Source organism: Oryza brachyantha, chromosome 3, assembly GCF_000231095.2.
Source record: "Oryza brachyantha chromosome 3, ObraRS2, whole genome shotgun sequence".
NCBI lineage: Eukaryota > Viridiplantae > Streptophyta > Magnoliopsida > Poales > Poaceae > Oryza > Oryza brachyantha.
The window spans coordinates 21,722,767-21,866,436 of NC_023165.2; the positions used below are offsets into that span (position 1 = coordinate 21,722,767).

Here is a 143,670-nt window from a genome sequence, read left to right on the forward strand (position 1 = left end):
GCGTGTTGCGCCGGGTGACACGACAAAGGGAGAAGGGAAAGATTACGAGTGGCCAGCGATCCTAATAGCATCTCCAATAATAGCAGGCTATAATCTAGCTATAAATATATTTTAAACAGAGAAGAGGGGAGAAAAAAAAAGGTGGGCTACTAATTTATAGCCAGCTGCATATGAGCTCTAAGACTAAATGTGTGTATGACATGTGGGACCATGTATTGATGTTTTATAGATAACTATTGTATGAATTGACTATTAGATTGACTATAGATGAATTGGAGCTATTAGCTGGCTATACTATTGAACTTGCTCTAAGAGCAGGTATAAAATGGTTGTAAACATATTTTAATAAAATAAGAGAAGAGACTAGAGATTTGTAGTTAGTTGCAGTACGGACTTCAAGACGCCCTGTGTGTATGACAGGTAAAACATAGTATATATTTTATAGATAACTATTATATAAATTGACTATTAAATTAATTATAGATAAATTAAAGCTAGTAGATGACTATGCTGCCGAACTTGCTCTAATCTTGTCTCCCTACACTAGCGACAGGGGAGATCCACATGCCATACTTGAAGCTCAACGCAGCCCTTTCTATGCCGCGGCCCTGCCGTTTCCAAGGAATCAACCCGGGTAAGAGCAAGTACAATAGTAGACTTCTGTAACGCTATAAATATATTTTAAAATTTTAAAGAGAAAAAGATAAGAGAGAGCAGTGGGGTACAAAACATAATTTATATAGCTAATCACAGCATAGGCTCCAAAACGCTTAATGTGTATGAGATGTGAGACCATGTATTAATGTTTTATAGGTAGCTATTGTATAAATTGATTATTAGATTAAATATAGATAAATTGAAGCTATTAGTGGCTATACTATTGAACTTGGTCTAAACGACTACTCCCTCCGTTCCAAAATAAACCAATTTTTCACTTTTTACTTATAATTTTTGACTCTTCGTCTTATTTAAATTTTTTTGATTAATATTTTTGTTTTTGTTAGATGATAAATCATGAATAATATTTTATGTGTGACTAATTTTTTTCTAATTTTCTGAAAAATTTTCAAATAAAACGGATGGTCAAACGTTGGACACGGAAACCGGAGAATTATTTTTTCGTGAGACAGAGTGAGTATACGTACGTACGTCTTCAGTGGGAGCGAGCATAGCAGTTTTGACCATTTGCGTCCAATTGTCCGGTGCTAATGTAGCGACGGTTATGTGAGCTCTACTCCTCCGCACCAAGACAAATTAACTTTATACAATGTTTAACTTTTTATCTTATTAAAAAAATTTTATGATTAATAATTTTATTTTTATTAGATAATAAAACATGAATAATAATTTATTATAACTAATTTCTTTAAACTTTCTTGAATTTTTTTTTAAAATAAGATGGATGGTTAAATGTCGATAAAAAACCGAAAAGTTGGTATTTTGTGGGACAGAGAGAGTATAACCATCAGGCTGATATGTGTTTATGTGCTTTTAATTTAGTACTGCCTCTATCCCGAAATAGGATTATTTTTCAGTTTTTGATATAATATTTTGACTCTTCATCTTATTTAAATTTTTTTGCGATTAATATTTTTATTCTTACTAGATGATAAAACATGAATAGTACTTTATGTGTGACTAATTTTTTTGTTTTTTATAAATTTTTCAAATAATATGAATGATCAAACGTTGGATACAGAAAAACAAAAAAAATTATTATGGAACGGAGGTAGTACTGGTATATGCTAGCCATCTAGTCTAACGTCCTTTTTGCTTAAAAACATCATATCAAATTTTTAGACACCTAAATAAAGCATTAAATATACATGAACATTAAAACTAAATACATAGTTATGGGAGAAATCGTAAGACGAATCTTTTAAGTCTAATTAGTACATGATTAGCCATAAGTACTACAGTAACCAACATATGCTAATAACGAATTAATTAGACTCAAAAAAGTCTCGCGATTTCTAGACAAAATCTAAAATTTATTTTGTAATTAGACTACGTTTAATACTTTCAGAACGTACACTAAACGCAACCTAAATATATACTGCTATCATTATATCATTAGGCCTTGGTTAGTTTGAATTTTTTAAAAAACATCACATCAAAACTTTAAACACATATTTGAAGTATTAGACATAGTTTAATTACAAAACAAATTTCAGATTTCGCATGTAAACCGCGAGACGAATCTTTTAAGTCTAATTAATCCATCATTAGCATATGGTTGTTATTGTAGCACTTATGGCTATTCACGTTCTAATTAGGCTCAAAAAATTCGTCTCACTTTTTTCCCTATAACTATGTAATTAGTTTTAATATTTATATATATTTAATGCTTTATTGATGTTCTTCGGAAAAGTTATTAGGAAGCCCTTGTATATCAAAACAGCTGCGTCGTGCTAGTCGCTGGAGAAGGAATCCTATGGATGGGATAACTGGGCTCTATCTACTAGCGGTAGCTACTGTATGCTGTAGTAGGAGTACGTTGCAAGGACAAGACACATTTCGTCCATTTGCGACAACGTCTAGTCAAACTCGACAACCCACGTAGTCCCGTAAATATTAGTGAAGTAGTCTAATTACTGGCTCCTTCCGTAATAATCTTATTTTTCGTTTTTCGTATTTATCGTTTGACCATTCGTCTTATTTAAATTATTTTTGTGATTAATATTTTTATTATGACTGGATAATAAAATATGAATAGTATTTTATACGTGACTAATTTTCTTAGGTTTTTATACAAAATTTTCAAATAAGACGAATGGTCAAACGTTGGAAAAAAAACAAAAAATAAGGTTATTATAGGACTGAGGTGTACATAATAAATTTCAGATTACAACTACAAACGTGAGACAAATCTTTTACTCCCTCTCTCCCATAAAAAACCAACTTGACCATCCATCTTATTTGAAAATTTTTTTAAGAAGTTTTAAAAAAATTACTCACACATAAATAATGTTCATGTTTTATCATCTAATAAAAATAAAATTATTAATCGTAAATTTTTTAATAAACGAATAGTCATGCATTATATCTAAAAACTGAAAAATTGATTTGTTTTATTAATCCGTCGTTAGTACCTGATACTGTAGCACCTATGTCTAATCATGCACTAATTTGACTCAAAAGATTCATCTCACGATTTCCCTCGTGATTGTGTAATTAGTTTTAATATCCATCTATATTTAATGCTCACGATTTCATGTGTTTTGAAAAAGTTTACTAAACAGGGCCTAATTTAAAACAGTCTGTTAATGCTCAACCAATTATCCTCTGCATCTTACGATCAAGCTACATCGCAGTTTTTTTTGGCAATAAAGTGTAAACTGAGTAAACAGGAAAAGAAAAGGTACTTTATCAACAAGCTAACTAGTGATTGTTACAAAAGGCCCGGAGAAATTAAAGGACAATTTGAAGCTAGCTTTGTCGCCCCCCATACAAAAAGGATATGATCAACAAATTGAAAGAAACAAATCAGCGGCAAGATGAACCCGATTGAAACGCCATCACCATGTACTATACTACTCCTATATCCACAAGATTGACCACAAGCTCCTCGAACTGTGGGGATCGATTAATTTTTCTTCATGGGTTCAAGATGAGCCCCCCACACTTGCACCTCCAGCTCAACGGCTTGTAGTTGGAGTGGTCATCGTAGGAATCAGGCGTGGCGCCCCTTCCACCACCGGCAGCAGCCGCAGCTCTGTCGCCATGGCCGGCGAGCTTCTTCTTCTTCCTCCTGGCATCGCCGCCTCTCTTCTTCTGCAGCTCCTGCGGGCTTATGGGCACCTGCACCGCCTCGCAGTGGCCGCACGACCTGCACCTCCCCTCGCAGCTCGGCGGCCTCGAGCCTATCACGCCCCTGATCCCGGCAACGCCCTTCTCCTGCAACCAAACAACAAGCAGCACCATTATCAGCAGCGAGCTCGACCAAACCAATCTTTTGCTAAGTGAAGCTCAGTACGTCTAACAGCCCATGGCGTCTACGTCTCACTCTGACAGTAGCGAGTGAGAGCGTATACTGACCTCGGTGAAGGCGGCAGCTCTGGCATGGACGACGGAGGAGGCGAGGAGGAGGAGGATGGCGAGCAGAAGCAGAGAGAGATGGCCCATTTCGACGACCAATAACCCAAGTTACGTTGAGCTCAGCCAAGCCGCCCGCCGTCTCGTCCGGTCCGTCCGTCCCAGTCGTCGGGATGATGGGCTTGACGACGACGACGAGGGCTGCGGCGGCGGCGGCAGAAAGAGAAAGAGAGAGAGCGAACGTGCGGGCGTTTTATGCGCGCGCTTGTGAGGTCGGCCTGGCGGATTCTCGCGGGAAGAAGACACCGGAGAGAGAGAGAGAGACTCTCCGCTGCTGCTGCTGCTGCTGCCGCCTGATGGAATGCTTTGCTTTGCTCTCCCTTTTGTCATGTCAGCTTGCTTTCGGTGTGCAGAGACGGTACAGCGTGTGTACGTATCTCTTCCCGTGTGTAACTGTGCACAAATGTACTCTGCTACTATTCCATAATAATTTTATTTTTATTTTTTCGTGTTCAACGTTTAACCATTCGCCTTATTTAAAAAATTTATAAAAAACTTAAAAAAATTAGTCACATATAAAATACTATTCATATTTTATTATCTAGTAATAATAAAAATATTAATCGTAAAAAAAAATTTCAAATAAAACGAATAGTCAAACGTTGAAAACGGAAAAAAAATAAGGTTATTATGGACAGAGATAATACATATTGGGCATAGTTTAGTTTGCAAAAATACTTTGCAAAAACATCACATGAAAACTTTAAACACACATTTGAAGTATTAAACATAGTCTAATTACAAAATAAATTTCAGATTCCGCTTGGAAATCACGAGACGAATCATTTGAGTCTAATTAATCTGGCATTAGCACATGTTGGTTACCGTAGCACCTATAACTAATCACGTCCTAATTAGACTCAAAAGATTCATCTCACTATTTCCTCCTTAACTGTGTAATTAGTTTTAATGTTTATATATATTTAATGCTTTATTTAGATGTCCAAAAATTCGATATGATGTTTTTAGAAAAAGTTTTTTTAACTAAACGGGGCCTAATTACTACATGTGCGCACAAATGTACTCTCCTTTTGTTTTTTAACTTCAGGCATCTTAAACAGTAATGTTGACAAGTTGTCACGCTCAGAAATTTACACCAAATTTCTGAACAATAGCATGTATTAAATCTCGGTCCAGGAATCAGCCCGAGTACACACTATGACAAATTAATACACAGTTCCACGACTTAAAAACAAATAAAAACAATTATCTATCGAAATGCAGCGGAAAGAGGAAAACAAGACTAGACCATCGAATCTTCAGCTTCAGCTGGTGAAGACGGCTCCACACCACAGGCATTCTCGGCGGCGGGCTGAACCTTACTTCAACCTTCGGAACAACCTTTTTCTGACACAGGCTCTGGCACTTGCTCTGGTGGGGAAAAATTAAGCAAGGCTGAGTAAAAACCACCGTACTCAACAAGTAACACCCAAGAGAGGGAGAATAATGAATGCAATAGGGTAACAAGGGATAGGCTAAGGTTAAATTGCACAAAAGCTGCAGTAATTTAGCAAAACAGTAAATAAAATAGACTGAAATAAAAGTAAAATAACATTTAAAATAATCATCCACTGTCCAACGTTACACCACGTTGCAACAAGCCCAAACCACTATCGAACGTTACACCACGTAGCGACAGGGTCAACCCTCTGTCCAACGTTAAACCACGTTGCGACAGACCCAAACAACTGCCAACGTTACACCACGTTCGCAGGGTCAACCCAGTTCCAAGATTAATAAAATTATAAAAGGGGTTGAACTAATCCCAGTGAGTCTGTCAGTTCGCCCAATAACCGCGGGCATGGCTATTCGAATAGTTTTACTCTGCAGAGGTGTACAACTTTACCCACAAGACATGGCTGCCAAGCATGTTACCATGCCCCAACGTATCACCACGATACCTCAGTACGGAAACCATGATAAGACCTTTCACCTAACCCTCCCTAGACAATCGCACCACACTTCAGGTTTCACCCCCTCCTTTACACCAAGTCGGGCAGTCCCCTCTTGTGCCTTGGTAGATCCGAAAGTAGCAGAGGCTTTCATTACACCACAATTGCCCGTCCATACTCCATCACGCCTACCCTTGCCTCGGTACGTCGAATAGGGACAAGCTAGATTACGAGTCTCACCGTTGCCCATTCTGGCTTGTGGTTAGTACGTGTAAGACCTTCAGGGTTTCCTGAGAACCGGTCCTTAATTGCCATGGGCACGACTCTCAAAACCATGCACCCACAGCCCACCATAAGCAATATTTTAGTTATATTAATCCACATCGGGAGATTAATAATGATTACAACCATTAAAGGTCTATCAAAGTGTAACAATAATTAAATAATAATTGGTGAGCTAGTTGAACTAAGTATGGCTAAGCATTGACTAACCCAAATTCTAGTCAAATTAACCTTGGATGACAATAATAATACATGGGAATCAACGGATATAAAGGTAAATGCCCAATAGATAAATACAATAAATAGATTTGCATAAAACAATGCATGTTTGAATATAAAGCGAGGAATTTTATAAACATAGGTTCAATATGATCAAAGAAGGGTGCCACTTGCCTTGCTTAGACCCACGAGGAACTTCGGCGATGACTTCGAGAACGAACGGCGCTTCAACGGGGTCAAAACCTACGACAAACAAGTCAAAACAAACAAAACAGGCTATAAAACTGCTGAAACAGAGAAAGAAACTATTTTTAATGGATTCTTGGCATTTTTCTGAATTTAATGAAACTTGAATGGACCTAAACGGAGACTAGATGAATTACTTATGAATTTTAGAAGTTTTCTGGGTTTTTAAACTAAACAAAAAAGTCCTAAATCAATTATTGCGCAATTAATGGGGCTGCTGACGTCAGCGAGGAGAGAGGAGGCGCTGACGGGTGGGGACCACCTGTCGGTGGGAGAGAGGGGAAGTGGGCGGCTGACACGTGGGCCCGACCGAGAGGGAGGGGCGGGCGGGTGGGACCCGCTGGCCAGTGAGAGGGAAACAGAGAGGGGGGAGGAGGGCGCGGCTGGCGGCGAGCGGCGCGACGGCGCGGCGGAGACGGCAAGGGCCGAGGAGACGGCGCAACCGGAGCAGGGGCGCACGGCGGCGACGGCGAACGGCACGGCAACGACGGCGTGACGGCGACGACGTCGGGCGGCGACAAGCGGGCGGCGCGGCGGATGGCGACCGGCACTTACCGATGGCACGGGGAGGTCGGCAGCGGCGGCGGAGAGGGAAGAAAGAGGGAGAGAGGAGTGGAGCGCTCACCAGCGGCGACGGAGACGGCGGCGCGTCGGCGAGGGCGAGGCGGAGGTGGGGACGCGGACGAGCGGCGACTTGCGACGTTCGGTGGCAAGGTCGGCCAACGGCGTCGAGACGACGGGGCACGGCGGCGGGAGGGACGAATGCCGGCGGGAGGTCAGCGAGGTAGAGGCGGTGGTGGTGACGCGGGTGGGCGGCGACGTCCGACGGCCGACGAGGAGATCGGCGGCTGACGGCGACGGAGGGAAGCTTCGGGCGGAGAGGGGGAAAGTGGCGGCGGGGCAGAGGCACGGGGATTTTATACGGTGGCGGCGCCGGCTAGGGCGGAGCGGCCGGTGGAGACCGAGTCGACGGCGCGGCGGTTGCGGCGAACTACGTATATTTTTATATACGTAGTTTAAGCGATCTAAAAGTTAAGACTGAAAAATAAACTTCGATGAAAAACTTTAAAATCAACTTTAAATTTAAGATTAAACATTTAAATTTGAGCATTTTTCCCATCATTTAGAAGGTATCATGAGGTACCACTGTTTTCTACCAAATTTTACATAAAAAACAGTGGTACCTGTAATACCTTCTCAATGATGATAAAATTGCTTTTTAAATTTTGGCTTATAAATATAAGTAAAACTAAAAATGATGGGGCGATTGACACCGACTAACGGCCAACCGCCCAAATCCAGGCCAGTTCATAGGGATGCGCTGCAACTTGATCAGCTCGATCCGCACATGCGAAAAACCGCACTGCCATGCCGTAATCTCCCCGCTCTTAATCCCCATTTGCTCGGACGCAATCTAACCCAAATCAAAGTGACAGAAGCGTTCCAGTTTCATGATCATTCGATGGCGAGGTCGGTCGGTCTTCGTCGGCCATGCCTTCACTCCAACGCCTGAATGCACTGCGTATCCACATCCCACAACTCTGTCCCGGCCTCTCCCTCAAGTCCTTGCAGCCGTATTTTGCAGTGCAAGGCTTTTGGTGTTCATGGTTGCGATGCATTATGGCTGGGTCAAATCCTAAGCTGAAGCAACCATCCGGCGCAAGGCATATCGTCGTCGATCCCTGCATGGATTAACCGGATCGGGATTGAGATCGATGGATCATGGATAAATGGGGTAGATCAAGTGATCGTTAAGGTGAAATTAAGACCGGATTTGATCTTGTGTGCGTAGCTTGCAATCCCAGGGAGATTTCTTGGGGTTTGGTTCGTTGGAGTCTCGCTTTCTTGGGGTTTTGAGGATTTGGGTTTGTGATTGGTATATATAGGTGACCAGTTCTTGGCAATGGCGATCAGCTCACAGTAATTGGTAATTAGCCGCCAGCTCGAGCGGTTGAATAGTGGAGTGATCAGTGACGAGTTAGTTGGTTGATCAGTTGCAAGTGCGATGGCGATCGGCGGCGACGCGGGGCGGGTGGTCGGCGACGGCGCCGGCGACGACAACATCATCCTGAACCCGGAGTTCGACGACGGGCTGGACGGCTGGGCCGGGAGCGGGTGCAAGATCGAGCTGCACGACTCGCTCGACGACGGCAAGGTGCTCCCCGCCAGCGGCAAGCACTTCGTGGCGGCGACGGGGAGGACGGACACGTGGAACGGCGTGCAGCAGGACGTGACGTCGCGGCTGCAGCGCAAGCTGCTGTACGAGGTCGCCGCCACGGTCCGGCTGGCCGGTGCCGGCGTGCCGCTGTCGCCGTGCGAGGTCCGGGCCACCGTCGCCGTGCAGAACTCCGACGGCCGGCAGCAGTACATCAGCGTCGCCAAGTAAGGGATCGATAGATCCTCGCTTCCTCTCGCCTCGCCGGAGTATGATCGATCGATCGATCGGCGGAGAGGTTTTCTGCTGGATTCTGAGACACGGCTTGGATTGCAGGTCGCAGGCGTCGGACAAGGAGTGGGTGCAGCTGCAGGGGAAGTTCCTGCTGAACAGCACGGTGGCCAAGGCGGCGATCTACATCGAGGGGCCACCGGCCGGCGTCGACCTGCTGCTCGACTGCCTGGTGGTCAAGCACGCCCAGAAGGCCACGCCGGCGCCGGTGCCGGACTTCGAGGTGACTCCTCTCCGCCGGAGCCGAACGACACGCTGTCTCACCAAGATACGTGATACAGAGAGCGCACGAATCTCAAAGCACCCGTCATCGTGTTTGTGTTTGTGTTTGTGTTGCGCGCGCAGAATCTGGAATATGGCGCGAACATCCTCCAGAACAGCGACCTCGACGACGGCCTAAACGGGTGGTTCGGGCTCGGGTCGTGCGCGCTCTCCGTGCACGACGGCGCGCCGCGCGTGCTGCCTCCGATGGCGCAGGAGTCGCTGGCGCTCGACGGCGAGCCGCTGAACGGGAAGCACATCCACGTCACGAGCCGGGCGCAGACGTGGATGGGCCCCGCGCAAATCATCACCGACAAGCTGACCCTGTACGCGACGTACCAGGTGTCCGGCTGGGTGCGCGTCGGCGGGCAGGCGGCCGGCGCGGCGCAGAACATCAACGTGGCCGTCGCCGTCGACAGCCAGTGGATCAACGGCGGGCAGGTCCTGGCGCGGGACGAGCGGTGGTACGAGATCGGCGGGTCGTTCCGCGTGGAGTCCAAGCCGGCGTCGCGGGTGATGCTCTACGTCCAGGGCCCCGACCCCGGCGTCGACCTCATGGTCGCCGGCCTGCAGGTGTTCCCTGTCGACCGGAGGGCCCGCGTGAAGCACCTCCGGAAGCTTACCGACAAGGTGCGGAAGCGCGACGTGGTGGTGAAGGTGACGGCGTCGGGCGGCGGCGGCGGCGGCGGCGTGAAGGCGGCGGCGGAGGGCGTGGAGGTGCGGGTGCGGCAGGTGTCGAACAGCTTCCCGCTGGGCGCGTGCATCATGCGCACCAACATGGACAACGAGGACTACGTGGAGTTCTTCACCAAGAACTTCAACTGGGCAGTGTTCGGGAACGAGCTGAAGTGGTACTGGACGGAGCCGCAGAAGGGGCAGCTGAACTACGCCGACGCCGACGACCTCCTCAAGCTCTGCTCCGACCACGGCATGTGCGTGCGCGGGCACTGCATCTTCTGGGAGGTGGACAACGCGGTGCAGCAGTGGGTGAAGACGCTGTCCACCGACGAGCTGTCCGCCGCCGTGAAGAGCCGCATCAATGGCTTGCTCACCCGGTACAAGGGCAAGTTCCGGCACTACGACGTCAACAACGAGATGCTGCACGGCTCCTTCTACCAGGACAAGCTCGGCAAGGACATCCGCGCCGCCATGTTCAGGACGGCGAGCGACCTCGACCCGGACGCGCTGCTGTTCGTCAACGACTACAACGTCGAGAGCATGTGCGACATCCGCGCCACGCCGGAGGCGTACATCCAGCAGATCGTCGGGCTGCAGGAGCAGGGCGCGCCGGTGGGCGGCGTCGGGCTGCAGGGCCACGTCAGCAACCCCGTCGGGCCCGTCGTCCGCGCGGTGCTCGACCGCCTCGCCGTGCTCGGCCTGCCGCTCTGGTTCACGGAGCTGGACGTGTCGTCGGCCAACGAGCACGTCCGCGCCGACGACCTGGAGGTCATGCTGCGGGAGGCGTACGCGCACCCGGCCGTCGACGGCGTCGTCCTCTGGGGCTTCTGGGAGCTCTTCATGAGCCGCGACGACGCCCACCTCGTCGACGCCGAGGGGGACGTCAACGAGGCCGGCCGCCGCCTGCTCCAGCTCAAGCGGGAGTGGCTCACCCGCGCGCACGGCCACGCCGACGACAACGGCGAGTTCAGGTTCCGAGGCCACCACGGCGCCTACCACGTCGACGTCGTCACGCCCACCGGCAAGATCTCCCAGGACTTCACCGTCGACAAGGATGACTCGCCGCTGGTGCTCAACATCACCGTGTGATAATTAAGAAGCACAGAATGATCAACTTCTAGCTAAGCTTAATTAATTGATGCCCAGAACGATCAACGACGATGTACTACGGGAAGAAGTGAAAGAACTAAATAAGGGGCTAGACAAATTCATTTTTATAATTAACCTTGATCATATGCATGCTAAATATTTTAAAATGATGAACTAATATACGTTGAAACATCATGGAAATGATATAGAGTATGATGATTTGGCTTTTTTAGCTTCAAAAAGAAATTATAGATGATATACCATGTTTGCATGAGATTTAAATATAAACCCCCCAATTTTTTTATTTAACACTGATGATTTTTTATCTACATTTGACTGTTTATCTTATTCAAAATATTTGTGTGAATATACAAAAAAATATATAAGATATTATTAAAGTTCCTTTAGAAATAAAGTAAATTATAACAACATAATTAATAATTATACAACTTTTTTGAATAAGATTATGATCAAACGTAAACCCAAAACTCGACGGCGTTAGATTAAAAAACGGGGTGAGTTTTTCAACTATAGTCAACCCTATATTTTTGTTTCTGCTTATACTTATAAGCTAAAATTTAAATTTTTAACCTTAAATTTGTAGTTGATTTTTAGGTTTTCTCATTATAGTTTATTTTCTATCCTTAGCTATAATGTTTGACTTTTTACTTTGTAAAAGCCAAACAATCACCCGTTGTATGTGTATTTACATGTTGGCTTTTATATATAGATATTGCAAATGTATAGAAGATATAGATAAGCTACAACTCTATATGGTCACTTGAGAGGGTTAGACTCATCTATTAACAGGAATTTAAATTTGTATAAAGAAAAACGGAGAATTTGAGCAAATGCTAGTAGGAAAGAATGAACAGGACACGCAGAGATCAAATCTACTGCCTGCATGACTCCGTCCAACGATATATAAGCATTTAAATTATTTAAATTTATTTCTAAGAATATAAAAATTCCTACACTCCCATATGGGGTCACTAGTTTAGCTTTCTATTGACGTGGCCTTAACATGTGTTTCTTTTATAGAAATAATTGCATCTAGTGGGTAGTAAGTATAGAAATAGAGGATTCAAAACTTTAATTCGTTCCGAAAAAATATCACGAATACAAATGTTGTTGTTGAAGCAAAGGATGAATGCGTACAAAAGTGGATTGGAAGTTTGAATTTATTTCTAAAATTTCCAGGCATGTCACAGCTTTTATATTCCAAGAAATGTTTTTGACTTTTCTAGCTATTTAAGAATATGCCATACGCTAAAACAAACACTTAAGGTAAAAATGACTCCATATATCAGCACACAGAACAAATTTAATTAGATTATGATATAACTAGTTTTGCTTAGACCATTTTTCCCTTGTAACATGCTCTCATCGTTATATATCATAAGATATTATAGTTTTGCACTTAGCTAGTCAAACTTTTCTAATTTGATCAAATTTATAGAAAAATAAACCAAAATTTAGAGCATCAAATTAGTGTCGTCAGAATCCACCCTAAAATATTTTTCATATGCCATGGTGCTGATGTGCTTGGATGCACTTTTTAAAAACTAGTAAATTTACTTCAAAAAACCTTTTAAAATTGTCACTTGCTCAACGGTGCTTCACAACTAGGGATGCCCATGAATTCACGAGTAAGTTAGGGTAAGATCTAGTTCAACTAAATAAGCTAACTTTTATTTTACGGTGAAGATCATTTTATTGAACTACAGTTAACCCTAAATTACCCATGGTCCGACGTGTATTTGCAGCCAACATAGATTCAATAAGCACCTTAATAAAACATAGCTTGCATCACAGATAATTTTACATTGCTACATTCCAATTTTTTTGGTTTAAAATACAATAATATTTTTTGAATTAATACAATTTAGGAATTAAAATGCAGTTTTAATATCTGGTTATATTTTCGAGCTAAAACTACCAAATGAGCTTAAAAATCTGATCAAATTATGGTTGCACGTGAGAGTACTTAAAACCTAAATGAATTTAGTCTGGAGAAAAATAAATTTTTTTCTTGTAAAATTATGCATTTTATTTCAGAAGTATTTTCTATAGTCAAACTATAATATAGTTTGCTAAACTTGAGAGAACGGGAGATGGTATATGATGGCTTTACGATAAATTATATGAAGTTATTTATTAATTTTGAAAATAAAAAAAATATTTGTAGACTTTTTCCCATCTCCATGCCATGTCACCTAACTAAAAGAAAGCCAACATTCATTCAAATCTTTAAAAATCAGTGGTTTTGACAGTTGGATGGAGATGAAGTGCCTACTTAGGGCGATTTCAATGGCGAAGTTGAGTTTTTTTTCTCCTGTAAATGGTATATTGAGGTACAAATTTAATTTTTCGAGTGGAGAATTTTGGTAATTCTAGATAACCAAAATTTTTATGCTAAAATTTTGTCACATCTAAGTACTTTCTCCAAGACCATAAAATAAATTATAAACGTCCACTCCCCACTGTAATATCTAGCTTTTGTTTTATATGTTTGAGCTAGGCCTAATGCAAAAATACACCATACATCTTACTCTATTTTATTTTCTAATTCCCTACCACATCATCTTAAAATCCTACGTGTGAAATGATCATTAATTGATTACCATGGGCACACCTATTGGGACTTGGTGTGCCTTTATATGAAGTTCGGGATGTTGATTTTCAAAGTTTCATGAAAGTGTTTTTGGGGTTTTAAAATAAGCTTTTCCCTTACATACTTTGTTGTATGCACTTAGTACATGCACCTTGAAAATATCTGAACAATCGGTTCTAACAATATCATTGGAGACAGTTTCACACAATCACAGATAAAGGCCAAACTTTTGGCAGTTGGCACCCACACTACAGCAGTGTTTCTCTGAAGGGCAGGCATGACCAATATTTTCAGATGCCCTACACACAAACAAAAACAGGTAAAACACCATCACACATATTACAGCTCTGAAACATGTACACAAAATTTCAAACACCATCATACACACTGCTCTGATACATCTCACACATATCAGTTAAAACCAATGCTAAGCATTAATTCATCATATAGCACATACACTGTTTGAAATTAGGCAGGAGTATATATCAATTACAACGGCACAAAATCTGTATCTGTAGACGCATATAGGTACCTTTACCATGCATATATACTATATAGAGAAAATTATATACTGAATCATATATGTGTGTGCGCGTTAGCTAGTGAAACATTCCATGTTACTACATTACACCCCTTTACAATTAACTAATTAAACTTGGCATTAATTAGCTAGATGCATGTATATATATGTATGTATATAACTATATATGTTGTGTATATATATGTAGCATATGTATGATGAGACCAAATCGTTATACTGTTAAGCACACCAGCAAACCCACACCATGCATGCATAAATGTACTGAACTGAGCATGCGGCCATGCATCTCGTCACGGGCCACCGCGCGGGTACGCGCTCCCTCCTCCGGTGAAGTGCTGGTGCTGCCCTTCCATGCCGCGGACGGCGGCGGAAGAGCTGCTCGTGGAAGCACCACCACCGGCGCCGCCGCCGTAGCTGGCGCCCGGCTGCAACGACGACCGGTACTCCATGGCCGCGGGCGGCGTCGGCTTCCAGTGCCGCTTCCGCTGGTTGATGAACCAGTTGTTGATCTGCTTCGCGTCCAGCCCCGTCGACTCCGCCAGCGCCGCCTTCTCCAGCTCCTGCAAGAACCGCGCACCAGCAGCTAGCTGCATCAATTAAACATGTTCCTAGTCTCATGCAAGATATAGAGATCGTCGTCGTCGTCGTCGTACCGATGGGTAGGGCCATCTGTAATGGAGCTGCCACCAGTGGAGGAGCTTCTGGCGAGCGTCCCTGGGCAGCTTGCCTTTCTTCTTCTTCTTGGAGAGCTCCCTCCATAGGCTGCTCAGGTAGCCGCTGTACTTGTTGAGGAGGTGGCTCTTCAGCTCCTTGTCCTCCGCGCAGGGACTGGTGATCTCCGGCAATCCGGCCATGTCGCCGGCGGCCTCCTGCTCGTCTTCCGAGGAATTGGCGCCTTCAGAGCCGTTGTCATCTGCACCTGCACGTAATAAATTAAATAGTATGTGGGTGGACAAATTATCATGGGCGCCATGTTTAAACAAAGAGATTAGTAGTATATAGGCACTTAGGCTGCATTCGGCCGCCCTTCTTTCCAATTTCCGCTCTCTTGTTTTTCACGTGTATATTTTCTAATCGTTGACCGATGGGTCTAAATTGTCTACGACAAAGTTGTTTTAATATTTACATTATTTTGTTTTCATGTTTTTATAGCTAAGACTTAATTAATTATGCTCTAATGATCGAGTCACCTGGTTTCTGTGTCACTAGGGGAGGGTTCCAAACCCTTCCTCCCGAACACAGCCTCAAACATCGCTTAGAGACTATCCTTCGTTTATCTTACCCCTTAAGGTAGTTTTGGACAATGGTGTTATGTATTTGGAAGCTTATAAAATTGTTTTGAAATAACTAATATAACATATTTACATATCATTAAATGGGAACGAGCAAGGTGATACAAAGAAGTAGTTAAGTTACTTGCTCGAAGATATAAGTCTAATGTGCATGTCACAATCAAATTCATCCAAGGTGTGTACAAATTAGATAAACACCACTTCGAAAAATCGTCACAGGGATCATATGAATTGTATTGTAAAGTTTGAGTGGTTAGATGGGCAACTTCAAAGTTTAGTTTGTTAGGGGGCGATTTTTTAGTTTTTTCAAGACAAAAACCCAAATGTCATATTTGCAAAAACAAAATAGTTTGTAAAAAAAACTTTTATTTACAAGTTCTTAACGATCTAAAAGTCAATGTTGAAAAATGAATTACGATGAAAAATCCTAAAATCAACTCCAAATTTAAGATTAAAAATTTAAATTTGGACTTAGCATAGGTAGAAGCGAAAAATAGTGTTGTTAGATGGACTTTCGGTAAAAGTTTAGGGCGGTGTGGGTATTTAAACTTCTACTTATTTGACCTGGAATCCTCTTACCGCAGTTGATGCAACAAATGTGTTGAATTAGTAAACAAAAAAATGCTTCTTATCATTTTTTCTTTCCCCTACCATCATGCAGCTGCAAAATTTCGTTTTATTTAACGCTACAAGTATACACTGTCAAGCTGAAGTAAATCGATGTCTCTCTTTTCTCGCTCTTCCACATCAACAAATTTGCCAACCTAGCAAGGCTATGAGCCCACTATATATACCCTTAGGAGCAACAAATCACGAGTTTTTTCTCCATTTAATTAACACACAAAATTTTCAGGTAAATCATAATGGATATGCATGTATATATGGTTTCCCTATATGTCTAACCATATAGCATGAGCATGAAATATATCGGCATGAAAGAAGGGCCTCGTCTTTTCGTTTTTACTTATAAGCCAAAATTTTAATTTTCAACCTTAAATTTGAAATTAATTTTAGGGTTTTTCGTCATAGTTTATTTTTTGGTCTTTGTTTTTAAGATCGCTAAGAACACATATATGAAAATTTTATTTTATAAATTATTTTTTGTTTTTAAATATGCCATCAAACGATCACGTACCCCAGAAGTCTTCAACAACTGCCCTAGCTTGGTTCTTAATTTAGCAGCTATCCTTTTCAAAAACTCAGAACTCAATGCAAATTCAATCTGTGTTTATGGAAACAATAAGGAAAATTTGCTAAAATAACATAAACTAAAAATATCATAAAAATGACAAGACACACACACAAACCAGAAATTATTTCTCTTGTAATTAAATCGTTTTAATTATAGACTTGAATTTTAAGTTAGTGTACGCCATAGGTTATGTACTCAATTTTACACATAAGCATGCCCCCCACAAGATAATAAGTCAGCAGATATAGTATAAATCTGAAAGTCGATCTGTAATATATATCACCTCACTGTGCTAGCTTCTACATTCATGTTTCTTTGTCCCATATATATACGCATTAATTGGACATTAACATTTGTTGAATTGCGATGAAGAGGTCCTCAGATTAATTTTCGATTTGCAACTGATTTATACCATATTGGTATCTAGAATAAAACGTATAGTATTTCTTTACTATAATCTTGTAGCAACATTTATTTTTTGCAAAACAAAAAAACTTGTAGCTGGAACGTGCACTAGTTTGGAGGTATTGTTGCCACGGTACTACTATATGCTATTCTTTTTGTCCAGAATGATCATCAGCTAGCTAGGGTGGCAATAGCTAATATTAATAGGAAAGCTAGAACAGTAACACAGTAAAACATACATCATATTTACAAACGAAAAAATATGACTAAATTTTTATATACGTATTCTTAGCGATCTAAAAGCAATAGTTAAAAAATAAAATATAATAAAAAACCCAAAATGAACTCCAAATTTAAGATTAAAAATTTAAATTTTGACTTATAAGCATAAATGGGACTGAAAAGACGAGGTGCTAATGTTGATTTTGAGAAGCCCTAGATCAATGGTTATTAGTAGGGCCATAGAGAGGTGTGTAAGATTAAATTTAGCTGTTCCTGAAGAATGCATGCATGATCACTGTATGATGATGATATTTTCCCTTTCTCATAACTAAGCAACCTGGCTTTGGGTTTCACCCATCTGGCTAGAGTTGTGTACATATTCCCTCTATTCCAAAATGCAAGCTTTTCTAGAACTCAAGTTTTGTGTCATAATATAAATATTTCTATGTGTGATTCCCATGATTTAAATTATTCTAATGTTTTCAGAGTCAATCAAGTGCCTACAAAGAAAATTTAATCAATTCAAAATTAATAAATTAACTACTAAGTGACTAAAAGAAAATCTTTCTACATCTTCTTAGTATATATCCTAAACAACCTAGAAATGCTTATATTTTAGAACAAATGTAATATATAACAACTTTCTATTCAAACAATTAATATATAAGACTAGCAATCTGATGGATTAGAGCAGGTACAATAGCAGGCTATAAGCCAGCTATAAATATATTTTAAAGAGATAAGAGAAGAGAGAAGAGAGGTGAGCTACTAATTTGTAGCCAGCTAGCACGGACTCGAAGACACAGTGCGTGTATGACAGGTGGGACATGGTAGTATATATTTTGTAGGTTACTATTGTATGAATTAGCTATTAGATTAACTATAGATGAATTGGAGCCAGTAGTTGACTATACTATTGAACTTGCTCTTAGATTTCAAAATACATAAGTAAATAAACAGAAGCTGCAAGTCAAAATCACCACCCAATTACTGAACAGATCTATAAAGACCCTGCTATCTAGCTATGTAATTAAGCTAGGCGATGCCACTCCCCCACCATCCTGCAGCGTCCATTCATCACCACGCATGCATGCAACACTTGTCGAATGCAATCAAACAATAATCACAGGCAAAGCTTAGCTAGCGCAGCTGCTGCTAATGACGAGACTAGCTGCAGTAGCACGGGCAGCCAACATTTGCATCAGGAGCTCACATGCCGGTGCAGGCACACATATATATCAAGCACGTACGCCCCCCCTGCAGAATTGCCGGCAATCAACGTACGTGTGCACAGTGCTAGCTCGTGCGTCGATCGATCGATCTCTCTCTGCAGATGTCTCACAGCTGCAATATGCTGCATATATGTCGCCGGCCAAAGCATGCATGCATATATATATGAGTCTCTCTCTCTCTCTCTCTATATATATATGCATCGATCCGTCCATGTATAAACGCATGCATGCACGAATTAACTTGGGGATTAATGGTGCATGCTTGACACATGAGTTCTGCAGATGACCATTCTTCAGAGCTCTAGCCAGTGAACTCGTGATCGATCGATAGGGATCCTTAATTAGTTGTTTGTTACTTTTTCTCTCGCTAGCTAGCTGCAGTGATGACTTGTTTTTATCTGATAGGGATCCCAAACCTGGCAAGCAGAAACAGTGGTGCAGGCCACTACTACAGGTACGCCATAGCTGCCGCTAATTCAGAAAGAAATAGCTGGAGTTGTGTCAGCTCTTGCAGAACTGTGTTATACTGCAGCATCGTTTGGCCCCATTTCCTGCGTACCATGTCCACATATATGCGTACCAACAAGCTAGTAGGCAGCAAGTAATTAAACTAATTAAAATAAAAGCGATCATTAAGTTCATTAAGTTAGTGTGCATTAGGCACTAACTTAATTAGCCTCCTTTTTTGGAGCAGCACATGCAGTTAACGAAAATTAATTATAAACGAATGTTAATTTGTCTCATTTGTCTTGGGAGATCTCTTGGCTTGCCAAAGGGGAATATATGCTAGCTCAACAACTTCATGCAGGTGATGGGATTATCTGATCATGCATGCACTAATTTGTCTCATTTTTCTATATTAGTTATAGAGGAATTATTGCTGCGATTCTCTAAACTCGCTGCATACCAACGCCCCAATTAAAATGCCCTAGTATATATAATTTTCTAAGCAGTTCCATGACAAAAACGAATTAGTGCATGCATACCATGTGTCTGGCCTGTATATATATGTCTTCACACAATTTTACATCACTCTGAATATATTCAGGGATAAGGTCGAAGTAAACATCATAAATGGAACAACTGTTCAGTACTTCTTTTATTTCATAGCCCATCTGATTAATTAATTGTTCAAATCATACGCATTATATTCCATTTCTTGCTTTGAAAATCACTTCAAATTATGTGCACAGATAAACACAGCTCACACTCACACGGCATGCTACATATGCAGCACTATAGCGTGTTCATTTTCAGAACTGACAAACAAAACATGTACTAGGATGCCTGCTCAGCAACAGGATGTGTATATATCCTTTTCAGAAAAACTGCACATCTGAAAAGAAAACAGAAAAGAGAAGCATAATCACCTAGCGTAAATGAGTCGATCTGCGCCTCCATGTTTCTGAAGAACTGGTCGGCCTCTTGGATTGGTCGCGTTAGCTCCTGCCTGTAGCTCACCAGCACATCAATGTAGGTTTCCTGCTCACGAATTTATACGCATCCAAATTTAACCCCTTTTTTTTGTAAGAAAAGGCGTTCTAAATTAAACAGTATAGTAAAGTTAAACTATATATATATATTCTTTTGGAGAATTCCATGACTGGCTTCCACACTATGGAGAGTTGCAGAACAGCAGAAATCATATTGTTAGATTACCATGAACTCGTTGAGCTCTGGGTCTGACGACGGCCCTTGGTGTCTGTCTTCTGAACGAGAGTCGAGCTCGCCGGCGAGGGCGGATAGCCGGCCGACGACCTCCGGCGGAGCTCCGACCTTAGGTGACACAGAATCAAGACCATTTCCACATGCATAAATTCAAACAATTGGAAGAGAAAAAGAATCGCACAAAAGGGTAGATCGAATTGCCATGAATCTATACATATTACATGCGTTTGGGGGATGCGAAGCTAGTAGTACGTACCTTCTGGCAATCTATGAAGGCTCTCAGGAGAGCCGGATAGAGCGGGTGAGACATGATCTTGGCTTTGATTGCATCCGTTTCCCTCTCATGGAAGGATTGTCTAGAAGGTTCCAAGGCCGCCGGGGATGCCGCCGGCGCCGGCGAGGCAGATGTGGAGGCTGGGTTGTCCAAGGTGAGGCACAAGGAGGACGTGGCGGCCTTAGAGTCAGGTGCAAGAAGAGGATCAAGCTGCTCCATGGGTGTACTTATCTTCAAGCTAATCCCTAATTATCTACTAGTGAGGGTGGATTAAAGAGCAGGAGAGGGGAAGAGGGGGCACTAATCCTCTATAGGATTGTCTTCCAATCCTGGATCGAAGTGAGAGAGAGGAGAGAGGAGAGAAAGAGAGAGAGAGAGAGGGGAGAGGTGTGGTTTGCACTTAAAATCTAGATACAGTGGCCGGCCAGTAATGCAGATGAGAAAAGGGGGCCAATAATGGAAGGGAACAATAGTTGTTGTGGAGTAGGGAATTGCTGTTCTTGAAGGAGAAAAAAAGTATTGCTCTGTCCCACAACAGAAATAAATCCAACCCCATATTAATATATATATTAAAACTTTTCATAGTAGTTTCTACTTGTAATGAATAATACTTAATGGGTCTCCAAAATAACTCCATCTTTCAAGCTTAAAAATTCATTGGACTAGAAAGAATAAAATTGTGTTGGGAGTTGGGACGTACAGATTAGATACAATCATCCATGTAATATTGCGGGGCCAGATTATTAACACCGAATTAGATTTGATATACAAATCTGGTTTTTGTTTATATATTACATTTGTGTATACTACTATTACATATGTTTCCAAATATACACTCCCATTGTCTACAAATATATGCACTCCGAGTTTGTCTACAAATACAAAGATTTCTATAGTATTATATTACTTGTGTAATCAACCATCTTTCGTTCAATTTCAATCCTATCTTACCCTTAACCATCTCCTATTTAATGAGGGGTGTCAAAATCGTTTTTCTCTTCATCCTAATATCTCTAAAAAAGTCTAGAGATGCTTATATTTGTGGACAGAGTAATCCCTCCATCCCAAAACAAATCAACTTTTCAGTTTTTAGACACAATATTTAACTCTTCGTCTTATTCAAAACAATTTATGATTAATAATTTTATTTTTATTAGATGATAAAACATGTACTCTATGTGTGACTAATTTTTTTAAAATTTTTTAAATAAGACGGATGATCAAATGCTCGACATAAAGACCAAAAAGTTGATTTTTTGTGGGACGGAGAGAGTAGTATTCAATATGTATTTTTGTAAACGAATATATCAAATAAATAATATTGTTTGCATAGAAATTTCTTATATCTTATAAATACATTTTTCTCATATATATATATATATATTTATGTTACTTATTCTCTGCCGTTATAACTTGAGCCTACCATGATCTAATCATCGATAAATTTTCCTCCAGTTAATATAATAATTCTAAGCCTCTAAAGAAAATTTGTTGACTCCTTCTCGACCTCTCTTAGTAATATAACTAGGGGATATCTCATAAAATTTTAGCACAAAGCTAGATAATATATTGAAATAGCATTAGATTGCATAAATTCCTAAATTTGATTTTTCGTAGATGTAATTATATTTTCTAAACAACAGATTGAGTAAGTAGAACTAGATTTTCATATGCAACTCTTATATTTTGTTTGTATATATACAAATATTTTTTGTATACACTATATCAATCAACCTATGTTGTTATCATCTAGACCCAGCAGATTTAATTATTCATTTTTTCTCTCCCTAATTAATGTGGGAATTCGTAGGCTTCAGAGTGTATTTGGTATATTCATCTACGAACCAATGTATATGTTATATGTCTAGATTAATTAGTATCCATATGAATCTATAGATAAACCGAAACATCTAATAATCTAAAACGGGTTTGTTGTACTGAGCATTATGTGTTATGAAAAAGAGGCATAAGCGAGACACACATTTAATGTGGAAAACCCTTATGGAAAAAACCATATGTGCCAACCGACAGAAACATTACGAGGAGATGAATACAACGCAGGGGAATAACAATGAGAACTTGCCTCTTCTTGTGCTTGGTATTCTTGAGGCACACAGCTTAGTTTGATCATATTTCAACCATGTGTGGACGTGTACGAACCATGTGTGTGCCTCTGTTGATCATGTGGTGACGCTAGTGTGGTGTGGGCGTGAGTTATGTGGGTCCAATTAATTAATCATAATGATTTTTCTTAAAAATACCGAAGCATGAAAAATCCTATTTATCATTTAACATATATTTCACGTGGATATGAATTTTCTCGATGTTCTTCTTTGTTTGCAATGTACCAATTAGACATATGTTCTGTACACTGAAAGCGGTACGTGCTGGTACGTACGGTGTCAATTTAATTCCGTTCCAATCATTATGAACATGTTTAAATCATATAAACAAGTGGATTGCACGACACAGTTTTGTGCAGAGCTAAATAATTTAAGTATAGTTTAATTTAATATAAATCTTAAGACTTTATCTACTACTATTACTAAAAATACCCTAGTCTGGTGGCAGTGAATCTGCCACCACCACTAATGATGTGCGAGCCCATTCTATCAGTGTCTAACCACTCATTCACCCTATTGTCAATGATGTGCGGTCCCGTTTGTTAGTGTGCAACAACTCTCCACCTGCAATTTTCTATACTCCTATAAGGCTATAACACCAACTCCCTCCTATTTTTTTGAAAGGAAAAATAACTAAGGCCTATATCAAACCCTTTTTATTAGCTCTACTTTAATAACAAGCTAATGATATTTTTTTAGTAAAATACTGTTGCAACACAAGGTAATATTCTACTACCTCTATTTCATAATGTAAGATGTTTGACTTTTTTGGTTGCAACTTTTAATCATTCGTCTTATTTAAAAATTTAGTACAAATATAAAAAATGACAAGTCATACTTAAAGTTCTTTTGATAATAAAGTAAGTCACAAGCAAAATAAATGATATTTCTATAATTTTTTTAATAAGACAAATGGTCAAACATTACAAGGAAAAAAGTCAAACATCTTACATTATGAAACGGAGGGAATAGTTTCTATATAAACATGTATACAATGTATACTTAGATTCATATATAATTCTTAGCTTCTATTTTTATTAGGTTTAGATTTCATATACAAATCTTGTGTATTCTATTTCTATATGTCTAGATTTGGTATGCAACTCTTTTATTCTATTTTTATGATACTATATTTTTATATATAACTATATCAATTAATCTAGACCACTAAAATTTGGACCCACTGCAATCGATTATTTTTATGATATATATCCAATGGTCAACATTTTTTTATTCGATCATTTTGAAAATTTAATTATAGTCTACGTGCATGAACATGCATTGTGCCTTCTTTAAAAATTATGTTACAATATAATAGAAATTACTAAGAAATTAGCACACATCGATCAGCTGAAAGTCATATATCACGTCAAAAAGAAAAGAAAGATAGTGGGCACGCAGAAGAGACAGGTTAATTAGTTCGCACGATCTGAAAGCTGCTGATATCCTTGTACCATCGAAGAAAGGACAGTGCATCTGAATATTTTTTTCGTTGGTGTTCATACTGATTAATTTATATATTCAGCCATAAATCTACTGTGTAAATTGCCATATATACACTACCAATGATATCTTCAGTGTTGGGCCAACACTCAGTTACTGCCTTTGTCCTGAAATAAGATCATTTTTCGTTTTTCCGTGTCTAAAGTTTGAACATTCGTCTTATTTGAAAAAAAATTACGATTAATATTTTTTTCTGGCTAGATAATAAAACATGAATAATACTTTGTGCGTGACTAATTTTTTTAAGTTTTTATACAAAATTTTTAGATAAGACGAATGGTCAAACGTTGGACATGGAAAAACAAAAAATGATCTTATTGCGGTTTAACAACGACCTAATTAATTAATTAATCGCAGTGCAGTATATTTATGTGCTAGTTTCGATCGATTAATTGAACGGTCGGGAAATTCCATCGATCTGACAGATCGCCAATCACACGATCTTGGATTTATTAAAGTTAGGACAGAACTGAAATATTTGGTCGATCAGATATGGCCACTGACGATCGATCATTTCCGTGCATCTTCCGGCCTTAATTATCTGGAGTTTCTGTCTACACGTCGGACTCAGTGTGCAGTGGTATGTCGTACTCTCTGCCGTAATGGAGGAACAAAGAAATTAAGAATTGTGTCGGTACAAGATATATTTTTTTCTCTCTATCTTTCAATCGTTTTCCTATACTGTTTTCAGCCGAGATGCTATCACCTTTTAGTACACTACAGACACAGATTTCTATGGGGGACTTGTCAATGTTTTGACAGTACCTAGAGATAATTAATTTAGAACCAACCTGTATTATTTACTCCCAGTAGAGATTTTCTTTAAGCCACAGAATCACTGGAAAGGAAGAGTGGACAGTCTGATTACATATGAATAGGAATCAATTACGTGAGGGTTCTGGTTTGATATGTAGTGGTCCTAAATCTCTTGAGCATGTGTGTTAAATTATAGGAGGCACACTTTTGAATCTCTGAATTTTGTGCACATGATGGCGCAGGGGCCGATTGCGTTTGAGCATGGAGCCCCCCTCTCTCCAATTGTCTCTGTGAAAATCCAACGGGTGTAGGGGCCACCCTGGCCTTTTATATATATATATATATATATATATATATGTCCATGTCTTTAGAACTAATAAAAACTTAGTACAGGGGTTTACTCTACATCCCTTCTGTTGTTTCTGTTCATAATCACAAGACGTATAATTTGAATATATTTGTTGAAACAAAACCCAGGTGCATGCACTCCAATGAGATAAATTAAAATTTCCTCATAGGATCGATCCTATTTGTTCTTCTAACCGTAATCTATCCATTACCATATTAATGGAATCCCTCGTATTTCTAAAATTTCGTATATATGGCGGTACTCGAGTCTTTTTTCCCTCTAATTAGCTCTCAATTTTGTTACCACATAAACTTGTTTGCAAACTAAGTCAAAATACACCCTATATCAATTGCCAAACCTTTTTCAACAATTTCATATTTTAGAAAAATATTAATTGACATAAATTAAAAAGAATATTACATATAAACGGCCTAAAATGTTTTAATTGTGAATGCATATATATATATAGAATGGCCAACGAGAAAAATATATAAAGGGCTTCTTACTTTGCAACGCGTGAATTGAAAAACGTGGACAGGGATAACCTTGGAATATGCAATTTTCTATAGGAATTGAAAACACAACAATCAGTCAACACATAATATTTGGATCCTCCACATGAAACTTGGAGGAAAAAAATATTACTCTCTCCATATTTTTTTTATATGATATTGTTGACTTTTAGGTTCACGTTGACTATTATCTTATTAAAAATATACAATTATTAATTATTTTGTTATAATATGATTTATAACTATAGGAATTTTAAGTATATCTTATAATTTTGCATATTTGGATATAAATTTTTAATCAGATTAATGATCAAATATAGAATCAAAAGTAAACGGTGTCATATAAAAATATATATAGAGGGAGTATTAGAATAGAGTTGAGAAACGAAGAGAGAAAGTAAGTAAGTGACTTGGACTAGCTTCTTAAAGTGAAGCAAGTGAGGATTTAATTAGCTCATGTTTGAAAATCCTCGAGAAAATAAAGAAAAAATGAATATTCCAAAGGAAATGATTTTAACTCAATCCTACAGTCCAAAGGATAGGGAAAGTTTCCTATGGATTTTTAAATCGTTTGAAAATTTGAGGAATAGCTTGATGTAGTGGTCAGATTTTTTTTATTTTTTCTGCTACACTACGAAAGCAGGAGAAACATGTGAAGCAGCGATAGTAATAACGTGCAAAAAGACAGAGGAGCCATGGTAGTAGTACTACCTCTGCCCCTAAATGTTACCTCTGTCCCTAAATGTTTGACGCTATTGATATTTTTATACACGTTTGATCATTCGTCCTATTCAATTTTTTTAAAAAATATGTAAAGTTATATATATGCATAAAAGTATATTTAACAATAAATATATGATATAAAATAATTAATAATTATGTTAATTTTTTAAATAAGACGAATGGTTAAACGTGTATAAAAAAAATCAACGGTGTCAAATATTTAGGGACGAAGGGAGTATATGATATACAGGTGAGGAGCAAATGTTGCGTGACAGTGTGAGCATATATATGTCTGCACGCAGGCTCAGAACACCGAGGCCCTACTAATCCATGCATCATCACTTTGGCTCCTGCATGCATGCTGAAGTAGAGATAGAGACGCTGCTTTCAGACAAGGTGATTTAATGCTTAACCATCTCTGCGACGACATAATCAATGGTATTATTATCATACTGCCAGACTAAGGGCCTAAGCTTAGCAGAACTGACGAGTAGTTAGTTAACGTATGTTTTGGTCGTTACTCCAATAAGCCGGCCCACGTGACCGATTTAATTAATTGCGTAGCTAGCTAGCCCGCCCTGCACCGCTCCCAACAAGAGGGAGCCAGTAGCTACTCTAGGAAGGAGGATGGTTGAAGCATCATGCATATCGATCGGTGTTGTGGAGGGAGGAGGAGGAAGAACAGGAGTAGGGTGGTGTCAATGTCGATCGGATGCATGGGTGGGTGCTGACGGCCGGCGCGCTGGAAGCAGGCTGGTTGGCCGCGTGAAATGTGGCGATCAGGAGATCGATCGATCGATAAGATTGGACCGAAAACGAGAGGAGTTTTTAGGCTGCGTTTAGATAGGAAAAAATATTTGGGAGAGGGGTCACATCAACACGTACTGAGTCTTATTAATCCATCATTAGCATATGTTGGTTACTGTAGCACTTATGGCTAATTATGTACTAATTAGGCTTAAAAGATTCATCTCGTGATTTCCTTCATAATTGCATAATTAGTTTTAATGTTTCATGTATATTTAATGTTTCATTTAGGTATCCAAAGATTCGATGTGATATTTGGGAAAAAGTTTTTAAGAACTAAATAGAGCCTTATTCACTGTATCCATCCGGAGATAACGCAGCGACGTGTATCGTCGATAGCTTGAATATATTTGCGTGTCGGCTGTCTTGGAGCAGGTACAATAGAGGTGCTAAGCTGACTTCAAAAAAAAATATTGCTGAGTTGGCAAAAATAAAGAAGGAGAGAGAAAATGGATGGATGCTTAATTTAGAGCCAGGCTGCACATACAGACCAAGAAAAAGTACTACTTACAAGATAAAGAAAGAGATGCGATAAGGTATATAAAAATATAATATTATTGTCATGATAGAATAAGCTGAAAATTAGAGTTTAGAGTCTTTATTATATGTGTTAGCTACAAAATTACTTAGGTATAACATGGAATGAAATTGGAGTAGATAACGGATGATCTTGCTCTTATAAGGAGCCAGCCAGTCGAAGAGGCGAGAGACTTCCACTTTTAAGTGAGCGAAAATCCTCTTAATTTGTAATGCGAGACTATTCTAATAGTGTGTACGCTTAAAAGTGGAAGACGAGCGCGCGATTCGCGGGAGATGTATCGATCCGCATCACATCCATCTCGACTCGGCCGGCATCCTTAATTTTCCCAACTCTCTCTCTCTCACTCTGCTGGTCACTTCGATGCATGATCAGCTTCCTTCCTCCTCCTGGGCCTGGGGCACACATGCATGCATGCATATCATCACTTCCGGCATGCATGCAGGGCTAGCTAGCTAGCAGGTACGTCGTCCGTCGGTTCTCGCTTGTCAGCCAGGGTATTAATTTGTTTATGGACTCGGAAAGAGTATGGCAGATATCATTAAAAACACAAAAATTTGTCAGAGGACACCAGTGTTATTATTTTATTATTTTTAGTTTAAATACAGGGACAAGCATGTAAAAAATGAGAATATTTCTAGGACCGCCAACGTGTAATTTGATTGGGTGTGTGGTTTGAACTAAACCCGCGACTTGTTATGCTACCTCCTAAATGGCTAAATCTCCCCAAAATCCCAGCACTAGTAAAGGATCCGATGGCATCTAATGCAATGGCATCAAGGGGCTTTTCCTAATAGCAAATTGGCAACAAGGGTCATTCTTATCGAAAGTGTTTGTCTCCTTGTTTAGTCCAGAAATAATAAACTTTAGATGTCCATGGCATCTACTGCAATGATGGTTGTGTGCTCCATTAGATTTTCAATAGTTTTTAGGATGTCCATGGGTTATTTCACGTTCTCGTAATTTCCACCAGTAAAGATCATAAACTTTAGATGTTCTATAAAACTTTTACCATCATTATTAGACATCGTTTCTAGCAACCTCACAAATATAATTGTTTCTAGTGTTTAAATTTTATTCCAAAATAAAATACTTCTCCACGTACTCTCTCTTACAATAATCAATCACAACCACATCTCATTTATTTCTCCATCTAACTACTTTCTCATATGACTTGATCGCAATTTACAACAACCCATAGTTTAGGGCCTGTTTGGATTTAGGGATTTTTAGTAGTCTCTAGACTTTTTTTAGTCCCTCCTGTCTGGGAAGAGGGACTAAAAGTTATTATAGGGTACAAGTACTATAGTACCCCTGAGAAAGAGTATGGAGAAGAGGGGAGAGAAGAGGGGTCGGGCCGGGGCGGCGCCATCTGGCGAGGGTAGGCGGGCGGGGACGCGCGTGTCGAGAGCTCGGGGGGTGGGGGGCATCGTTATAGGGAGAGAAGAGGGGGCGGGCGAGCGGGCGGGCAAGGCGGCGCCGGTGGTCGGTCGGGTGGGAGGCGCACGTCGGGAGCTCAGGTGGGCGTCGGAAGAGGGGGCGGGGGCGGCGCCGTCGGGCGGGCGGGACGGCGCGTGTTGGGAGCTCGGGTGGGCGTTGGCAGAGAAGAGAGAAGAGGGGCAACATGTGAAAATAGAGAGAAAATGTCCCTTCCAAGAGACTACTGATTTTTGAGGTACTACACAAAAAGTCCCTTCTGTTTGAAAGAAGAGAGACTTTTTTATAAAAATTCTAGGGACTTTTTTGGATCCAAACAAGGTCTTAGTTCTTTTGATCTCTGCAAAGAGGTTTCTAAATATTTATTTTTTAGGGTAGACAAATACAAATACATGGGTATGTGTCCAGTCAAAACACTCCATCAGATTTTTATTGACGCCATTGACATTTCGATTCAGCGTTGGCTCTTCGTCTTATTTATTTGTTACTCAAGTAATTTTAAATATAATTTATAATTTTATATATTTGAATAAAATTTTTAAATAAGATTAAGCATTAAACATAAATCTAAAAGTTAATTATATCAATTAAAAATCGAACAAAATATTTGGATATAAGCAGGTACCCTGGCCTGGTTGGTTTTAGTCGGGCCATCAACGTGACTCACCTTGCAGTTAACGTTTCCGCGTGTAAGTGGAAAAGGACTCAACGTGTACTCATGTACAACCCCGGGCCCACCCACATCAATGGGCTGGACAGTTACTGTAGAAGCATCACATGCATCCTGGGAGCGCGCGGGGCCTGCGACATTCCGCGGTTCGTTGGTCTCGTCAGTACCGCAAAAAAATTAAGTGTGGTTGGAGGCCTCCTGTCTTTTGCAGATTTATCACCAGCCTCAACTTTCAGATTTTTTTTCCTTCTTCTTTCCAATATCCTGTGTGTTGCTAAATAAACGGTTCCTTGTACTGCTTAAAATATTTAATAGCTTTTTAAATACTGTTTATATACAGTGCTGTTGAAGTTATAATATTACTGTCACTTTTCCCGTGAGCACACGGTGGCGTGCGTAACCACTAATATCACATCCGCGTCACCTGTACACCGGAGGGAGAAGTAGGGAGAAGTATGTTTTTATTCCTACCATCATAAATTTTCTTGCGATTAACAGAAAAAATTGATAACTTACTATAGATAATCAAACATGTATATAATTTTCAAAAATAGGTAGATTAGATCATTGTTTGAATATATCTTTGTTATTTAACTAATTAGAACCATGCCACCGTAATAATTATAAAATTGGATCCATATAACACTATACACCTCCAAGACATTACACCTCCATGACATTAGAATCGAGGCTACCATATTATATGAACCAAAATATCCATACTCTAAATTTATTAAAGAACCACATGTTTGTTCCAACATCTTCCTCCTTCACCCTTCTCTCTTTTCTTTCCTCAACATCTCTCACTACCTTTGCCTTCTCTCCAGGTCAGTGCCTAGCGTTGGACTACAAAGTAGTGCCCGACAATGGTGTATGAGGCAATAGATCTTGAGTGGGAAACCTAATCGACAAGAAAGGTGGAGGTTGGGGGGAAGTAATCCAAATAGGTTCGAGGCTGATGAGGGGTTTTCGGTGAATTCAACCAACATTAGGAGCTCTATTTAGAGAAGATCTAACAACGACTACCCATCAAAGAAGTGACCAAAGCATGGTTGACTATGGCATGTTGGATGCCGCCTCTACGAGGACGCCACCAGGGTTCTGGTACCAAAGTCACCATGGAGGTTGAAGAAGTTGTCGAGGGCGAAGTAGAGAGCATCTAGAGATCAAGAGTGGAGCTAGGATTTAACATCATTGGTGTCATCTCTATTATATCATTGAATTATTTTATAAATACACATTAGAAAATATCAATTTATAATAGAGATGACCAAAGATCATTGGTGTCATCATACACCATGAAATGGGGCTAGCTTCGTCCCTGCTAGAGATGGTGTCACTGCTATCCCAACATCAGTGGTGGTCGATGTCTTGAACTACAACATCACCAAGCGACCTAGAAGCCATTGCCACATCAAGGTCTACCTCCGCTGCACGTTAGCATGACAGAGAGTACGATGTTGGTCGTAGCTTCATCAGACATTGCTGTAACCGTCACCTCCACCTGCTACTCTAGTGAGCTAGCTTTGAGCTCGAGTTGCTTTGGACATCTTCGGTGTCAGTGTTACGACCATAGAGAAATATATGAGATAGATAGGGACTGAGGCACATGTATTTTGGTCTAATGAAAAGACGGTAGCCTGAAAATAATAATAATTGAAAATGTGTTTAAGGTGGTGTAGCATGAATCCAACTTTAGACTTACGTGGATATGATTACCAATAAGGGTCCATTTGGTAGGACTCTGAACTCTAGATCCTAACTCCAAACTCCAACTCTAATGAGAGTTGCTCCTGTGAGAGCTGGAGAACAGATCAAAACTGTTTGGCTAGCTTGGTTTACTCCAAAACTACTAAAAAAGAGGATACAGAGTATATTGACAATAATACACTTGCTGAATATGTGTAGTCATGATAAAGCCATAATTTAATAATGTTTTTTATGTGATTAAATACTGATTATTTTTCTTTTAAATTTAAACAACATAATTATATGGTTACAAAATACTATATATATGACAGTGAACACAACATAAACGTTTAATAATAATATATAGTAGCATTTGTCATAAACATAAATGAAATGAGCACAAGATAACATGCTATGAAGCTGTGGTATAAATCTATTATGCCACGAGCATTGCCGCCGAGTCCTACGCGCGTCATCGCCGCTACGACCTACGAACCGCTCTGCGCTTTACAATCGGAGGGAGACGGAGAGAGAATAATTAGGGTATATAAGTGGAAGATTCGAGTAATTACAGTAAAATAATAAAGGATAGTGGGTCTTTTAGCGTGGAGTGGAGCTGTGGAGAAGCAAAAACCTAGCTCCACCTTTGTAGTTTATTTTTTAGGAGCAGCTCTGCCAACTACGCTATAAAAAATTAGAATCTATATCGTTTGGCACCACATTGGCTCCAAATAAGTTGGAGTTGGTAGCTGGAGCTACGCCAAACAGGCCCTAAATAAATAGTAACGTTAGATTTCAAAACCACTAAAGTTACAGTGGCATCATTTACTTAATTAAGTAATTAACCCTTCCCAAAAAATGTACTATCTTTGTCCCTAAATATTTGATGCCGTTGACTTTTTATACACGTTTGACCATTCGTTTTATTCAAAAAATTTACATAATTATTAATTATTTTTATATCATTTTATTTATTGTTAAGTATACTTTTATGCATATATATATATATATAGCTTTACATATTTTTCTAAAAAATTGAATAGCGAATGGTGTATAAAAAAATCAAGTATATCTCAGCTAGTGTGGTCGAAATTAAGCCATCGTTGTCCTCCAAAAAGGAACCGAGGGACGATCAATCAGTCACAGCTCACAAGAACCATACAGCAACGCGCCGTGGAACGAAGGATGCGACCCCGGCTCCTCCCTCCCCCTCCTGTCTCCCCCACAGATGAGCAGCAAGCCAGCCCGCGACGCGCCACCCGCCGCCGGTACGGTCGCCGCGCCCGGGAGGGCCCCGGCCGGAACAAGAGTTTCGCGCGCGTCCCCAGCTGCATTATTCCACCCGCCGCTGGCCGGCCAGCTAGCGAGCGTACGTATCAGGCCCCGGCCGGGCGCCGGCCAGCCAGGCGACGATCTAGAAGTAGATAGCTTCGGCCAGCCGCTTCCGACCTTCTACTACTCTAGCTCCCTCCCTCCCTCCCTCCATTCCTTTCCTTCCAAATAACCATGGGGGCGGGCACTGTTTGCGTCTTGTTGCTCGCCGCTGGGGCCGAGAGGAGAGCGAGCGTACTCTGCTCCCGGTGAACAGTCCCTTTTGAAACACCGCGAATCTGACACTAGCTTAATTAGGCTGCTTAGCTAGGTTTAGGACTATACGTGGCAACACCAAAACTGGGTTTCGTAAGGATGCGAAAGTTTTCTTTTCTTTTTCATTAGGTCGAGATAAGGTTTGTTGTAACCCAGAGATCAATCATTTGTGAAACACGACCATACATATAGCAAAATTATGTTTCTTTAAAAAAAATTGATAATTGAAAATGTACCTACTACTGTTCTGGTTTTATGTTTGATCTAAGTCTGTTCGTTTGTCTTATTAAAAGAATACAGAATTATTATTTATTTTATTACGATTTCTTTTTTTATTAAATAAACTTTTTAGAGAGGGTCGTTATATTTGATATTTTTTATATATATTAGGCATATTGTTAGGGATTTTATGATTTTGGGGAATCAAAATCAAATGCCCCGAATATATAAACGGAATCAAATAATATCAAATACATATATGGAGTGAATACAAACTGGAACTAAAATGATAATGATTATTTATTGAAATATAAGAATCCCTTATACGGACTCATGAAATCAGAAAAAATAAAAGATATAAAATTCTTGTATATGAAAAGAATAGATAATTCATTATATTTTAGTAACCTTACATAATTTTTGTATAGATACATACAATCTAGGCCGCGTTCGGTAAAGAGGGGAGTAAGTTAACTTACCTGGCACGGAAAACACAATAATAGATTAGTACATGTTTAATTAATTATTAATTATTAAAAAATATAAAATAGATTAATACGATTTTTTAAAACAACTTGCCTATAGATTTTTTTTAAAAAAATACACTAGTTCAAGAAGCATACGTACGGAAAACATGAGAGTTAGGTTAAATTATTGGGGGTGGCGAACGCGGCCCTAAGAATATTACTTGGTTTCATATTGATCTTTATATATGTGGACTATCTAGCTATATACACTCTACTACTATTCAACTAGATATTACCAGCAGTAAATACACTAATAAGAAATACCGAGTCATTGTAAATTATTTTTGTATGATTTTAGATCATATTAGTATATCGTAATAAGATTTTGTATTAAAGTAAAACATATCACCATAAACAACAGGACTCTTTAGTCTTCAGTTTTTACTAGCATGGATTTCTGTATTTATTTCCAAAATTAACAATTTCATAATCACAAATAACAAATATGAAAGAGTATCCATCTTAAAGCCATAAATTAGTATTTAATAATTTAATGAAATGTGGAAAAATGCAATGTATTGTATCTAGTTTTATATAGTTGGCTACCATGTTTTTATAATACAAAATATCGACAAATGAGTTGGACCAGGGGTATTTGCCTAAAGTATAAGATATTGTATGGTGGGTCTTTTTTTGTCCATGAAACTACTCTCATACCTGTCCAGATAAATATCAGAATAATTTGTAACTAGTATGGTTTCCGCTAGATACTTGTCTTATTGTATTTTTTCTATTTTCCAGAAAAGTCAAATATTTTTATTTCTCAATGTACCCGTCCAACACTTTTCATTTTCCTAAAATCATCCAGATATATAGAAAACTATTCGAACTGATTTCATCCTAGCTATGGGTAGAATTTGGATTCTCTGACACACTATAAAGTCAAAGGTGTTGTAGAGATACCTTAATTTTAGGTCGTCTAAATATAGTCATTTGATTTAGAAGTACATGACATTGATTCTCACCCTAATATATACCTGGCCGCGTTCGTCCCCCTCCATAAGATAACTTATCTCCATCGTTTTCCATGCGCAGGCTTTCCGAACTGCTAAACAATGTTCTTTTTGAAAATTTTTCTATAGGAAAGTTGTTTTAAAAAATCATATTAATCTATTTTATATATTTTTAAAATTAATAATTAATTAATCATGTACTAATATATTACTATGTTTTCCGTGCCAGGCTGAGTTAACTTAGCCCCAACAGAAACGAACGCGGCCTATAACGTACTAAAACAGTGAATCAAGCTGTGGCAACTATGAATCATGGTAGCACTAAACTCATTTTGCAGTGACTTTTGCCTTCACGCCCTTCATGTCGGATAATCCAGTTCAGTGTTGACTTAATTATATAGGCACATGTTTTATGGCAAATGGAGTGACCGTTGGGGTTAATTAATTGACTTATATAGGCACATGTTTTTTTCTTTTTTTTTCTTTTTGGCTTGTGCGATTAAACGCCACCGGGTGTGGAGCCCAATGGGCTGGAGGTTGTGCACCCATCGGGCTGGCCCGCATGGCCCAGAAAACAAGCGACGGAGACAGGACAGGCCCGGCCCATGAGGCGTCGAGTTTTTGAAGAATCAATTCAATTGAATGCCGCACCCACGGCCGAACCGTCTGAAAGAGAAACATACCTTGAATGCGTGCGTCGTCAGCGATGAGTGGCGCCGCGGGATCCTCTGCGGGTTCGTCTCTGTATGTCGAGAACCGAAGGGCTCGTTGCTGCGTCTCGCCAGCTAGCCACACGGATGCCCTGGCCCAACAACGGATGCACTGGATCCGGGGTTCGCGCGTTCTTCTTCACGAGCAGCCAAAATAAACGAATTAATTAAAATAGGTTGTCAACTGCAGCAAGCGAATTTGGCAAAAAGAAAAAAAGAAAGATGAATGGCTGCGTGTGGCGTGTTCTATAAATAGCTCCCACAATGGCATCAACACCAGTTACACCACAAGAAACCGAAGAGAACCAATCGGAGAGGAGGATGTGCCGGCAGGTGAGGTGCGAGGCGTGCGGCAAGTCCACGTGGGCGGGGTGCGGCCGCCACGTGGCGTCGGTGCACAGCCAGATCGCCGCCGGCCAGCACTGCGCCTGCCGCGGCTGGCCGGGCGTCCCCGACGCCGCCGGAGGGAAGGACGGCCTCGCCGCAGCGGCGGCGGAGGAGACCGCCATCAAGGCTGCCGGCGCCGGCGCTGCCGCCGGGGACCGTTCGTCTTCCACGTGATCGACGTGTGAATCTGATGTGCCTTTCGATCATATCTATGGTTTGATTATGAACGAATAATTGACCAAATCTGCTTGCCCCGTTGGTTTGGTTTGTCCGTGTATTGTACTTCGATTTGATTAACCCTGTGACTATGTTGTACTATACTGATACGATTTTCAATCGATCGGTTGATTTATGTTTCGAAGATTGTTAATTTGTTCATCTGTTCGCCATTTTTGTGCCTCAATTCGCGCGTGCCAGACCGCAGACCGCGCACTGGCCGAGCTCGCAAACATGGGCTTTCTCACGGCTGCACACGCAGCCGCAGATGGGCCAGCACCACCACTAAAGGCCTTCTGGTCACTTGATGTGTTTGCTTGACCTATATAGGCCGCGTTCACTGCCCGGGGAGATATCTAAATCCCTTTGTTTTTCACGCGTACGTTTTCCATCGAGTTTTATCAGCATTTCTTTAACAGGCTCATCGTTTGCTTGTTTGTTTTTTTTCAAAAATCAAATGATATTTTATAAATAAAAAATAATTGTAAAAAAACTTTTATATACGTGTTCTTAACGTGCTAAAGCAAATGTTAAAAATAAACTATGATAGAAAACCCTAAATTTTAAATTTAAGGTTCAAAATTTAAATTTTGGCCTTATAAGCATAAACATAAGCACTTCTCACCAAAGGTGCAATTCCCCCACACACACATCCACTCCTGAGAGTAAAAATTGCTATTCTAACCTTCTCAAAAAGTGATTTCATTATAATACCACTTCTAGTTTTGGATTTGCTAAAATGTTATTCTCAAACTAGTGCAACACACTTAAATGCCATTTGCCTATTTCTTCTAAAAAATTCAATTTGACTCTGTTCTCTTAGGGTGAAATGCCATTTGCGCCCCTAGCCCACAGACTTAAAAAAACTTGATTCATCTTGCAAATTTAAATATGGAGGAAACCCTAATATAAACTTTATAATTGCAGGTGCTTTGTTGAAATGTTAATTGACTATATAAATATTATTGGAGCTCTTAGAATTTAATAACTACTTCAATATTACTAAAATGTTAATTGCGGGTGTATTGGTGCATATAATTTTATTTTATTTTATTTTCTATATGTATTTTAGCTTGTAATGGCTTAACTCACCACCTTATTTAATATTATATATGCTTCATTATTTTTTGTTTTAAAATATTTATCTAATTGCTCACACCATTTGATTTGTTGAACTATCTTATTACTTATACTCTTGGGGTAATTTGATAAACTTACCCGGGCATAAAAAGCAAACTCATTTTCTTTTGTATCAAATAAATGAAAATGGTATTTCAACATGTTACATTAGTTTTGACAATTTTATTGCAGCGAAGAAAAAACTAGGAGTGTTATTCTAGCAAAACCTTATTTTGACGATGGCAAGAAAAAAAACAATTTTCATTCCTTCATATGTCAACCTCGATCACCATGTTGGTAACCTTCGGTTCTTATGGCTAGCTAACCATCACTGTCAAGAACCCCAATTTCAACAAGTGAAAGGTCTGTGCTCCATGTATGGCAAGTTTTGCCTCATTGGCCACATCAACGCCCCTGCCCTCATTGTCCTTGACTTTGTGTGGCAACAAGCAGACTGCTACATACGGAGTTGGCTCTTTAGCTCTACAGCGGATGACGTTCTCAACTTTGCCATAGAGATGGAGCAGATTATGTGTGATCTGTGGATTGCCATCTACGCCTTGTTTCAAGTAAAAAAATAAGCCACATGATCTACCTCAGTCATGAATTATGATCCTTGTCTCGAGGTGGCCACTGCATCGTCAACTACTACTAGCACATGAAGACACCATGAATGCACTACTAGATATCAATCACCCTATCTACGAGTCGTGGGTGATTCTCAATATTTTTTGCGGCCCTAATCTACGCTTCTCCAGCACGACGGAAGCATTGCAAGTGCGTCAATCCTACTGTCCTTAGCCTTTGACCGCAACTCTCTCACAAATCAGATGCATCATCATCACACAAAGCATATATTGAGATAGATATTTACTTCATCCGCAAGAAGGTGTCATTGGGATAGTTCCATGACCTTCATGTTCCGTCATCACAACGGTTCACATACATCATGACCAAAGGCTTGCTTGTCTAGCTATTCAATGAGTCTAGGTCCAGTCTTTGTGTTTGTGCATCTCCCGTTGTAATTGTGATCGGGTAGTAGGATATATAGACTACGTAGTCATGCATAGGAATGCATCTTTGTATTCTTTGTATAGTCCTCTAATTAAGAATCCTTGTATCTACACTTGTCTATTAATGCATGATCAATCTCCCATCTTTGCATGATCCTTATTTGCCTCAGAGCTGTTGCCTCCCCTCTCCTCACCTCGTCCTTGTCCATGAGGACATCGGTTTTCAAATTTAGCGGCATGGGTAGGGGCGAGCCCTCAATAAATAGGGAACAGTAGCTAGAGGTGGTTATTTGATGGGGAGATAGATGAAGTGGGCAAGATGGTGGTCGTCATGCTAGTTTCTACCCCAGGTCATCGGTGGCTATCCCCCACGCCCACCCAAGTGTCGTACTCCAAAGTACACGATGGAGCAGGCCGAGGCGAGAGGACGATGGCATTACAAAATTGATCCTCGATAGGGGCCTACCTGCTAGGCATACAAAGGTGACAGAGAAGCCAACGATAATTGTGTGGATAGGTAAACTTAATGCTGGCAAGTTGTTATGGGCTGCCTTGATACCCTCCCTCTTGCTCTCTAAAGCACATCTAGCCTCCTCCCCCTGTGCACCACCACCTATTCTCTTCAGATATGGCCATCGCAAGGTCAAATCTAGTGACCTCAACCATCACTGTCCCCATCAATGTATCATCCCATGAGGGCTCATAATGTAGCGTGGTTAAATGGAAAAATCGGACAGGCTTGCGCCACCTCCTTTTTCTCACTAGGGGCTGAGTAGTTGGCCGTCATCTCCTTTGTGGGTGCCTAAGTGATTTCTAGAGAGGAGGGAGGGCGGTAGAGGGTCCTTCTCAAGTAGGGTTGGCAACGGGGTAGGGGATAACTAAAAATGTAGTTAATACTATCCTCAATCATCACATCATAATATACAAGAATACACTAAAATATAAGCGTAATTCTAAAATTATAATTGGAAGTGAATAATTATCAAATAAAAGGTTACTATCCCTGCGGGTTACCACAATAATTATCAATATACCCAAGATTTTATATTTATTCATAATTTCGCGTCCCTATGGGGATCCTCGTATGTGAAGTATCCACCCTAGACCCTTCCTAGAATAATCTGGGGCCCTGGTCACGAATCGCTACGAGGGTGATTTTGGCCCCGACGACGTGCCAGGCAGGAATTTTGGCAAGCCTAATTTCAAGATAGAGGAGAGTAAGGGGATAGGATGGAAATGCATCTCATTTATGATAGTTTCATAAGCATCTTAAGTGGATCATATTTATGAACTGCCATAGTTAAAAGGCATCATCTAGGACTGTTCATACCTCATATTGTGTCATGTTTCAGAGATACGAGGCTATCATTCTATGATATGTAGATAGAATATAGATGAAATATTTTAAGGTGCACCTAGATTATTTTGGACTGTCCATTGAGTGCAGATGAAATGGCTAATATTAGTCTTACCTCTCATGGGGGTAAGAGTCATTTATTACACTACTCAAAGTCAATTAATGCTATTTATTATATAATGAGGAATGCATTAGTGTTTCGTTATTTAAAAATACGAATATTTATTATTGTTAAAAATATGTACTTGTAATTTCAGACTTGCAATATTTAAAATTTAGAACAATATACATATTATTTTATCTAAAAAAAATCAAACATTTTCAATTTTGGTTAACCCATAGCAAATAGATGCTTCAAACATAATCATAGTTTTTCTCCAAATTTGAAAATATGGCTACTAAATTTCATGTTATTTTGAATATTTAGGAGATTCCATTATTTAGAATCTTTGAAAAATCAAATGTCATGCATGCACGCATGATTTGGAAGTATGCATACGTACATGCCGTGTGTGATTTGGTAAATGGTGTGCAGGTAAGCTAATTATTTGTTTTAATCGTTCACTTATTAGCAATGACATATTAAGAGAAAGAATTGAATAAAAGAAAACCCAATAATCAACTATTAAGATTACACGGAAGTGTCTTACCCGTCAAAAGGTAAGATGGAGCACTCTAAAACATCTCTAGATGGATAGATAAAACACTAAGAGTATCCCCAACAGCTCATCCATCCCATCCTTCATACTAGAAATAGAGGATGAAGAGTAAAAGTTGACCTCTAACAGAACATCTATCTCATCATCTATTTTTGGATGTCATCCATATTAGGAGAGAGAAACTCTATATTTAGAGTTCTCTCTCCAATCCTTTAAATAAATATAAAGGATGCCATATATAGATGATCTGATGAAATATAAAGGGATATGAACTATAAAAGTATTTTAGATGATCATCCAAATAAAGATATGCATGACCAAATTTAGATGAGCTGTTGGGGATGCTCTAATGCTACTCAAGCAAATTATTCAGAAAGACGTGTCCATCGATCCACGGCACGGCAGGCGCACCGCGATCGATCGCAACAATGCTTGAAACAAGGACGGCGCCGCCACGTGGATCATACCTGTCGATCGACGTACGTGTTCATCGTCTCACGGACCACCGCGCGGATACGCACATCCTCCGTCGAACTCGAAGCAGCGCTGCCAGCTACCGCCGCCGCCTTCCACCGGCCGGAGTGCGGCAGAAGAGCTGCTCGAAGCGCCGTACGGCGGGTGCAGAAACACGTCCATGGCCGCCGCCGCCGCCGGCGTCGGCTTCCAGTGCCGCTTCCGCTGGTTGATGAACCAGTTGGTGATCTGCTTCTTGTCGAGCCCCGTCGACTCCGCCAGCGCCGCCTTCTCCATCTCCTGCAACATGTGCACACACCATGAACGGGTATTAACGATAACCTCCCTGGCCTAGCTACACAGATGCCGCAAGCTTTTCGAGCTAGCTGCGGTCATGGCGTGCACACTCCCGTTGTATTGTACCGTACCGATGGGTAGGGCCATCTGTAGTGAAGGTGCCACCAATGGAGGAGCTTCTGGCGAGCTTTCCCGGGGAGATGCCCTGTGCTATTCTTCTTCTTCCTCGAGATCTCACTCAAGAGGCTGCTCATGTAGCCGCTGTACTTGTTCAGGAGGTGGCTCGTCGTCACCTCCGTATCTCCAAAAGCAGCGCCGCCGCCGCCGCCGCCATTCTCCGGCAAGGCGGCGTTCTCGTCTTCCGAAGAAGCATCTCCTTCACAGCTAACATCATCTGCACATGAGATGAGATAGGTATACACATTAAAACATTTTGCAGGTGCAATAAGTAACCTACGCAGACAGTAGTATCAATACTATCTCCATCCTATAATAATTTTATTTTTTTCATTTGTATCCAAAATTTGACCATTCGTCTTATTTAAAAAAAATCACAAAAATTTAAAAAAATTAGTCATGAATAAAGTACTATTCATATTTTATCATCTAGGAATAATAAAAATATTAATCGCAAAAAATTTTAAATAAGACAAAAAGTCAAGGTATTATATCTAAAAACTAAAAAATAATCTTATTTCGAAACGGAGGTAGTGGTACTTTGGTGTCTCTCCTCTTTCCTCTAGCTGCACCATAGTACTCCGATCTATATGTTACGAAGGATGACAGAGTAGATATTATATTATATAGTCGTACTAAAGATCTGTCGTATGGCTGGTACAATATTTCCAAGATTTATGTATGCAAAGGAGAGAAGAAAAAGAGGATATATATATATATATATATATATATATATATATATCCATTTCATCTTGATAAAGAAATTAAATGGCATGCCAAATTCCTCTTGCGAAAGAGAGAAACTTGTACATGCATGCAAAGACAGCCGGCCCCAAAACCATAGTACTCTATATGTTCCAAAATATAAATATTTAATTTATTTGATTTAAAATTTGTACCATATTAATCCATATAATTCTTGGACAGCGATTCCGATGTAGGAAAACCCATACATTTTTAGTCAACCAGTTGCTTGGGAAGACAATATAACCAAATCAAAAATTTAAGGAATTGATCAATGGGATAGCTAAAATAAAATATTTTGACTTAACCTTAGTATTTGCTGACCACATTAGTACCATCATCCAAATTAATTGCTGTTCCAAATGACTTTTTGCAAGTAGCGGCGCAAATTAAACTAGCTATAGCTAGCTAAATTTACGTTACAATTAGAGAATTTACAATACAGTGACTAAGATGGTGCTGGTAGAAATAAATAAGTTATCATATAGACCATGATAATGTGGCAAAATGAGTAAATGAAGAAAGATAAGGAAATCAAGGAGTGTTTGGCTTCATATTTGTAAAAAAGAATAATAATATATGAATAAAACTTTTATATATTTGTTCTTAGCGATCGAACGGTCAAGAACAAAAAATAAAATACGATGAAAAAATATAAAATCATTGCTAGTGCTTTTATATTAAAAGCACAAAACCTTTATATATTAGTAGCGTTTGTAATAAAACAGTAGCATCTTGTTTTGGACCCGGACGTGGATCAATGATATAGAAATCATTGGTAGTGCTTTGGATTAAAGACAATCCCGTACGTGCTGCCAGCTGCAAAAACTGTCGCATTAATTAATAGCCAGCCAGCTAAGGCAGCCTATATAGTTTCCAAATTTTTTTGGCAAAAACGTTTCACCGGATGTCGAAAAAGTTTTCGGACATGAATGTAAAAATAAATTTTAGATTCCGCCTGAAAACCACGAGACGAATTTTTTAAGTCTAATTAATGTGTCATTAGCACATATTGGTTACTGTAGCACTTATGGCTAATTATATCCTAATTAGGCTTAAAAGATTCGTCTCATGATTTCCCTATAACGGTGTAATTAGTTTCAATGTTCATGTATATTTAATGTTTTATTTAGGTGTCTAAAAATTTGATATGATATTTTTTGGAAAAAGTTTTTGGGAATAAACATGCATGGCCTAAACCAATCCAAACACGGAGAAATTAAACTTCTGCACCCCACGGTGGGATCCACATCATCTGAAGAGCTCATCCAATCACGCAACGCGTGTACGTACGTACGGATCGATCGACGATGCAGGCCGGCAGGAGTAATAATCATCATCGATTATCCAATCACGCGCGCATGCACGTACGGATCCAATCACACGCAGGCGTTTCACGTGCTAAATACGTACTAGTTAGTACGTGCAGATGCAGAAGACTTGATTGGGCTCGCTCTTGCTTGCATACAACAAGCACAGTGTTTCTGCTGCACAGATCGATCGATAGATAATAACGATCCACCACATGACTGGCTAGTGGACGACATGTGAATTTGCTTAGTTGGAGCACACGCCAGCATGCATATATAGTTGTGCAAAATCAAACTAATTTTAAGAACTCAAATATATATATAGAATGGCGACTGAAATTTTTTCACGGCGTAAGGATATATATATTAGCACGTAGTACTTTCACTTTTACAATAGTTGAACAAGTTATATCTCCTTGTGTGTATGTCATGAAAGAGTTGTTTTAAGTTATACCTCTATGGAGGTAAGAGCTTCAACAAATCTAGACCATTGATTATTAATAATATTTTTAATAAAAATATGCCTTAATTAATAATCAGGAAATACCAACACACATGGAATGCCCTTTCCAAAAATAATCTCTCGCATGGCTGAAATCAAGGGCAACTAGTTTAGCCATATTTAATCTATCATTAAGTTTTGCATGTCAATTTGAATTATCAAACTTGTAGCATGCAGTATTCGAATAGATATGATTTGAATATATGAGAGTTCTTCAACATTTCAAGTGTAGTTTTTAAATTAGAAAGCATTGGTTTTAGCATTTTATAACCTTTTTACACCAAATTTGAAATTTTATAAGATATATAAGATTTTTACGCTGGTTTTTAAATATGTTATGCCAGTATGTATATATGTTTTTGGAAAATGATATATAAGATTCTTTTTGCACAAATATGTTTATTGCATGTGAAAGTTTAAGTTATAAAACAGAGTATGTATATATCATGTTTCCATGCAAATTCAAAATGATGTTTTAATGGCATGCAAAATGTATTTGTATTTCCTTATAATGAGGTCTTACCTCTCATGAGGTAATATGTATATCAACCGTTAGATCCAGGCCAAACCAACGGTCCAAAGAAACTTAGAGTACACTAAAAAAATCCCGTCATGAAAACCTTGTAGCAAGATATCTCACTCATCCTTATTGAAAAAAGCGGGGCTACGTCTCTCCCATAAAACATGATGGTGTTAGTCCCATTAAAGAAAAATATATGATTGTTACTTTTTTTATGAATGAATAATTTATAGTTTTGAATATTTATATAAATTTAAAAATGCAAACGGTCGATTGAATATAGATTTAGAAGTTAAAGGCGTCAAATAAAAAACCGGAGGAAGTAATTAACAAATTGCGCAAATTTTTTTTTTTTGCAAGAGCAGCTAGTGGGAACCATGCTCGAAACCTAAAGGCAAAGGAGCTTTGGATGAATGAACACCTATTATCTGATTAGTAACATAACTTTGTTGACTTCGATAAGTATGTGGTTCCTCTATAATTAACCTCTCTAACTCTTCTTGATCTAGCTAGAGCCATATGCATGTGGGCCGGATTAGTTGTACTCAACTTATTAAATTATAGTTTTTGAGCTAGAAATGTTATACATTTGTTTCTAATGGTTCATGCGGTTACGTTATCAACCATAGAAGATTCTGTGCTAGTGTTGTTCTCTTGTTCTTTAATCGACAAATAGGCGTGTACCCTACCTACACAGCGAAAGCTGCTGGTACTGTTGCGACATTCAGATCTGAACAGGAAAAGGCCACGATTAACTGAAATGGTTTGACATAAATAAATACATAATGCGAGTGTTGTGTGCACCTAGTGCCAACGATTCGATCTGCGCCTCGATGCCTCTGAAGAACTCTTCGGCTTCTTGTATTGGCCTCCCTAGCTCCTGTCCGTACCTCGTCAGCATGTAACAGTAGGTTTCCTGTACACAAAAGATTCAAGGAAAAAAAACAAGCACTTTTTAATTTGATGTAAGTATGTACGTAACAGTATATGTTTCCTGTACACTGTAGTACTAAAATTGATGTGATTGTAACAGTAGGTACGTACTACTGTTACAGTATGTTTCCTGTACACAAAAGAAGAGAGAGATGCACTATAAGAACAACAAGAGAGTACTCTGATCAACAGGCATATATATATCCATCCATTACCATGAATTGGTCGAGCTCGTGGTCAGCTGCCGGCTGCAGTTCTGCAGGACGGCGCCAGTCGCCGGAATTCGACTGGAGGTCGTCGGTGAGAGAGGACAGCCGGCCAGCGACATCCAGTGGCGCTCCGACCTTACGTTAGTTAGTTAGTACACACAAACAAGAACGAACGAATGGATGAAGAATACCATATTTACTTTTGCATGGTAGATAATTAGAGCGCGACGTTATTAACGTGCGTATACCTTCCTGCAGTCTACGAATGCTCTCAGGAGAGACGGATACAGAGGGTGCGACATGATCTTCGCCTTGAGTATTGCTTCTGACGGTAGTGGTGATGATGATTGGCCGCCGCCGCCGCCGCCGCCATGGTTGGATTGCCGACCAGAGGCCGGCCGGAGCGCCGGCGGCGGCGAAGCAGCGTACGTGAAATCTCTAGCCGAGCAGAAGGGAGCTGTGCTGGTGTCCTTGGCGCCGCCATTGGCAAGGAGGAGATGGAGCTGCTCCATGTGACCGAGTCTGTGAATTATCTTCTCGGGTCCAAGCCAGCTAGCTACCTAGCTACCTGAGTGAGGGATTGAAGTATTTGTGGGGGGAAGCTGCCTCTAGGCAACTAGACATTATAATATATATCGTAAATGTAACATTAGGGCAAGGAGGTGCTTCTTATTTGGTGTCCATTTTCTTTTTGTACTGGATCGATCGACCGATCGGATTGAGACATCGAGTGATTGAGAGGGAGGGGTGGTTTGTGCTTACAAAATAAGGATAGCCATGGGAGGAAGAAGTTAAAACGGTTGATCCACATATACTCATAATTAATACTCCCTTCGATTTTTTTGTTTGACGTTGTTGACTTTTTTATCGTTTGATCATTTATCTTATTTTAAAAAATTATATAATTATTGACTATTTTATTATGATTTGGTTTATTACTAAAGTAACTTTAAGTATGATTTGTAATTTTATATATTTGAACAAAATTTTTAAATAAGACGTAGGATCAAACGTAAATCAAAAAGTCAACGGCGTCAAAAAAAAACAAGAGGGAGTACATACTAATATATTAGAGGGAGATTAACAATGGCTGTTGTTAAGGGTCTCTTTGCTCAATTATTATTGGCTTTTAATTCCTATGCAGCTAGCGAAGCTAGCTTCACTAGTTATAGGAAATGGGCAAATACGTACAACTATAAGCTAGCATCTGTAGCTAATATAATTGTGTCCCTTTTTTTCTTGAAATCTCAAGGCTTCTCATCATTTTGCCCTATAACACATCATATTGCACGGTCAACTTAGCTAGCTATAGCATATTAATTTTATCCCCTCAAACATGGAGGAATGCCACATTAATAATGTTATCCCTGCTACATTACCATTTTTTTTTGTAGAAATGCTTGTGTTTGGAAGTATAGTACAATTCCATGGGTATATTATTCACAATTTAGAGATTAAGTATCGAGTGTATTCTTCTAGAATATCGAAACACTTCGTTACAACCCTATTATCTTAGTATTTTTAGCATTTTAAAGTGATACCGAAGTACCGATAACGATATATGGAATTACATTGTTATCTCAACATCATCTGAAATCTTACTGCTAAATAGCATAACTCTAATTGATAGCTATGTATGACTGCATTTCTAAACAGTAGATATGTAAGGTCACTTCTAAAAATGCTTCGGAATATGATGACGTCAAGTATTTTAATAAAAACATAGATGTTTGCAATGACGTCAAATAGTTTGAAACATCATATGGGAGTATAAATTTGAGAGCAACTATTATACATAATACCGTTCCGTACGGGATGATACCAAGTAGTTACTAGATTTGATACCTTCCTAGCTAGCATGGTATCATGTACAACATATAAATATACTAGTCAAACATCTATTGTTGTTACTTAGCCCCTCTGTCTCCTGTGTAAAGCACATATATGACATGTACCTTGTGGACATGCTCCTCTAGATCTAGCCCTAGCCCTTCCATTGGGGGAATCAAGCATTGGGGGCATGGGTAACTAAACCTCATAGTGCTCAGTCTTCAACGCTGCTATCTTGTAAGGGGAGTAGTCCACCACTGAAGAAAGAGCATTTCCATCACCGACATGGTTCAACCTAATGGCACAAGATGCTCATGATATGGAGCATGGTGAGAACAAGGATGCATCAAACTAAGAGGGTTGCCTTCATCAGAGCTGATGGTGGTGGAGGTACTCAACGCAACGGTGGCAACGACTATGGAGCCACCTCCCTGTGAGCGAAAGGAAAAAGGTGAAAGAGTGGTTCTTTGTCGATGTACAGCGGGTGGTGGACCATAGTGGATAAGCAGGGAGAGCAACCATCAGATCAAGGAGATCGAGGGAGGATCTTGCCAAAGAAAGCTCAACGTAGGGTTGGAAGTAGATGGATCAGAGGGACATGGGAATAGGATAGGATGAGGTGGCCCCAACAGATGGGGAAGAAACCTCGATGGAGTAAACTGTTGGAGGATATCAGATGATGGACTAGGGATACAGCATTAGGCACCACACTCACCCATTTGATTAACGATGCTTGGGATATCGTCCCAATACGATAAATTTTAATATCCTACTTTAACACTTTGAAGATACCATAAATCAATAAAAAAAATATCATAGATTTCAAAGTACATCTTCAAAGAACCAAGAATCACTATCGAATACCCACAAAAACATGCGTAATTAATGTCCATTTGTTATAATGATGTTAACCTAACCAAGAACTCCATACGGTAAGTAGGAGCTAGTCTTCCTCCTAGACACATAAGACAAGGCATCTGACCTTGTATGCACCATGCATGAAGCTGAAGGAGATAGGCTACATTATATGTTATTATTGTTTCTTTTAACAAGAGGGTCCAGAGATATTATTACACAACAAATATGTCAGCTCAGCATGCACACATCATATATCACTAAATTAATCAGTCTCTTCCTGCTATCGCCTGAATTCGGTCGTCGCTGCACCGTTAACAAATATATAAATGTGCGTACTTTTGTTTTTTCATTGTTCTAATTTATTTCCTATGGAAAATGCACTAGTACGTCGTAAGTATTAAATTGCACGTGGCTGTAATGTGCTGGCTGCGATCTGAAAAATCAATTTTGAATCAGTACTGTTGTCAGTTGCTACAGTCAAATAATGATGTGTACTGTTTCCAATTGGCCTAGCTAATTTAATTTGGATCGGTGTTGCTAGTTGCTACAGGGGAAAAATGATGTGTACTGTTTCGAATTGTTATTTTTGCTATAAAGTAGATGCCTATTTATATGCAATAATATTTTGATCATATTAGTTGTCAGTTTGTATGGCACAAATCGCATGCATGCACACAAACCGGTAGTACAGTGGATTTTATTACAGTAAGCAACGAGCTTAATAATGTTCTTAGTCTGATGATCAATAACGAGCCACGTCACACAAACCGGTCGTATATATAACTAGTCAGCGCCCCGCGCTTTGCCACGGTACATCGAAAGAAAATGAAAAAGAAATATTTTTATGTATATTTGATATCAAATTACATAACTGAATATATGTGGTCGCCACTGCTTTTAGACATATACCAAAATAATCATAAGCCATATTGATGGAGACGGTAAGTTTGCAAAAACAGGTGTGTTCTTTGCTCTTTGCAGCTTCTTTCTCTGATACAGGTTGGTTGGCGCACACCTAAAGCTTTTCGTTGTATTGAGAAAACGGATACTAAAAAGAGATAATTAGATAATTATGGTTATTGAGTAGTAAAGACGCATCTAGCTGTACAGAATTACTCTCGATCAAAATATGAATATGAATAACATAAATTCCTGGAACATATAATGTCAACTCATAGTAACAAATTCCTTAGCATCCATATAACCAAAATGTAGGGTAAAGAGTAAATATTTTTGTGCTTGCAGTGGTGGAAATCTTTTCGTTCAAAGCCAAACTATGTATGCTCGGCAGCGCAGACGTCAACCGAGGAGAATGGAGAGGGCGTCGACAAATCGATGGCAGGGGGAGCAAGAAGCAAGCGTAGATGTGTGCGCGCAAAGGCAGCCGGCCAAGTGAGGAGGGGTGGATGGAGCAGAGAGGATGGGAGTAGCTGCCGGCGGCCGCGGAGGCGGAGAAGACGTGAGCGCCGATTTCCTATCTGCAGTGAACGCGTCAATGCGCTAGGACGCAAGGAAGCTGGTTGAAGGTTTTCTGCTGATCGAACGCTAGGCAGAGCAACGAACGAAAATCTAATGGTATTGGTGGGCTACTGTAGTTTCTACAGTAAATTGAGTCTTTAAACGAAGTACAGGTGTCATGGCAAGGCACAACAGAGGCCTTTCACCAGGAATCAATATTTTGTAAAGATGTTTTTATTACCACGCATGAATATTAACAAGGTTTTTTTTAAGGTATCAAGAGTTTTAGTACAAATTTTTGGTATCTTAAGTTATATAAATATCTTAAGATACTACACTTTTACACTAAAAAAATATGATATCTTGAGATATTTTTTAAGAATAGTAAAAAAGCTGCTGCAGAGAACAGTAAGCACCTGTCATTTTGGGAACATGGTCCCATTCGTGCGTTGTCTCTGTGCACCGATCGACCTGCAGCCGATTCAGTTGAACAGTGCTAACTTGACATCCGATTCAACGACATGAAACCATAAATGCACTTTATTCCATGACAACATCATAAAAGCACTGAGTCGGTGAAATGAAAATTTTTGCATATCACATAAGACTTTGACCGGATGTCGGAAGGGGTTTTCGGACACGAATGAAAAAACGAATTTCACGGCCGGCGTGGAAACCGCGAGACGAATCTTTTGAGCCTAATTAGTTCTTTATTAGCTTAGGTGGATTACTGTAGCACTTATGGCTAATCACGTACTAATTAGGCTCAAAAGATTCGTCTCATGATTTCTTACATAACTGTGCAATTAGTTTTTCATTTTATCTATGTTTAATACTCTATTTAATTGTCCAAAGTTTCGATATGATGTTTTTGGGCGAAAATTTTTGGAACTAAACAGCCCCTGAGTAAGTAGTGTCCGTAGGGAGCTTCAATTCAAGGAGAATACAAAGAAAGGGCTCATTTAATCCATGGTATAAATGACTAGAATAATATCGATCTAGCTAGCTTCTTATATATTTCTTATTATAATAATGAAAATTTATAATTATCCCATTATGATTTTATAAAGTTAAAGATATGTCATTGGTATCTAACTAATATGTAGAACATACATGAGTCTAAACCATAAGAATGAAAATTTTACCTGATTTAAAGTAAAAATATAAGTTTAAGGGTGGACAAATTTGAAACATGGATAATAATAATAGGTGAAGCAAAGTGCAATTAATGCACTCAAAATAATTTTAGGTACTGTTTTAATTTGTCTTATCTCATGAAAAGAGAGTCATATAACGGTAGTAATTAACAAAAAAGAACCCGTAAAATTAATCTTAAGCCCAGTTCTAAAATTAATTACTTTCCAATTTCTTATTAGCTAACCGAAAGAAGACATTAATTCATCCGCTAGTGCATCTTAATTTAGCAAAAATTGATCAAAGCATCTTGCAGTAGTTCAACCAAAAATATGCATCCAATATTGCATGGACCTGTGGAGTGTCTGAATCATGCAAGGTGCAACCGAGGCAGGTCAAGAATGAATCAATAGTGCTTAATCAATTAATTAATTGGTGTTGTCATAATTCGATCATCCAATGCTTGCGTGCACTGCAAAATATAATTCGATCATGCTCCTGGGTCACATGTATAGGGTGGTCCAGTACATCATTCTCTCTCTCGATCTTTCATTTCAGTGTCATTAGCAGGGCGATTCAACTTTCTAAATCGATCAAATTGAAAGCGGTACGGTGAACTAACTCAATAATTAATGTCCCAATCGCTCTGAATAGTCTCTCGTTTCAGATTTAAGCCAAGGTCGGTCGGCTAGCTGCAGCCTTTGACCCTCTCAACACCTCGATCGATCGATTGATTGATCGCTAGCATTGCAATTTATTAAGCATGAATGCATGATCGAAGCCTTTTGCACTTTGGCAGTGATATCCGGTGCTCGCTCTGTCTAAAAATATAGCTACTTGTAGCCGTTAAAATTTGTTACAAAATATAGCAAAGTCTCCTTTTACTATTCTATCTCAACCAATCATAACTATAGTTGTCCTATTTATTTTTTAACTACTTAATTAATTTCTTTATCAACCCGTCATCATATTTTCCATGTTTCATTTTAACTACCTGCTTGTTTTAAGTAGTTGTATCCAATTAACTCTATAAATTATCATAGTTTGAGCTGGAGGTAATAGTAGTAACAATATGAACAGATCGAATTGAAAATGCCAGTCGAAGGATTGCGAAACGTTTAAGCATGTTTAGTTCCCAAAAAACATCAAATCGAATTATTGGACACCCAAATAAAACATTAAATATACATAAACATTAAAACTAACTACAACGTTAAGGGGAAAATCGTGAGAGGAATCTTTTGAGCCTAATTAGAACATAATTAGCCATAAGTGCTACAGTAATCAATATATGCTAATAATAGATTAATTAGACTCAAAAGATTCGTCTCGCGGTTTTCAGGTGGAATCGGAAATTTGTTTTTTCATTCGTGTCCGAAAACTCATTCCGACATTCGGTCAAGCGTTCCACGTGATCTTTTTGCCAAAATATTTTGACAACTAAACAAGGCTCAAGTTAATTTACTGTGCAAAGGGAATCAAAGCAATAATTAGTCAGTAGTAGATACGCGCGAAATCAACATGACGACTGGTCCGGGTAGCGTGAGGTCTTTCTCAGGATGCATGCTAGCTTGTCGATCATGTTTGTTCCACAAGGACATATATACGCAGGTCCTTTGCCCAAATCAGTCGCTCTCACACTTACCCAGCTCTGTTTTTTTTAATTAATTGTTGGTTGTGGACTATTCGTCGCACCCTTCAAAAATTCTTTACACTAGCATTGCCAATTACCGTGACACTAAATCTAACTATGGTATTTGTTATGCGTAGGGTTTATCTGATGTAAAATATATCCACGAGATTATTAATTATAGCAAGAAGAAAGAAGCATTATTTCTTTTTTTATAGGTTCAGACTCTCTAATGACGGATAATAGCCTAAGTTAGTGTTGCTATTGTATCAGTCTCTCATGAGTACAACATATAAGGAGAAAAAATCTAATATAGTTTGTAATGATATTGGTGTGGAGCTCACGCATTTATATTGTTGTCGGTGGCTAGACGTTGTCGGGTTTCTACGATGTCGACTCGATAGATTGTCTTGGCTATCTTGGCATATCTTTTCCCAAATAGGTGTTGCATTTATATCCACAATTACCACTTATTCAAGTAGATTTATAAAGACAACTATGAATAATATTAATTTGAGTAGTGCTGGTAGTTGTATTTGTTTTCTTATCTGACTTCTTCCTTATACGCTTGGAAACTTAATAGATATGTATGTACCTCCTTTATTTCAATATAGGACCTGATACGTAGTACTCCTATCAAAATAAGAGTACACACCTATGATGTGTCACATATCTTTTATACTAACACACTATAGAACATTTGTACAAATGAGTAAATATGATGTGGGGGTAAGAAACGCTTTTAAAAATAAATATTTAAAGATGGTTGACCTACTCATGGTCATATATAAAAAATCATGGGGGTTGCATTTACAATACTACTTGCTTAAATGTTTTTTTTCAGCCTTTGAACCTTTTAGGTGCCGAAGGGCAACAAGTCATATCATATTTTGTGCGCGTTTACGCTATGTGGGGTTTGCATTTGGTACCTCTCCTTCCACGCAAAGTCTTAACATTAATTTCATCTATCAGCTACTTAGATTCAAGATGTTTTTTTTTTCTACTCCAACTCTTTGAAATTTATAGTGTTTATTCAGAACTATAAATGATTTCATGTGAGAAGGTAACCAGCTACAAAGTTGACAATGTTGCAAGTTAGGATCTACAACCTTGATATAGGCCCTGTTCGTCACCACCTATAAGTTATCCAGATTTTCTCGTTTTTCGTAAGCACGTTTCCCAAACGGCTAAATGGTCTATTTTTTAAAAAAAAATCTACAGAAAAGTTGTTTTAAAATATCATATTAATCTATTTTTATTTTTTTGTAATTAATAATTAATTAGTAGTATATTACTACGTTTTCTATGTTGGATAACTTACCCCAACCCCTGCCACAACGAACAAGACCATTGTGCTAGTACCAAATAAAATGCCAATCTTTCCCGGTTATCCCTAGGCGTTAACTCCTTCGAGAAACCGAAACATGCAAGCTGAGTCAGCTAGTTATTCGAGGAAAGGTCAACCAAAAAACAAAACAAAAAACGAGAGACAAGCTAGCTAGCTAGCTGTTGGTTGGTGTGTCTCTGGCTGCATATATATCCTACCTTGCTTGTGCATATGCGTGGTTAGGGAGATAGGGTTCGTCGATCGGTCATGGCCGATCGACCGCTGGGTGGTCACCGTCTTCCTCGGCGCCGTCAGGTCGCTGCGCCGGCCGGCGGCCGGCAGAGGCACAGCCACTGATGCGTCACTTCACTTTTAGCTCGCGACCGATCGACCAGCCGCCATGGGTACACGCGTATTGACGCTACTTCACAGCTCGATCGATCGATCGCTAATTTGTCTCTGGGACGGCTGTTTGTTGGCCCAAGATTGAACGCAAAACCCTAGCTTAAGGTTAGAATAATATTAATGCTAACCTCTTTGAGAATGATGATCAGTGCTATCTTTTCAAGCACTCACCTTTGTTCTCGAAGATTAGGACCCTGTGTTTGTCTCTAGTGATGAGCACTACGAATTAATTAATTAGCTGGGTGGTTAGAAAGGTCGGGAGGAGGGGGTGTTTAATTGTAGGGTTCTTAGGATCAAAGAGCCATCAAAGGTGGCAGCATGCATGGTAGCGACATGGATAGCTAAAGGGGAATATATACGGCCGAGGCTAGCTGCTGCTAAGTTCTATTCGGGCGATTTACAAGGGTAAGGACCACTTCATCTAGATAAATGCTTCATATATATATATATAATATATATATATATATATATATATATATATATATATATATATATATATATATATATATATATATATAAGTAAGTAACCAACTGAAAGAGAAATTAAATACCCGTCAGAACTTCTTTCTTGTACATGGTTATTATGGCAATCAGGTTAATTTACCATCGGAATGTAATAAACCTGCTTTTACTACATTGCTTTTAAAAAGAATTATATTGTTGAGTGTGTTGAACATGCTTTTAAGAGAATTATATTATTGATAAAATACGTCCATTTTTTCTCAGTAATTTTACTCAATAAGCACGTGGCTAGCACTGTTACCGCGGAGTTACCCCTCCTCCCCAACGGTGGGAGATGGGAATGGTGATACCCACTAGCCACATTTAGAGGATTTCCATGCATATTAGCACAACGACAACACATCAGGTTTTTTTTTTGACTTTATGTCATACTCTTTGATGATGCATTCCAAAATACTATTCTACTAAAAGACTTCGTTTTTGTTTTTGCCACTAGAGAGAGAAAAATAATTCTTTGTGTGCCATTTTAGACAGAATATGCAGCCACGTGGTTGCCACATCACCTAGGCAATATGGCACCTAAAGATTTTGCCCCTTTCATTCCCTTCTTTCTACTCCATCTCTTTTATCGACACTCCTTTGTCAACTAGCCGTCCTAGCTCGCCAGTGAACTCCCTGCCTAGTAAGCTACTAAGCTCCAGCTGTCCCCTTTGCTCCGTCCCTCGTTCAAAACCACCGCCACTACCATCGGCATAGGAGCGGCAACCAATAAACCACAAGTGTGTCGTCGCGAAGAAGGCGAGGACGGGCGACGGCGGCTGAGCAAGCCATTGTGGAGGAGGCAAGGATGGGAGGCGGTTTAGGAACCAGATGAAGGTGCCGATCTCCTGGGGCGTAGATGAGGATGAAGATCGTGGCGATGTCAGTGAAGGTGGTGACATGCTCTTCCGTGGTCTAGGTAGTACAGTAGTAGCATGTATCTTTAGCCTCATCATGCATGCTTGCTATGATAATCAGTGGCGGAGAGAGGTGATAGGAGCTAGTGCAACTCAAACGGATCATACTAGAGGAGGGTTCGAGCATGAATGATCTCAACAATCATTAGAGGAGTAGGGGTTTGGACACTTATTATGACATAAAAAAAATACCTCATGTATTATCGTTATTGTTGATTCATGTCTCACCATGTCAAAGGAACAAGAAAAGAAATGCAGGTGAGTCACTTTTTTCGGATGTGTATCCAAATTGTGTATTTTATTATGCCATGTAAGCAAATGTGTCAAGTTGGAAACAATCTAGTGGCCCGACTGGAAAAAAAAAAAAGCAAAGTCTTTTGGGAGGATGGTCGATAGTGCGGCAGGCAAATACTCCATCTGATTTTTTTATTTAATATCGTTAACTTTTTATATTTACATTTTAACCGTTCATCTTATTTAATTTTGTATAAATATGTAAAATTATAAGTTGTTTTTAAAGTCCCTTTAGTAATAAATTAAATCATAACAAAATAATTAATAATTATATTATTTTAATAAGACGAAGAGTCGAATATATATCCAAAAGTCAATAACGTTTATTTGGATAGTAGTAAAGAAAAACGCAGCACATGCAGGTTACGTTATAGAGGAGTTTCCTTTGAATGAATCCTTTGTAGCTCATGGGGCCTTAACGGGCCACAGGCCCATGCCTGATGTTGGGCCAAAACTTGATCAAAAAATGATTAAACAGGCCATGCCTAGCGAAGCTGATGCATTTGCGTTAGAGCAGCTCCAGTGTTGCGAATAATTGAACCGCCGCCCCAGAAAATCAAACAGAGCACACTGCACACATGGGAAGCCAACCGAAGATGGACAAACTAAACCTTCATCAGAGCCACACAAAGGGTCAATTAAGAGAATATAGTTCACTTGTGGGCCCACACACTGCACCTATGGAGCCCTGTAAAAGTGAAAACGAACTGAACCCACTTTAATCGATTTACACATTGGAGGTTCCTAAGGCTGCATCATTTTACTAGATTTTTTTTTCTTATTTTTTACATATGCTCTTCTCCAACTACTTGGAGGTATTTTCTTCAAAGAAATTTTATATAAAAATGGTCAACAGTATATGCAATACGAAGTACGGAACAACAATTCTTACCTTGTAGCCCTTTTAGAAAACTTTAATTATAAATAGACTCTTAAAAACTTGAATTAAAGATGGATATTTTTGCTCAGCGTCATGGTCATTGGCGTCGAGGTCCAATGTCTTGGTACCAAAGATGATGACGCCAATAACCTTAACCTTCGGGATTGCTAAGTCATTAACATGGAGAAGAATAGTGTCAATGTCATCTATTTATAAATATTTTCCTTATGTATAAATCTTTTTTTTAGAAATTTTTTATAAATAGGTCCTCGACGCCAATATCATTGACTATTGGCGTCGTTCTTCCCTGCTTCTCAACTGCTAGGAGCAAGGATCTCGATGTCAACGACTGTGGGGCAAAACATTGAATCTCAGCGCCAAGATCATTGACGTCGATTAAAAAGGTTTATTCCGGTTGAAAGTTTTTTCAAAAATCTATTTAAAAAATAAATTTCCTAAAACATTGTTGAACATAGCTGGGTCTCACACGGTCACACCTCTCTTTTCTTTGCTTTTACTACCCTTCTTTGATGTCAACGCACGTTATCAACGAACTGGAACGGGTCGGGTTGGAAGTTTGAAGAATAATTGAATTAAATACTCCCCAACTGCCTGAAAAATGTCTGCGTGATGTCAGCAATGAGTTGATTGGCCGGATCTTCTACGGAGTTTTTCATGTGCATCCAATTTGGTTTATGTCACAGCCTCGACTCGATTATCTCATTTCTGGAGACTTGACTCCAAGGCTCCATCATTTTGCTTTTTAAGAAAAAAAACAAGAACATATTTTTTAAACGAAAAATAATTTACGAGTAAAATTTATATATATATATCCTTAACGACTCAAAAACAAAATATGTAAAACACACCATCTTAACAACTCAAAAACGAAATATATAAAACAAACCACGATTAAAAAAACAGAAAATAAAATCGAAAATTAAATTCTAAAATTCTAATTTTGGCTTATAAGCAGTTGCTGCAAAATGATGGTAGTCCATGAATTCATTTTTTAAGTACTAATCCATTTCAGCCTAATCTTATTTACAATCTTCTTCACTGTTTGGTTTGATAAAGAAAGCGTAAATTTGTTAAACTATAGGAGTAGATATTTTAACCAAACAATCCCAAAACTGTATATTTAAAAACATATATCATGAAACTCTAAATTTAACATCAACATCAAAACTACATATTTTAAAATATTGTGTTTCACAAATACGTATTTAGTGATAAAGCTATTAAAGAACTTATATAATCTTTAGAGTTTAGATTTATAGCATCATTAGTCTTTTAAGTTAAAAAATTAACATGTATGATTGTGGTAAAATCGGGGTTAGACATATGCATTTCGTTACACGAGGCCTTATTGTTTTTTAAGTAAATGCTACATCACTAAATATACTTCCTTCATTCAAAAATATTTATCGTTTAGAACAAGATTTAATTAAACTTCTAAAATTTTAACGAGCAATTTTTTCGTAAATGTTTAGTCTAAATACAATCCCTCCATATTTTTTTTATGATGTTATTGACTTTTAAATTCACGTTTGACCTTTTGTCTTATTCAAAAAATTATATAGTTATTAATTATTTTGCTATAATATGATTTATTATTATAGGAACTTTGAGTATGCTTTATAATTTTGCATATTTTAATATAAATTTTGAATAAGACGAGCAGTCAAACGTAGATTTAAAAGTCAATGGTGTCATATAAAAAAATTTGGAGGGAGTACAAAACAAATGGTATACATATATTCTACTTGAAAAGTACTATTATAATATCATAAATATATTAGATTTTATAAATTTATTTTAATACAAAATTGCTTATGAAAATTTTATTAGTTTGATATAATTTTAGCCTTAAAAAAGGAATATTTTTGACCAGACGGAATACACTATCAAACACTATTTTGATAAGTATACTTAGTTTTGCGGAACTTAGTTGGAAATAAATTCTCGCTCGTAGTAGCATATGCCAGCCGGGGCAGGCATAGCGATGCCCGGATCCATCCTTGGTTTCACCGGATCGGACCATTCTAGATTCTAGACTCTAGAGACGCAAGAACAGATCGGTCAAACTGGATGGACCAATCAATCCAATGCCACAACCAAAAAGAAAATGGAGAAAGAGAGAGCGCGCGTGTATAAATAGACCCAAGATTATCTCTGCTCCCAACCACGCTGGTCTGTCGTCTTCCTCTCCTCCGTCGTCTCTTCTACTACTACCGATATTTGCAGGCGAGGAGAGGAGAGCCGAGGCGAACCGAGGGAGGGAGGAAGGGAGGATTGGGGGAAGCCATGTGCTACGAGGTGAAGTGCGGGACCTGCGGCAAGTCCACGTGGGCCGGCTGCGGCCGCCACGTGGCGTCGGTGCACCGCCAGATCCCCGACGGCCAGCACTGCGCCTGCCGCGCCTGGCCGGGCGTCGGCGACAAGCCCGCCGCCGCCGGAGAGGCCTCGTCCAGCACCTGCGCCATCCTGTGACCCCTCCCTTCGCCGCCACCGAATAAAATGAAACATCGGCGGATTAACCTGTTGTGATCTGTGCTTGTATAATCTCTCGGGTTGGAATGGAATTGATCGAAGATTTTTTGTTCGTTTTGATCATTCGTGACTGATTGATTATACACCTACATGTGACCTGTGATGTGAAAAGCTCTCGTCCTTAATTGCGTTTTGTCAATGGAAACATAACGATGCTTCCCGTACGGAGAAAGACATATTGAAAGCATTCACGCTCGTCCTTTTAGTAGGAGTAAAACGTATACACCGGAACTAAAGTTTGAATTTTAGGAGTTTGTCTTAGAATTCTTTTAAAAGGTTTTTTTCATCATAGTTTAGTTTATTTTTACTATTTTCTTTTGACCAACCAGTGAGGCCGTTCATGTATCTGAAACCAGCTGCGGAAAGGGTCCGAAACAACGCGCCCAGCAACAAAAGCACAATAGCTGATTTGAATGTTAGACGAAAACTAGCGAACGGCATCACCCAGATTATGCAAGGCAGTATTTGACCAAATCACCAATCAATAACCAATTATTCAGGTTGAAATCAAAACTTTGGTATGGCCAAAAGAATCTGTCAAGTTGCTCAGGCGGTAGTTACACAAACAAAATTTTACCCTTGCAACTAAAATGGCTCTCTCGTCCATTTCTATGCTTCCTTTTTTTTCATATAATGCTTCTATGCTTCTTTTACTCAATGTATGTATGTATGTCCTATCAGCAAAACTTATGCGGTTTGCGGATTTACATCGGAGGATGGTCCAGCAGGCTTTGATGATGAAAGGCCTCTCTTCTGTAACCTGACAATGAAACCGAGTGACCTCACTGCGTGCCGCAGCCGGCTTACAGGGAGTCCTTCCAGTGTAGGGTGAGAAATGTCAGTTGCTGTGGTGGGCTGGGTGGAGTCATCTTTGCAGCTAGATTCACCAGAACTGCCGCTCCCGTCTTCATCTCTGTCAACGTGGATTCCTTTCAACGGTATGTCGTCAGTGTCAGCAAACTGGCAGTAAGCAGAATGAAGACAGTGGTGAATGTCTTCCATTCTCCCCGATTGCTCGTCTTCCCTGTCCATGTCAATTAAATCCTGTGTAATAGAAAGAGAGGGCCTATGTTAAGAGGTTTCATTTGAAGTAGCAACGGATGAGTCTTTGAAGTTGAAGGGGACTTTTGTCATTCGAAAACAGAGTGCAAGCTATGCATTATCAGCAGAAAACATAAAAATGTTAACTGGCAAGAAGTTAAGCGACAAATCCCTCTTTAAGAATATATCAAGGTGAATTTATACTAACCTGTGCGGGGAGCGTCTTGAACAATGGGAGAAGACGATTGCTGCAATACTGGTTGAATAAAAGAGTAAGGATGATGAGAGGTACGGTGAAGCCTGCAGCTACTGGTGATTTTTTAAGCCCAAAGACACCAAGGCAGATGATCTGGGTGAGCACAATAGAGAATATTGTTGTATTGTGTGCAATCGGCCAATACAGACCACCTGTGTCGTATTTTGTGCAATAAACATTGAGGAACTGCAAAATGAAAAAATTGTTCTGCTCGTTAGAATGTAGGAACGGAAGACCGGAAGATAAATATTTCCTGAAACTTTGCATTCTGAAGTTTTGAATTTACAAGCTATGAAACAACAATTTGCATAAAATAAAAAGCATGTCGATACCAAAAGCATCAGCTGCATTTTCACCTAATCAATGACATGAATGCATAAGCAATCACACCAACTTTCCATAATTAGACAGCATGATTACCTTACAACAACTAAGTTTCAACAGTATCCATAATTATAGATGATTTATATATTTGGAATCAAAACTTAATTTCTGATTTCTCACCTGGTTGCGGTAAACAACATAACCAAGGAAAAAATACACCAGTAAAAAGGGCAAGATGAGAGGTGCTAATACAGAGCATGTGAAGCCCAGCAGTCCAAACAACAATACTTTTGGTACTTCAGTGTGATAAGGGAACGACGGAACAAAGTAGCTATCCTCTTTCATTCTCAAAACATATTTCATTATAAAGTTCCATATGAGACCAAAGAGTTGCATAACTTCTGATGATAGACTAGCCCAACCTGAAGTCAGTACATACGTAGTAAAAAATGTAGCCTGAGAGAGAGATAAAAACAGTATTAATAAAATTATAGAAAAATTGAACGAAACCACTAATAAAAAATCAACACATTGTCAATACATAATACAAATACTTGATAAATGATTATGCCATTCACCTGTACAGGTACTGCTCTAGCAAGCTGCATAGGAATGTCCTTTGGGCTTGATAATGCATTCACTTGGCTAATTGCAGATCCTGAAAGGACATTTACGAAGAATACATTCCAAATAGTGAAGAATAATACTTTGATGCAGGCACTCCTCTTCCTTTCACTGTGGGACACAGGTCCTTCTAATGTAGAAAAATGCATCATGGTTGGGGGAACAGTATATAAAAATATTTGCAAGATGACACTGGGAAGATATCCAGTCACTAGCTGGGTTATGTACGTCCTGCAAGAGAAACAAACATTTTTATGTTCCTCGAGAGATGAATAAAGGACTAAATAGCATGCCAGAAGACAATACTATTCTTGAAATTATTACACCTCAAGTTTAAATCCTAACAAAGAGAAAAATAATTTTCAATATGGTGCCAACGCTAATTAAGAAAAATATATGGAAGTGCCAAGTGCCAACTAGCACCCTGGGAGCTAGTAGCACCCAACCCATCACAGAACCCCAAACCTATGAATGTAAACACATCCCCCAAAGTAGTATATTCCGTGGCTGTAAATACATCCCCAAAGTAATAAATGTGTCCCTTGCTACTGTAAGCGGGCAGATGAGCTGATAGCACCCTGGACACCAAATAGTAAGTTGGTAGTGACTATTACTCTACCAGACTACCACCCAAAGGTCCACAATAACTGAATTATCAGTTATCACAGTTATATATGAAGTGTGATTTCCCCATTACTTAGCCATATCTTTCCAATCAAACAAGCTAAACAGTTAGGATGCATAAACACAATCAAGTACTCCTGACAATCTCAATGCAGAAATCACTCTCTTCTTTAGGACAACTAGCAATGCACGAGCATTTATATATAGTAGGAGGTGAGTGTTTAAATTACTTACTTCTTTAATAAGCCTTTCAGGAAAGGGAGCCTTTGCTGCAGCTGCTCCAACTGAGTTAGACCTTGTATAAATGTCACGGGTATGAGAAATAAGAACATAAAAACAATAGAACACAAAAGTGTAGCTATGCGGCGTAACCAAAGCTGTCTGTAGGGTAACCAAAGATTTGACCAATAAACATCATCTCGCTCTGGAGCCAGACTAGTGACCCATTTCATAGGGTTGGATGTCTGAAGAATTTTTGATACGATCAGGGCTGCATACCGAGTTTTGAAAAATACAAATGCGGCACCACAATCCTGCATTCATCTCCCAAAAATAAAATTACTGATTTAGACTAATTTAGTGAGAACAGTAAAATAATTAAATATGTTTTCTTGTTTAACCTCATCAGGTAAGTTCAAGTCTGAATCATTCGCATCAGGTTTTTCCCCCTCTTGCTCAGGTTCAACGGGCAGCAGCTGGAATGAATTTGATGATGCTCCACAAAGACCACATCGATATGTAACTGGCCTGGAGCGCTGACCAACTGTGGTGCCCTTGAAATGTTTAAACTTCCTATAAGCCTTCTTTGCACCACTCTGCGAGAAAACAAAATTACCACTACAAACAGCAACAGGAAAAATATATGAAGATGCAAAAAAGGTAATTATACTACATTAAAAGAAGCACGTGGTGGAGGTGAGTGGTAGATCTGCTACCACCTTCCTACATTTTTCTATACTACTAAAGCAAGAAATGGTGCAGGTGAGTGGTAAATCTGCCACCACCACACCACTAATTCCTGACATTTTTATGAAGAAACAAAAGGAGAATGTGAGGGCAAAGGGGGGCGCATGTCAGTTGAAACATATATGGAAGTTAAGATATGAGTTATGTATAAAGTGATAGCAAAAATGGATTGATGTCAATATTCTTTTTTAAAATTTCGTTGCAACGCATGGGCAATATGCTAGTTCATCAAAAGATATGGAGAAAAAATATCTTTCCAGATATGGGATAAATAATAAAGTCATAACTACAAACAGGGAAAACATATATACATCAAATCTGTTCATTCAAATATCTATGATTGACCGATAATTCTGTTTTCAAATATGGGACAAAGTATAACGGAGGGTCAGAGTTACATCATTAATTTGGTAGTTATACATTTTAGTTATGCTACAGCACCTGCTGTTTGCATTATAAATCTGAGGTCATCCATTCAAACTACTCGTTCAAAAGGATTACTGGTTACATCTGCACAGGGCACAGTGAGAAATAGCACCACAGAGATAATGTATAAGAACTTAGCAGGATCATTGAGAATGTTCTAGCATGCCGAGTCAGGATAGACGCTGATAACAAAGTATATAAATGTTCCAGACAGGCCATTAGCAATATGCATGACCTAGGTCAAACAGCACACAGAACTTCTGAGCGTCTGTCCTAAGTGCTTATTGTTTTCCTAATTTATCCCATTAAGATCTTGCACTCTACAAAGCTACAAAGATTCTGCACATTGGAAGTAAAAAAACAATGCGTCTTCCTGACAAGTGCCCCACACTGCACCTGCCAATCTCATACTGGATGTTATTTTCCTTTGTAAAAACCTTTGCAATCCAATTATTACTGAGCTATTTTTCTCAAAACAGAAAAATTGAGAATAACCAGTTAACCATGCATCTACACCATCAAGTGTTTGCAACCATATGCCCAACAACTGAGCTACATACAGTCCTTCAAGAGTACATCAGTGCTAATCCACTGATTTGAAGCAAGCAGATCCATGCATTGTTATGATGCAGTGTGGACATAAATAATCATTAGTCCATATCTGGGACGCCAAATTCCTGTTCATCCCCATGGACAAGGCAGGATTATAGTTCAATTTCCTGATCATCCACTGGGATAGGCAGGATTTGGGGCATCCAAAATGAAGCCATATGAGACTAATAACCAATAGCTGACAATATTCATCACGATTCTCACTGGTAGCGTTATAAATTTCTTTGTTTGGAAAATCACATAATTAATTAGTGGGCATTACTTACCACAATCTTCTGGACTTTACCGACTTTATAAATAATTTGATGAGAAAGGTAGCTAGACGCATGGTACTTGATGAAGAAACTCTCCACAGTGCAACTAAATGATTCTTTAGTTGATTTTGGTATTCCACGAACAAGCACAGTAAAATGGTTAGGATTGGTCACTGCTCGAGAAACATGAAGTAACCTCAGCCTAGCAATATGCTTGTACTCCTAAAGGAACCACATAAAAAATAACATAATTCAGCTGGTAAGGTCTAAAGACAAGGTCATCTAATATTTAATGAGAGATCAAATGATTTGATCTTACAAGGTATAGAAGAAAGCAAGCTACACCAGTTATCGCGTAGAGCACAACACAATGGACCCAGAGCCTGCAGTCATAACCAATTTGTAAAAAGAATCCAAGAGGTATCCATAACATTCTAAAATGTACTCCTACCGTTCCAAAATTTAAACATTTCTGGTACGTAGCCAGACATGCTTATATTTTGTAATAGAAGGAATATGTCTAAACAATTCAACCCCTTATATTTTCGCTTGTGTGTATGCTTATAAGCCAAAAATTGGATTTCAGAACTTAAAATGAAGTTGAATTTGATTTTTTTTATCGTAATTTATTTCCAGTCTTTGCTTTTATATTGCTAAAAACACATACATAAAGCTTTATCCATGAATTATTTTTAATCATTAATAAGCCATTTCGCTTATACTTAATTTCAGCAAAAAGATGAGGCTGTCAGTTACCAGTGCATGCTATAAAGGCTGAATCAGTTACTTTAGATTGCACATAGCACCGGCAGACTATTAAAATCATTTCATCGACTGAAGATAAATAAACATAAGATATTGTATTTAATATTTGAAGTTTTGAACAGTTAAAATTAGACACATAATCATGTATCACGTAAGAGAAGCCCCATTTCTCACCATCTTGATCTCTCTTGCATATTTCCTATTGTAAATGTCTCCAACGATGCTGAAGGAATTCGTACATGGAGCATATCTTGTCCAAAATAATTCAGTGGAAGAACCCCAAGTACACAAAGGCAAGCAGCTAAGGAGAAGATGCGTATGCTATTGATAAGAAAAATACATCAGCATATCTGAATTTGAGTAATATAGAGAGAATGCAGTAGGCAGACAATTTCCATTTATTTCAGTTTTATTGCATACTGTGACGCATATTACTAGAACGATGCTTGAAAAATGTGCTTCTGGACACAGTAACTAAAGAAACGTAAATGATATGATAACATGGTGTTTAACTCTACGGGGAATACCATGTGAGAACACCTATGGTTGCTGGTGTGCACATTATCAGCTTTGCCTTAAGATTTTTTATTACTGCTAACCTTTCTGAAGTTATTTTATTTGCATAATTTAATTTCTGTATTTTTTTTAACTTCTCCTATTTTACAGTGGAAATTCATGTAACTCATCATACTAATCAAAAATGGTTAAAACCACTAGTTTAAATTGTCGCAGTTAGCTTGATTTTCATTTTCAAAGCACCACAGTGAATCTTTTAGGTTAAAGTTAAGATTCATGTGCTCTAAATTGTCAAAACACACACAAAAACAGTGTAAAAAAGATATAAACTTCAAACAATAATCAAACAAGATAAAAAATATTAATATGGAACAGAGAGTAGAGTAATATATACACACCTAAATACAAGAATCCTATTGAAGACAACTGCATCCAACCCAGCAGTAGCTAAGAGTTCATCCTCCGTGCATCGCAGGCTTCTTATGATCCAGCTAGTGGATGGAACAAATCTCTCCAAAATAAAAGCCTCCCTGAGCCTGTTATTCTCCTCAGCAATCCTTCTTCCAAAATAAACCTTAACATTTTGTGGCTGCTTCCTCAGAATGGAATACAGTGACAAAAAAAGTACACAAAGGCCAATGTTGATTCCTGCTGAGGTCAGAAGAGCACCGACTTTCATCTCTTTCTAAAAGTAATATGTGAGAACCAACACTCCTTATGTCATCTAAATGCAACAAACTTCATATCTCCTTTAATTCCTGCAGGCAAAGGTTGAAAGTTCAGATTTCACATACAAATAAGTCATGTAGAAATGACCTTGAATATAATGTGTCATCACATATTTCCCATGTACAACAAAGAAATCATGAGAAGAGCATGCGGACTGAAAAACAGTGTTCCACACCATCCCTTGGATTTCTTCAAGGTTATAAGATGTTTGATGCAGAAGCATTTGAGATATCAGAATATTAGGTTTTTTAAGGAGATAAAACCCTAATATTCTGACAACATATGGAATACGCTTAAGCATTCCACCAAGAGAAAAAGGTTAACAGACCTTGGAACAGGCATCACGCATGGACAGATTTGTACTAGAACAAAAAGTCAGACTAAAATCAGGATACCGTATACCTGTATAGCAACCACACCTAAATGGAGATTGAGTGATTTACAATAGTCTGTTGAAATGAGCCTAAATGTGATGACATTTGAATTCCAGGAGACAGGAGAAAGTGTGCTGCCAAGTAAATTATGTTAGAATGAGACTAGATGTGATGACATTTGAATTACAGTAACTGTCTATTTAATTCCAAGTCGTTATCTGGTTGATTGTTGATAAAATTTTCTATCAATGTAAAGTACGAAGTAGAACTCCTCCAATTTTTCTCTGGCAAATAAACAGTGGCATCAAGGTTCTAAAAGGCAGTAAGTGCTATCTGTACAGTCACCCGCCTTACAACAATTACACAACCCAAAGGACCACATATGTAGCCTAATCAGCAATACTCCTAGTATATGGCCTAATTAGCACTTATCCAGGTTGTGCACCAATTCCTTGTATACTGCCTTTTATGCAGGCTTGTAGACCTTTCTTTAGAAAACCAAATGGACCCACCAAAAAACTGAAATGAGGGCCTGGAAGTAAATTATCTTAAGTAGCTCCTGCAGACTGGTCTTCTATCAGGCTCTATGAATTTTCACAATGAACATAATTGCCTTTTTCTTTTTATCATCTTCTCCTTCCAATATGCCAAATATATTCTGGAACTAACCTCCTCTCCTTTTAAATACTCCATGTAGATACAGAAGAAGCTAGTATTAAGCCATGGAAAGGTGGATTTGTTCTCAGTATATAACCAGAGCATATGTGAGTGGCTAATAAAAGAAAGCGCTCAGATACGAGATGCAAAGAAGGCTGGCTGCAAAAGGCATAAGAAAGTACAAAATGAAATATCTGGCAGATCTCATGGGAGGGATCAAGAATCTAAGGCCTTGTTCAGTTCCCAAATTTTTTTTCCAAAAACATCACATCGAATCTTTGGACACCTAAATAAAGCATTAAACATAGATGAACCAAAAAACTAATTGCACAGTTACGAAAGAAATCTTGAGACGAATCTTTTGAGTCTAATTAGTCCATGATTAGCCATAAGTGCTACAGTAACCAACATGTGCTAATGACGGATTAATTAGACTCAAAAGATTCGTCTCGCGGTTTCTAGGCTAGCTGTGAAATTCGTTTTTTTATTCGTGTCCGAAAACCCCCTTCCGACATCTGGTCAAACATTTGACATGACATTTCTCCTAAAAATTTTCTCAATCTAAACACCACCTAAATGATGGGAGGCATGAAGAATCTTAAAGGGGGAAAAGAAGTGGTCATTGTTGTCCTTTTGTCAGTATGGTACAAAAGGGAATTAATCTGGAGTCAACTGCCACAGGGACGTTTTTACACTTGGAAGGCAGATAGCAGTTTCAGAATCCATATTCATCAATCCTCAGCATAAAAAAGACAGTTTTTGTCGTCCTCTTTTTTAAATAAAGATAAAGAACAAACCATCAACTGTAGTTTAAGACTTGTAGCTCACTCAAATTTAAAAAAGCAAAATCTCCTCAAGCATTTCGTTTGTCCGCTGACTTACATGCTACAATTTGAACGGCCAATCTCCTCAAGCACCGAAGGCAAAATTCTCCCATTAATTAGGAATGGTACCCCAAATGCATCAGAGATTCAAAACTAAAACGCAAAGTCGCAATCGCCGCCGGCCCTCGTGAACCTACTAGACAGTACCACTAGTATATACACTACACCGTCAGATTCAGATTGACGAACACAAAACAAGCATGGCGCCCAAAGCCGTCTCCTCCGCTCAAGCCGCGCCGCGCAGAACTGACGGGAAAAAGGAAAACACACAAGCAGGCTGAGATAGGCGAGAACTTGCCTGCCGCCTCCACCCGCGACGAGCGCCGCAATCCACCAATGCCGCCCCGCCCGCGATCCTCAAAACCCTGCACCATTAAAAAAAAAAGTTCAAACCACACACATATACGCACGGACTACTACGAGAGACTAGAAGAGCATCGGCGAGGGAGCGGGTCGATCGAGAAGCAGACCACCTCGACTCCACCGGGGAGGGGGGGGGGAAGCGATCGACGGCGCCGAGAACGATGGGCTCCCCGATGGGGATGGCGATCGATTGGGTGGGAGGGAGGGCCGGAGAGGGGTTCGGATTTGGTGGGCTGGAAGCTTCGATCACAAGGCAGAGAGAGAAAGAGAGAGGGGGTGAGAGCGACGGAAGAGTAGCCAGGGAGGCGAGTGCGGGAGGAGTCGAGTCGTCAAACATAATTGGAGAGGGTGGGGGAGGGAGTGAGAGGGAGAGAGGAGGAGGCCGGCGGGGGGCGGGGGCCCACCGCCGCGCGGGCGGATGGGTTGTGTTGTGTTGTGGACTTGTGGGGGTGGGGAGGCAACGACTGGTCGGGGTCGGACCGTCCGAGCCGGGACGTTGAGGATCGCGGTTGCCGACGCTGCCCACCGGTTCCATCGGTGGTTAAGACTGGGTTGAATATAAAATAAATTTATTATAAAATAAATTTTAGATTTTGCCTAAAAACCACGAGACGAATTTTTGAGTCTAATTAATTCATCATTTACACATGTTGGTTACTATAGCAATTATGGGTAATCATGTATTAATTAGGCTCAAACGATTCGTCTTACGATTTCCCTCGTAACTGTGTAATTAGTTTTAATATTTATATATGTTTAATGCCTTATTTAGGTGTCTAAAGATTCAATGTGATGTTTTTGGAAAAAGTAATTAGAAGGGCCTAAGAAACTATAGTGGCGGTTATTATCTTGGTAACAGTGTCCCTGTTCGTCAATTTTTGAAAAAAAAAAAGGTGTACGATGGATTAATTAAGTATGAGTTATTTAAACTTAAAATAAATTGATCTGATTTTTATGCAACTCTTATGGAGTATATTTTTTCACAATTAGTAGTTTAATAAACGTGTGTACGGAAAAAGAGAGTAAAATTAACCTCCATAGGTGTTTGCGAACTTGCCTGGTGAGTTTACATAGATCGAGCACTGTTGTATGTGTGCGTATATATAAGGACATCTTTAATACGAACATGAATGGTTTTGCAAGTAAAATAGTGCTAAATTGGTTTTTTTACGAGATGGAGGAGAGAGATTGAAGAGAGAAACTAATTATATATTACCACCTCATCTTTTCGGTTTTACAATGCTTATAAACCAAAATTTAAATTTAAAGTTGATTTATGTTTTTAAATCATAAATTATTTTTCAACATTTGCTTTTACAGAATATTTATATAAAGTTGTATTTATAAATTACTTTTTGTTTACCAATGTGTCGCCAAAAGATGAGCCTTTATTTTGTTATGGACTGCAAGGTGTCTCTTCGATGCTTTGTGTATGCTAATTTTTCCATTGTAGCGAAGATGTCTTCTTATCGTGTATTATCTTCTGATTGTACCACATGTCTCATACAGTCATAAACAGTGGTATCTCAACCTCTGAGAAAACTCTAACAAAATTCTTACCGACAAAAGCTCTCAACAGTTCAATTATAGTTAGTCGTCAATTGTAAAAAGGAATCAAAATCCAATTATATTTTAGTACATAGCGTTTGTAACAATCTATGTTTGTAAGAATTTTTTTTGTGCATGTACCTTTTTCCATAGAGATTTATCGCTTCTTTTGGTCAAGAGAGCTCAAGGTGGAAAGAACTATCTGGCATTTTATTAAGCTGTACATATAGCATGTACAACGAATCAATTATATTTAGTAGGAAAAATGTTATTGCGGAAATTATAAAATGCCATGTAAGTCCTTTAAGTGACTTTATGGAATTGGAAATTAATTAAACAAACACTACTGGAAAAATCATTATCGCAAGCGGCCCAAAAAAGTCTTCGCAGGCGGAGAGGCCGTCCGCCTGTATGCAAACGACTGCGAAGATATCCGATCTTCATAGACAGGGAGGCCGCCCGCCTGCGAAGATACTTTTCGCATGCTGGCATTTAGGGGTCTAGCTCGTTAAGATAGCGAGATGGCTCGGCTCGGCTCGTTATCGTAACGAGCTAAAAACCCAGCTCGGCTCGGCTCGTTAGAAAGCTCGAGTTAGCTCGTTAGGCTCACGAGCCATGCATGAAAAATGAATTTAAACAATTTTTTAATAGATTATATAAGCAAAATTTTTAGTTCAAACATGAAAATCATATAAAATTGTATCTAAATATTAAAGTTTAAACCAACATATCATATGGTGAACCTATGAAGTACTGAATACATGCATTCCGAGCTGGAAACAATGAACGCCGGTGAATCACATGGCTTTGGTCTAGCTCGTTAGGCTCACGAGAGCTCACGAGCTAGCTCGAGCTGGCATGTTATCTCTAACGAGCTAAAATGCTAGCTTGGCTCGTTAGAAAAATGAAACGAGCCGACTCAAGTTTGTCACGAGTCGAGCGAGCTAACGAGCCACGAGCTTTCTGTTCACCCCTGCGGGCATTGGCTAGTCATGTCTGCTTGCGAAAATAGAAAACCACCGCGTCCAAAAAATAGGAAATCCACCTACGAAGATAGGTAGAAATTTTTGAAATATAATAATTTGTCCGTAAATGTAATAATAATTTGCCCGTTAATAGAAATTCTTGCATGTAGATTTTTATGTACATATATTGGAAGATTATCAAGCATTTGTAACGGAGAAATTTACGTATAAGGCATAGCTAAAAAGTGTTATCAAAATATATATATTACAATATTTTTATACATTGTTACTTCAAATATGTCATCTAGTAACATTATGGTATAGCATTGTTCCACTCCCGAAGATTCTTGAATTCGTCACTTGTCGCTAGGGAACCGTCTGGGTCAAATAAATGTCCTTTCACATGACAACACTCACGGTGGATGATGTGGCATAGGTTACGATGGACATTTGTGATGCATGTATCGTCAAAGCTTATTCGATGTTCTAATCTTGGTAACAGCATGCATTGAATATAAACATTATATTAGTACCATAAATATATGAAGATGTCTAGTAGTACGTAGTATGGAGACTTATATCCTCTGTGTTAGTCCTGTACCACCCACCAAACCTAAGAAATTCACATGTATAATACCCGCAAAGGACAGACCCTCTAGGTTGCTTGTGACACTGCAAGACATATCATAGGAAAAATAGTTAAAATTTTCAATTAGTGAAACAATTGAAATATATTAAGTGGGTGGAGTATTACCAGCCAATAGGTATGTACTAGCATCTTCTCCCTTGTTCGGGTTTGTTCTCCACCCTTAAACTTATAGTATTAGTACGCACGGTATGGATTGTCGCACCGTTTCACATTTAGGAGAATATTTATTTATAATACACTCATATAAAAATAGAAGAGTCATAATCACTTACTATTGTAAGATTGTTAGAAATTCTTTGTATCGTTGGTGTTTGTAATCGAGAGGGTTCAAGACTACCATGGTTCTGTCTTTAGGGTGGATGAGTAAACAGATATAATGATCGCTACATATTAACAACAGTATAGTTAGTTAGTACCAGATAAATAAGACAGTGTAGAAGAAAAATATACTGGACTTACTTAAAATTATAAGCGGCCATGATGACTCTCTTATCTTGAAAGTGCAAGAAGGCTTGTCCAATGTACTATGCGACAGTAATCAATTTCTGCTTGTGCAAGCCCTTCTTGTATTCAGCTATCTGTTTTGGAGTCTTGCTCTTCAGCTGGGCTGGTGGAGGTCGGGCAGAGGAGCTAGGGTTGGGAGGGCAGCGGTGCGAGGGCGCCGGTCGACGGGCCGGTGGGCGGCGGCCAATGGAGGCCGGTAAAGGCGGCGGACGACAGGCCAATGGTGGAGGCCGGCGGCTGGGGCTGCGAGGGTGGCGGTGTAGATCGGCGGATGGGGTGACGTTGGAGCTCGTGCCCATGCGTGCGGCCGGCAGAGGTGGCGGTGGAGGCCGGCGGAGCGGTGGATGGGCCGACGGCCGGACGTCGAAGCGCGGTGGCGAAGGTCGGAAGGCGATGGCGTAGGCGGGCGGCGGCGGAGGACAGCGTGCGGCGGCGAAAAAATTTGGCAGCTTCATGGCGCCAAAAATATAGGGTTCGCGCTCGGACTTGAAAATTTTGAGACAGCGGGCGGGCGGGTGCTTATATAGGGAAAATGTTTTCGCAAGCGGACGGTCCGCCTACAAAGTTCATCTTCACAGGCAGACCGCCCGCCTGCAAAAACTATTTTCACGATCTTCGTAGGCGCACGGTCCGCCTGCGAAAATGTAACCCCTACACGCCATAACTATCTTCGCAAATGGCCCGTCCGCCTACGAAAATTGTTACAGATGTGAATGTATTTATTTTAAAAAAATTTAGTTTATTTTGTAATTTGTAAATGTATACAGTAGTTGTAATAAAAATATTAATTTTACGTACAAATATAGAAACCTTAATATTATTACTTTTAATTTTAAAAAATTCCATACAATGGTAGGTTCACATAAAAATTTGCTACTACATTTTGAAAGCTCTTCCTAAAAAACATTTAACATAAAAAAATTATACATCGTACCCTACGAATGGTAATTGCGCATAAAAATAGTAAAAACTAATATGCAAAATGTTGAGTAAAATTTTTTTAGTTTATTTTTGTAATTTGTAAATGTATACAGTAGTTATAATAAAAAATTAATTTTACGTACAAATGTGAAACCTTAACATTATTACTTTTAATTTTTAAAAAAATTTCCATACAATGGTAGGTTCACATAAAAATTTGGTACTAAATTTTGAAACCTCTTTTTAAAAGACCTTTAACATATAAAAAATTGTACATGGCACCCTACAAATAGTAATTGCGCGTAAAAAATAGTAAAAACTAAAATGCGAACTGTTGAGTAAATTTTTTGTTAATTCTCAATATGATAAAAAATAGTAAGACCAACATAAAAAATATTAAGAACAACATAAATAGTAAGTCCATACAAGAGGTGCCTGCGAAAATGGATTTTATCAGGCGCACGACGCCTGCCGCCTGCAAAGATCGTTCTTCACCGGCGACGCCTATATGGCTTGCCTGCAAAGATCCATCTTCTCAGGCGGACCCCCCTCTAGGCCGGGTACAATTTTTACCGACGGTGTTTTAGCTCCAAAGGACATGTCCGTCCGTAAAAATCAAACCTCTTCAACGCCAAAAATGAGTTTTCTAGTAGTGAAACTAACAACTACTGCAATGGCAAATGAAGGGCAAAGAGAAAAGATATATATATATATATATATATATATATATATATATATATATATATATATATATATATATATATATATATATATAGAAATTCTAGCTAGGTAAGTCGTGACTCATGGGCTGCTCCATGAGTACTAGATTTTGCATATAAAATCTCCAAGCAGAAAAATTTTGATACGAAGAAACTATAGTGCTATATAAATCGAAATTTAGAGGTGATTTGATATGTTTTTGACCCCGATTCACGAGGCAGTCTGTGAGTCGCGACTCATTTTAGCATCTATATATATATATAAAAGTCTGTAAAAATAGAAAACATTGATGAATGAATAGTTATAGTTATGGCTAGAAACTCAAAACCTGCTAAAACACAGATATAAATTGGTTCGGTATATGGTTTGTAATAGGCAAATCGAACACCTACAACTGGACTACTGGAGCATAGTATATTATTAGTATAATGTGTCACTATCGATCTGCGACAAATATTGCAAGTACGATCAAAATTTTCTCGCGCTATCATTTTCATGTAGATTTCAAGAGAAAAACACGAGGATAATATACAGTTCGATGTCAAAATCATGGTAGTTTAAGATGATCTGTTTTTATAATGCCTCCGTCGCCTCTTTTCTCGGGATTGCTTTAACCAACCATTGTAAGTAGGGCCTTTGAAAAGGATGAAAGTTGACATATTCCCGTCAATATGTTGCTAAGGGCTCGTTTGGCAGGCCGGGATCCCACTAGGATCTCGGCCCATTCCCGGGAAAACCAGCCCATAGGGAAAAATGCCACGCGGTAACTTATTTTACAGTTTGGAAGCCCATAGGACGAGGAATTCCCGGCCCAATCCACGTGAAACTCCCGTGGAACGATCCTCGACCTCGCGAGGTCGGGATTTTTCTCCTGTCTCGTCATCTCGTCCCTCCCCGCGAGCGAGCGACGCCGCCGGTGCTAGGTCTTCGCCGCCTCCCCGCCGGTGCCGTCCTCGCTCCCGCTGCCTCCCCTCCTCCCAACGAGACGCCGCGGCGGCGGCAGCTGCGCCTCCTCCTTCTCCCGACGAGAGCAGCTCTTGCTCCTTCCCCACTCCTCCTATCTCGCAAGCGCTGTCGATGGTCACCATACCTCGCGAGACTCGACGGACTCCTTCTCCTCGACACCTTCCTCTTCGAGATCTGAGGTTAGCCCTGATTCTTCTTCCTCCTCTCCTTCTCTTTGTATTCTAGGGTTTTGGGTAATGCTTCTAGGACTGGGTCATGTTCCGGTTCTTGATTTGGTACACACCTTGTTCTAGATCTAAGTCTAACTATGTAACTGTGTAAGAGGTGGCAGTAGATTATGATCTTGCTTTGATTTTAATATATAAACTGCTGATAAGCAAGAATGTTAATGCTGATAAGCTGGCTAGCCATAGCCATGGCTGCTAGCAGCTGAGCTGAGCATGGATTAGTGCCGAATTGCAACCGGTTGGATCGATGATCGATCAATCGAATCGCCACTGCTGCAACACCAAACGTCGATGGTGGAGTTAATGTTAATGTATAAACTGTTGATAAGCAGGAATGTTAATGTATAATAGTGCCTTTTGTTTCCAGAAACTTGATAATATGGGTTAAGATTCTAGATGCTTATGATTTAACTATGCAGAAATGCTCACATATGGTGTGATTGAAGGGATAGGTGGTTTGTTCTATCAATAAACATTGCAAAATATCGGATCACATTAACTCAATAAAATGCCAATTTGCAAGGAACATGGTTAGTTATTATATTGATGTTTACTCTGTGCAGATTGACTGAATACAAAATTTAATACTTGCAGAAACTAAAAGCCAGGTCATTTCTAAAGCACATAGTTGGCACAATTGTTCGATCTGTGCAGGAAGATCAAACTGAGCAGGGTATGTTGTAATGTTCTTTTATTCCCCATTTTTTATTTATCGATCATATGCATGAAATCCTACTTGTTTATTAGAATATATCAAAAGCTTGGAAGCAGAGGTCCAGGCACTAGAAGAACTTTTCAAACAACTATTCCTGGAGATATACGAACTCCGCCAAGCCAAGGTATACCTTTTGCAATGCATATATACTATTTGGATAGTCAAACAACGTATCTTGATTTACCTTATTTCAAATGTTAAATAATTTGGGTTTTACAGTATGCTATTTTTGGCATAATTTGGGTTTTACAGTATGCTATTTTTGCTGCGCTTTAAGATTACTGCTATGGTGTGCTATTACTGCATAGTTTATAACTTATATACAATATACTAGCTGGCCTGCGTTAACTCTGGTACTGCATAATTTGTTTGGTTGGTTACCTTCTCTCTAGGACCCAATATAGAGGGTGCTAGCGTGGAATATGTGCACAATGGATCAAGCTCCAAAACCATCTTTATATTGCAAAAGATCAGGTCTAGCCCAGATCTGAGATAACTTGTTCTATTTTCCTAAATGAAAGTTGCAAAACCCTCTTGGCTCATTGTTCTTGTAGTAATCTGCTACCAAAGAAGTGATGGACTCTGCAAGGGAGCAATTAAGAATTTTTTTGCTAAAGGAAGAGGAAGAGGATGATGAACTCTTCTTTGCGTTGGTCCCTGCTGCACTTGCAGCTCTCCAAGCTGAAAAAAGACCTCTGCACACCTCAATTCTAACTGGTTCTATAAAGGTTAAGGAAATCCTAGAAGGACATGAGAATTGGTCTAAGGTTGAGTTTCGGATGGAACCAGAAATATTTAGAGCTACAGCAAGATATCTTAGCATGAAGAGTCTTCTATGTGATACGCGAGGTGTTGATGTTGAGGAGCAATTAGGAATGTTCATGCATATGATTTCTCACAATGCTAGCAATCAAGACCTACAGAATGCATTCCAACATAGTGGTGAAACAATAAGTAGGAAGATAAATGAAGTTTTTCATATTGTCCCTACCCTAGCTGAGCGATTTGTCAAACTTCCTGATTCAACTCATACCCATATGAAGATTGCATCAGATCCTAGATTTTGGCCATATTTTCAGGTCAGCCTTACAAACTAAAAATCTAGGTTTGTGTAATCTTTCCTTGTCTTAAATTTCCCTTCTTTATGTGCAGAATTGTATGGGAGCTATTGATGGTACACATGTCCCTATAACTATAGCTGAAGAGTTGGCCCCCCCTTATCGCAATAGGAAAGGAACCTTGTCACAAAATGTGATGTTGGCTTGCAACTTTGATTTGAATTTTACATTTATCTCATGTGGATAGGAAGGATCTGCATCTGATGCTGGAGTATTTCAATCTACTCTTGTCAAGGGCTTTCGTGTCCCGGAGGGCAAGTTCTATCTTGTTGATGGTGGATATGCCAATACTTCATCCTGCATTGCACCATATCGAGGAGTTCGGTACCACTTGAGTGAATTTACAAGGCAACGACCATCTCGAAGAATTATCTATGCAGATTACAAAGAGTTATTTAACCATCGGCATGCAATCCTTCGAAACCATATTGAGAGAGCAATTGGGGTCCTTAAGAAGCGATTTCCAATTCTAAAAGTGGGAACACATCATACCATAGAGAATCAAGTTAAAATTCCAGCAGCAACAGTTGTATTTCACAACATCATCAGAGGGCTAAATGGTCACGAGGGGTGGTTGGATCATCAACCTATTTATATCCCAGAAGAAAACTATGTCGATCTTCCGAATGACGAGATATATCCCGATGATGTCAACTCAATCGATGGGAATAATCTTAGGGATCAGATAGCCATTCAAATGTGGGCCGACTATATTAGTTAGATAATTATGTTTCTAGAATAATGTTTATGTGTACTGGATAATTATATTGCTGTACTTAATATTGATGCACTTTCTTTCTCTCTACTATATATTGTTGTATTTTGTTTTTCTATATTATATAAATATTCATGGAAATTGTAGCCATGTCGAGGGAAGGTGGAAGAGCATCGTGGAATTCTGCATTAGAGAAAGGACTTATCGATATACTTCATGACCATAATTTACCAAGATTCAGGGCTCAAAATGCTTGGAATACCGAAGGATGGAGAAGTATCACCTCCAAGTTCAATGAAAAGTTTCCACACATTTATTTCACGAAACAACAGATCCAAGAAAAGGAGAAGGAACTCAAGGGGAACTACAAAGTTATAAAAAATGCACGAAAAGAAAGTGGAGTTGGATGGAATGATTCACTTTGTATGATTGTTGCTGAACCAGCTATTTGGGATACGATACTTCAGGTGAGATGCTTTATCACTTCGAAAAAATAATATAGAGTAAAATATTATTTTATCATACTAACTAATTTTCGTATTGCATTGATTAGGCTCATCCAAAGGTCAAGAAGTTTCGCTCCAAACCATTCCCACTTTTCAATCAATTGGCCTTACTGTATGAAGGTCATTGAACTTTATAATTTCGTTTCATATTGATTATTAATTCTAATTATAACTATGCTATTGCAACTTACTATCTTTTTTATTTCAAACAGGAAGTGTTGCAACAGGTGATTTATGTTTTACATCAACTCAAGAAATATCTCATTCAAGTGATCAGAATATGGGAATGACACATGAGGTTTTAAGTCTAGATGGGTTGACAAACCCATTTTCAAATATGGGTGCGCCGAAGACTTCAAGTACAAACATGGCAAAGGAGGCACAAGAGAGCTCAACACCAAACAAAGAAAAAGAAAGTTGATGTTGGAAAGAAGCGCAAGCATAATCAAGTAGCATTGGTACTCGAGGACTACTTGGAATTCAAAAAAGAGCAAGCAAAAAGGGCAGTGGGTAAAATAGTGGAGGCATCAAGGCATGAAATTGACACTTCTATCTCCAAGTGTATTGCTACGATTGAATCGATCCAAGAGTTAACAGATGAAGAAAAAGCAAAAGCTCTTGGACTCTTTAGATGTCCACTCAATAGGGAAATATTTATGAACACAAGCATCCCTAGCGTGCGCCTGATATGGCTAAAGAGCCAAATGGATAGAAGGTATGTTGTTTTTATTTTAGATATGGTTCTTTCAAATAATTGAAGCAAACTTAAATTCATGCTGATATGTTAGGTTAATAATTTAGCAAACTTAGCGTGCGCCTGTGCTTGCTGAACTGATATGCTTCAGATAAGAAAGTAATATAGTTTTGGAAAGGACTAATTATTTATTAAATAATAGATAAAATAAATGGTTAGTGGAGATGCTACTAAGCCTGTCTCTCAGCAGAACCACAAGCAGTTGAGAAAAATATACAAGATACAAATACTAACTTTTGTGCTGTGTCTTGGAGTAAGTGGATCATGTACTCATTATCACTAATTTTCCTAAGCAATTCTTCATTTCTCTCTTCAGCTTCAGCAAGAGATTTCCTGACCGTGTCATAAGCTGGCAGTGCATGAAAGAATATATCAATTTGTATTGTCTAGAGTAATAAAGTATCCTAAAAGCATTAGTGGAGGTACAAATTTGATTATGGTGTTTTGAAGATGCTCAATTTTTTTGTTAGTGTCTTCAATTCTCACTGGTAACTCTTCATTTTAATATATTTCCTGTCCATGGTGTGTTCTAAGGATATCATTTGATATGATATATCATGTAGAGGTTGTTCTTTTTAATACTGCATGGATCTAAGTCTTAGCCTGGAGCTACACAGATTATCATCATTATTTTTTGGACAGAGTAGTGCTGATCTGATGCTGTTGCTGATCTGATGCTGTTGCTGATCTAATGATGTTGCTGATCCGATCTGATGCTGTTTCTGATCTGATGATGTTGCTGTTCAGATTATCGTCATTAACATTTAAGAGGCCTGTTGTTGATCTGATACTGTTGCTAATATAAAAAACTTACCTTCCTTCCTCGTACTCTTTTGTTTTCAGTTCATTTTTTGTTAAATATTGGGGGATATAAACAGAACAGTAATCCCATGTTATTATCGAATGGTTCCATATAGCGTATAAATGGACCCATCTTTCATGTGAAAGTGGACCATTTTTTTGTTTTTTAAAATTTTATGCCATATTTAGTTCACTAACGTATCATTATTCAGTTCACTAATCTGAAAGTACATGTCTTTTCCTTTTTAAAATTCGTTTTCACGTTTCTGGGGATATTTTCCCTTTGTTTCCAAATAACAGCTGGGTAAATTTCCACAGGGAAAAAGGATCCCATAGGAAAGTGGAGGGGAGCACATGTCACCCCAAAAATTCCCTCATGGGAAAATTTCCCAGGGTTTTTTTTCTCATGCTGCCAAACGAGCCCTAAGGGGTTAAGGGGTTGATTGATTGGTTTTTATCGTGAACAAAAGTAAAACGTATATTAAAAAATAAAAGTAATTATATTTTTAGTGATCTAGGAACTAAAGCTGAAAAAAACGAATAAACCCTAAAATCAACAATGAATTCAGTGTTATAAGTTTAAATTTTGGCTTATAACTATAAACCCAGAAGCGAAAAATATAGAGACCGGTTCTTTGTTGTACTTCAAATAGGTCCTTACCTTGGAAATTATACGTTTTTGCCATGGCATATTTAATTGTGCATAGCGCTAGCTTGAGCTTGAAGGCATTATATATATTTCTTCTGTGACGAATCCTATACTATTTAACATTAACATTTATAGAGTTGGTGTATAAGGCCCGGTTTAGTTCTCGAAACAAAAATTTTTTAATGTCATGTCGTACGTTTGACCGGATGTCGAAAGGGGTTTTGAACATGAATAAAAAACTAATTTCATAGCTCACACAGAAACCGTGAGACGGATCTTTTGAGTCTAATTAACCCGTTATTAGCACATATGAATACTGTAGCACTTATGGCTAATCATAGTTTAATTAGACTCAAAAGATTCGTCTCACGATTTCCTCCCTAACTGTATAATTAGTTTTTATTTTTATCTACATTTAATACTCTATTTAAGTGTCTAAATTTGATGTGATGATTTTAGAGAAAAAATAGGAAGTCCTGTTTGGTAAAAAATTTTCCTCTAAAAACATAGCATCTTTTATAATAAATTCTAAATTCTTCTGCTCGAGGTCCTCGTCGGGGCTCACCCTGGGGCTAATATATCTTTTGATAATAAATTCTAAATTCTACAAGTTAATTTATTCTGAACGGCGGGAGTACAGTTCAAGCCGGTGTGGTGTGAACGCCAGCTGCCTGCTCGTGGCGGTATCAGATGCCGATGCTACAGAACGCTGGATCCATCGGTCCATCCAGCACACACAAGATCCTTCCAAAAGATGACGATGCCATTCCAATTCCACCACGATTCAAAGCACACGCGCCCCCCATGCAAGCGATCCACGGCTTTGGTTGTGGAGCCAAACCACCACGTAATAACGCGTCCGTTGCCGAACAATCCAATCTCCCCACGATGACTTCCTTCCCAAAAATAATTGGCACGAGCTACTGCAGCACAATCAGAGTTCGTTTTTTTTATATTTATAAGCTGAAATTTAATCTTACTATTACTATTATATTTTGAGGTATGTTTTGGATTTCATCGTCAAAGTTTATTTTTAGCTCTGTCTACTAAGAGCATACATATAAAATATTTATTTATGGATTAATTTTTATTTACAAATATACTATTTGGCTTTTACTAAGTAAGCCCAAACAATCACCTCTCGATTGTTTGGCTAAAAACGATACGAGCAATACTTCCGTACTGTACCTGCCGTCTAAACAGTACTCCCACTAATTAAAACAGGAGTAAATTATTTGTGAGAGTGATGTTGGACACACAACAAATGAATTCAACATGACTTGTACTATCTGGCCAGTGGCTATGTGCTCGCTCCGTTTCAAAATAAATCAATTTTTCACCTTTTACTTATAATTTTTAACTCTTCGTCTTATTTAAACTTTTTTGTGATTGATGTTTTTATTTTTATTAGATGATAAATCAGGAATAGTATTTTACGTGTGACTAATTTTTTTCTAATTTTCTAAAAATAATTTAAATAAGACGGATGGTCAAACGTTGGATACAGAAACCGAAGAGTTGATTTTTTTTTTGACAGAGGGAGTACTACTCTGTTCGTCCAAAAAGGGCGGGACTATTTTATCCGATTTCTAACAAATTAGTGCTCCCTCCGGATATAATCAAATAATGCTTTAGACAAGCAACTAAAGAAGAAATTATAGGCTAAACTGTTGGTGTGGATCGGTGAATAAAGATGACAGGAGGTGATACTTAATTAAAATAACGCTCATACTCCCGTCCTATTACTCTTTTGATGCTGGAAAGACGGGCTACTATTACTCCCTAACAAGTGCAACAATTGTGGTTGTCTTTATTTACTTTACTTTATTTGTTTCCAAGTCCCAAAGTATTCATTTATTTTATGACATATTTTTCGATTAAAATGGTCATTTACTTTGATATGTAGGAAGTAATAAACTAGCCATGGGATCAATTATGGCTGCATTTATAGTTGCAAAGGCTAATAAATGTGTAAAATTGAGTTTATGACGAGTATACTAAGATACAAAATATAAAATTAAATATTAGAAATCTCATAAAAGATTTTAAGGAGATCTTTTAATTGGATATTAATGAAGAAAACTTCTATAAACAAGGTGACATTTCTTAGTGTAGAAAGCATGTCGTGATAACTCCCTAGAGCAAAACCAGTAGATCATCACTCCTATCATCCAGCCGGTCATCTATCTCGTCTAAAATATAGCATCATCTATATTATTAAGAAAAACTCTAAATATGAATGTTCTCTTTTCTACCTCCATATATCAACATCCAATCATAAGAGGAGAGATCAATATCAATATGAGAGTAGATGGTTATAAAATATTGGTAAAATATATATGGATAACATAATATGGATGTTCTGTTGGAGTTATATATGATACGAATGAAGAATATATTTTGGATAGTCATCCAAATGATAATATAAAAGATAAAATTTGGATGAACTGTTGGGAATACTAGTAGGCTTATTTTGTTTGAAGAAATTTTACAAAATAAAATTACATAACTATTTTGTGTAAAAATATTGTGTTTTAGCAAAATTCCTAAGAGCAAATATAAAAGTAGGCTATAAATCGGATATAGACATATGTAGAGCATAAAGATAATAAAAAATAAGAAATATTGGCTCTCATACTCGAGTTAACTGAAATTTTATAAGTGTCGCATGAAGAAGGATGGATGCGAACCTGTAAAAATCACAGAAAAACCTCGTAGCAGAAATTAGAGCTTCCATTGGAGTAACCAATTCCAACCACCAAAGACTCCAGTCGAAGTTCTCGGTCGAGACAGAGAAGCTCGTTTATTGCAACTAGACACATGGTTATTACAACTGGATAATCCAAATCCATGGGAACAACTCCAAATAAGGGTATTCTACGGACAACCTAAACTAGGTGGGAAGATATGTAATTTGAACTCAAATAGAGCCAGTCACAACCAAGAGGAAGGCATATGATTCTTTTACACAAGTTTGGATTGTTTATCCTACTCTCTCTTGAGGTAATCATTGAACCGAATCCCACTCGATTCGTGGTCACAATGAAGTATAAGATGACATCTACCGAAAAAAATTTAACTTTTTGCCACTCGTATAGGGGTCAAAACAGATTTACCACTCATTGCCTATGACATATAGATTCTCATGACTCTATGACATATAAGTCTAATAACAAATTTATTATAAACATTCATAAGAGTGACAAAAAATTAAATACCTGCCAAAGAGACCATGATCAAGCTTTTTTTCCAAACAGGGAGCTCTATCAGAAATACTAGATACTCCGATACAAGATCTCGGTTTGTGACAGACATGACTTGGTGGAAGTGACCGAAAATGTCACAACAATATTCCAAACTCCTAAACTCACTAGCCGCGTTCGGTTTAAGCGGTGGTAAGGTAACTTATCCGGTGAAAAAAATATAATAATATATTAGTACATGATTAATTATTAATTATTAAAAAATATAAAATATAAAATATATTATATGATTTTTAAAAATAACTTTTGTATAGAATATTTTTTAAAAGATACATCGTTTAGCGGTTCAAACCCTTCCTTACATTACAATATACCCATGGACTCAATCAGAAGTAATGATACAATCTTAATACTATGAGCCCTTCGCTTTCTCTCATTCTTGTGAAGTGTGATCCTTCTCTTCGTTATTGACGACGTGTAGGATTGATTTACTGTGTTTTTCTCATTGAAAGAACTAGTTCTCCAAATAGTTTGTTACTTTATAACAAAACCACTAGAGGTCCTAGATGCACATCCACCAACTTTATATGTGCCTCAAAATATAAATGATTACGATAAAGAGAATGGTGAAAGAAATGAATATAACTTTATAGCTAATTGATAGTTTCTTCCGGTTCCATAATGCTTGTTATTTTCGACAGTTATGATGTCAAATTTTTAAGACTTTGTATTTGAATAATTTTTAAAATGTTTACTTTACCATCATTGAGGCTAATTATATATTAATCTTGAAAGATACTGTAATAGAAAAAAATCGTCAAGTAGCCAAAACTAGTATGCATCTTAGCTCTCATATTATTTTTTGATAATAAACTTAGATCATGTTTGATTTAGCCAATAATTATTATAATCTAAATTATAGAATTAATATAAAATATATAAGATTATATTACTATGACACAGGTAATCTAGTGCCCAGATTACTAGGGTGCGGTAGACTTTATAAGTGTGTGTTTTTAATTACTGGGTGGCTAAAGACTTGCTACCTAGAGTACTTTACAGTAATTACGCTCCTTATGTTCATTGCATGCTTTAACTAATAATAATATAACTTACAATAATCCAAAATAGGGCAGGTATGTAGACAACTGTGTCTAGGCAACCAAGCATACAAGTTATATAATGAGTTTTTTACTTGGTACGATAATTATTATATTTTTTATTTGTTGTATGCAAACAATGCATGCCATTTTTCTCTGAAAAAGGTGCATGCAATTTAGGAGCACATGTTTTTCTTGAGTTAATGGTACCACCCGTGACGATTAATTTGATGTATATATATATAGACAACTATTTTCTTAATTTTCTTAATGTTGTCTAATGTCTATGCCACACTAATTCTAAACAAAAACCAATATGACCAGCTCCAGTATTAAACACTAAACAGGGACCAGAAAGTGGTGTACTGGTGTCCAATAGACCGGTCCCACGGAGACACCGGCACATGCCGACACCCCACGGTGCAAAAGAAGCAGGTGCTTCCAGCAATTTCCACCCCTCCAAAACACCGGGTAATAAAATCGCGAAGCACTCCCAACCCAACCCTCCCACTCACTGCCCCACGGACCCCACCACGCCACACGCCACCGGGCCCACCTGCAGCCGCAGCGAACCGAACCCACCATGAGCGTTCACACCGCCTGGCCCCACATGTCAGTCGTCGCCCGAACCGCCAGCCATGGCCACCCGTCGCCTTCGCCTCGCTTCTTCACTTCCCCTTCTCGCTCAGCACGCACACCACGCGGCGCTCCGCTCTCCTCGCCTACAAAATTGAGCGGAGTGCGAGCGCGAGCGAGGAGGAGGAGGTGGTGGTGGCGGTGCGTCGCGCGGAGGAGAGAGGGAGGGGGAGGGAGGGAGCGGATCGGAGCGGGAGGGGGGAGGGGCGGCGGATGGCGGTGGAGTACCACTGCTGCGGGGCGCCGTTCTTCGAGCACATCGTGATCATCGTGGTGCTGGTGCTCTTCGCGGGGCTCATGTCGGGGCTAACCCTGGGGCTCATGTCCCTCAGCCTCGTCGACCTCGAGGTCCTCGCCAAGTCCGGCACCGACCAGGACCGCAAGCACGCAGGTGAGGTGCGCCGCGCCATTCGCTGTGTTTTCCTCCCGCAGGGCAGGCGGCTAGCTGAAGCTCCCTCCACGTTCCGGGTGGCGGTGGGTGGGTCAGTGGGTGGGTGCTTGTTCGTGCGTGTAGGGCGGTGCCTTGTTTGGTTCCGTTAGGCTAGATAGTTGGCTGCTAGGATTTCGTTGCTCTTCCCCACCCCCCCTGAACTACCTTGGCATTTCGTCGAACATCCCGCGGGCGTCAGGTGGGCCGAGGGATCGCTACATGGATGCTGTTCTGATGAACTTGGCGAATAGAAGCGGTTGTTAGGGGGATGATTGGAACGTATGCCATATTTTGCTGGGTGATTTCCCCGTAAAAAGGTATTTGTTGAGTGGTCAATTCATGCAAACTATGCCCTCCAGACTCCAGTGGTGCTTCCTTTTGGTTGATCAATCCATGCCATCCTAGGGGAAGCTCAGCAAATTTTGTGTTTAGTTTCCTTGCGAAGATTTGGCTGGTGTGATCACCTGGGAAGTGGTCGTATTTCTGGTGTAGGGGATAGCGACAGGCTGCTGTTTCTTATTTCGGAAAATAAGACTAGTGTCATAGCGAAAGGAAGAAAAAAGACACTCTGTAAAATGCAGACTGGAACTCGTCTAATGTTTTTTTTTTATGTTGCTATGTTAGGCGACTCACTCTTAAGCTATTTATTTAGCTGAATGATATGCATATGTGATACGTTTCATCCCTTTTTATAAGATGGCATGTGTCATGCAAATCTTATCATATTCTTATGAAGAGCAAATCTTTTCGTCATACTGCTCATGTTAACCTCTTCATTTCTTTGCAGCAAAGATATTGCCTGTTGTGAAAAACCAGCACCTTCTGCTATGTACACTTCTGATCTGCAATGCTGCAGCTATGGAGGTACTTTGCTATATTTGAAGCAATTTGTAGACAAGTGGAGCTTTAAGTCTCTTTAGATAAATGAACATGGATGCATATTTCTGTATGTATGCTAGGCTCTACCTATATTCCTTGATAGCTTGGTGACTGCTTGGGGTGCAATTTTGATCTCAGTGACATTGATCCTGCTGTTTGGTGAGGTGAATTTACAAACTTTGCTGTGATTTTCAGCTGCAAGTCCCTGTTTTGTTACCACATGCTAATATTCTGGTATGAACAGATTTTACCACAATCCATCTGTTCACGCTATGGGCTAGCCATCGGTGCTTCGGTTGCTCCATTAGTCCGTGTGCTTGTTTGGATCTGCTTTCCTGTTGCATATCCAATAAGCAAGGCAACTATACTCGCAGACTCAGTGCATTATCATTTCATTAACAGTTCTTGAATAATTGAATATAAATGTATTGAACATTTTATTTATTTTCCTATTTCAGCTACTGGACTATGTGCTTGGTCAAGGTCATACAGCTCTATTCCGTAGAGCTGAACTAAAAACACTTGTGACACTGCATGGAAATGAGGTAAATAGAAATATTGTGTCTTCTAAGCAGAAATTTGATTGTTGTCATCGTCCTATGTATGTAAGGATACATGAAACCTTAGATCATAGACAGCCCTTCTTTGTTAAAGAAGATTGGTGAATACCTCTGTACATCATCCAATCTATGTTTGATTTATCCCAGTCAGGGTTCTGATTTCTGGTTCATGTGTAAAAGCTTAGGGGCTTGGAGATTCTATGTGCTATTTTGAAGGAATTCATTGTCAATACTAAAAGAAATGGAAAACATAAAAGGAAAGTGAGAGAGAGCTTAGTGGAATCTGATGCACTCCATCCTCATTCTAAGTGGATTTCTACTCAGAGGGCATAGGCATGCTGGAATATTGCTGATGACTAATATTTGCAGGAAGGCTTTTAGATGGAACTGGCCCATTTTGCTCAACGTACTTTACACTATTTTATTCTAGCTGTTCATGCTTTGTACCGAAGGATATGGTTTTACTTCACAGGCTGTGATTAAATACCCACTCTTGTTTCCTTGATTAGAATATAGGTCTTAGATAGTCTAATGCAACAGACCATTTGTTAGGTTACAGTTTGTCCACACTCGAAACTGGACAGGCTTACTGAGCCAGTTGGTTTGGCATGTACCAATAAGACTTAATCGTGTATAAACAATTCATGTTTATCGGTCTTCGTATAAGTTTTTGCATGCGCATTGAGGACACAGAGTTTTTTTAAACTGTTTTACTTCTTGTAATTTTAACAGGCTGGTAAAGGTGGGGAGTTAACCCATGATGAAACTACTATAATAGCTGGAGCTCTTGAGCTCACTGAAAAGAAAGCTAAAGATGCCATGACACCCCTATGTCAAACATTTGTGATTGATATAAATGCAAAGCTCGACAGGTATCAGTTGTGTTATTATAGTCACACAAGATTTTCATTAAATGGCTTGTTATCGACTATTTTTCTCAACTGCTTAGTCCTGTCATTCATGCTCTCATACAGGGATCTAATGCAAAAGGTCCTTGACAAAGGTCATAGCAGGGTGCCAATTTATTATGAAAAGAAGACAAACATTATTGGATTGATATTGGTAATGCTATCTTCTTTTTTCAAAACAATTGTATAATTCTTTTAACCAGTTTTTTTTTTGTCTGGATAAAACTTTTTTAGGTTTCTCTGATTCAACATGTACCTTTTTTTTTTTTTGAGGGAAAACATGAATATATTAAATAGGATCGATATCCTCCATCACTAGTTGTGATATAAGGTTACAAGAGTTTTCGCTCCAAAACATAGAAATATCCTGAGTTCTAGCATAATTGGCGAGCTCATGGCTTACTCTATTCTGAGAGCGATTAATCTTCCGAAGTACTATTTCCCTGTCTCCATCCAGGATGCATCTGGCTTCCTGAATTACAAACGCTAGTTGTGACCTATCAAACTCCCTAGACGTCATCAAGCTAACCACCATAGCACAATCAGATTCCACCACCAAGGGAAGCAAGGTCCATTGGAGGGCCTTGGTAATTCCTTCCTTGAAAGCAAGAATTTCAGACTCAAGAGCACTACTACTCTGATGAATGGACTGGCAGGCTGTGAAGATCGGCATGCCAGAAGAATCACGCAGGATCATTCCTATTGGTTATTGCATTAAATTAGAACTTGTTTCACAAATTTGGCCAAGAGCCCAAATCAGTAGTTTCCACCATCAAAATGTGCTATACTTGTCAGGAGTTAATACATCAAACTGTCCATATGGTTTATCAAACTCTGGATAAGAGTATAGCCTTTGAAGTACAGAGTCAGTTGGAGTAGATTCTTTTTGGATATGTAGTTTTATTTTGAACTAGCATATAACATATTCTCAGCAGAATGATAACTGTAGTCTAGTTAGCCGTGTAAATGAGCATATCAATTGAAAAGGAAGGAAGCATGTAAGTCACTATGTTATAAATTGCAGCTTGTAAATGTGCATTTAAATTTTACTTTTGAAACATGCAGCATGGCCAACACCATGTTTTTGTCCCATCTTCAACAAAAAAAAAATGCTTACCATAGCGTGTCTTATATGACGGTCTGTTGCTTTACAAGCATCCATGCATTAGATAATGTTATGATATGGATCAGTGGATCTTGATTTGGGCTGCTATTACATTACCTTTGCTTTGCAATTTATAAATCTGGCAACTTCAGATGTGTAATTGCATCGTGCTCACCTAAAATTAGCTATTTCAGGTGAAGAATTTGTTATCCATCAACCCGCATGATGAGATTCCTATAAAGAGTGTAACTATCCGCAAAATTCCTCGGTATGATATAAAATTGTAAATATTTCTTTTTGTCAATCCTTTCAACATCTTAGTGGTGAAATTATTTAATGCAACCGAATGTTTCCCTCGTGTGCAATTAATGACTGCTAACCACTGGCTACTGCAGACACAGAGCAATAGCTAAGTAATTAGTTACTCCCTCCGTTTCAAAATATAGCTACTTCTAGGACTCAAATTTGTTTCAAAATACAACTTCTCCAAATTTGTCTCAAAATACAACTTCTCCACCTACCTCATCTCAACCAATCACAACCATCTCTTATCTAATTTTTTTTCATATACTTTTTCATCTCAAGAAATCACAGCCATCCCTCATTTAATTCCACCTGTTCCGTAATCTCTCCAAAAGAAAGGCAGAAGTGTTTATATTTTTAGACAGAGGGAGTACATCATCTTCAAATGCAGTTAATGACTGCTTCAGTGGTTAATCCACATTTTATTTTGTAATATAAAGGAAGAGTTGTATACTTAGTTCCAACATCTACACAAGGAAACTTAGGGTACCTTTTTAACTTGTGTTGAGCCATCTTGCAAACTGGATTCCAGGTTAACAGATATGGTATATACTTCTGTTATCTTCTTGCATGTTAGTATGTAACAGGCTTGGTCATGATAGAATTTTCCCACAGTTTTATCCCTAATGTGTAGAAATAAGTTAATACATTGTGGTGTTAGTAGTTAATTTGTAGATTAAATACCTGAATTGCCTTTTTCCCTAAGTAAATGCTTGAAATGGAATAATTGAACTTGAACATAGGATTAATTCAAAATTCAGCTAACGTAACCTGCATCTTATTGAATGTGTCAGTGTTTCAGAAGACATGCCCCTGTATGACATCCTAAATGAATTTCAGAAGGGCCACAGCCACATGGCAGTTGTCATAAGACAAACCAATCCAAATTATACAGCTGAACCACCTGCCAATGATGGTGGAACTCTTGGTGAGTTCCAAGGCTGTTTTTCCTTCTTGGTAGCACGTGGCATATATAACCACTTATTTAAAAAAAAAAATCAGAAATCTTACCATTTTCTCCTTTTGTTCTTTCTTTCCATGTGGAATAAAGAGGTTGCAATATCAATTGATGATAAGCGTGGTGAGAAGGTTGTGAAGAATCTCCCTCCACTACGAAGATGGAAGAGCTACCCCAACTCCCAGAATTCTAATAGAGGGAGCAGGAGTAGAAAATGGTCCAAAGATCAATCAGATGTTCTTCAAATCCATGAAGAGCCTTTGCCCACACTGAATGAAGATGAAGAAGCTGTTGGTATCATAACAATGGAAGATGTCATAGAAGAGCTGCTCCAGGTAAGTGGTTTGCAAACAGTTCTTGTTTTTATTAGAAGTTTGTAGAACTGTCTTTGATCACCTTTGATTTTTTTTAACACATGCTCAGTGACAATTCAAAATAGTAAGATTCGAAACAATGACCAGTATATCATATCTTAGCAGTTACTCACGTTTTACGTTTTAAAGTCAATCAGTGAACCATAGATGTGCTGAACTTCAATCAGTGAATCATATATAACTCCTAAAGTATTGCGCTAAACAATGTTGAAATCCAGTGTCCTGTTCATCCAATGTAGATAATGTTAAAAATTTATGGTTAAATGCAACTTCACTGCTCTATAATTATAGGGGCCCCATGTTTAACCAAAGTTGGGTCCATATGACATTGTTCAAGGTATTTTTATTAATTCATAATTTTCTTGGTGTCACAGGAGGAGATATACGATGAGACAGACGTACAAGTTGAAGAACAATAACACATGCCACAGTCACTTCCCATTTTGAACCCAGAAAAAACGGCGCTACGCCTTTCTTTTGGCTGAGGGGAAGTGCAGTGTGCAAATGTGTTTATATTACGTTGTATTGTACCCAGCGTAGATAGAAACGAAGGTTGAATTGGTTCATTTCAAGGCCGGTACCAATGTCTAGTGCAGTACTAATACTAGTAGAAAGGGACAAAGTGTTGTGATTGCTTGGTCCTGAGATTGCCGGGATTGCGCTGTGAAAACTGAACTGGGTATCCCGGGATTTTTGACGCGGTAACAGTGCCGCTCTGAGACAATAGTGCTCCTTCGGAAGGGTTTGCTTTCTTGTAAGGTTGGCTTCACTTGAGGGGTGTTTGTTCTCCTTAACTTTTTTTCTCTGCGTCACATCGAATATTTAGACACTAATATATTTAGATACTAATTAGAAGTAATAAATATATACTATTAATAAAATCTACCATATACGACTATTTTGCGTGCGACTATTTTGCGAGACGGATCTATTCAGTCTAATTAGTCCATGATTAATAAATGTGATGCTATAGTAAATATTTACTAATCATATATTAATTAGGTTTAAAAATTTGTCTAATGAAATAGTCTTGCTTTATGCAATTAGTGTTGTTATCAGTCTATATTTAATACTCTCATTAACAGCTAAACATCTAATGTGACAATAGATTTTAAAAAAATTACTGGATCCAATCAGGCACTCAGTGTTTGCGCACAAGCCTCGTCATTCTACCGAGGAGTAACGATAAAAAGCATGACAGCCCTAAATTTTTTTTTCTCCAAATCCGGGAACAGTATCAATCACATGAGTACATGACGGGAATGAGTGAGCCTCGGACCCTCGGTCCTTCGAATGAGAGAGGCCTCGTTTAGTTCCCAAATTTTTTTTTCAAAAACATCAAATCAAATTTTTAGACATCTAATAAAGCATTAAATATAGATGAATCAAAAAATTAATTACATAGTTATAGAAGAAATTTTGAGACGAATCTTTTGAGCCTAATTAGTCCATGATTAGCCATAAGTGCTACAGTAACCAACATATGCTAATGACGGATCAATTAGGCTCAAAAAATTCGTCTCGCGGTTTCTCGGCTAGCCGTGAAATTCGTTTTTTCATTCGTGTCCGAAATCCCCTTCCGACATCCGGTCAAACATTTGATGTAACATTTCTTTCAAAAATTTTCTTAATCTAAACACCACCTGAATTGCATGCGGTAAATCACTTCTGACTCTCTTGAGTACTGTCCGTTCGGTCATAATCAAGTACGTTTTTCCTCTGAAAAGGAAGAAGTATGATGTGATATAAGACCATTTCTCATCGTCCTATGGTTGAAACCTCCTTTATCCTGGCTGTTGCCGCCGTTGTCATGGTAGTAGCATGTCATCCTTTTGATGGCACTGTGCAACATAAGACCACCTCCACTGAATATATATAAGCTATCCATAAGATATATTTACTGTACTTTTTTTAATAGAAGAGAGATAAAAAATATCTCTACTCTTTTTTAATAGAAGAGAGATAAAAAAATATCTCTTAATCAAGAGAATCAAGAGATAGTCTATTGCACATGTTTTAATGTCAAGTGAGAATGAATTGTAGTGTTATTTATATTATGAGTTATTTGCTAAGAGCTAAACCATTGAAAAAGTTATCTATTAGAATGCTTAGAGATAGTATGTTATCTCTATTGTTTTGAGGTGGCGTAAGTAGTGTCTGTCCCGGGAAATTAATTCTAATAAACAGCAAAGAGCAAGTATAATAAGGTAGCTAAGAGCAAGCTAGTATAATAAGGTTGAGTGTACTAGCTATAAATATGCTACGTATGATTGAATTTCTAGGCGGAGGCGAGATTGAATGTATAGTTGGAGGGGAGAGATTGAGTAAGCTACTAAGGTCATGTTCGGCTTGAAGAGCTTAAGTTAACTTATCCCTGACATATAAATGTAATAATAGATTAATATATGATAAATTAATTATTAATTATTAAAAAAATATAAAATAGATTAATATGATTTTTTAAAATAACTTTCCTATAGAAAATTTTTTTAAAAAATACACCGTCTAGTAGTTTGGAAAGCGTGCGCGTGAAAAACGAGAGGTAAGTTATCTTGTTGGGGGCAAACGAACGGGCCTAAATAGCTATAGGTTGTCGATCTAAAAAAAGTCCCGCTACTAATACATGCGATAAATCACTATATGTAAATAGGAGGCTATAACTAAAAATATATTAATAAATATGTTTCTTGTGTATTGTGTCAATAGACTACCATTATATCTCTAACTATATAACAAGGTTTAGATAATGTGACATATGCATGTAGCTAGTAACCATATTACATGCTCTATTGAGAAGCTATCTTTTCGGAATCTGAAAAAACTGAGTTGTCCGGTTTGTGATTTAGTTTAATTTTTGGATTCCACCGTGATAAAATCTTAGAATCCAAATGTTGTTTGGAAGAGATTCTGCTTTATAGAGATTTGTGAGGAGAAGACCGCATGGAACTGTGGATGCAGGACTGAGAATTTTTTTTGTACAAACTAGCTATATATACATGTCTTTTGCTGCTGCAGATAAAAAAATTATACATATGCTAATTGTTTTGAACAAGTTAATTGGGATAACTTTAAAAAATTTAATCTCCACACATATGACTTTACATAAAAACTTGTGTTCTAGAGACGAAATTAGGTACCACTCCTAGTTCGATAATTTTTATCGTTTATTGTGAGATTTTAAAACATTTTTATCCTTCATGTGACTTTACATCACAAACTTTTACTATAGAGATGAAATTAGGTATTACTCTTTAGTTTGAAGATTCTTACTATTGTAGACAACGACTTGATCTTCTATATCTATTTTTGACTAAAATTTTCAATTAAAATAAACAAATAAATATTTACTTATAGGACGGAGGGAGTATCAGAGGTGATTTGATTACGATAGTAGCACGGAAACTGACCAGTCTTGTTGCCGGATGCCCAAATATTAAACGCAGGGTGGTCCATTTCTTGCTGGTGAGGAGGGAGCAATGGCGCACTCGGACTTCCCATTCCCGTATCAGAATTAACTCCAGCCGGCGTGCAATTGCTACGTACAGGCAGTTTTGTACGCACAGTTGGTCTTGATTTTATCCTCGTCTATTAAGCTGCTAGTACGTGTATATGGGTCCGTTTGGAGAGCTTTAGATTCTAAAAAGCAGCTATTTGGTAGCTAGCTTCTGGAAAAGCTCCTAAGCCTAGTTTCTCCAGGTTCTAGATTCTTATTAGTTTATTTTCCAGAATATGTAACTACAGATTCTCGTAAGGTATGGACTATTTTGGACAGCTACTGACAGAAATAGTTTTTGGAAAAGAATTGTAGCAACTGAAAAAAGCTCCCCAAACAAGCCCTATATATCCTCGGGATCCTACATAGGATTATAGTAGCAGTAATAAGGCCGCGTTCGGTACCCCATGTTAGTTAACTTATCTCTCTCTTTTTCCACACGCACGCTTCCCGAACTACTAAATGGTGTATTTTTTGGAAAAAATTTCTATCGTAAAGTTGTTTTAAAAAATCATATTAATATATTTTATATTTTTTTAATAATTAATAATTAATTAATCATGACTATAATTTCCACGCGGGGTAAATTATCTTACCGGCGTTCAAACGAACCCGGCCTAAAAGAGAAAAAAAAGGTAGAGAGAGATCGATGTTTGGTTAATCAGTCTCCTGGAACATCAGGATTGCTCTGCTCGCAGAAATTACGTACGTGGAGATCTCTCGTTCGCCGCACATGATGGTGGATTTGGCTTGCGCGAGTTTGTAGCGTACCTCGTGCCTGCTACGGCCTACGGGATCGAAGCGCGCGTACACTGGCAAAACCAGTTCGTGATCGCTACGGCGATAGGAAGTTGAACGAGTGGCAGTCATCTCATCTCCCAGTGTAGGCGGCCTTGGCACGGTGTACCGGCCGGCACGACACAGTCCAACGAGCACACCAGAAAATTAGTTGAAGAACCTGAATACATTTAGAGCCCCTTTCAATCACGGAAATGGAAAAACGAAGGAATAGAAAAAACATAGGATTCTGACAGAAATATAAGTATAAAACAGATGATTGCAAAACACAGGAATAGAAATAACCGTTTGATTAGACCACAGGAAAAACATAGAAATTTAAAGAGAGATAAAGACTTATAGGATTTTTTTCATGAGGTTCTATCTCTTATTATATTTCCTCTAAAACTTGCATAGGAAGAGACATTTCATAGGAATTTCATAGAATTTCATAGAATTTATTCCTTTGATTTAAAAGGCTTCGTAGGAAAAATTCCTATAAGAACACCTCTAAAAATTCTATAAATTTCCTTTGAATCAAAGGGGGCCTTAATTCAGCCATATAAAAGTATAAGACCCTGAATAAAGAGCACAGTGAGACAAAATATACTTATTTCGGTCATATAAGACATGAATCAAAGAGACAAGAGAGAAAAAAATAGACTTGTTTAATGGAGATGTATGATGAGTTGTCGTGTCTTTGGACCGGCTCGGCACGGCTTAAATCTTATTGGATTATGTCTAAACTATTGGTGTAATCCGTAAGAGTAGAAGTTATACTAATACACCGTTGACATTACAAGCATTTATTACCAGATTATATTGGAGTAGCACGTTATGATCGATCTCCCATCCTTCTACCGTAATATAAAACAGCAATAAATTTAATTATTAGTTTACTCCGATATATATCATCATTGGCTCATCGTTGATCCTGCTGGTACAAAGTCAAAATATACAAGTTCTGGGATCTTGAACTGATAAGACTCTTGAGTACGTACAAGTTGATCCTGCTGGTATATATATCGTGGCATCATTCATGCATACGAGATACAGTATATATGGCTCTCCCATGTTATTTAGCACAACAAAATCCTCGGCGAGCCAATGCATGGGGAGAGAGAACAGGCCAACGTGACACGCATTTATACTACCACATGCATTTTAGAGCTAATTTTAATAGTGGCTCCAATTCAACTATAGTCAATCTAATAGCCAATTCATACAATAGTTATCTACAAAATATCAATACATGATCCTATATGTCATACACATATTTTGTCTTGAAGCTTGTGTGCAGCTGGCTATAAATTAGTAGACATATCCCTTCTCTCTCCTTTCTTATCTATTTAAAATATGTTTATAGCTGACTTATAGCATGCTATTGTACCTGCTCTTAGCCAATACTGTATTATTATGTTGACTATTATGCCATGGCCGGCCACCTGCAAGTCTGCGTGCGTGCCCAAGAAAGAACGTACATCACTCACGCTACGGTACGGGCGGGCTACGGCAGCGCGCGCACGGCGCATGCAGCGTACGGCGCCGCATTAACCGCGTGCCAGCACGTACGTACTACTGTACGCTGACAGTACACGTCAGATTGAAGGGCCGGGGAGTATGTGGCGGAGCTTAATTAGCAGCACCATCAGGTCTGAACTAATTGATGACTGTTCGTAGATGATCAAGAAATTATATATTTTTGGCATTAACGAGAGGGTTTGTAGTGGAGACGGTAATGGTGGAGCACAGGCAGCCACTGCCGGAAAGATGGGGTCCACCATCTATTTCTTAGGGGTTTGTTTGGTTGCTCATGCAGGTGGATCCGGCTGCAGGCGACCGAAATTGAACGCCTGAGAGTGATGCCTAAACCGGGCGCATATCTAAGGGCAACAAGCAAACAATGTCTAAGTTTTTATTTCTACACATGTGTATTTACAAAGCACTCTTAGGCGCGCACAAAGAGTAATGAGTCTTTTTCTAGAGGAGATTTCAAGTGTGTATTTCACATCTTTTATTGGTAAAACATGATGATAATTCAACTTTCAATAATAAATAAGGATCTATATACTACAGAAGTATAACATTACGTAGTATACAGTCTATGCAGATAGTTGCACGACTTGCCTAACTCCTATCATTTGTGATAATAGGCAAAATCGCAGACGTGAACGCCTATGTAGAGTGAGTGTCGCAGGTGGTCATGTTACTCCGGCCACCTACGGTAATACCTGATCACAGGCTGTTGATCTACCAGGTCACATGCGATACGCCCTCTTCACGGGTGGGCATGTTGAATGGACCGCCTGCGATAGTCTTTTTGGACAAAAAAAATGTTCTATTTGGACATATGTCGACACATAGATTGTTGAATGTCTTGTCATCAGAGCATTGTGCCTTATGAATTTTCTCGACCTACAAAAGAAACTAATAGTATCATTAAATAGTGACGTGCACAATGAGATGGTTTCATCATAACTATACACTGTTGGAGTCTATAGTAAATCTCTCGTTGAATCTATCCATTTTATATATACGTAGTACCTAGTATCTATAGAATCGCATCAAAGTAAAACAACTACCAGAGGGGTGTGAATGGTAGGTAGATCAAAAAAACCAAATCTTTTCGCGGAAATAAAAGATTACCTTCACAAAAGCCTTACCGAAGCCTCCGGTCGCACTGCGAATGTACCACCGGTCAGACCGCCGTTATGTGGCCGGTCAGACCGCTCAAATAACCTCGGTTAGACCGACGTTGTGTAGCCGGGCAGACCACTAGCTTACCTGCGGTTAGACCGTCGAGATCCTAGAAAAACGCCGATCGACAAAGTTTTAAGATGTTGATTGAATCTCTCAACTTTTATTGGTCAACCAGTGTTTACAAAGTGCATAGAAAGCACTCATAACAAAAACTTTCAATCTACTATCGAAGTAGAGTCGAAACCCTAATTTTCTCTCACGAACGACACAAAAAAGTTCAACCGGGGGCATACCCCTCGGTACGTGGACATGCAAAGCACACGCATCTAGCACGAATTAGGACTCCCAATCTCGTGGGAAACCAATCCTTATCCGTAACTAACCACATCTCTATCTCTAATACAATAAATCTTCTCAAATCTGGACTCTATCCGAATTCAACTTCCATATCCCATATGCACACAATATCTCCATCGTATGCCATATGAAATCTTCACCAACCACATGCATTGAACTTTAGCCTAACTATTCCGCATGATATCTCAACCGCCGGACATCACCTTATCTCCAAGTTGACTCCTGATCCGTCACCGGTATACTCTCCCGAGGCATCAAGGCACATATACATGAATCAAACAAAGAAACCATATTCCGAGACCAAGCTATCTCCAACTTGACTCATGATTAGCAAAATAACAGTACCAATATATATAGAAACCAACTAGAAGTCAAATTCACGAAAAACATATTCGAAACTGAAATGAAACCCGAAAACTAAAACTGTTGGGACTGACCTGCTGGTCTGACCGCCCACATACCTGTGGTCTGACTGCAGTTGTCTGAAAGGTCTGACCGCTCATATACCTGCGGTCTGACCACCCGATCAAATATCACAAAAACATTTAACTCGCAAACCACCAATTTGTTCATCACAAAAACATGTAGATCACTCCTTGATCTTACAATGTATGAAGGGGTAGATTGTTGAATAGTCCCACATTGGTTGTGGAGGGGCAATGGACCTAGGATATAAGTAGGGGAGCCACTCATCTCAATGGCTAGCTTTTGGAGTGGAAAAGGCCCTTTACGATCCTACAATTGGTATCAAAGTCTGGCTAGTTTAACATCTCTGGTCAGATGAACACAGTGTGTGAAGGCCTGATGGACTTTAGGGTGCCTGCGGGGATGTGGGGCTTGTATACCTGATGGACCCGTGGGCTGGTGGTAGCCCGGATACGGTGAAGGGCCGGTGAAGGGCTGAGGGACACCAATGTGTGAAGGGAGAGATTGTTGAATAGTCCCACATTGGTTGTGGAGGTACAAAAGACCTAGGATATAAGTGGGAGAACCCCTCACCTCAATGGCTAGCTTTTGAGGTGGGAAGAACCATTTACGATCCACGATATCCACATAGTACAAACCCCCGCGGTTGCTTAAAGCACTTCAAGAAAAAGTATTTATGCTAATGAAGCATTGATACTAAGAAGAAAAAGGGGTTGAAGTAGTTCGTTGTTACCAGCCATTTTGGTTTTGACAACAAATGCTCTGTCTGGGTCGACGACGTACCGCACCTCACTTCCTTTGTAAAAACTCATGTGCGTTGTTATTAAATGAGTAAAATTATGTATGTAACTACAATATGTATTAACAACCAATGTAATAAACATAAGGTGTAACACAGATTCCAAAACAACTAACTTGATAAAATGATGCATGGAATAACTATTCATAGTGAAACATTTCATTGTACCATTTCCAAAGCTAAATAACACATTTAATTACTGTCGAAGGTTAATTGCATGCAAATAGTGTTTGATTGCATGAAGCGCCTCAAGCCCCTCAATGCGAGTTTCATTGCGTTACCGATGACCTCGTAACGGTGCCTAAACGTTTCATGGCTATGGAACAAATTATATCTCTCTCCTCATAGTTTCATGTAAATATTCCCGTTTGTGTTGATGTGTCACCTAATTAATGTGTATGACATATCTACGAAACCCCCATTAAGACTAACCTTATAATCTTATAATGGTGATTTTCATATATCTTTGAGGACCATAGTCTAGTAGATCAAAGACTATTTCCAAGGACTTCTTTGGATATATCATGAATATGTTCGTTACAAAACTAAGAAGGCTAATATTGTGACATACATGTTCCGTATATGTAAAGGAAAAGTAATCGAAATATTCTCAACAATGCCACATATATATGACTTACTCAAAAAGATAGGGAGCAAATATGACATTTTTGTTTTGAAACGACAAAAGAAACTATTCACATATATATTGTGACGTTACCGAAGCCTGGAAAGAATGTTGCGCTGTGTGTTTAAATAGACCGAGATAAAAACAATAGAGGTGAGGGTGCGGTGAAAACATGCAGTAGGCATAAATGTATGACTTACTCAAAAAGATAGGAAGCAAATAAGACATTTTTGTTGTGGAACACAAAAAAACTCTTCCCATATATATTGACGTTACCGAGGCTCACAAAGAAGAATCGTGCCATTTTTAGTCCTCGGACGGTGCATTGCTAGCTTGCTTGCTGTGTGTTTAAATAGATGGAGATGAAAACAGTAGAGGCAAGGGTGCGGGGAAAACATGCAGTTGGCGCGAATAGAAAATAACGGAGAAAAGAGCGGTAGTATCGGTGCGAACCAGAAAGGAAAAAAGAAACATGCAAAAACACGAAATATAGGAACCAAACCCGCGACTGGAATTTTGACATTTTAGTCTTTTTAAAAAACTTATTTTATAAATAAACCTCTAAAAAACTATACGGATGGATTTTTTTGACCACGCCAATTGACCACGCTAACGTCATTAGTGTTGTCGCTCAAAAAAATACCGAAATATCAAAAATTAAAGAAACCCATGATCTCGAGAGTTTACCCACGCCGCTCTAGCCAGCCAAGCGAATGGAAGTTGTTGTATGGAAGCAGCTTCGAGGCATATTTACTACGGCAAACATGAAAAACTAAGCTCAAATTAATAATCGTTTGGTATGCTAAATCTTATCCTACACGATCTGTATTTCAGAATCGGATGGAACATGGGATTGGCGCGGTAACCCGGGAAACAACATTACAGCAGCACCTCCCGCGGGGTAAATTAAGATTGTCATTTGTCAATCACGCACGGACCGGGTATGTCCCGCGTTTGATTTGAGAGATCGAGGTGCCAAACAGCCAAATGGGGCGAAGTTAGCCGGCGTATGCATGCATGGGCATGGCCGGGTGTCCAACAACACATCGATCGGGTAACGCTTTGGCAACACACATGCATGATGCACAGCAGTCGCGATTGACACACTGATTTGTCGCGTAACGCTTCGCATGTGGCACGTACGTACGTACGTCGCGTACTCCTAGCTCCTGCACGGCTGCACCATTTACCAGTACCACTACCCATGCATGGAGAAGGGCTCGCAGCAGCTACATGCATGTACACACCTATAGCTAGCCATTGGCACGACTCCTAGCTAGCTCTTGCTAGGTCGCATGCACATGAGAAATCAAATCACATTGATGGCCCTCTACTGTACACGTACAGCAACATATGATGTACCACAGTACCTAGGAGGGACTGGAGTATCTAAGCTACCGGGAACTGCCCTTGCACGTACGCATACGTACACCGGTACACGGCCGGGGCCAGCGGGAAAGGGATCCATGTAGGGTACAGTGGCATGTATGTCCGCAGCCGCAGGAGGGGTGCACCCCCGTCTTTCATTTTTTTTCAAGCCAAAATTTAAAATTTAAAATATAGATTTATACTTAATTTTAACATTTTTTTATTTAAAGCTATTTTTCAGCTTTTAATTTTAGACTGCTAAAAAAATATACGTTTATTTAAAAATTATTTTTTATTTATAAATATGTCCGTTTGTTGGTTGTTTCCATCCATAAGAATAAACAAACAATTAAGCCCGGTGGTGCGTGGGTGCTGCGCCGGGGCCGGGCGGGTCCATTCAGGAGGTAGCTAGCGTGTCCAGACATGCCGTGCATTCCCTGCTGCGCGCGTACGCCGACGCGTAGAGGGCGGGGCGCACACGGCCGCGGGTCCCCGCCCGTCGATCCGTCGCGTGATGAAAGCGTCGCGCACCGAGGCCACGCAGCGCGCGCAATGCAACCACGTACGGTAGCTAGGCGGCCGTCGCAAATTAAAGCGTCGGGTCGCGGGGGTGGGGGACGGGGACGGGAAGACATTCGCGGCGCGCGGCTGTTCGTTGTCGTCGTCGCTCGCTAGCTGCTCTTGGGTTGGGTCCGTGAGGCTGGTGTGTGCAGGGAGGGGAGTAACGAAGGCCACGGGATCGAGCTCGCTGTTGACGGGGCCCCGGCGTGCAGTGTCGTCCCTCGTCTTCACGACAAGGTCGACTGTTCGTCATGCTTTATTAATTACTGCCTTGGTTAACATTTCCGTGTCTAATATTTTACCGTTCGTTTTATTTAGCATGTTTATGATTTTTTTAGAAAAATATAGTCACACGTATATTACTATTCATATTTTATCATCTAACAACAATAAAAACTAATAATCATCAAATTGTTAAAACAAGATGGACATTTAAACGTTGAACACGAAAGGTATAAAAATGCACTCTTTGAGAAACGGTGGGAGCAGTAAACTCGCGAAGATATACTCATGGTAGCGTTCAAAAACATACTCACCGCGCGAACATATCAATTTCAACGTCTGACCGCGCAAACATATCAAGGCCGGTTTAGTTCTTAAAAAGTTTTCCTCAAAACATCATATTAAATCTTTGGACATATAAATAGAACATTAAATATAGATAAAAAAATAAATTACACAGTTATGTAAGAAATCATGAGACCCATCTTTTTATCCTAATTAGTTCATAATTAGCCATAAGTGCTACAGTAATCAACATATGCTAATGACAAATTAATTAGGCTCAAAAGATTCATTTCGCAGTTCCTTTGGCAGAAACTATAATTTATTCGAGCATCTGGTCAAAACATCTGACGTGATATTTATTCTAAAATATTTTGAAATCTAAACGCACCCCAAGTTTCCCAGTACCAGACTTCACTTATGACGACGGATAGGAAGACGTACGTCAAGATTCGTTCCTCAGCGTCTTATTTTTTTAAAAAAAAGGAAATGATTTACATCTTTGATCTATGTCGTTGAGCACATAGCCAACAAATCTTAGACTTTGAAAAAAGATAAAGTGGTATATAAATCGTAACTCACTGTAATAAATATAAACCGTAGCTCACTCTATTCTATATTATAACTTTTTCTATTTTTATTTAGATTTATCTATTGATTAATGTATAGCACGCCACGCCACGTACATTAACATCGTAATTTGAAAAAAAAATATTTAGGTTCATCTATTAATGCAACCATTCTCGTTCTAACTAGCATGGAAGAGATGCGGAATACGATAAAATTGTACGGGAAACACTTGCAATGAAATCATGTGCATGTTGGCATCCCTCCGGGCATCCATGCATATACATTGTATGTTTCCTCCTTGACAACATTGTCTTAAATTACCGCCCTATACCATGGTCAACAATGTCGGCATGCAAAGTACTTTTGGGAGATCAAAACAAATGTTTGAATTTTGAATAAAATTTGCTCTTTTTTTAGAAAAAAAAAATCCAGATTTGTCGACGTGGAACGCGTTATATCGGGACCTGCAAGTGAACCCAAAATCTGTGAACCCTGCGCCAACACACACGGAAAGAAAATGCAAACTGGTTTGTGATTGTTAATTTGCTTATATTAATTTCCGCTGCAATCTTGGAAAAATAAAGTCCTGCGAGACCAATATTTAGTTTGTTCAAAGGTATTATTAATACTACAGTAAAAATACACCGGAGAGTTGTCATTATACGAATATACATAGATGATATTGCTTTATTAATTAAAATAAATGCTTCTATTGCATTAGAGCTAGTTTAATGATGTAGCTAACTATTGGCTCTAAAAATTTTCGTCGTCTACAATCATCTAATATCATACTCATACATGTTTACATATAAATATATATACTATTAATAAATTAAATCATAACAAAATAATAAATAACGACATAAAATTTTTGAATAATATGAATGATAAAACATACATAAAAAATTAAACAATATTAAATAAAAAATATATGAAGTATAAAATTTTATGGGGTGCTCCAACCACTTAACAATCGACTCGTTGGAGCAATATTTTCGAACGGCCTCAGCCTTGCTCGAAAAATATTGTGAACAGTGATATAAATGTGGAGCTTATTATTATTTTTTTAAAATAATAAAAATACATTACATCTCCAGCCACTGCCTGTTATTTTATTATTAATTTTGGAAAACCAAAACTTTATTCCATTCTAGAAAGTCCACATTATCAGCCCTAGACATATGTCGAATTAAAATATATCCCATTCCAAAAGGCTGACGCATCTCCGATAGCTTGGACATCCCACTCTACAAGCTAAAAAATAGCAAACATAGTAAAAACAATAAGGTCCAACGTACTCTTCATTTGGATGGCTAAGCTATCTCGTTGGCCAAATGAGCAGCTGGAGTGGCCAAAGTTGGTCAGCCAATCCAAACTTGCCATCAGTGGGCCCTATGCGTGGGGCCCACCCCGCACCTCTCCCATCTAGGCCAAACTCGTGGGTGCCTGAGTTAAAGCGCGACGACGCCATGTTCCTCGCCTTCCTTGGCCGACCAAGGCCGCCACCGCAGGCCGTCGTCGTAGTTGTCAGGTCGTCGTCGCCTCCCCGCACCACCTCCCCGTGCCACGCCACTGAGAGAAAGAGAAAGAGATTGAGAGAGGAAGAGAGAGAAAGAGAGAGGAAGAGGATGACGTGTGGGGTTCTGATGTCATAGACTCGGGATAGAGAGGATGGATGAAGAGTATATTGAAATAAAAAAAATGAATTTAACTTAACAAATAAAATAAAGAGTAGCAAAATAGATATTTGGAGAGTTAAATTTAGAGAGACAGTTGAAAATGCTCTTAGATTAAGGGTCCGCAGAGCCAGACAGGCCAGCTTATACTATATGATGGTAGGTCCCCTCCGGAGTAACATGAATGAGGGGGGTAGCAAGCGTATCTCCAAGCCCCTGGAGCGAGAGAGAACGCCGGAGATATCGGATACGTATCTCCGGTGGGGACTCAAATTAAACCCCTCTCACATGATGCATGCCAGGTACAGAGAGAGAGAGAGAGATCGATACAAGTACTATAGATGTGTGTGTGTGAAGCCATGGCGAGAGAGAGAAGCGATGTAACTCACTCCGGCCGTATCGTCCGTCATGAAGAGGGAAACGGGGGAGGGGGGCAAATAAATCCGGTGTCTGCGCTGCGGCGAGCGAGCGGCCGGACGGGCGGGGGAGGAGAGGCGCAATCAATGAAGCCCCCCTCCCTCCCCACCCCCGCCACACACACACCCCTTCCTTCAAATGCGTCATCTCAACCTCGTGACCAACCCGCACAAACAACACTGGACAAAACAAAACAAAAGCGGACTCGCCGTGTCCATCGCCAATCGCCACAAGCCCGCTGCTCTTCCGGACGTTTTTTTTTTCTTTTCTTGCGAATTTCTTTTACTACATAAGTAACTTTAATAATTAATAAATTTGTTTTAATAATCATCAATGAATTATTAACCATGTGCTAGTCATTTTGCATCCGGCTAAAAAACCGGAGGCAATATTATTCCATCAACTTAAACTATATTTAGGTCATATACAATAGTATAAACCGATGTTGTCTATTTCATATGCACTAACAAGTAACAACTAAACAAATAAGTTATACAATGTATTGTTTACTTAGTTGTTTGAAGATTGCATGTGCTTGAAAGCACGAAAAGACAACATCAAGTTTTTCCTTAAGTTAATAATATCACATATAATAATTAATCTAACGCGGCGTATATAGACTGCTACTGGAACGTCCTTCTCGATATCCCATTACATTAAAGGACTAAGACAGTACTAATCAATCACACGGATGCCATTTCTTTGGGTGTAGGTGTATTCACTTGCCACTCTTCCCGGCGTATATTCGTTTGTTTTAGTATGCGTACATTTAACTAAGGTTTAAATGATATACCTTTTACAAAAAGAAAATAAAATTATTTTCGAAAAATCATATTAAATGATTTTCAATATTTTAAAGCTAATATTTTAACAATTATGTACTTAAGTCACTCTATTTTGTGAACCTCGCTAGTCACACTGCTGGTGTCGTGCTTAGCACCGCGCTTGCTTTGGTGCTAAAAAAACGTCACCACACATTCACACTACTTTTACAAGAGGCAAATGGTTCACGCAAAATAGAATAAAGTTTGAGCACAGTGAAGCCCTGCGTTGCGTTGAGCTTCTTCTGGAGCGAAAAGAATCGGCCAGCTCGAAAGTACAGCTATCGGCAAAAATGAATAATCAAATTTGTCCGCCCTGGGGACATGGTAAAGTCTTCTGGACTCTCTCAGAGACAGGAGACTGGAGATAAGTCGGCCTAGTTCGGTTTGCAAAATTTTTCTGGGATATACGAATATATATTTAAAGTATTAAATATAGTTTAATTACAAAATAAATTATACATCTCGTCAAGAAACCGCGAGACGATCTTTTAAGCCTAATTAATTCATCATTAGCACCGTAGGTTACTGTAACACTTATGACTAATCACGTACTAATTAGGCTCAAAAGATTTGTTTCACGATTTTTCCCATAGCTATGTAATTAGTTTTAATGTTCATGTATATTTAATGCTCTATTTAGGTGTCCAAAAATTCGATACGATGTTTTTTAAAAAAATTTGGAAACTAAACATGGCAAAAAAAAAATGAACAACAAAGCAGTGAAGCGTGTGACTTCAAAAAATATAAACAAAAACCAGAACAACAGCCAGCCTCTCTGACCATCACATGAAGCTCGACCATTCATTTCGAGCATATTTACTTGCAAGAAAACACCAGTGGTACTGCATAGAGGGGTTAAATTCTGCGCGGCGTGTACAGGCAGTACAGCCCGTGTAGTTACTGCCCCCACGTAATTGCTTGCCCCCAATCAATTTAATTTGGCCACAAAGGCGCCTCCTGTGGAACAGTACATTGCTCTAAATCACATTTTTGATCTTGGGGCTTCATACTATTACTTCTACTGCTGCTACTCCTAGATTTTATACCAACCAATTACTAACCCATCAGTACCCGGTAGGACAACTTCACTGAAACATTGAGCTCAGCCCAAAAACTAGAAAATAATATATTGACAAATAAAAAATAATAAATAAATAAAACTTTTATGTACATGTTCTTATTAATCTAAAAGAAAATGCTGAAAAATAAACTATGAGAAAAAAACTTCAAAATCAACTATAAATTTATGGTTAAAATTTTAAATTTTAGCTTATAAGTATAAGAAAAAATAAAAAGATAAGGGTGCATATCTTACTTCCTACCTCTATTCACTGCACAGTTATTAAGTGGCACAAAAGTATTAATTTATTAGCATTAGGATATACTAAACAACCTAAGCATGTACTCCCTTTGTTTCATCTGTTCTATGATTACCTTTAAATCCTAACATATTACTGAGATACTCCCTCCATTCGGGATGCATGACATAACGTCATATAAATAAAAATAGAGGTAGTGCTACTTTAACTAATAATATTCTAAAAACATATTATTTTAAATAAATGGTTACATTTTACTCTCTATCATATAATATAAATTATTTTGCCATTTAAATTTATCCTAAGTTATAAGATATTATATGATACCGAAACAGTATTTTACCTCTTATCAATCGAATTTTACAATATTCTATTCTTCACCTACTAACCTCTGTACCACTTTGTTTAGCAGCAACATTTTTATCTGATCGATTTTCTTTGATTTTTATAAATAATTAATATTTAAAATGCTTGACTGGCACTGTTCACGGATAGCTGCTTGTATATATTACCCCTCCGTCCCAAAATAAACCAATTTTTCACTTTTTACCTTCAATTTTTGACTCTTCGTCTTATTAAAAAAAATTTACGATTGATATTTTTGTTTTTATTAGATGATAAATCATGAATAGTACTTTACGTATGACTAATTTTTTCTAATTTTCTAAAATTTTTTTAAATAAGACAGATGGTTAAACGTTGGACACGAAAATCAAACAAAAATCAGAGAATTCGTTTTTTTAGACAGAGGGAGTAAAATAGAGGAAGTAATAAAAAAATTGACAGAAAAAAAAAAGCATCCCCAGTACTAAAAGAATGAAAGGACTCCTGCTATTTAAGGGCCACCCCCTAGCCCTACCTCTAGTCTCCCAAAGAGCCACCATCCCATAATATATCACCACACTTCCTGCCTCCTCCCAGAAAGCACACCACTCACTCTTCTCCCCTGGAGCTTCACTGTCCCCAGCAATGCCCACCATCCCCTCTTCTCCCCTCCTCCTGTCCTTCCAAGATGTTTGCTGACTTCTCTGCTGCTGCCATGGAGCTTGGTGAGGTGCTGGGCTTGCAGGGCCTCGCGGTTCCATCCACCAAGGAGAGCGATATGAGCCTCATCAAGAGAGCTGGTAGCTTCACCCAGGCTGCTGCTGCTGCTGCGTCCTACCCTTCCCCTTTTCTTGATGAACAGAAGATGCTCAGATTCGCCAAGGCTGCTCACACGTTGCCCTCAGGTTTGGCCTTTGCTTGCTCATCGCCACATACACTTCCATAGTTCCATGGTAGTAAGCTAGTAATAGTGTAGAAGCAAAGTGATACACTGATGCATATGGATGGTCTTTCTCTGCAACTCATGATGGACCAGTGTTTCTCTGTTCACCTGCACAAATGAGAGGAAAAAAGGTCAGAAAAGAAAGATCAAGTGAAACATTTATTGAACCTGATGAGCTCTCATGAGTGCTACTGAACCGGTAGGAGTCATGGGGATGAGCACAACCCTGGGGCCCCCTTCCCAAACCAAGGCTGTTTCAGTTCATTGCTTTTTGTTTTTTTTTTAACTTTATACTTTTGTCTTGACACGGCGCATGCCTTAGCCATCCATATCTCAAGATAAGGTTATTTAGTAGTATACCAAACTTAAATGTTTTTCTTGATTCACACAGGTTTGGATTTTGGAAGGGAAAATGAGCAAAGATTCCTGTTATCTAGGACGAAGAGGCCGTTCACTCCCTCACAGTGGATGGAGCTGGAGCACCAAGCTCTCATCTACAAGTATCTCAATGCAAAGGCCCCTATACCTTCCAGCCTGCTCATTTCGATAAGCAAAAGCTTCAGATCATCAGCTAACAGAAGTAAGTATTCAAACCCAAATATCTTGATGCCTTTTGTAATCCTCAGAACTCACATTGCCATATCCTCAGAACTGTTTACATATACTACATATTACTGCATGTCTGCATATGCATGAAAACACCTTTTAGAGCATAAATGAGATGAACAGAAATATTGGTTTTTATGTCATCTCGAAACGACTATTCATCAAGTTAATATATGTCGGTTAAGTGCACATAAAGGATACTGCTTCCACAAACTGAGTATTAACACAAGGAGCTGTGTAAAGGCTATCTCAAGTATATGTTCTCACCAGTTTAGATTTAGTATGATAGAAGGCAATGTGATACATAAAAATTCATTCAATACATGACATACTTGCTTGTAATACTGCAGTGAGTTGGAGGCCTCTCTATCAAGGCTTCCCAAATGCAGACTCTGACCCAGAACCTGGAAGATGCCGTCGAACAGATGGCAAGAAATGGCGATGCTCAAAGGAGGCCATGGCCGACCACAAGTATTGTGAGAGGCACATCAACAGAAACCGCCACCGTTCAAGAAAGCCTGTGGAAAACCAAAGTAGAAAGACTGTGAAAGAGACGCCGTGTGCTGGCTCATTGCCATCTTCTGTCGGGCAGGGCAGCTTCAAGAAGGCAAAAGTTAATGAGATGAAGCCAGGCAGTGTCAGCTATTGGACAGATAGTTTAAACAGGTTAATATATCCTCAAACTTGGTTTAATATTCTCACTTGAAGTACAAATATTTCAGTGTTATAGGCTGAATCACAGTATTCCCTTCCCCACATTTTTGCATCGCTTATTAACGGTTTAAGGTTTTCTGGTACATTTTCATGATAGATGACTCTGAAAAAAGAAGTCACACTGAAAAACATATAGGGTTGTATTATAAAATCGAAAAAGGAATAAAATGCTGCAATATATAGTCAGACAGGAAGGAAAATAATAGTATTATTTCAATTCAAATAGAAAGTAATAGTCATTTAATCTGAAAATACGTTACACATTTGCAGGACAATGGTGGGTAAAGAGAAAGGAAGCAAAGCTGCTGAAGAAAACAATGCCCCACTGCTAAATTTGACGAGCCAACAGCCCACATTGTCCCTGCTCTCTCAGCTGAAGCAACAGAACAAAGGGGAGAAGTTCAGTCCAACAGTAGACAGTGAATCAGTCTCTTCAAATACCATTTTGAAGCCTTGGGAAAGCAGCAACCAGCAGAGCAGTAAAAACATTTCTTTCACCAAGATGCATGATCGTGGATGCCTTCAGTCAGTCCTTCAGAGTTTCAGCCTGCCTAAGGATGAGAAGATGGAGTTTCAGAAAAGCAAAGATTCCAGCGCAATGCCCATTCCAACCTTCTATTCCTCACCAGAAGGCCCACGTGTCAGCTGCCATACATCCAACATGGCACAGATGCAAGAGGATAGCATCTCAAGTTCTTGGGAGATGCCTCAGGGTGGGCCTCTAGGAGAGATCTTGACAAACTCCAAAAACATAGACGACTTGGCCATGAAACCTGAAGCAAGGCCATATGGTTGGTTACTGAATCTTGAGGACCATGCAATGTAAATCTTCAGCGAAAATGAAGATCAAGGTGTTCAGGAAGGTCTGTTAGGAACTCAACATGGGATAGCTTTAATACTTTTGCCCACCCATGCTTGTTTCTCTTCTTTCTGTTCTTAAGCTCCTGCAATGTAACACCAGCTAATTGCGATTTTTAGTTTTCTTATGAATTCAGTTGTATCATTGAAAAAACAATCTGCCTCTAATCACATTTATTAGCTAGAAGCCCATATGTTTACTCGGCTGAACGACGAAAAGAAACCATATGGACTCAATCTCACATGGTGAGCCCATAGGAGAGTGAGACTCACGACTGTAAGGTAGTGTCATTATTGCAGAGGATACTCTGATGCACAACCTGGATTGCAGCGGGTCACAAAATTTTCATGCACGAGTTCCAGCATAACTATTCCAAGGATCTCAATATTTGGACAGCTTGAGTTTAGGCCTTATTTAGTTCCCAAATTTTTTTTTCCAAAAACATCACATCGAATTTTTGGACACCTAAATAAAGCATTAAACATAGATGAACCAAAAAACTAATTGCACAGTTATGAAAGAAATCATGGGACGAATCTTTTGAGCCTAATTAGTCTATAATTAGCCTTAAGTGATACACTTACCAACATATGCTAATGACGGATTAATTAGGCTCAAAAGATTCGTCTCACGGTTTCTAGGCTAGCCGTGAAATTCGTTTTTTCATTCGTATCCGAAAACCCCTTTCGATATCCGGTCAAACGTTCGATGTGATGTTTTGGTAAAAAATTTTGACAACTAAATACCACCTTAATGTCCATGAGTCTGTCAAACATGCAGGACCACATTGATTGCCCGGTAGCCCACAACATTCGTTATCTCAATAGTCAGGCCCTTATTAGTTCCCAAAAACTTTTTCAAAGAACATCACATCGAATCTTTGAACACTTTTGTCTCGCGGTTTCTAGGTGGAATCTAAACTTTGTTCTTTCACTCGTGTCCAAAAATCCTTTCCAATATCCAATCAAACATTTAATGTAACCTTTTTGCCAAAAGTTTTTGCCAACTAAACACCACCTTAATGCGACATACTGTACAACAGCTAAGTGCCTGTTTAGTTGGCCAAAAGTTTTGTGGTTTTGCAAAAAAATTTAGAACATGGCAGGTTTTGGCATTTTTGGGTACTAAACACCCAAAATATTTTGCCATCATCCATGTGAACACATGAAAATGCAGCCAAAAATACCCCTAATAAATGCCCAATGTGAACATTTAAATCACAAATAGGTGGCACATACATGCAGTTTGTAACCAGAACTGGAGCCAACAAGAGAGCAGAAAACAAGACACATTTTTACATCATACATATGTCAGCCATGGATGAAATGGAAAATATGAAGGTGCTGCCTAAAACTTTACAATCACATAATACGAACCTACAACTGAGCTGATACAACAACCATGTTATGGTTAGCATAGCAGTGCAGACTTCAAAGCGCGAACATATTACAACATAACTTACAAATAGATGGTCCTCAAACATAAAAAGCAGCCGCCAACAAAAAGTTACAAGTACAGCGCGTAGAGTTCAACCCGCAAGCATAGCAAGTGCAATGGAATCGCGAAATTCGTTCATGTTTAGACATTCATCTGGGACTTCTTCCGCATCAGGCTGGTGGGCAGCAGCCTCTTCAGGCACAAAGTCAGGGTCCCGATCACACCTTGCAAAGTCCTTGTCCCGAAGCCCACTAACTCTCATGAAATTATGCAGAGCACAACATGCAACTATGATTTGGTTTTGCTTCCTAGGTGAGTATGATGGGATGTTGCATAAAATCCACCACTTCATTTTCAAAACTCCAAATGACCTTTCAATGACATTTCGTAGATATGAGTGCTCATAGTTAAAGGTCTCTTCTTTACCTTCTGGTGAAGGGGAGTCGCCGTACTCCTGGAGGTGGTACTTGGTACCCTTGTATGGTGCAAGATAACCTGGTCGATTAGTGTACCCAGAGTCCACGAGGTAGTACTTCCCTGCAATTCACAACATACAGTCACTTATCATTATGCAAGTACCATTTGTACAATGCACACTCGATATGAATTACCATACCTGCAGGAGGATGTGGGAACACATGTCTGTACGTAGACATGTCATCCTCGAACACTCGCATGTCGTGTACTGATCCCGGCCATCCAGCAAGCACAAAAGTGAATCTCATGTCGAAGTCGCAGGCAGACATCACATTTTGGGTTGTAATTCCTTTTCGACTTAAGTGCTGCACAAACTTAGTACTAGGGACGACACAGGGCACGTGCGTCCCATCGATGGCCCCAATGCAGTCTTTGAACCAAGGATGGAACCTCCCACTGCCGACTTTCCGATGCAGCACTTCAAAATGCTTGTCCTGTGGCTTAATGAGGTCCACAGCTAGCTTAACCATGCACTGCAAAACTTTGTTAAACATGACACTAACAGTTGGCATTGAACGCTTAAATCTGTCCTCCGCCTGCCTACAAGACTGTGGTGCATCTACCATCCATAGGAAAAGGCCCAACGCTTCTATGGACATTGACTTCGATGACGATGTGAGGCCATACGACTGCACCAACATATCATGAAGACGAAGAAACATACGCGGACTCATTCTAAACATGTTGTAACACCTCTGACTATCTTCCAATTTGTCATTCACTCATTCCAAACCTGACTCTTTAACAGTCCTATAAGGGCCTCTATTGAGGTGCTTGTCAATGTGGATAGTATATTGGAACATACCGTAAACCCACCCCTCGTCGTCGTCTTCTAAGCACGCAACCACAAGGTCCTCAAAGTCGTCATCAGAGATGGCCTTTTCTTCATCTTCGACTGCTGCGGTCAGCCCCTGCACAACATATAATTTGGAAGCATTAGTACCGAACTACAAAATAGGACGTGGCATACTCGTGGCCCTTCAATATATATTACAGGCACACACCAACTCCACTTTCAAACATAGCGACTATGGCAATGTTATTACCATGACGAACATTAAAGACCAAGTTCACACTTAGACCCGTACATCAAACAAACCTAGCAAAAGACAACAACACTACATGAACCGAATGTAGAGAGGGTGTTCAAGTTGTCCACCTCGGCATGAGACTTGATGATGATAACACGTCCTTCGGGAACAGTGCGAATGAACAAGTCCATGACCTTTTCATTCTTGATGACCTCGACGACACCTCGAAATAACTCAGGTGTCGTTCTTGGGTCGACCCCACACTCCTCAGCCAGCTTCACCACTTGGGCCACCTTGTTTTCACGGGCAACTACCCGCTGCCGAGCTTGCGCCCCTCGCTGCTCTAGGATTGTCTGCAGGACATTAACTTTACTTCGAGCAATTTCGATGTACTCATTCATGGTCTTCTGCATGGCTCGAACTGTAGGACTCTTCGACCTATTTAAGAGAAACGAACGAATTCAAATACAGCACAGAAGCGAAAAGGGGGGAAATCTTTGTTTTTTAATTAAAAGAACAACTACATTGAAATTGCATTGGTTCAGACTTAGACAGTCGCATAAAGGTCGCCAAAATTTGATCATAAAATGGGTTGAATCAGCATCAAGAAGCGCCTCTTTCTTTTGTCGCCAAAGCCACATTAGAACAGGCAAATACAATTATCGACAGAAAAAATTGAGTTGCAGCGGGCTCAGACACGCACAAAGGTCATCAAAGGTTGGTCCTTGATTGATTGAATCAAGTCAGGATCGAGAAACAACAGTCTTCGGTCGTCACAGCCACACTACAAACAACGCAAATGCAAGAACCAAACCAGAAACATAAAAAGAGCAAAAAAAAAAACTGACATTCATACAGAAATACCATCGCAAAGTTCACTCTCGCACTGTGGTGCCGTCGTGCAGAAATTTCTCGGCTTTCACACAGAAACCAAACCAAATCAAATCAACTCGGACACGATGATGCGCTGCGGTGGCTCAGACACGCACAAAGGTCAGCACGATTTTTGGTCCTTGAACAAATCAAGTCTCAGCATCGAGAAACGAAGTTTTTCTTTTGTCATCACAGCCACGCGAGGCAACAAAATGCGCGATCATTCATCACATGAGAAACAGCAAGGAAGTATCAATGGCAAAGGCTTCGTCTAATCCAGATGCCAGACACTTCCACGAAACAAATCTATATCACAGAGGAGTCAGGAAAGACGATTGAAATGGAGAACAAAACGCTTAACAGAATCACCAAATCTCTCAATGCAGGGGAAACAAAACCGAGCTAAATCCACAGCGACCCAAAACAAACTGGTTCAAAACAAAAACGAAAAGCTGATTCCATTCGAGCTGAACCGTCCCACCTCACCCGCCGGCCGGCCGGCCGGCCCGACGGCGACCTCCCTCTCCGTGCCGTGGCACCGCCGCCGCAGCCGCCACTCGGCTCAAGTACTCGACGCTTTGCGAAATGCTTTGCTAGGGTTTGGGCTTGTGGGAGATGACATGAGATCTCGCCCGTCGGTTCCTCGGGCCAGCCACCGGCTAGGCCGCGGCCCATCTCCAAGGCCCACAAAACAATCACCTCCTACTCCGAAGCAGATAAGAGGGATGAAAATAATATTTTTTAGTACTAAAATATATGATTCAATTCATTATTTCTATCATTTGAATTATTAGAAACTAATTAGATGTTTAGAGAATAAATCTTTCAATTACAAATTAAAAAATGACTAACTAAAAGGAACCTTTTGGTATCTCCTTAACTAGTCTTTGGTAAACTGCGTAGAAAAGTTATTTTTTTGGTCGGATGTAGTGTGTGTATATATATGAATTTAATTTTACTAACTTTTGCCAGTGACGTATGTATTTTAAGTAGCTACTGAATAGTTAAATATATAAATATAAAAGATTCTGACAAAACTCTCCCTAAAAATCATAAAACAATGCTGTTTCCGATCGCTTCCATTCTTGTCAGTATATCCGACACTATCTCTGAATTTCATCTCATCCAACTCCTAGAAGCTAAGTATACTGTTTCGATTAGGGTTACTGAACTTTCGTCAGCGCTTCCAAAGAATCCATCGAGTCGGCATCCCGCATCAGCCATCAGGTCACCCTGGTTACAAACTAAACACTTGAGAATCGGATTGGATTTCCTCACCATAATTTTCCTCGTCGACCGATCTTGCAGGCATTGATCATCACAAAAGTGAAAGATTTTGTCTTCATGCCCTTGGATCGACACCTGACCAGTTCCAGACGTGTTAGATTTTCGCGTAGAAACAAATCTGAATTTTACCACTACTGCATGCGTTGCTGCGATCGAACTAATTAAGGTAGATAGCTTCTAGTAGCAGCCAAACGAGGTCACTGTCGGATGGATGGCTAAATTAACCTACCTGTGCCCTGTTGTGAAGAGTAAGCTAAACCAGATTTCAACCCGGCCAACCTCCGAAAAAAAAATACAACAAATTGCCGAACTGTTCTTATCCATCGCCATTTGCGTGTTCCTGATGGAGTAAATCGATCTGAAGCTGGAAGTCCACGAGCGAATTGGAATTCCATTCCATTCGACCATTACCTTTCCATGGGCTCGTGCATTGGACTGTGACACCTCCAGCACTGTACACAATTTTGTCTCTTGCTGTAATTAATTAGTGTGACTAGCTTGTCAACATATCTTCTTCATGTGTGATTCCTAAGGCAAGCCGGACAGAAGAACTAAACTATTTGCTAGCTATAAAATTTATATATGTCATCAGTAGATAACGTAGAGTTAACTTATATAATAATAATATATAAACATATACTAAATCTATGCTTCAACTGGTTTGTGTAGCCTTATTTTTTCTCCATTCACATAAATATAAAATGATATGATAATTTTTAAAACCTTTTCGTAGTGCTTACTAGTGATCGCTTTTACCGGTCATAGATAGATCGATATAACTTATACATGCTGGTAAAAAAAAAAGATATAACTTATACATGCTCTGGGTTTTGACTCCTGTGGTGTCGTACGCAGCCTAGCGTCAAGGTCGTGATAACATATACCTTCACGTGTGCAAACTCTTCGAGGCTGCATGCATGCCATGTGTAGGTTCCGTTTTTTTTTTCCTTCTCATAAACATAAACAACGCCGGCCATGGCCAATTTGCCATTTCGATCGGTCATCACGGCAGCACGTACGCCGAACACGACAGCAACTGAATACGGTTAGCGCTATCGATCGATCAGCATGAGGTAAACCATTTCTGATCTACTCCCAACTTTAACCGTCGTGTAACAACTGGCAGACCAAACAACAACAATTCATCCGTTAATCAAGGCAGAGATGAGAGGACAGTGATCGGTCGATGACAGAGAAATTTACCAGCGGATCTCTAGAACAAATTCATCGAAAGAGCCTCGTCTTTTTGTTTCTGCTGGTTTTTATAGGATAAAATTTAAATTTTTAGTATTATATTTAGAGTTGATTTCGAGAGTTTTTTAGAGCATTTTTATCGTTCTTAAAGAAGTACTAGGTACTACGAGATACCAAATAAATCTAACCGTTAATTTGTTAGGGCTATGATCGGAAGAATAATTTGTTAGGGCTATGATCGAAAGAAATAAAAAGAATAGAGCCCACACAACCGGCGTCTCGTCCGACAGCCATGTCGCCGTCGTCGTCGCGGGTTCGGGCGGCGTCCGGCCAGTGCGCCGCCGTCGTCCCCGTGTGTCCCAGCGGCGTCCGACGGTCGCGCCGTCGTCTTCGTCTCATGTCCCGGCAGCCTCTCCTCCCCTCCCGTTCCCTCTCCCCTCTCTCTCCCCGATGGCGTCGCGGGTCCGGCCGTCGTCACCGCGCGTCCGGGGGTGTCCAGCGACCGTGTCCCTGGCTTCGTCTCGCGTCCCGGCAACCTCTCTCTCCCCTCACGTTCTCTCTCCCCGGTGGCGTCGCGCGTCCGGGCGCGTCCAGTGGCCACGCCGCCATCTTCTTCGCAGGTCCAGGCGGTGTCCGGCGGCCACGCCGCCGTCTTCGTCTCTCATCCCGGCAGCCTCTCTCTCCCCTCCCATTCTCTCTCCCCTCTCTCTCCCCGGTGGCGGCGTGCAGATGGCGTGTGAGTCGACGGGCAAAATTACTTTTTTACCCTCCCGATCCTAATTACCATGTACGGACCCCTCGTAGTACCGATAGGTACCAGTGAATGGGAGCCCTTCAATCGAAACCAATCAACGGCTACGATTTATTACTTCTTGGTACTTGGTACTGCTTAATTAACCGTAGAATTTCTCTTTCTTTATAATAGTTTATTTACAGTTTTGGTTTTTAGATCATTAAAAAGCACATAAATAAAATGTTTGTGTTGTTTGCTTTTTTTCTTTGAAAAAAATGAAACAATCTCACCATAAAAAGTTTCAAAGAAACGTCGATCAGATGGATGATGCGAAGAAGAAGCTGCAGCGCAACCACATGCAGTTAGACTTTGCGGTTAGCTGCCGGGCGGCCGGCCGGGCTGCGTGCGTGGGTACGTATGTCTGTTCCAGTTGCCACGCCGAAAGGGAAAACTGACAGGGGAGAGAGGAAGAGACCTGACGGTCAGGCCATTGCAGTGTCCACGTCGGCGATGGGCGATCAAATGAGACCCCGTTGCTTGCCCACCCTGACATGCACCTCGACGACGTCGCGTATCCTATCTGGCTTTAATTTCTCGCTTGCTGCTATAAAAACTGCAGCGAGAACAGCGCGAGATGGATCGTCCAACCGCGACTGCGTCCCCGGAGCCGCCAAGAACCTAGCTTGACTACTCTGCTGCACTAGCTAGCTATCTCGAGGAGAGAGAGAGAGAGAGAGAGAGAGAGAGAGAGAGAGATGAGGCCGGGAGCGGCGGCGGCGAGCGGCGGCACGGTGGCGTTCGCGTGGGAGCACGAGCCGGGGGTGTCCAAGCTGCTGCAGAGCGCGACGACGACGACGACGAAGCCAGCGCCGCCACCACCGCCGGCGGCGGAGGAGGAGGAAGACGGAGAAAGGGCGGCGCCCCCGGTGGCGAGGACGAAGCAGGCGGCGGCGCACAGGATACGCGTGCGGCCGCCGCCGGGGGCGCCGTGGAGGGGCCGGCGTGGCGGCGCCGTGGTGCGGCCGGAGGAGGACCCGTTCCTCGCGGCGTTCCTGGCCTGCACCGAGCGCGGGAGGAAGAAGGCGCCCCACAAGCTGCTTGGGCTCGGGCTCGGGCTAGGGCTCTCCTGCAAGGGACCCGGTGACGTGGTGCAGAGCGTGGTGAGGCTGGCAAAGATGCCTCACTCCCTGAACGACGATGATTGAATCGCACCATTTTTTCTGGTCTCTGATGATTATCTGTGAATCAAGATTAGTTCGCGATGTGTCTTTGAAAGGAAACAGATTAAAGTTCGTGATATTAAGGTTTCTCTCCCACCTTCTAAGTTTCGCAAAATGGGTTTTTGTTTTTACATTTTCCCCTCTTTCTAATCGGTAAGAGATGAGGAAATCCGGGTGCATATCCGACATATGATTTCGGGCTACCAAAATCAACCATTTCAAATATTGGTACTGCTAAAATTTTGATAGACAACAAATTAAACTAAAACTTATCATCACAACATTACCAATAAGTTGTACTCACGAAACTATACCAAAATTTAGTTTGGTATCAAACTAAATACAACCATGGTGCCGCCACAGAAATACATAGAGCAGCGGCGAAAAAAAATGACAAACACATGAAAGATCAACTTGGGCCCATTAAAATCAAAGCCACAAAGTTTTCTTGTGAGAAAATGCCCCGTGGTGGGCCGGGGCCGTATCGATTGGTGTGTGGTGGGCTTTTAACTCCGGATTCGGCCTTCTCCATCTCATGGACTCACGCCGCTCTGGCCCGTATGGCCTTTCGTTCTGAAAGGCGTATTCGTGTTGGCCCATCAACCATTTCGGCGACGTGTACACGAACTGTCCCTGGGTTCATATTATGGGTCGGAGCAGAAACATATCCAACACAATACCCTCATGAATACTTGACCCGTACCTGAATTGCTTAGCGGGCAAAATATTATACCTATATCCAACGGGTGTTTGAGTATACACTGGGTACACGGTGGGTATTTTGAAATAAATATATCTTTACTTTCTTATCCAATATACATAAAAAAATAGTAAAAGGGAACAATGAAGTCAAAATTACAAATAAAAAGAACAATGATATCAAAATCATAGTATCACACTTAAAAATAGTGAACTACCAACCAAACCATAGTATCACACTTAAAAATATATGGCTATTTATATGGGCAAATTGGAGGGAAAATTATATTTTTGGGTCAGGCGTGGGTTACCTACGGGTAAAAATTAAAACCCGGCCGCTACCCATTAGGTAGTCGGGTCGAGGACGGGTACGTTCACGGTCAAAAAATTACGCTCATACATATGCTCGTCGGATCAGGTACTCACGGGTACCCATACCCATATTTTCCTTTGTGTGTGGGTCGGATACCATTTTGGCGACATGTACACTGGATTTATATATATTTTTTCAAAATACAGTATAAACACAGACACTTGAAACGGGCACATCATCTATCACCGAAAGAATAATTAGCCCTAAATCCGATCATTTGTATCAAGTCTAGGATGTAAACCTATCTGGAATCTAACTAGTTGAGCTAAACCCACCTCTCGATATATATTCAATTTTTTAATTACACAAGAGACGTATGTGCACATATACCACTGCACACGATATCTACGTACCCGTGGACGTGTTCCCTAATTTATGCTCATAAGAAGTTCATTTGGCGGTGATTGGAAATGTATACTGTGGAATATATTAACGACCAAATTAAACTCACTGTTAGATGAAACTGAAACTAGACTCTTAAACAGTAAAACAAACCCACTGTATCTTCGCTTCTGTTTATATTTATGAGTCAAAATTTAAATTTTTTAACTTAAAATCGAGAGTTGATTTTGAGATTTTTTGTAATTATAGTTTATTTCTCAGCCATGGTTATTAGACCGCTAAGAGAACACATACCCACAATATCAATATATATATATATATATATATATATATATAAAATTCACAAATTACTTTCTTTTGCAAATATACCATTTGGCCGATCACCCTCAAACTCTCAGTTTCTAGACCTAAAGATACACATTTTTAGATAAAGTTGAGAGTAAATACAACTGAATAAATTCTATCCGAGCTCTAGTTTTTATTAAGGTGGTTGTTGTAAGAGCGCATACATACCAAGATGAAACTAGAACAAAATGAAGCGGGTGCCACTGTTTTTCTTTTCTCTACTTGGAAGTAAGTTTAGTTTATTGTCGATAGACTAAAGGGTGCACATATGATCAAAATAGATGCGATGTTTAGCTTAAAAAAATTTCTGAACCAGATTCATGAACACCCCTGTCTTGGTCGTCTATCATGTATGTAGTTCCGCCCATGGCACATAAAGAAAAGCAAGTGCGGATAGATAAATAGGAGTGAGGGGCAACACAACCACTCGCATCCATGTCCTCCTATGCTTGTTTCAAGGCACGGTGCACATACAAAAATAAACACAGTCAACACATGGAGGATCTACTCATGTGCAGACGACGAGAAAAAAAGGTACTATGTTCCGTAGCAAGGTCAGGTTAAGTTAAAGAACCAGACCACTTGTTTGTCTTATATACAGCTACCAAAACTGAAATTTTCTAAAACTTAATTTGAGAATTATTTTCAAAGTCTTTCATATAGTAGTTCCTTTCAACAATGACTTTTTAAGTTGCTCACAACACAAATATGAAAAATGTAACCATAAATTACCCTTTTTATGCTAGTAACTCGTTAATTTGGTGTATTATCAACATACTCTTCTAAAAAAAAGAAAGGAGAATCAGAAGTACATAGTACAAGCAGTGATAGTATCGCTGTATCAGAACGACGACGCAGTGGTCACACACAAGTTCACAACTGAGCTACACGACAGGTTTGTTTTTTTGTTTATAGCATGGCACTTTGGTGCTTTGTCGCTCTCGTGTCTGCACGTGCAGAGGCGGATGGCACAGCAGGACAAACAAAGACGTTTTTTTTTTTTTTTTTTTTTTTTTTGCCTGAGAGCATCCAAGGCAGCTGCTAGCTGCTGGAAGCTGGAAGCTGCAAATGACAACAAAGCAGATTGGACACAGGGCAAAGAAGGCTGCTTGCTAATAAGCTGCTGCTGCTTCAGAGGTGTTGGAGGAGACATGCATGTTTGCCATGTTAGATCAGGGTGTAGGATCCATTTTAGAGGACAAACAAATGGGACTAGATTGTCCTTCACCGAACCACGAACTGTTCATGGATAATTTCATGCTTCAACGCTTCTCTTTGTCTCTTTTCGTTCAAGCGGCAATTACGCAAGATTCAGTACTGTCTTTAAACAATAATGCGCTCTACGGATCAACTGCAAGGATATATTTAGACGAGTAACATTTCGTTGTATATTATGTATGTGCAATTCAGTCAGGATGACATATTCCCGGCCACAAGTTCATGACTCTGTTTATAATATATATCATCTTTTTAAACATGATAGATGATATAATGGGCAAAGTCATGCACCAAGGATGCCACCCCACCCTAACCGTGCTTACTCTTGCAGCACTAGTTATTTTCTTTTTTTTTCTCTTGTGTGAGAAGCAACACTCATTTGATTAAGGCCTCGTTTAGTTCCCAAATTTTTTTTTTCAAAAATATCACATCGAATTTTTAGACACCTAAATAAAGCATTAAATATAAATGAACCAAAAAAATAATTGCACAGTTATGTAAGAAATCTTGAGACGAATCTTTTGAGCCTAATTAGTTCATGATTAGTCATAAGTGCTACAGTAACCAACATGTGCTAACGATGGATTAATTAGGCTCAAAAGATTCGTCTCGCGGTTTCTAGTCTAGCCGTGAAATTTGTTTTTTTATTCGTGTCCAAAAATCCCTTCCAACATCCGGTCAATCGTTCGATGTGATGATTTTGCTAAAAAAATTTGGCAATTATACACCACCTAAATGACGGTATATGCTCTTCCTTTCTCGTACAACCTTACATTCCCACTTTCCTATTTTTTTTAAAAGAAACAAAATAACTAAAAAGCAAGCGCACGCTGTTTGTTACGCCGAAAAATTTTCAGTTTACTACGAACAGTCAGACTGTTTCTTTATCAAATTTATTACGCCTTCCAAATGGTTCCCTAAATGTTTTATGTCGTTGACTTTTTTATACATGTTTGACTATTCGTTTTATTTAAAAATTTTCATAATTATTAATTATGTTTATATCATTTCATTTATTGTTAAATATAATTTTATGCATATATATAGCTTTATATATTCGACAAAAAAATTGAATAAGATGAATAGTAAAAATTTATAAAAAAATCAATAACGTCAAATATTTATTAATTTGTGCTCCACTACTAAATATTTCACGAAAAAACACACCAAGGACAAAGAAGGCCGCATCATAAACAGTCTCTCTTCCACCAGTATGGCTATATCACCACAGTGCCAAACCAGCAAATATTTCGGTCGAATTAATGGCCGAAAAGCTGCATCCATATATATGTACACTTGTCCATGCAACACAGCAACAGCTATAGCCCCTGACTTAGTTACTGTTGTTTACCTGGGAATAAAAGTACACTGCATGCACTCAGAATTCCATCATGCATAACAGAATCATCTCCACAGCAATTAATATTAACTTAATTATCTTTTCACATAAACAAAGCATCAGCTTAGCCTTTGCATTTGATTGTAACTTAATTAGCCTCCAAAATGTGGACGTAGTACTCTGCAACCGGCGGTGCCTAAACCTAACCGCTGTTACATGTTTGCAACTATTGGAGCACATGCTGCTGTTGCAACTGCCCCCGTTATCCTTTACGAGATTTTGCTTCGGTCCAACAAAAATACCTCAAGGTACGGTACCTTGAGTTACCAAATCGTTTTCTATCATTGGTTCTAGTGGTTCTGGCTGAATAGGACGTGCGCTATTAGATCTAACTATCAGAAATAATTTAATACCACGAGGTACTTTTTTTGGACTGAAACAAATCTTATCCTTCTTCACATAGGAATGAAAGCTACCAGCTTGGACCATTTGATCTATATATTAATATATGTATATGCACACATTTGGTTTATGTTCAATGCCCAAGGAAGAAGACATACGAGATTTCTCCCTTGGACATTGCTATTCAATTATAGATTTTGGTCCAAGGACACTATTATTTGGGGGCAGGATATTTCAACAAGAATGGGTGCACTGGTTTTTGGTCGCTGCTGACATGTTTAATGGGTGCTCACTTTGTTCAAAACTGATTTACTTTTATTAAGTACAGCCTCCTCCGTTATTTCTAGAATAGTTTCAGAAATAAGCCAGAGAGACCTCATGCCGAGTCAGGGTAAAACGAACTTTTATTCAGAATAATCCAGACCTAGTTCTGAAAAACTTAGTGTGATTTGATGGTCATTGAGATACCAATACATATTAAAATTTTAAAAATAACTATATATCGGTAATTACTGATGATAATAAAATTTCTCTCCTTTCATTTTTCTCAAACATGGTATAAATACATACATACGTAAATATACACACATCTATACACATGCAACCTACTCCTACGAGACCTCCAAGAGACTAGATCGGTATATTTGATATTATCAAAGTCATCACAGTCATCTAGATACATACAATTACGCCGTTTGTCATTAAAAAGAACAATCAATCATAAATATAAGTACTCGTGCTAAGTCTAAGGGTCATTATTTAGCTTTTTAAAGAATGTAAATAAAAAATAATTTGTGAATAAACATTTTATGTACACGTTTTTAGCGATCTAAAAATAAATTCTGAAAAATAAATGATGATAAAAAAGACCTCAAAATCAACTCTAAGGTTAAAAATTTAAACTTTGGCTTATAATCATCCAACAGAAATGTACCGCCCCACAAAACCTAACCCAGCTAAGCTCTACCCATCTTCCATGACTAGATTTCACACGGTTCCACTTGCACCAATCCAACATTTCTAGTTCCCACGATTCTACGCTATCCAATTCTATGACTTTAAACAACAAAAATCATGAAAACCCTTCACCTTGAGAGGGGAAAAGAATTAAAAATACATACAAGGCCTCCCCAATCTAAGGCCAAGGCAGGCGGGCACATGAAACAACAGCAGCACTGGGAGAGAGAGTGACAAAAAAAAAAATCCAGGAGCCACGACGGAGAGGGAGGTGTAGAGACCACATAATTGTACCGTGGACGGTACAAAGGGCAGCGTGCAACCCCACAGGACAAGCTAGAGGGGCAGTGGCGGTTGGGTGGGGGCATCAGTATCGGCCATCGGCCATGCGCGACGATCTGCCTCACCGCCGGCCCATTTAATGGCGCCACATGCCGCCCGGTGACGCCTCCACTCCCTCTCCTCTGCTCCCATTTTACAGTTTTCTGGTAGTCAACAAGCTGGCTATAGGATTCTTTATAATTTTTTTATAGCCCACTTATATAATGATTAGTTATTTATCTTTAATACAAGACCCACATATCTGTCTCACATGATATCTTGGTTCTTGTGCCTGAGCTGGCTATAAGGTTATAGCCAGCTTCTACTCTCTCTCCTTACTTCTCTCTTCCACATCAGCATTTAGCTGACTTATAGCCTGCTATTATACTTGCTCTAATACTCCCTCCATTACAAATTGAGTCTAGGTACAAAGACCAAGAATCTATTTAATTAGCATTGGAAAACTGAGTTACAAATTCCAAGCTACATGTACATCAAAGCTGATTGGGTAGATGAATGCAAGTATTTAATGTACGTGTTAACCAAAGGTTTTTTACACTATAATTAATACATAATAGACTCTCTTCTCTTATATGATGATTAATTTAAGATTTCTAGTTTTCTCTTATATGACTATCAATTTGGGATGGAGGGAGTACTTGCTCTGTTTCGTGTTACCGGCCGCTTTGAGTTTTATCCTAAACTGAATCATTTTGAGTTAACAAAGTTTATATGTGTAAAAAGATATAATGTTGTTATTAATGTATACCGTAAAAATATATTTGATAATAAATTCAATAAAAGAGAAAACTAAAAAAGGTACTGACAAACGCCCGCTTAGGTATAAAAAAATGTTATCGACGTGTGTAAATTCTATGAAATATTACCATGCAAATGACTTTGTTTAAGAAATATCATCATCATTAGGGTAATGTCCATCTCACGCCGTTAAATATATCGTTCATCTTATAGCACTTAACGGATGATTGTCGACAAAACCCTAACAGATAGCGGTGACTTTCTTAGACAAAGCTTTTTGCACTATGATATTTTCGTCGATAATATTTCTTACCAGTAACCAGGCGAGTAGTTGTGAGAGGCCGAGATTCATGGCACGAGACAAAGACACAAGTGCTAGAGATGGCTTGGATGCAAACTTTTTTTCCTTTTTTTTTATTGGTTTTCTGAATTTTCTCTCAGGGGCAAGCAGTGCGCAATGCCCATGCACCGGAGCATGTGCACGGCGATGGCGATTGGCGAAGACGTCAATGAGTGGCTGTTTGCACAGTTGCAGTTTTGCCCCCCTCTAACTGCCGCTTGATTTGGCTATTATCATCTCAGGTTTTCTGTCAGAGCAAGCTCCTGATCAAGATGAGACAGGATCGCCCATTTTTCAGTTTATTAGTAGTAGTATCACGGAAGGAAAACCAGCTCTAAATTTGTACTTCTTGTCTGAAGCGACTGAACACGATCTCCGGTAGGAAAATCAATCTGTGTAGTACGTAGCCGCTAGGGTTCTTCCAGTGTTGTCCCTGTTGGTCAGTGGTCGCTGAATATTTTAAGTCACGTTTTCTTCCGGTGTAGCCTAATTGTGGGCAAATATTTTAACACGTTGTGGCGACTTTCTGTGGTCTAATCTTGTGAGAGAATTCTTAGCTTTTTTTTCTTTTCTGGATATTTATTGCCCCCATAGCTGAAAGCCTAAAATTCGGAATCATTTCATTGCATCTTAGGGACGATTGTTTGGCTTATTAAGAAAAAAACCAAACGGCATATTTACAAATGAAAGTAATTTATGAATAGAAATTTTATATATGTATTCTTAATGATGTAAAAGCCAAGAATGGAAAATAAACTACGATGAAAAACCTTAAAATCTGTTTCAAATATAAGGTTAAAAATTTAAATTTTGGTTTATAAGCATAAGAAAAAGATGAGGCTAAACTTTCAGTTAAGTAGCAGTACAAGTGTACAGCCAGTACTAGTCTCCTTAATCTAAGAGCTAATTACCTATATTATATCATGGGGAGATGCAAAGAAGGTACTGTCAGTGCCAGCATTGGCTGCTTCTTTGACCCCCCACTAATTAATGATCAACTAGTAGCAGCAAAGGGTATCCTATACATGATGCCTTGTCCTTTAGTAGAGGACTTGGCTTTCCCCACAGAGTTCATTGGAAGCCACACCTATTTTCCATGCAGCTCAGATTCCAAATGTGTTAGTAGGATTGTTAGTTTTGTGAAATGGACAAGAACTGATTGCTTAATGAAAAAGGCTAAGCTTTGGTTTTATATATATCTGTCCATGCAACTTTGGTCCTGTGACTTTTTGAGACCACAGATTTGTCTGCTTCTGTTTACCTGGAATATGGTTTTGTTTCCTGGTGAATTTACAAGAAGAGTAAATGAGTAATGGACAGACAAACCCCATTTTTTATAGTCAGGCCAAGCACTCATCTGTAGTGTTCTTGTTCAGAGAGTTTTCAGGAGTGTAAAGCCTACACATTGATATGTTTAGTGTCTGTTAGGCCTCTTAACTGCTGCTCTTTTTAAGAAAGAATAAAAGTTTGTCCTTTCCAATCCATATGAGTAATATTTTGCCATTATCTAAAGACATAATATTTGCAGAATGAAAACATGGAGCTCAGGACAATAAAGAGACCAGGACATAGGAGTTAGGGGAAAAAAAGGTGAATTCCACATGAACCCTCAAATTATACAGATCCTCCATTTTTTTTTCTTAACCACACCCTTCCTCAGTCCACATCTCCCTCTTTATGTGGTCAACAAGATGTTGTTGTTGCCAATGTACAGTGTGAAGCAAGCATGTCACAGACAGTTTCTCTCCTGATCTCATCAAAGATGAGGGTCTCTATCCTGGTGCCAATCTCCATGGCCTCCAGCTTGAGCTCACTCCACTGTTGTATGGACTGGGAGAAGTCCTGCTCCATCATCCTTGGGATGCTGGAGATGTCCTCTGCAATCTTCTCCCAGGAGGAGATCTGCTCCTCTATGGACTTGCCGGCCCTGGCCATCTCTTCCTCATCTTCTTCTACCTCCATTGCACAAATCTTGCCATGGACATCGTAGGTGAAGCATGGTGAGGTGGCGCCGATGAAGTCTTCAGATGATGGAGGTGAGCTCCCTGAGGTCGAGGGCTTCTCATCCTCCCCTGTCAAATGTTAAGATGAAAAAGAAAAGAAAAATGTAAATCTTCAGATGGTAATAAACACCAAGAGTAATGGCAAAGTTGACACATTAAATGCGTGGTTAATTAACTTGGAGACATTAAAATATGTTAATCAAGGTGGTAATAAACAAGGGAGTAAAGCCAAATGTTGACACATTGAATGCTTAATGGAAGTACTGATGAGTTGGTAAAATGGTAAAGCGAGTGCAGAGTGCAGAGGGCACTGTGGAGGTCAGAGAACTTACAGCGGCAGTGCACAGGAGAAGAGTCGTCGGAGTGCAGCTCGAGGACGGAGACCGGGCTGAGCTGCCGCGACGAGTCGTCGACGTCCATGTCGGCCTTCCACCTCGCCGCCCGCTCGTCGTCGCCGCCGTCGTCGTTGTGGCCGAACTCCATGGCGCGGGGATCGCACTCGCCGCTGTATCCTGTGGACCGCCGGAGCCGGCGGAACTCGCGGCCGACGCCGGGGAAGCATCCGACGACGCCAAGATTGTCCCAGCGGAGCACCCTCCTCATGGCCTTGCTGCCCAGCACCTTGCCCAGCGCCGACCTCACGACACTCACGCCGCTCCCGCCGACACATCCACCGCCGCCGCTGCTTCTCCTCTTCTTGAACCCATGGTTGCAGAGCCTGAGCAGCCTCCGACAAGCGGCCACGGGGCAGCACGCTCCACCACCACCACCTCCTCCGCCGACACGACCCCGCCGCAGCCGCCTGATCGTGGCGGCCTCGACGAGGAACGGCTCCTGCTGCTCCTGCAGCAGCTCCGACAGCCTCCTCGCAGCCGCCATTGCCTCCTCCTCCTCCTCCACCCACCCACCCACACACAGAGCAGAAGGGCAGCTAGCTCACCAATCAAGAAGAAGACACCGCAAGCCTGCAGGGCAGGAGCAGACCGTCGTCCATGGGATGGGAGTGGAGGCCGGAGGGCTAGCCGAGGAGGAGTGGGAGAGGGGTTCTTGTTGGCATGTGAGGAGGAGGAGGAGGGAAGGCGATGCAAGAAGAAGCCAAGAGGAGGAGGATCATAGTATTCTCATATCCTGGGTGGGGGTGGGAGGTGGAGGAGGAGGAGGAGGCATCCGCTTCTGCTCTGCTCTGCGGTCGGGGTCCCCAGCATGGTTTGCTACTTGTTGGGTAGTGGAGAGAGAAGGAGAGGGGAGTGTGGCGTGGCGTGGCGTGGTGTGGTGTGGGGGTGTGCGCGTGTGGTCAGGCCATTGCCGCATGCGCGCGCGGCGGTGCGAGGCGAGGCGAGGGGAAGGAGAAGGCGAGAGAGCTCGTCTGATGCGATGCGGTCGCTGGCGTGTGTTTTTTTTCCCCCTTATTCTGTGGCTGGAACGTGAAGAAGAGCAGTTACCACTCTCTCTTTTTTTTTGTTAATTAATACCTGGAAACATGAAACATGGGGGTAGTTTTGGGAGATCAGGATTCTGCACGAATCATAAAGAAATGGGTCAACTTTGTTTGATTAGACGGGCACCTGAGGAGGGATCAGAGAACCAGGAATGCACAGAAACCTATAATATCGGTTGATGGCAGTAATCATAAAGCTGCACCAAAACACACTTCTCATTGTTAGGTTTAGGTATACTGAACACTGATAAAAGTGAGAAGATTAGTATTCTTAAGTCAACTATAAACATATTTTAAGTAGTTAAGAGATTTGAGATAAGAACATACTTAGAATGAGTCTAAATCTTAGAATTGTAAATCTAAAATAAATAAGTAAAGAACCACAATTTTGATTTAGTAAAACCTATCTACTGTCAACGGTGAGTCCTCTCCGAACCGCAGGAGATAGTTGCCCATCATACGGCTCACCAACTTCACTTGCCTCTAAGGGGGGCTCGCTCCGGGCGGGTTCGGATCACTTACTATACATGGCCCTACGAAGGGGTTAGGAGCGTTTTCAAGATGATTCTTTCTTTGTCGAGACGAAAAAGGAACCCATCTTTTCGATTGAAAAATGTGAGTCTGTTTTGCCCACTTTATCCATCCCCCTCTATCAAAATGATCAAAAAGGCATTTATAATTGTTCTATTCTAATTAATTTATTCTAATTAATTTAATCGATTTAATTCTTGTCCTCGTATTGAAATAATCGAGATTGATAAGGAGTTAGTTAATGATGTTTGATCATGTACTTTTTTGAGTCTCTATTTATTTTCAATTGGTATCTATGGCTTGATCACAAGCCGAAACATGGTTAGAGCTCTAATATGCCTTGAACTTAAGTGAGCTACGGATTTGTAGCCAGCTGCAGCATGGATTCCAAGACACAGTGTATGTGTGACATGATAGTATATGTTTAATAGATAGTTATTGTATGAATTGACTATTAGATTGATAATATATGAATTGAAGCTAGTAGTTGGCTATACTATTGGACTTGCTCTTATACCTCCGTAGCATAAAGAGTCAATTTGTTTTTATGTTCATTGTTTAACCATCCGTCCTAACTAAAAACTTTTATAGTTATTATTTTTATTATTGTTAGATGATAAAAATTAATAGTACTTTTATGCATAACTATTTTTTAATTTTTTCATAAATTTTTTAAGTAAAAATGGTTAAAATACAGTTAAATTGAAGTGGAGGTAATAGAGTTTAGCTAGAGAATTGATATATACCTAGGACCGTAAATCTAGACACATGTATTCTAGGACTGAGGGAGTATAAATTACAGCCTCGCCAAACATCATGTTCCTACTTGATGCATATAGGTTTTTCATCACCTAGCATGGCCTGCATGGCAAGGGTGATTTGTTAGAAGCTGGTCGCCTAGATGGTAGAGTTCGAGTAATCACATAAAAATGCCATCTTTTTGCAGATTTACAGCATGCATGGATCCATACTTGCAGCCTGAAATATTTAGAGTTGAGAGTTTGACTATGGAGTGAGTGGTGTGGAGGAGGCCCCCCCAGATCTCTCATCACTGCCCCTCTTCAGAGGGACAGCACAAGGGAGCACAGGTGCTACTATACTGCATATGCTACTCATCACTCCAATTTTCTATATGCCCCAGCAGCTTCTTGCACAGCACAGGACAAGGGGGCTCCATGGCTGCTGCACTGCATCTGCATGCATTTTTAAGCCTGTAAAAATCATAGCACAGCTAGTGACTTCTATGGTGTTTGAAAGATAGAGACAAGGGGCCACTACCTACACACACATAGCTCATGGCCGTGAAGCCTGTGAGTTTGTGTGTCAGCCTCCAACCAAGACTGTCCTCTCCTTCCCTCTCATTGGGGAGGAGGAGCCTTTTCTTTTCTTGTTGTGTAAAAATTTATTAGTGCTAGCTGAAAGTTCCAACGAGCCATGGACACACAGCTCAATGGGTCGGCAGGATGGAACTCAGATGAGGGCGTTGTTTGCATCTTAATTGGTTGTAGTGTGTCTGTTTTTGGGTGTATGTGTCTGTTTTTGGTCCCTTTGGATGGTGCACCCCTGATTCCCTGACATTCCATTTATATGAAAAAACTGAAAATGTGGATGCCTGAAATGCAATGTGGACTTGCAGCAGTGTGGCGATTCCTAGCCAGCAAACCAGCAAACCTTCTTTGACCATATGCCCAGTAGACAAGTGCTATAGTATCTCTGTTCTAAGATAAGTTTGTTTTTAAAGTAATTATTGTATTTGAGTTTGTGGAAACAAGTAATAAATATATTGAGAATATATAAAGTAGAGAATAATTATATTGAGATTTGATAAAGTTAAGGATATTTTAGTCTTTACTTTTAGCTTTTGTATTAGTAGGGGTGGAATGAGTAAACAATAAAGTTATTTTGAGGCATAGTGAGTAGATCTTTTTTACCATCCTTGAAAAAGTATCTCAAGGTACCATATTTTTTAATATAAAAAATGTGATATCTTGAGGTACCAAAAGTTTATACTAAAATTTTTGGTATCTTGAGCTACTTTTCAAGATGTTAAAATTATAATGACAGGATAATAACACTTCTACTTATCTGATGCACGTGCTAAGGGACAACTCATTAGCGTATGATTCGGTTGAGTGTTAACTACTACAAACCTAAAAATAGTTGCATTTGATTTTTCTCTAAAAACATTTTTAGATACAAAGTTCTCTAAAAACGACACACACACCGTTCGTGTCTGAAACGGTGTGCTACTAATGCTAGTAGAATAGTTCCAAACTAATCGCCCATGCTTAGCCGACGCTAGTGCCAATTTGTCTGCACGGCCAGAACAGTACTAGAATCGTGTGTGTAAGTGCAAAAGGCTGCGTTGGCGTGCGTACCCCGGCCGGGCGGGCGAGGAGCAGCGACGGAGCCGAATGGCGCGTATCCTTTTTCTCAACAGTTTCGGGGGGTGGTGACGAGTGATCTGACGGCTCACGGCGTACAGCAACGGCCCCGTTGCTGCTGTACTCGCCGGCTTCCTGTTCAATTCCGGCCGTACCCCCATGCTGTCTACTCCTGCCTCTCCACTGAAACCAAGAAACCAACCTCGCCCTCCTGCTTGTCACTCTCTCCGTCCACATCAGCTTAGCTCCTTTCGGTTTCTTTTATTATTTTCCTTTCTTAAGAAAAAAAAGAAAAAACATGAGAGAAAGAAGAAGAAGAGAAGAAATGGATACCAGCATGGGCTTGTTTTTGGGCCAAGCCCACTGCGGTTTTTTCAGTTTAGGGGGAGGAAAAGTGGCCTTGCTAAAAATCATCCGTGCAATTTTCTCCCTAAGATTTGGTTGTTTTTTTTTACCATCCAAGATTTGTGCTAGCTGTTATATAAGGAAAAAAAATTCATATGAGGTCCTTAACTTGCCAACTGATAGATTTTCGTCCTCCAACAGAAAAACAAGATGCAATGGATTACTCAACTGTTAAAACGGGTGCGAAATAAATCTTAAGACGGTTTGGATGACGGTTTCATCTGACGTGACGCTTGCATGGCTAATTTAACTCGGTCTTTGTCAGACGTGGCACATGAAGCAAAAGTTAATAACCAAAAAAATAAAACAAAATATATGTGGCAAGGATGGTTGGTAGGGAGAGAGGAAGTGGCGTTGACTCGTCATGGAGATAGAGAGGAGTGTAAGACCCACTGTTTTTTTTAACTCGTATATGGGTCTCATATTTTTTAAGTTTTTTACATTATGCATTTAATCAGGGTCTGAACCAGAAATTTATTAAGCCTAGGGCTTAATAATGAAATATAAATTTTTTGAATAAATTTTAACTTAAAATAGTAATTTTCTAATGCGATTTTTGGGCCAGGCGTGGGGCAGGCTGCCCAACGCCTGGTACCGCCCCTGCTGTCAATGACACATCACTAGACACCACGTCAGCCAAAACCATCATCTAAACCACCGATAGATCTCATTTGCATCGGTTTTGATAATTGGATGATCTATTGCATATAGTATTATGATTCAAGTTAAGAGACCGTCCTTAGAGCATCTCTAAGAGTCCCTAATATTTGCCCCCAAAACATAATTTTGTAAAATTAGTCTAAAAATCAATCTCCAAGAGTGCCCAATAACCACTCCCAATTTTACTTTGCTCCTAAAATTGACCCAAAATTATGTTAGATCTGGAGTTCGTTTTAGCATTCCCAATTACTGGCATCGTGCACTTTTTCCATCTCTACGCTCACACTTTTTCCATCTTGCTCGGGCGTTATTTCTTTCTTTTGACTCTGCCCACGCACGTCCTTCGCCGCCTCCGTCGACGGCCACCTCCGCCCGCGAGTTCCTCTGTCCCTCCATCCAGGCATCGCCTCAACCGAGGGCGCCGCCTTCGTCTAGTCTACCAGATTCATCCAAGGCGTCGTTCACATCAAGAGAAAGAAGATTGGCGGGCCAAGACGCTGTCGTGGCCGGTTCTGTTCATCAAAGAAAAGACGTCGTGGCCGATCATGCGTCGTCCTGGCTGATCTCACACGTGCACGGAACAGATAAAAACCGCTTAACCAACTACCAGCCCCACTCCTAGATAAACTAACTAATTTCAGGAATTCAAATATAGGAATACTCTTGGACTTGAAGGAGATTTAGAGAGAAAATTTTTATAGAATAACTCCCAATACATTAATTTTAGAAACCAAATTTTGACAATCTCTTAAAGATGCTCTTATATAAGCACCAAGATTTCTTCAGGCCCAAAAGAAAGAAAAGAAAAACTGGTGCTAGCACCCACAGCATCGCAATTCGCAAACCAACGAGCAGTACGTTCTAATTACGTACTAGACAGCTACCCCAGGGCAGATCTGTTTCTTTTCTCTGATCAGCTGAAAGAAAAGCGCCGTCACAGAATCTTAAGACGCGATTTGGAGACGCGAGGAGGCAGCGGCTTTCGACGTGGCGGCGATGGCAACCGCCCACCCACGGAATAAGTTCCTAGTTAAAATCGCACCCCGAAAACGATATTAACGCCTCAAAGCAGGCAGCTTTAAGACGCATTAAGCTCGCTCTCTCACTCTAACGAACTTAATCTGGCAAAGCGTCTTGCCCTCAGCTTTTAATAATCACACCACTCTTAACACAGTGACGCCCACTCCAGGATTAATCAGATCGTTCCGTGCGTGCGTGCACGCACCGGCCGGATCGATCGACCAATATTCAGCTCGATCTACTTGTGTGAACTAATTACAGCACGTACGGGTACGGGACGCTCATTGGTCAAGATCCATGCCACTGTGGCCGTGATGCGTATCACGGCATTATCACTTTTCTTGCCAGCAATTTAATTAGTGTCGGACGTTCCATCGATCATCAGTTCTTGTGCTCATGGTAAAATTTGGTAGTTATGTGACTAGTTGACACTATAGAAAGGGCAACCGGTGTCGGCTTACAAAGGGGCATATATAGGTGCCGGATTTGGTACCAACAACACTTGGATAGCACTGATAACCTGAATCGGCACCGAGAGATGTTTGACAACCAACACCTAAAAAGAGGGTTGCACAGGCAAAAACGGAGGCACCTGAAAGCAATAGACTCGATGCATCCATGAATTGGAGCGCACCACCTGTTTCATCCAATGAATCATTTCTCGATAATGAATTGAGAATTAATATCCACAAATCAAGAAGAGGTACGTGAAGAACATGCAAATGACAAAGCTAACTGCCACGAGTGCTCGTTATTGTTCATGCCCATCGCCACATCGCTGCTGCCGTTATCTAGCACTCGTCGCCATGATGCCGCCATCGAGGGAGAGGCTACTGCCCTTCAGGTCATGGTTGGCCGCCCTTGAGCCTCACCAGCAAGATCCGATAATTTCTAATAGTTGTCGTGTTTTAGGAAAACTGACACCTCCGCCCTCCTTTTAAAATCATCCGAAATGCTAGAGAAGCAATGGGACAAGCAGCGACGACGGCGGAAATCACCAACCCATTGCTGGACCTCCTCCCCGTCGTCTTCTCCAACTTCCTCGCCTCCATCGTCGATTCCTCCCTCCACCCGTCCACGGTCAGCGCCACCTCCTCCCTCCACCGGTTCACCACTGGCACCGCCTGCTCCCTCCACCGGTTCGTCAGCGCCACCTCGGTGCTCCCTTCCCCCGCGCGCGGCCGGTGACACCGCGCGTACCCGAGCCAACGCCGCCTCGCCCTCCCCAGCGACCCACCGCGGAACGCCTAAGCCTCCCCAACGCCGCCGATGACCCAAGCCGACGCCGCCTCACCCTCCCAAGCAACTTGCCGCCGCTGTCGTATCCCCAGCGCCGCCGCCGACCCGACCTGACGCTGCCTCACACTCCCCAACACTAGTCTTAGTTTTGGTTTTCGGTGGTACTAACCAACTATCAGATGTTACCGCACTGGTATTATCTGATATTGGTGTAGTATTAGATCTGATACCTGAGATATTATATTTGATACCTCATCAGAATCACTCATTGTAATATTAGATCTGGTACCGTGAGGTATCATGTTTAATACCTCGTTGGAATCAGTCTATTTCTAGTATCGGATATGATACCAATGAGGTATCGTGTTTGATACATTATTGGAATCATGTTGTTTTTAGTATCGAATCTGATACCGACGAGGTATCCCGTTTTCAAAACAGGATCCTGTGGGGTAGCAGCCCCTTTTAAAATAGGAACACATAAGATGATGTTATAGATGTGGGTTTTCAATTTTAGAGAGGGGTCAGAAATACAGAAAATATCTCACATGGACCGATTTATAAAAATCCGGTATACATGTGTCGTCCTCTGCTGGGTTTTCTAAGTAATGACTGTTTCTGTAATAAAGGTTCTTGTTTTTTCCAAGACATATTTTGGAGCAAATGATAAATGCATATATTTTTAAATTTGAAGCATATGTGATTTTTCTCCCCTAAATGGCCCTTTGAGGTAAATTAAGGATTAGAGACCATTGAATCATATAAAATTCCCTTGGAAGGGCTTAATGTATTTGGATTTTGAAAGAAAGTATGAAAAAATTAGGTTCATTTGAGTTTATTTCTCTGATCTAATTTCTATTTTGTATTGCGGTCTGTCGAAATGGTCGTTTATGTAATTTTCTTTTCCTCTCCGTTCTAAACTGAGTGACTGCTTTGATCAATTTCAGACTAATTAGTACTCAAATAAAAGGACATATATGCCCCTATATACTTACCATTTTGGTAACAGAAACATGCGCTAACATAGTCTCCAACAGATGCAATAATTGTGCATCACTCTATTTACTCCGAAACTTCTTTTCAAGTCCCAAAGCAGTGACTTATTTTGGGATAAATTTCTTGACCAAAACGATCACTTGTTTTAGGACATAGGAAATTTGCAATACTTTGTTTTGTATATACATTTGTGAAACAAATCATGTGCTTACCATTCTTATTTCCAAGGATGAGGTTAAGGGCACGTACAAAGAGCTCTAATTGCCGTCTCTGTCGCTGCATGCTCGCTGACATGGCACAGGGAGAGGATAGGAGAGTGAAAAATGATTGTTTTGCATGGAGTCAACAAAACATTGACTCTTGGTGCATAAAATGAGGATACAACCAGGAAATCTGCTTTGTACGTGTGCTGACTCTAATCAGAGACGCTGATTAGATGGAATGCGAACGAGGAATTAATTAGCCTATAATTATGAAGAATTAGCTTGAAAGATTATTCTTTATATGAGGAATTTTTTCTACTGACATGGTTTGAGATAAAGTCTATAATAAACTCAATCATTGAACATACCATAACAAACTCAATCATTGAACATACCATAACAACTGATAGTGATTGGGGGTGGCCTGCCAGATTAAGGATTTAGAGTGGAAACTTCTATACCGAACTTGGGACGATGGGGAGGCAAGCGGTGAGACAAAAGTGATGCCTCCAAAGCCCTTCGTTGGGTGGAGGGAACACGGGCAGTGAGGGTACAGTGATACTGTGATAGAAGCCAATTTGGAAGTTGGAGGCAGCGGTAGATTCGGTAACGAAAATGATGTGATGACAAATATGTTGTGCTAGTGCATGCTCCTCGTTCGACAAGGAAGATGATTAATTGTTTATTCGTATGTATTAACCAGTTTATCTACAAGAATAAGCTTAACGAGGATAGGCAAAGCATTCAGCCTAAATCTACCTTCTTTGACAAATGCTCGTAATTAACATGTATAGAAGAATCTTAGGCGTATGTGCCTTTATTTTGGTCAATTTAATTTCGTTGGAATAACATTTTTTTCCAGAAAACCCACAATCTACCTCCGTCACCAACTTATGAATGAACTTTAGTTTAGGAGGATCCATTAATATTACTGTGCTTATAGGAGCTACTCCGTACTAATGTAATACTCCCTCCCTTTTTATATATGACGTTGGTTTTGAACTAACCAACATCATATATTTAATCATGGAGGGAGTAGATTATATATCAAGGTTTTCTATATCTACTTTGTGCATTACTCATCTTGTGTTTTTTTTTTGACATTTTACTTTTTCTTGGTTTTCAAGGTGCAACTTTAACCATAGTTTTACACTAAAATAACGCTGGAAAAAAATCCAACGAGTCATGAGATTATTGAAGTATTTTGAAGATCTTGTCTAAAATGTTACTCCGGAGGGATTGCATACCTCACGTGAGGCTGTAATAATAGTCCTTTTACCTGTTTTGGAACACGTAAATTTTGTAAGATTTTTATAGAAGCTAGTTTAATTCCTCAAAATTCCTTCGATTGAAGGAGGCCAAACATGCCATACAAATCATGGACATATATCAGTTCTGATGATGCGTCTCGCCATGGAAACATCCAACGTTCTGATCAAGATACAAGTGAGAGCAAGTCACAAACTAAAACAAGCACTACTATTAAACATTCTAACAATCTGACCATTTAATTAATTAAGGCCACAAATTAATGAGCCGTGCCATTCTTTCAATTATATTACTTGGATGATTTATATCCAAATGCAACTGAATTTCGTGCATGCATGATCGAAACCCACACTGCATTCGCGCGCGCTACGCGATCAGCGAGGCGAACGTTTGCTCGAACGCCACCCCGAGGCCGCCGGCGGCCGCCGCGTACATCAGCTGGCGGAGCGCGACGGCGCGCCGCGCCGCCGCGAGCCGGCGGCCGAGGGCGTCGGCCTCGTCGCGGAGCCGCGCGTTGGCGAGCCGGACGAGGCCCAGGCGGCCGCGGGCGGCGTGCCCGCGCGCCGCGAGCTCGCGGTTGCAGCGCCGGAGGCGCTCGGCGAGCGCGCTGAGCTCGTCGAGGTGGCGCCGCTTGCGCGCGCGGGACCGGCGCGCGGACTCCCGGTTGGAGGCCTTCCGGCGGAGGCGCCGCTCGTCGGCGTCAGCGCCGTCGACGTCCGCCGCGGCGGCTCCGGCCTCCGTCTCCGGCGGCGGCGGGTCGGCAGCTGGGTCGTCACGTGGCGGCAGCTGCAGGGGTGGCGCCGCCGCGGCGTCGAACGCGACCACGAGATGCGGCGGTGGCGCGACGAAGGCTTGCTGCGCTGGTGGGGCCGGAAGGGGCATGAGGGGCATAATGGTAATTAAGAGCTTATTAGAGGGGGAGAGACGAGAGGGAGGGAAAAGGGAGGGAAGAAGTGAAGGGCTGGGGTTATTTATAGATGGTTTAGGAGGGGTATTATTGGTTTTGCATATTTTTGTGGTCCATAATACCCATTTTTAAGACAAAATGTGTGTTCATACTTCATACAATATGTTCAACTTTCCTGTGATATTTACACGCTCATAGATATGTGGTGAGTGTGTCACAACAGTTGTGAATATTACACTAATGTAAAAAGAAAATCATATACAAGTTCGGTTCACTATTTTGTCCAGGTTGTTTTCAAAATGGAAAAATGATTGTGATTTTGTTCGAGAATTGCAACACTATAGAGTCAATCAGGAGCATATATGAGTCGCAATATGCCAGAGGGGTCTCATATAAATTGGGCTAGCTTAATGGAGCCTGGCAAGATCTCAACCAAAACGGATCCAGTTAACCTGCACACTTTCAAGTGTAATTGCTTAATAGTCACACTGTTTTTTCTTTTTGTTGCTATTCATAGAAACACATGGATGACCAAGCTCATGTGCAGTCCTTATATATCTTGTGGTTATGGTGATCACTGCAGCAGGTGATCTCAATTCACCTGGAAAACGAGCGTCCAGACATGCCTAAAGTGCAACAGAATGGGTTCATGCTAAACGTTCAGTGAGACCTGAAGACAACAAAATAATTACTTGGTATGTAGCCAGTAGTTGCGGCGACCTGATTAGTATTTTTGAGTTCAAATCTTCATATGAGTGAATTTTAATAGGTGGCTAAGTTATTTTTATTTATTAATGTTATTGATTTTTAAATTTATGGTTTTAAAAAAGATGAACAATCAAGCATAGATTCAAAAGTTAACGACGTTATATCTGTTAATTATTATATATTGTTTGAATTAGTTGAAAGATAAGAAATTCCAGAAATGACCTTTCCTTTTGTATGATAAACTGGCCAATATCGAATTTGGGGAGGAAAATGTACAAATGAGTTGATTTTTGTTTTTAAAACCCAGCCAAGCATGGTAATGTCAAGTGATGAGCTATCCACAAGTTTGGGGTGATTTTGATACGACCCGAAGTGCAAAAAACCTTCAAACTTAATCATGAAGGAAACGGCCGAGATATTTAATTATGTCCAGTGCAAGCCACCCATATGATTATTTGAAGTCACTTTTGATGGCCCTGAAATCTGCTGTCAGTAATTCAGTAGTATGCCGAAAACTGGGGCAATGCCCAAGTCTTTGGTAAAAATGTTGCTTATTTGTGACATAGCTGAAACTGATGAGCAAATTCTGGCCAAATGCTGTTTAATTGGCTCAAATTCTGCCTAGCTCTGTTGGTTACTTATAGACTATGAACATAAGAACATCCCAATATTTTTTGGATAAGTTAAATTTTAGTCTAAAACCAAACAAAATCATATTTTGTCTTGGCACATGTAGGCATGAAACAGAACACACCCACAGCACAGCTACAAATTCTCAATTACTATGGCATGCACTATATTGTCCTTGCCCAAACCCACAAAACCGTTTGCCAGTGCCAATTTTTGGCACTGCCAAAATTGTCTCTTACTGGCATTAATTGGCACTAAACCAGATCAACTCTACCCTATAAAATTTGGTAACGCCAAATCTTACGGAAGGTTTTGCATAATCAAACCAAAACAAACTGCAACAACTTTTAGGCCTTGAGAACAAATTCGGAGGTTAATTCTGCTTTTATTTTCAAATAATAGAACTGATAGAACCATATGATCGACATTCTTCCATGTCATTGTCTATCAAAAGATTGTAAGATAAAAACTAAAGATTCAACTTTGCGAAAATAATGCTTTTATGAAGCGAATATGCCAAACCACTGGACAGTGGACAGCATGTTCCATTAGTCGATCCCTTGCAGGGAAACCCCATAACAACAAAGTTAATTAATGCACACAGAATCTACCTCTAGTTGCTTCAACGTCACCAATCATTAGAGTTAGGCCAAAGGCGTAAATAGGCTGCTAAGACCAGTCATAAAGTATAATTTTATGGCATAGTTATCAATACGGTAAGCTAGTTAACCGAGTCAGATAAGTTATATTATGAAACTCACTCATTTAATGATTCTGTCAAGTGAGCAATTTTACTGATGTGATACCCTATTTAATGTGTATGACACCTACATGAAACATGTATTGAGACTGACCTAATTATGTTAACAATTTGTGTAACATTACTGCACTAGGAGCAATTTTTATATCCAATAATCCAAAATGTGAAATGTCAAACTCTCTCTAAAGCTAGCCCTCCTGCTCTGCTTTCGCCCAAAGCTTTTCTCCTACATGGACGCCCACTTCGCTCCAACATTTGCATCAAGTGGGCTGCATGAGAGATCCATTGATCACAGAAAAGAGAGAAAAAAAAAAGGATGGCCAAGATACATGCATGAGTAGGCTACATTAGAACGCAGGATTGTGCATAAAACAGTGCATTTTCTGTAGGTACAGAAATATATTGTTGTCCTTTTATATTAAAGAAATGGAATTGCTAAAGAACTTTTCTTAGGTTTTAGAGAGGGGAAATCTATCGATTTTGGGGTTGTCTGGTTTTCGCTGAGATTCGTGCTAGGCAGGGGAAAACAACTTTTGAGGAGTGCTGAGGATCAAATCATTGATAAGGAGGACTGTGTGCGCGTGTGCCAATCAGTGAGCTACAGAATAATTTTGAGCATGCATACTTACTCAGTTTTAAAATAAGGTTATTTTTTAGGTTTTAGATACAATGTTCGACTCTGTGTTTTATTTAAAATATTTTTTTAATTAAATTTTTTATTGCTATTATGTTTTACGTGTGACTAAATTTTTTTAATAATTTTTTTAAAATAAAATGGATGTTCAAACGTTTGACGCTAAAACAAAAAATAAAGTATTTTTTAGGACGGATGTAGTACTATTTTAATTATAGTTATTTGTTAGTTATATTTTACACATTTTTAGAAAGATTTCCTGTCGAATATTACAGGCAGTCTCTCGAAGGAAGCCCGAGATTCAAACCTCCCACCTGCTGCCCTTGCCCGTTAGCAACACACTACACAATTAAGTACGATGGATGAAAAATGACACTGAGCCTTGCTATTATTCAAGGTCAGAAATGAATTAGTTAAATATTAGAAAGTCAGAATTTGTATTTTAATTCTTTTTTCACGAAATGCTGAAGAAGGGTTTGGCAGAAATTGTAATGTTCAGGAGTTTAGAAAATGTACCTACGACAATATCTATCAGTCATTAACTTAAAAACGAAAACCTAAGTATCACTAGCCAGCTATAGTTTAACTAACCGGACTGAAAAAGACGTGTTCTAGCTAGCAAAGGAGATGTTTAAGCTGCAAGGGACATGCCATTCTCCAAAGAAAGACTGCAAAACTTGCAAAGGACAGATGGCATCATTCCAGGCCTATATGCCTGCCTGTCTATATATATATATATATATATATATATATATATATATATATATATATATATATATATATATATATATATATATATATATATATATATACACACACACGCAAAGTCTCGTATTTTTGCTTTTGCCTATGCTTATAAGTTAAAATTTAAATTTTTAATTTTAAATTTAGAGTTGAATTGATGTTTTTTATCATAATTTATTTTTTAGTCTTTTCTTTTATATCGATGAGAACACATTTTAGAAAGCTATATTTATAAATTATGCCGTATGAATTTTCAACTTTTAAATATATCGTTTGGTTTTGTATTCACCTAAAAGCCAAACAATGGGCGTTGTTAGTTGCCTGTATGATGATTGATGGGCGCGTACTGGTCTCCAAAAACTTTACATAGTATTTTTTTTGAAGCAAAAGTTGCACGCAATGTAGCCAAACACATGGGATGCATCGAGATTGTGGGATAAAGGCTTGGCTAGCTGCTCCCTGATTGTGCTTTGGAAATTTGATAGCATTTTGAGCTTTTCCAGGCCTGCATGTGAGAGGTTGGGCTGTGTTTGTCAGACATTGGGGATGCTCATGCAGGCAGCTTTGATGATCTTGGTGGGATTATTGGAACAGGTGTCCGATCAAAAGAGCATTCCTACATACCGGCATTGTCTTGGGCCTTTTGTGCAGCAGCTTTGGTTAGATTTCCTTTCATACTTTTGCTATTTTGTCTGGTATTAATTATAGTAGGTTCTTGTTCTTCCATTGTTTATTAAGACTCAACTGATAAGGAGTTAAGGACCAATGTGAATGTTACTCTTTCTGCCTAAAAAAATGTATAGATAATTCTGCCCTTTTTCTCTGGAGGGATTAAAAAATAAAGTAATATATGGTTGTGGTTAGCTG

At 39.6% G+C, this 143,670-nt stretch overlaps 12 protein-coding genes, 1 long non-coding RNA gene and 2 other non-coding genes across 19 annotated transcripts; 6 read left to right on the top strand and 9 right to left on the bottom strand.

Annotated features, from left to right (window-relative positions):
• Positions 1-3,372: 3,372 nt before the first annotated feature.
• LOC102714364 (EPIDERMAL PATTERNING FACTOR-like protein 2) lies at positions 3,373-4,228 on the bottom strand. Its single transcript, XM_006651614.2, has 2 exons — positions 4,039-4,228; positions 3,373-3,897 (listed from the first exon to the last, which is right to left on the bottom strand). The coding sequence occupies exons 1-2, from the start codon at positions 4,123-4,125 to the stop codon at positions 3,598-3,600; spliced, it is 387 nt and encodes a 128-aa protein (XP_006651677.1). The 5' UTR covers positions 4,126-4,228; the 3' UTR covers positions 3,373-3,597.
• Positions 4,229-8,739: 4,511 nt separating this feature from the next.
• On the top strand, positions 8,740-11,491 carry LOC102709258 (endo-1,4-beta-xylanase 1-like). Its single transcript, XM_006650335.3, has 3 exons — positions 8,740-9,116; positions 9,226-9,403; positions 9,526-11,491. Exons 1-3 carry the CDS (start codon positions 8,740-8,742, stop codon positions 11,206-11,208), a joined length of 2,238 nt encoding a protein of 745 aa, XP_006650398.1. The 3' UTR covers positions 11,209-11,491.
• Positions 11,492-14,391: 2,900 nt separating this feature from the next.
• LOC102714636 (homeobox protein knotted-1-like 4) lies at positions 14,392-21,053 on the bottom strand. 2 transcript variants are annotated; one of them, XM_006651615.2, is made up of 5 exons: positions 20,631-21,053; positions 20,366-20,482; positions 20,077-20,188; positions 15,017-15,276; positions 14,392-14,923 (listed from the first exon to the last, which is right to left on the bottom strand). In XM_006651615.2, the coding sequence occupies exons 1-5, from the start codon at positions 20,865-20,867 to the stop codon at positions 14,654-14,656; spliced, it is 996 nt and encodes a 331-aa protein (XP_006651678.1). In that variant the 5' UTR covers positions 20,868-21,053; the 3' UTR covers positions 14,392-14,653. The 2 variants fall into 2 exon arrangements, with proteins under 2 accessions (XP_006651678.1, XP_015691307.1); XM_015835821.1 differs by having other exon boundaries at positions 15,017-15,282.
• Positions 21,054-40,997: 19,944 nt separating this feature from the next.
• On the bottom strand, positions 40,998-45,977 carry LOC102714908 (putative homeobox protein knotted-1-like 5). Its single transcript, XM_006651616.2, has 5 exons — positions 45,896-45,977; positions 45,654-45,782; positions 45,310-45,421; positions 41,384-41,646; positions 40,998-41,255 (listed from the first exon to the last, which is right to left on the bottom strand). The coding sequence occupies exons 1-5, from the start codon at positions 45,947-45,949 to the stop codon at positions 40,998-41,000; spliced, it is 816 nt and encodes a 271-aa protein (XP_006651679.2). The 5' UTR covers positions 45,950-45,977.
• Positions 45,978-59,874: 13,897 nt separating this feature from the next.
• Positions 59,875-66,598, bottom strand: LOC102709544 (CSC1-like protein RXW8). 3 transcript variants are annotated; one of them, XM_006650336.2, is made up of 10 exons: positions 66,241-66,598; positions 65,501-65,647; positions 64,881-64,944; positions 64,574-64,783; positions 62,924-63,118; positions 62,538-62,836; positions 61,634-61,910; positions 61,236-61,511; positions 60,684-60,917; positions 59,875-60,478 (listed from the first exon to the last, which is right to left on the bottom strand). In XM_006650336.2, exons 1-10 carry the CDS (start codon positions 66,519-66,521, stop codon positions 60,122-60,124), a joined length of 2,340 nt encoding a protein of 779 aa, XP_006650399.1. In that variant the 5' UTR covers positions 66,522-66,598; the 3' UTR covers positions 59,875-60,121. The 3 variants fall into 3 exon arrangements, with proteins under 3 accessions (XP_006650399.1, XP_006650400.1, XP_006650401.1); XM_006650337.2 differs by lacking the exon at positions 65,501-65,647; XM_006650338.2 differs by lacking the exon at positions 64,574-64,783.
• A 10,221-nt stretch (positions 66,599-76,819) lies between these two features.
• Positions 76,820-77,965, top strand: LOC107303795. The gene is made up of 2 exons (XM_015834525.2): positions 76,820-77,143; positions 77,217-77,965. Exons 1-2 carry the CDS (start codon positions 76,844-76,846, stop codon positions 77,367-77,369), a joined length of 453 nt encoding a protein of 150 aa, XP_015690011.2. The 5' UTR covers positions 76,820-76,843; the 3' UTR covers positions 77,370-77,965.
• A 102-nt stretch (positions 77,966-78,067) lies between these two features.
• On the top strand, positions 78,068-80,105 carry LOC121053941. The gene is made up of 4 exons (XR_005811452.1): positions 78,068-78,364; positions 78,451-78,523; positions 78,616-79,118; positions 79,800-80,105. It is a non-coding gene; the product is annotated as an uncharacterized LOC121053941 (long non-coding RNA).
• Positions 80,106-85,738: 5,633 nt separating this feature from the next.
• On the top strand, positions 85,739-91,884 carry LOC102710191 (DUF21 domain-containing protein At2g14520). Of its 2 annotated transcripts, none has more exons than XM_006650339.2 (11): positions 85,739-85,937; positions 86,764-86,840; positions 86,936-87,019; positions 87,100-87,213; positions 87,314-87,400; positions 88,148-88,287; positions 88,390-88,477; positions 89,623-89,696; positions 90,526-90,659; positions 90,783-91,024; positions 91,438-91,884. In XM_006650339.2, exons 1-11 carry the CDS (start codon positions 85,760-85,762, stop codon positions 91,480-91,482), a joined length of 1,263 nt encoding a protein of 420 aa, XP_006650402.1. In that variant the 5' UTR covers positions 85,739-85,759; the 3' UTR covers positions 91,483-91,884. The 2 variants fall into 2 exon arrangements, with proteins under 2 accessions (XP_006650402.1, XP_015691272.1); XM_015835786.2 differs by having other exon boundaries at positions 85,925-85,942.
• A 16,472-nt stretch (positions 91,885-108,356) lies between these two features.
• On the top strand, positions 108,357-111,110 carry LOC102710478 (growth-regulating factor 9). The gene is made up of 4 exons (XM_006650340.3): positions 108,357-108,708; positions 109,138-109,326; positions 109,703-110,018; positions 110,337-111,110. Exons 1-4 carry the CDS (start codon positions 108,492-108,494, stop codon positions 110,890-110,892), a joined length of 1,278 nt encoding a protein of 425 aa, XP_006650403.1. The 5' UTR covers positions 108,357-108,491; the 3' UTR covers positions 110,893-111,110.
• A 1,009-nt stretch (positions 111,111-112,119) lies between these two features.
• On the bottom strand, positions 112,120-115,277 carry LOC102710769 (putative nuclease HARBI1). Its single transcript, XM_006650341.2, has 4 exons — positions 115,225-115,277; positions 113,999-114,308; positions 112,979-113,750; positions 112,120-112,899 (listed from the first exon to the last, which is right to left on the bottom strand). The coding sequence occupies exons 3-4, from the start codon at positions 113,520-113,522 to the stop codon at positions 112,454-112,456; spliced, it is 990 nt and encodes a 329-aa protein (XP_006650404.2). The 5' UTR covers positions 113,523-113,750; positions 113,999-114,308; positions 115,225-115,277; the 3' UTR covers positions 112,120-112,453.
• On the bottom strand, positions 114,557-114,652 carry LOC121054016. Its single transcript, XR_005811483.1, has one exon. It is a non-coding gene; the product is annotated as a small nucleolar RNA snoR126 (small nucleolar RNA).
• Positions 114,843-114,941, bottom strand: LOC121054069. The gene has a single exon (XR_005811534.1). It is a non-coding gene; the product is annotated as a small nucleolar RNA snoR126 (small nucleolar RNA).
• Positions 115,278-118,542: 3,265 nt separating the features above from the next.
• LOC121053947 lies at positions 118,543-119,590 on the top strand. Its single transcript, XM_040522620.1, has one exon. The coding sequence runs from the start codon at positions 118,713-118,715 to the stop codon at positions 119,160-119,162; it is 450 nt and encodes a 149-aa protein (XP_040378554.1). The 5' UTR covers positions 118,543-118,712; the 3' UTR covers positions 119,163-119,590.
• An 8,115-nt stretch (positions 119,591-127,705) lies between these two features.
• Positions 127,706-129,446, bottom strand: LOC102715472. The gene is made up of 2 exons (XM_006651618.3): positions 128,608-129,446; positions 127,706-128,344 (listed from the first exon to the last, which is right to left on the bottom strand). The coding sequence occupies exons 1-2, from the start codon at positions 129,152-129,154 to the stop codon at positions 127,956-127,958; spliced, it is 936 nt and encodes a 311-aa protein (XP_006651681.2). The 5' UTR covers positions 129,155-129,446; the 3' UTR covers positions 127,706-127,955.
• Positions 129,447-138,786: 9,340 nt separating this feature from the next.
• LOC121053828 (ocs element-binding factor 1-like) lies at positions 138,787-139,302 on the bottom strand. Its single transcript, XM_040521791.1, has one exon. It carries the CDS (start codon positions 139,300-139,302, stop codon positions 138,787-138,789), a length of 516 nt encoding a protein of 171 aa, XP_040377725.1.
• Positions 139,303-143,670: the final 4,368 nt, after the last annotated feature.

Bases quoted from the DNA above. Each gene is read 5' to 3' on its own strand.
- LOC102709544 (XM_006650336.2), bottom strand. From the start codon at position 66,521: ATGAAAGTCGGTGCTCTTCTGACCTCAGCAGGAATCAACATTGGCCTT. The intron at 64,784-64,880 runs GTAAGATCAAAT...TGGTTCCTTTAG, and splicing joins CTTGCTTTCTTCTATACCTT to GAGTACAAGCATATTGCTAG. The intron at 61,512-61,633 runs GTGAATGGCATA...TCTCTCTCTCAG, and splicing joins CTAGAGCAGTACCTGTACAG to GCTACATTTTTTACTACGTA.
- LOC102714636 (XM_015835821.1), bottom strand. From the start codon at position 20,867: ATGGAGCAGCTTGATCCTCTTCTTGCACCTGACTCTAAGGCCGCCACG. The intron at 15,283-20,076 runs GTGATTATGCTT...TATTACGTGCAG, and splicing joins GATCGACTCATTTACGCTAG to GTGCAGATGACAACGGCTCT. The intron at 14,924-15,016 runs GTACGACGACGA...CGGTTCTTGCAG, and splicing joins ACAGATGGCCCTACCCATCG to GAGCTGGAGAAGGCGGCGCT.
- LOC107303795 (XM_015834525.2), top strand. From the start codon at position 76,844: ATGGAACCAGAAATATTTAGAGCTACAGCAAGATATCTTAGCATGAAG. The intron at 77,144-77,216 runs GTCAGCCTTACA...CTTTATGTGCAG, and splicing joins GATTTTGGCCATATTTTCAG to AATTGTATGGGAGCTATTGA.
- LOC121053828 (XM_040521791.1), bottom strand. From the start codon at position 139,302: ATGCCCCTTCCGGCCCCACCAGCGCAGCAAGCCTTCGTCGCGCCACCG.
- LOC102714908 (XM_006651616.2), bottom strand. From the start codon at position 45,949: ATGTCGCACCCTCTGTATCCGTCTCTCCTGAGAGCATTCGTAGACTGC. The intron at 45,422-45,653 runs GTAATGGATGGA...TTTTGTGTACAG, and splicing joins ACGAGCTCGACCAATTCATG to GAAACCTACTGTTACATGCT. The intron at 41,256-41,383 runs GTACGGTACAAT...CACATGTTGCAG, and splicing joins ACAGATGGCCCTACCCATCG to GAGATGGAGAAGGCGGCGCT.
- LOC102710769 (XM_006650341.2), bottom strand. From the start codon at position 113,522: ATGTTTAGAATGAGTCCGCGTATGTTTCTTCGTCTTCATGATATGTTG. The intron at 112,900-112,978 runs GTATGGTAATTC...TGTGAATTGCAG, and splicing joins GTTCCCACATCCTCCTGCAG to GGAAGTACTACCTCGTGGAC.
- LOC102715472 (XM_006651618.3), bottom strand. From the start codon at position 129,154: ATGGCGGCTGCGAGGAGGCTGTCGGAGCTGCTGCAGGAGCAGCAGGAG. The intron at 128,345-128,607 runs GTAAGTTCTCTG...AACATTTGACAG, and splicing joins TTCTCCTGTGCACTGCCGCT to GGGAGGATGAGAAGCCCTCG.
- LOC102710478 (XM_006650340.3), top strand. From the start codon at position 108,492: ATGTTTGCTGACTTCTCTGCTGCTGCCATGGAGCTTGGTGAGGTGCTG. The intron at 108,709-109,137 runs GTTTGGCCTTTG...TGATTCACACAG, and splicing joins TGCTCACACGTTGCCCTCAG to GTTTGGATTTTGGAAGGGAA. The intron at 109,327-109,702 runs GTAAGTATTCAA...GTAATACTGCAG, and splicing joins CAGATCATCAGCTAACAGAA to TGAGTTGGAGGCCTCTCTAT.
- LOC102710191 (XM_006650339.2), top strand. From the start codon at position 85,760: ATGGCGGTGGAGTACCACTGCTGCGGGGCGCCGTTCTTCGAGCACATC. The intron at 88,478-89,622 runs GTAATGCTATCT...TAGCTATTTCAG, and splicing joins ACATTATTGGATTGATATTG to GTGAAGAATTTGTTATCCAT. The intron at 90,660-90,782 runs GTGAGTTCCAAG...TGTGGAATAAAG, and splicing joins CAATGATGGTGGAACTCTTG to AGGTTGCAATATCAATTGAT.
- LOC121053947 (XM_040522620.1), top strand. From the start codon at position 118,713: ATGAGGCCGGGAGCGGCGGCGGCGAGCGGCGGCACGGTGGCGTTCGCG.
- LOC102709258 (XM_006650335.3), top strand. From the start codon at position 8,740: ATGGCGATCGGCGGCGACGCGGGGCGGGTGGTCGGCGACGGCGCCGGC. The intron at 9,117-9,225 runs GTAAGGGATCGA...CTTGGATTGCAG, and splicing joins CAGTACATCAGCGTCGCCAA to GTCGCAGGCGTCGGACAAGG. The intron at 9,404-9,525 runs GTGACTCCTCTC...TTGCGCGCGCAG, and splicing joins CGCCGGTGCCGGACTTCGAG to AATCTGGAATATGGCGCGAA.
- LOC102714364 (XM_006651614.2), bottom strand. From the start codon at position 4,125: ATGGGCCATCTCTCTCTGCTTCTGCTCGCCATCCTCCTCCTCCTCGCC. The intron at 3,898-4,038 runs GTCAGTATACGC...GTTTGGTTGCAG, and splicing joins GAGCTGCCGCCTTCACCGAG to GAGAAGGGCGTTGCCGGGAT.